We start from the raw sequence: 144,179 nt of genomic DNA, 5'->3' as shown, positions 1-144,179 counted from the left end.
TCCAATAAGCAATCAACTACTGAAAGTAAATCTCACGATAGCTGATCACCTTCAGTGTAAATCCCAATACGCAACGGACTCGACGGAAATAAATGAAAGAATGATATGTGCAGGTTATACTGAAGGTGGAAAAGATTCTTGTTCGGTATAAAATTTCAAAAATATAATTTATACTACCTAAAAATGGTTGTTTTAAGATTGAAGAATTTATTTAAATTTTTAGGGTGATTCGGGTGGACCATTCGTGTGCAATGGTGAATTAGCCGGTATTGTTTCGTTCGGCAAGGAGTGTGCTCTTCCTGATTTTCCTGGAGTATACACTGAAGTGTATCATTTTAAAAAATGGATCGACGAACATGCAGCATAGGATTATTAAAAAAAAATCATAAAATGCTCTTTCAATTCCAATCTGAAGGCATTTTAGTACTCCAAGTTGATATTTCATATCTTTAACAATATATTATATTTACATTTATCTGAACAATCTAACCAACATTTTATTTTATTTATTTATTTAAAATACATTCTTAATTACTTAACTCTAAAATTTTATGTTTGACTTACTATATGTACTGTCCCTCACAGAGGTGTCTCCTCGCACCTTGCAAGAATGCATCCACAGTCTTAGAAGACCTGATGCACTCAGGGAGGGCATTGTACATGAGCACACCCCTGTGGAAAACACCCCCAGCTGTCTTCTTTTTTCTTACTCTACTTACAACTAATTCGTCCTTATTTCTAGTATAAAAACTATGTATATCTCTATTCCTTTTTGTATAATCCTTAAAGTACTTACGTAATAACTTATGACTAACTTATAAACAAAAGACAATGTACTAAGATTTAAACTAGTTCCTATACTCATCCATCCCAATTCATTTAACATACTTCTAATACTTTTTAATCTACCCGCATTCAAAATACCTCTCATAGCTTTATTTTTTAAATTTTGTATCTTTCCTAAATATTGGCCATTAAACAAGTTAAGCACAGTGGCACAATAAACCACATGTGTCAATACAATTGTATTGTAGACTACAATTTTACTTTTTTTACTTAAAATATTAAAGACCTTATAAATAAATTTATTATTTTGACACTTCACAACCTCGACAACTGTTTAAATACATATATAACAAATACCAATTTAAACATTTTTTAATAAACATTCATATTTGTCATTAAAATGTACATGGGTCAAATTCAATATGTTCAAATTTTTATACCAACTGCAAATCAGTCACAAAAACATCAGTCCATGCAAAGTCAATTCTTACTTATTCATCATCACTCATCAGCATATACTTTCTCTTGAAGGTCTTAAATTAGTATCAAGCTAGTTTATACGTCTATTTTTCTAAAAAGTTTCTAATTATTTTCAATATTTAGGAATACTTGTCCAATTTACCGAAGTAGAACCCTTAAAACAATCTAGATTGTGATTTTTAGGAATAACAACTAATGATTCTACATTTGAGCCGTTACAAGGTGCAAATAAACTCATCTACAGATGAATCTTTACCAATTTCTCTGCCAATGGTGCACATAAGAAACGAGCTGCTATATTTGAAAATGGCATAAGTCCAATTTTAAGTTCCAAAAACACTATTTCTATATGACTTAATTCACAAATTGTTATCACCTCTTTTAATTCGATATGTCCAGTATCTCAGAAAATCAAAATAAACAATAGTAAACCTTATTTTATTTGATAAGAGCATCCTGGCCGCCAAAGTCTGCTCATCACATCCTATTATAACGTGGGATCATGAAAGTGGACACCAGAACCTAAATTTCAATTTCATGCGTTGAATTGTCATTATTATTATTGTTGAATTATCTATTGAGTTACCCCGGATAAGGCTAACGGGACTCAGTAAATGCCTGAACATAGCATACGCTGGAGTTCTCACAGACCTGGACAAGTTCGTACGTAAACAATAGATACGCCTGAGTAGAACTTTAAGTGCATAGACAATAGACACACTAACGGATCGTAGAGGCAAATTGTTCTTTATAAGATACACACGGTAACGCAGAGATTCTGGAGTGAGTGGTGGTTCCGTGTGGACCTCTTTAATCGTTGATTAAATGCTGTGAAGAGACTTTGGCTTTCAATTGGATCCTGAACTCACCTCTGGGCAACACTATATTATACTGGTGTTTGAAAAGGCATTGAAGAGATTGGAAAGATTTTTGTAAACTCTGCACCTTCAGAGCAACGCCAGGCATATCTAAGAACTTCTCAGGTTGTATTTCAAAATTATTACTTCGAAGCAAAACTGTAATCAAGTCAAAGAGCGTTCTTATAGATTTTGAAACAAGCAAGCAGAGGAAAATTTAGAAATGGTAATCATGTTGATTTCTCATACATTATATAGTTTGTCAAGATTATGCACATTACCAGAAGCACGTACACAAAGCAGAGATTAAAAATGAACGTCATTTCCGAAGTTCATAAATATATTTTTCGCAGGGTGTAGAAGTTTGGTGCAGAAGCGCAACGGTGAGATATGGCCTTCTGGCGCTGTGCCGAGTAAATAAATTATGAAGGAGCCTTTTTTTGTTTCGCGAAAACGTGAACTATACCCACTTAAGCACATTAAACTTTGGAACTTAATTGTTTTAGCGCCAGCAGACTTAATAAAACTCTTTATATTATGTATCTAACCACTACCGTTACGTTCAAAATTTGATTTATGTGCAGGGGTGAGCTTTGAAAATTACTCGCCTAGGATAGACTCGGTGTTGCTATACACAATGTACACATACTTATTTTAATTAAATTCCACAACTCTCTGTTTTAAGCAGTTCTCATCTATCTGAAGCCTCACTCTTTTCTAATTTCATCCATCCGTCTCCCTTGTGACCTTCCCTACACCCGTTTACATTCTCTTGGGTACCATTCCAGCCTTTCTTTCGTCCTTCTTTTTCGTTATTTTTTCATCTAGCTACGTGACCCACCCATTTCCATTTCAATTTCTCTGATCTCTCCATGATTTCAACATACGTCTCATCCAAGTATTCCGTTTCCAATATCTTCTCGTTTTGCTGAGCATACAGCTTTCCACACTTCTTTGATTGCATTGGAATTTATGCGGAATTCCGTCATTCAATGCCTGTTTCGCAGCTAAACTTCTCATTTTTGCTTCTGGGCATGTAAATGTTTTGGCCTAGATATAAATAATTTCTCATTATTTCTAGTCTTGTTATCTAATGTAATGATATCGGGCATACCGGAATATACAGTCATTTAATCTTATCTAAGCAATTTTTTAGTCTTACTTCCCCTTTCCAAATGTGCTAGTCTGTTAAGTAAAGGTGCAGTCACACAGAGTGGTACGTGGTACGTATTTTTTTAGATAGCTTTGCACATGTAAAAAAACGCTAGCACGCCCTATCACCCTCCGGAGTGTTTTCGGTGATATTTTATCCCTGTATTGACGTTATAACGGTGATATCCCAGTATTTGAAGAAATGTTAAATAAACTAAGGAATAAGATTGTACGAATTTTTTTTTTAGAAAAACTAATGTCACAATGACATAACGGGTTTTTTCAATGCGTCATTGTGGTTAAATACATAAATAATATATATGAAAAGATTTATAAAACTAATAATAATAATAAAAGAAGAAAAAAATATTCATTAGTGATACATAAAGATACGCCCTTCACAGCTGGAAACTACGAACTCGTGTTCTTGCCATTAGTCAACTGTGTTACAAACTATTAAGACAATATCGTCTACGAACCTAAGGTGGTTCAAGAGACGATCATTGATACTTAATCCTACTTTATCCCATTTCAAATACCTGAAAACGTGAAAAAAATTAAATTTACAAATTGTCAATTGTCCTGTTTTCAATTATCCTTGGTAGCAAATTTTATGACTGAGAATCTTCATTGTGAGGATAACTCAATACTTATTCAAATCTTCTGTGTTTAGTTGGATGAAGAGATCTTCTTCTCATTCCTTGCACGTTACCAACCACAAACCGTTCGTTTATTTTGACGATATAGTACGTTTAAAAAAGCCAAGTAAATAGAATTAAAATTAAAAATTAGTTTTTACATTATAAAACATATTATGGGATGCTTTGTACAACATAATTACCGCTAGCATACAAATATAATACATACTTACATTACAGGAGGCGGCTTTAAGGCTTCGCTCCCGTTTTCCTCGAGCATAATAATAGAGAGAGCATCAGAATTCGTTTGCTTTAATTTATGCACAATCATTCGTATCTTCATTGTGAACAGGAAATTATGCAAAGGCGTGTTTACAAGGAATTTAGCGCTCAATATACACTTTGCGAGATAAGGATGTCAACGGATTCGCAATCTTCGATCTCGATCGTCGAAGTCGCTTTGTGTGTGGCAGCCCTGCTTTTGAAGAGTCCGTGCAAAGCTTAGCATAACATTGAATCGCATTATATTCAATGGACGATTTAAAAAAAAAAAGTTTTAATGCTATTTGTGTTTGCTGAATAAATTCTGTTATAAATTCGCATGCTTCGGTAGCTAGAATGTACATATACGAACGCCCAATATAATGTATTAAGTTTAGACAGTAATTATTATGAATGCAAAATTTGGACATCGATTGTCAAAATTCTGCATTAAATCCAATGTATGGAGAGAAAGCGAAAAATACAAGTGAGAATATAACATAGTAGAGCAGTTGAAGAAACTAAAATTACAATGTAGTAAATCCAACGTCCAAGCTACCCGACCAAGCTATTCACACCGTATCAACCCGGTATTAATAACTTCAACAGGAATATTAGATGGCGCTATGGGCAGGGAAAGTGTGTTGACCAGTGCTCCGGCCTATAGAAACACTTCAGTGTTTGGAAGAGGGTCTTTATTATTCAGTGGATACAAGTATTATTATTTGTACGGCGAAAGAGATAGTTGCTCGACTTCGGAGGAGTGGGCAGGCTGAACTCTGAGCATCCGGGGCTGATGTGCTAGTTTATATCCTGGTTGGTTGTGCAATGCGTAGTCTATTGGTTAGATTTCTCGAAGATTCCTACGGGATTGAGGTTGTTTGCTATATGATGAGATCATGCTCTCGAGGGCTCCTCAGGGCTCGAGGTTTTATATGTAGAGCAAGTCGAATTGTGTATTTGCTCTTTGACTTTACATGCTCGTACAAGAAGGCGATTATGCAATTGTGCGACTTGCCTTTTAAGGAAAGATCAATGAGATCATCGACGTTTTTCCAGTAAATGACAATATGTTGTTCCAGTCAGACCAAGTTGGTTGATCAGGAGTTCCACCATCTCCTCATCGTGGTGCTTTTTAAATTCACACTATAAGTGGAGAATGATATCGTGCATTTCGTTTTCAGTCTGCCCGCAAACGACAAGGATTTCATTCAGTCAGATTAGCATCTAACCAAATAAACCGGTGAACTTTTCATACTTTCGGAACAACGACCGGAGGTCCCCAGGGGGCCGTGAGCAGTCGGGGAGAGAGCTTGGGCCCCCTCGGGCCACGCTGATAAGGCGTAAAGTATTGTTTTGAATTATTTGAACTTGGCGAATATTCTAAAGAACACTCCCAGCACTCTGTATTCATTTGTCATGCCACTCCAACTCTACATCTCTCGACTTCACGTCGAAATGTTTTGACGGTACCCAATTGAATCGCCGCTCAAATTGCGACCCAGTCAGACTTGTCGAGGTGGTGATATTTTCAATTTAATTTTTGTTTTTCGAATAAAGAATATAGACAGCATTGGATGGAGCACCCTTTTACCTTAAAAAAAAAAAAAAGCATAGAATGAAGTTTACTTTCACAATTTTTATTCAAACATATGAAAAGAAACATGGCCCTTAGACTCTTCCTAGGACTCAAAATGGGATGCTCCCCAAAAAAATGGTTCGGTGATTACTAGTCAAATGTGAACCGGTCACAGGATAACTGGTCGCTCTAGATCGGTCACAAATGATCACCCGTCACACTAAAACTGGTCACGAGAAAACTGGTTACACCCTAAAATCGGTCAACCAGTTTTCTCGTGACCGATTTTAGGGTGTGACCAGTTTTAGTGTGACGGGTGATCACGTGTGACCGATCTAGAGTGACCGGTTGTCCTGTGACTAGTTCACATATGACTAGTAGTCGCCGGTTACTGTCAACGGTTAGCCTAATCCGGGTTCTCTATTGTTCATCCACGAATCCACTTAGACAGTGGATAATCTCTCTCATGTTACAATACTGTTTTCGGAATATAAAATATTTATAGAAATAAGATAATAAAAAATAATATAATATTTGATGTTTATGCGCCGCAGTCAGATTTATTTAATGAAATGTGTAAAATTAGCAGTTACAATAACTATAAATTTTCTAAAAAAATATTCTCAGTTTCTTAATTGTCTCTTAATTAATTGCAAAAATTATGTGCAACTGAAAATTTTGATTTATTTCATTTTCATTTATTTTTTGTTAAGTAATATAGTTTTTACGTTGTGTATAAGTTATTTTAAAATAGTAATAAAAATGATAAAAAAGTAGCACAAAGCAATTTTTTTCAAAAAAAAATTTCTGTACACCAATGGACTGACAAATCGGGACAAATCAAACAATTTTTCGAAAACGACTGAATGAGCGCAAAGCACGTAATTACTACCGCCATCTATGTATAAAACTAAAGACCACATAGACGACACCCAGATTTCAAATTTGCAAACTTCAAACGCGTCTTAAACGATATTTTATCTCTATCGCAATTGCGGAGGATCCATTTACTTATATTGATGACCAAAATGAGCAATATGACAATGTATGAAAACGATCGGATAAGAGGCAAGTGAAACGTAAAGGTTTGTAAAAAAAAATGGGACTGTCCTGGTCAAAACGGGACGTATGGTCATCCTAGCCTTAGATAAAGATTTGCAGTATTTCGTCGCTAATCCAAATCAAACCATACATACTCAATTTCATTTCCAAAGACTCTATAGGGCATCATTCATTGGTCAAGATAACTTTTTCACTTCAGGTGGCTGGAAAGTTACGCCTTGGATCAAATTTACCATCGCATTTTACCTCAAGAGTCTATGTAAACGAAATATATAAAAAGTTTTGTACAATCTTGCCGGGGAGGTGAAAAAAATTGAACCGTCACTACAGTGATGATGGATGGTTTTGTTTACTCCGGAAGCGATTCAGCAATACATAAAAATACAAAATATCGACCTGCACCAATAATGATGATGAAAACTTGTCATCATTCACACTCACCACTCTTAATACTATTCGTCTTCGTCGCCATTGTTCCAGCCGTCGAGTTCCGTCGGAGTAATTATGCTGTCGAAACAACAAGAATGTTAATGCATCCCGAAGGCGATATAGTTCACTTCCCCCTATTGCTAATTACTCCTCGCGGTGTATTCTAAATTAATCCATACCCAACAGAAACTATAATATATATATATAGATATATATTCCTTACTAATGAACAACACACACCGGAGAAAGACCTGTCTGAATTATCCCGGCGTTGAATGACACCGCCATCGTGCAGCAGACTCCGCAGACGAAGCTCCAAAGGTCGCATACGTAATATAATATGAAGTAGAAATGCAAACGAGTTCGTGAAATTCAGAGATATCGACCCGGTTGTGGTTTTTAAGAAGTCTGATCGGCTGGCAGAACCAATGAGATGGAATTTCCAAGCGATCAAACTATCGATTGTCTGTCGAGTGGTTTTTAAAAACTTGCATTAAAAACGTTCGACGATCGTTTCTCTATCTCTACATCTTCGGTCGTTCGACTGAATCGTCATAGAAGTTCAAAGGATAAATCTATATATCGATTTATATATATATCAATGTGGAAATATAAATGTAAGCAAGTCTTTATTCAAATGTAGAAGATACAATGTTTGATAGCACAACAAACATTATGCATAGCTAAAAGTTCAACCCTTCATCAACAAGGTATTCGGGAAACAAGCTATTTTTAGCACTTTGCAATAGATGCAAAAAATATTGATTTATCTTCACCTTTAGTAATATAATAAAAAATGTAATAAAAAACGATATTTTTAGCACTTTTCGATGGATATTAAAAATATTGATTAATCTTCACCTTTAGTTATAAAAAAATGTCTAAAACGATTTTTATAAAATTTAGAATTGATTCAGAATATTATACGGCTATTTTAAAACCATGGAAATTATTGATTAAAAATATTATTAATTAAAAATTCAGTAATTCAACAAATAAAAAAAAGGCACAAAAGTCTTCGTCGTCGACGGATATTAATCTATATATTGAATTATATACATATTTCAAAGTGGAAATAGAAATGCAAGCAATTATTTATTCAAATGTAAAGGTATAATGTTTGATAGCACAACAAACATTATACATAGTTAAAAGTTCAACCCTTCATCAGCAAGGTATTCCAGAATCAAAGCTATTTTTAGCACTTTGCAATAGATGCTAAAAATACTGATTTATCTTCACCTTTCATAATAATAAAAATCTAAAACAATTTTTATAAAATCTAAAAATGGTTCAAGACGGCTATTTTAAAAACATCAAAATTATTGATTTATTATTAAAAAAAAAATGATTTATTAAAAATTCAGTAATTCAACAAATAAAATAAGGCACAAAAGTCTTCGTCGTTGACGGATATTAATCTATATATTGAATTATATATTTCAAAGTAGAAATAGAAATGCAAGCAATTATTTATTCAAATGTAAAGGTATAATGTTTGATAGCACAACAAACATTATACATAGTTAAAAGTTCAACCCTTCATCAGCAAGGTATTCCAGAATCAAAGCTATTTTTAGCACTTTGCAATAGATGCTAAAAATACTGATTTATCTTCACCTTTAATAATAATAAAAATCTAAAACAATTTTTATAAAATCTAAAAATGGTTCAAGACGGCTATTTTAAAAACATCAAAATTATTGATTTATTATTAAAAAAAAAATGATTTATTAAAAATTCAGTAATTCAACAAATAAAATAAGGCACAAAAGTCTTCGTCGTTGACGGATATTAATCTATATATTGAATTATATATTTCAAAGTAGAAATAGAAATGCAAGAAATTATTTATGCAAATGTAGAAGATACAATGTTTGATAATACAAAACATTATACATAGTTAAAAGAACCATTCATCAGCAAGGTATTCCGGTAACAAGCTATTTTTAGCACTTTGCAATAGATGCTAAAAATACTGATTTATCTTCACCTTTAGTAATAAAAAAATCTAAAATGATTTTTGTAAAATTTAGAAATGGTTTTTATACAGCCATTTTAAAAAAAATCAAAACTATTGATTAAAAAAATGATTTATTAAAAATTCAGTAATCCAACAAATAAAAAAGGCACAAAAGTCTTACATGTAACATTGTATTGAAATTTTTTTTAAATCTAATGCTTGATTGACAACTTTATATACACATACAAATTATGAAATAAAACAAGCCTTAAAAAATTAATACTATTACACACTTGATTAAATTTAAAACTTAGCAAAATAATACACAACATTAAAAGACGGTGACCGGAAAAATGCACTCTCGAGACATCTAAACTTTCAAAGATGCTCAAGGAGAACCAACGCAATAGAATTCCACAAAAAAGCGTCAAGGGGTATTTGAATGATATTTCGACGGTACCACCCTTTTTTTGTTGAATTCTATTACGTAGGTTCTTTCTGAGTGCCTTTGAAAATTAAGACTTCTCGAAACTACGTCACTATTCAGTGCAATTTAGTGCATCTTTCCGGGAACCTTAAAAGACATATTGGTAACTGTAAAAAAAATCAGATTTAATATTCTTGAGACAACACTTTCTGAGTGACGTCTGACTTTTTCGTTTTAACCGGAAGCAGTTCGTGTAAAATGTTCGGCAAAACCCCTCCCTGTGCAATGACCACACCTTCAAAGAGCTTTCTAAGTTCATCGTCGTTTTTGACTGCGAGCAAGACATGTCTCGGAACAATCCTAAAACAAACAATGAAATACACAAATGAAAATATAAACGATAAAAGTAAAACTGCATTCAAATGTCATCATTTCAAACCGGCTCTTCTTATTGTCTCTAGAAGCGTTTCCGGAGAGCTCTAGAATTTCAGCCACGAGGTATTCCAAAATGGCAGCCATGTATATCGAAGCACCGGCTCCGACTCGTTCAGCATAACGTCCTCGACGTAGTAATCGGTGGATACGTCCCACAGGAAATTGTAGTCCAGCTTTGTAACTTTTACTCGTTTTGGTAAATAATTTAGTCTTAGCTTTGCTCAGACCTGTCGATGGTAAAAATCAATTAAAAAAACATAAAAATTTCTTATAAACATTTTGAATACGAAATACTGAAAACATTTTTTAAACACTATATAAATCATAATATAAGAATGAGCATAGCAATATTGAACGTTCACTTACAACAATAATCAACTACAATATACATAAAATTTAATAAAAAAATTTAAATATTATATTAAATTTTCTAATAATATTTGATACATTTCACCACTAAAATGTTATCCTAATGCTAACAAATTGATATCTGACTTTCATAAAGCCTCAAATAAGTACATATGTCGATAAAAACAATGGTTAAAATTTAGCATTTATTTATATTTTTTTGTAAATAATTACGTATTTACCTTCTTCGGGAATCTTCATGTTTGAATTTGTAATAATATGTCAGATTAAACAATAAATTCAAAATCACTCTAAGTGACGTCTCAAGCGTGTGAGAGAACTGTCAAAGTGGACATTTCGCGCCAAAACGCTGTTTCGGTGTGGCCATACTAAAATAATAATTTGTACCAAGGAGATTATTTTTTTAATAAGTTTAAACAATAATAAAATAATATATTGTTGATTTTAATCCAACTTTTATTTTTTTTCCTCTTATTAAAAACAAAAATAATTATTTAAAAAATAATAACAAATTTATAAATAAATAAATATCATCTCTTTTGTTTTTATTTCAACATATTTCTTCTTCAAAAGCTTATATTTTATATTAGTTTTAAAATGTACATATAGAATTTTACATAATGAAATACGCTCTAAATCACATAGATGGCACTTTTACGAATGAAATTTAATTAAATATTTGAATTATTTATGTATTTATTCATAATTTGGTAATAAATCTCCAGGTGTACATATGTATATAATATTGAAATATGATCGATTAAATTATGATGCGTACACACACTAATAAAATAAATTATTGTGAACCTTTAAACATCTTAGCTGATCGTTATATTATTTTACTTTCTACGACCAATAAATCTATTCGCCAAAAACTATTGAAGATATATTCATCGGTCCCAAAGATTTGTATATTTTTGACGGATAGTTTTAAGCTCGTAACTTTCGACATGCTTTCACATGCTTTTTTTTTCAAGTAAATTAGCTTGGGCAAAATCACTTTTTATGCAATTCTCTTACACACACTCTTATATCATTTGGGGGGGGGGGGGGGGTAGGAAGGGCCATCCTCTTTTTTTGGCCAATTCAGGAACATGCATGTCATTTAATGAAACACTTTTAATGACTCATAATTAAATCGATTAATCGTTACTATGTAATATGTAGCTTAGGCCAGCAGAACTAGTTCAGAACAAGTTCAGAATGACGATCAGAAGCTTCGTCCAAAATAAAGGTTTTATAAAAAATATCCACAAATTGGTCAAACTTTTGCCCCCCTCCCCACATAAAAACTGAAATAACGTCATTACTGAAATGTGTCATGTGTCAAAAACGACTGAACTTGCTCGACAAGTTGCATGTTCATTGATAGAGGATAAATTAAATCTCAATTTTCAACTAGGGCTGTAGAGAATTTCAACGATTCTAATTCCGATTTTAAAAATGTAAGATTTATTTGGTGCCACTTTAGTATGCGGTCTACCTTTACATATCTACTTAAGCAGTGCCGGCCTTACACCCGATGGCGCCCTCGGGCAATTTTTTCTATACACCCTTAGAAAGAATTTCGCCTTTGGCGCTCTAATTTAAAATTTTGAATGACTTTTGGCGCTCTAATTTTAAATTTTAAAACGTCTTTGGCGCATCGCTCGGCGCCCTAACTTATTTGGCGCCCTCGGACGCCACCCGACCCAGCCCCCCCCCCCCTAAAACCGTCACTGTACTTTAGTATGCGATCTACCTTCACGTTTTTACTTTAATATCAGGTCTCACTGTCTCAATTCTAGCGGGTGACAGTGAGACTGCATAATACCGACCCTAACAACCTTATCTTAAATTAATAAGGCCAACCCTAACTTAACCTAACCTAACCTGACCCTTAAATAAATAGGTGTTGGCTGCTAGGTCAGGTTAGGTTAGGCTGGTCAGGTTAGGTTAGGTTAAGTTAGGGTTGGACTTATTAATTTAAGATTAGGTTGTTAAGGTCGGTATTTTCTTCGCTGCTGATGATATTTTGATAGAAATACTTCGACACCATTATGGAGCGGCATGAAAAAACAGTTAAAATAAATAGGTCGTTGCTACGATAGAAATAAAAAAAAAATAGTCAACTGCGATTCAAAGGTAGGTTGCATGCTAAGGTAGACCGCTAACTAAAATAGCACCATTTATTTTTCTCAATTTTTCCCATCGAGCTATTTTCAAATATGGAATAGTAATAATATAAATCATTAACTTATAAATAATTTATTTTCTATCAATATTTTGTTTTGGAATAGATCACTGTCAAGCAAGGATAAATACGATTATACATAGGTCGAAAGTGTCGTTTTGAAAGGACGTGTACCATGCATGCGTGCCATGAACGTTACATTTTTTCTATATGTTTAAAACTATCTAAAAAAAAAAAAACACGTGCCACATTCACCGCTGTGTGATTTCGCCCTAGCCCCTACGTGCATACCAACCCGACTATCCTCTACTTGCATACATGTAACTAAACAAGTGGTTCCACTAACCCAACATAACCTGCCCCTCTACTTGCACGTGTGTATCTGCCTCAAATTTCACAATTGGATATTGGCCTAAATGCGATATTGTTCAACCAAACAACTGTCTGAATTCACAACTTTTACATTATATCGATACAAATACATAATAATATGATTGAACCGGGCTGGTACTCTAAAATAATAATAACAAAATTTCCATAACATCTCGGGTCGACCACAGTTGATTGACGAACCGATAACTTTACTGTTTTGCTTATTGTTAGTTAACCGCATTGGTTTACAAGCTCTATTTGTTCGGCGGTGAACAAGACAAAGTAACACAAGCATAAATAGATAAACACCCGGAGCAGTTACAGAAGGAAGTAAGAGCCTATTCATTTTATGGCCGTATAAAATGATCCGTCGAACAAATATCATTATGATGGATGCGATCATTTGCGGTCAACATGTCGTTTTCGTTTGTTTTGCGATTTAATTTTTAAAATGGTATACGTACTTGTATGATGACTGTCGCAAATCACTCCAATCTTGGAAGATTAGGAGTGTCTTGTTTGAGACAGGAAACAATTAATAGTTTCCTATGAGAAGTGGCGGTTAGATGTATACCAAATTTTGCGACCCAGTTTTTTTAAGCAAAATAAGTTATTCAAATCTCACATCTCCTTCCTGAAAGTAAATTGTTGTTATCATTTATTATATTAAACATTCACACATGGTACTATATTAACGACAAGCTTTTTATTAGTTTCACAGTGCTAGCTAGTTTTTTTTTGAGGCTCGAAATTTGTGAGCTGATTTTTTTAAGCACTTCCACTCTTCTGATTGTTTTGACGCATTATCAACATACGAGAGTTAGATATTCATAAATAAGGCAGATATCTCTAACATGACGATAGAGGAAATTAATCATTAATGAAATCATTAAAATTACATCAGAATCGTCTATCAGATCGACATGATGACAGCTGGCTATTCATGCACGCATTTTCGCCACCCCCACACAACATGAAATGTAGTCAGCTAAATAGAAAAAAAATGGATTGCATTTATTCTACACATATACAGTGTTTTTATCTCATAACAGTGTATGTACATATATTGTATCAAATATTTAAAATTTTTATAATCATTAGTCACTATTAGATAGAGATCCGTATTTTTATTACATACCAGCAGCGTGGTCTAGTGGTGAACGTTGAATTATTTCGTACTTGATGTTATGAGTTCGATTCCCCGCTAAGTCTCGCTGTTGGCCAGACCTTGATTTGTCTAGGTCGATCGTTTCTTATCAGAATTTGCCAATTTTTCTGATTTTCATTGAAACGATTCCTGTAAAATTGGCGTTTTCTTTATAATATTTATAATGATTAATGCTTTCCTGCTCCGTCGAAATTTCACCCACCAGAATTGAATAGTTTAAATCTTAAATATGTGCGTAACGTTTGAAAAGCACGCACCGATACAGACCCATAGGAAATATGACCACATTCAGAATGAAATATCACTACGCAATTTCAATATTTCAATATAAAAATAAATATCAGCAGTTTCAATACATTATGTAGATTTATTTCAAATTAAAACACATTCAAAGAAACCTTAATTCTGTTGCGATTTTTGTTTAAAATGAATGATTATTTTATAATCGCTCATCGTTGAGATGTTTTGTGAACATAATACATACATACATACATATATATGTGAACAAAGCTTATAATAATCTTCAACAAGTGGGATTACATAAACGAAATGGGACTACTTAATAAAATATCACAGTATCATATATTTGATTTTTAAATGCGTTTTATTATTATGAATACATCTTATATCTATTTTAATAGCTTCTGATCTACTGATCATTTTCTATTTTACAATTTTAATTTAATTTTGTTAGTAATCATAGTATTATATTAACCAGTATCGTGGTCTAGTGGTGAATGTTGAATTATCTCGTACTTGATGTTACGAGTTCGATTCCCGCTAAGTCTCGCTATTGGCCAGACCTTGATTTGTCAAGGTCGATCGTTTCTTATGAGAATTTGCCAATTTTTCTGATTTTTATTGAAACGATTCCTGTAAAATTGGCGTTTCCTTCCCAATTTTCTGCTGCGAACCTTTAGTTATTGTTATATCTTAGGTTTCGCCATATTGCTCACCATAGATGTCTCTGTGGTTGTTTATCGAATATAAAATTCATATTGTTACATGAAAGTTATTCATCGTTATTTATCGTATTGATACGACGTTTGTAATATATGTATACTGACCATAGATGTCAGATATTATTTAGATTTACATGTATCTATGTAATAATTATGTGGACCAGGAAGGCGCATTTGGGGTTTACCTGTTAAGCCTTCCTGGTATATTTGTAAAATAAAATAAAAATAAAATAAATAAATAAAAATACCTCCTTTGCGTATCAATTACGATTACAATTCAGGAAAAAGTTTGCCTCTTACCCGATCGTTTTCGTACTTTGCCATATTGCTCATTTTGGTCATCAATATAAGTAAATGGATCCTCCGCCATTTACTTAATTAAATTTTCGGACTTGTTTCGCTTCTTAAACGATATTTTATCTCTATCGTAATGGCGAAGGATCCATTTACTTGTATTGATGACCAAAATTAGCAATATGGCAAAGTATGAAAACGATCGGATAAGAGGCAAACTTTTTCCTGAATTGTAATCGTAAGTGAAACGTAAAGGAGGTAAGTAAAAAAAAAAACGCCTTCGTGAGATAAAAACACATCGTTACAAGATTACACAGTTCCGTGGTAGATTGATAAGTCTCATCAATAATCTGAAATAAATGACAGTGAGAATATTATTTTACTTCATACTCACTTTAGCTGTAAATTTAGACGCGTAAATCTGAGGGCAACCAAAGTTCAACCGGTGTCAGTTAAGACAGGTGATACGTCAGTTTGTTTACGAGAATGAAATAATGAAAAAAAAAGAACCAACAAACTCTAATGACCGTTATAAAACACGAAAGTCAAACGGGCAAACGCTCTTTTTCGATTTCATCAAACGATTAATGTCAAGTGTGAAGCGAGCGTAGAAAGAGAAAAGAACCAGAAGGAGGAGAGTACATACATACGTATTATAAACCTTTTTAACGAGAGTACAACCTTCCCCTTGACGAGTCGACATTGGCCAACTTTCGTTCCGAGCATGCGATCTAGAAATTTGAGGTGTCCAATGGACCAATGATATAAAAAAATGATATACTCATACGAGAAACTGCACACTGGATTCGAACGTACATTGGATACAGCCTCAGGCTCCATATATGTATATACGTACAGATCAGTCGTATACGAAATCGGAGAATGAGTGGAATTCAGACCAGTTTCACTGAATACCGACGATGGCTCGATAGTGGATATGATGATGATGATGGCGAGTCTGCGTGTAATTTCGCAACTGAGACAATAACAGTTGAAAAAATGTTTTTAGAGGTTAATTGATTTTTTTTCTCGTTCTTATCCACCGGTCGAATTTGGTACAGAGCTGTAGGCGTTAGAAAGCTATCGATACAAGACTCATCAGGTATATTAAATGCAACCATTATTACTGTGTTTGTTCCTAGGAATTTTTTGCACTGTTCAATTGTTTCTTATTAAATGGGCGTACTTCATTCTAAATCTGTGCGGCTTCTCGTTTCGCTAAAAGTTTCCGTTTGCTTCTTCTTACACTTTAGTGAGAATTATTTAAACCCTAAGCCTCAATCTCTTTATTTTTATTAAGAGTAATCATTTAGATAATTAAAAGAAATGGAAAGTTAGAAAATACATACGCGTAATAAGGTTTCTGACCCGGGTCGACCCAGATCAAATATTCCTAGGAATTCACGGAATTTTTGATGTCCCGTGTCCCGGGAATTCATATATCGAATTCCGGGAATATTATTTCAATTAAAATGTGTTTAAAATTTAATAATGAAAACAATTTTGAGTAATGGAAAAAACTAACAATAGTAATGGAAAAAATTATATTACTATTACTAGAAATATTTATAATAAATCCAAAAAAATAGGCTTTTGGGTTCTCATAATATAATATAAGATGTATTCTTAAGAGGGCTGGACAGCAGCGCCTTGTCCATACAAACGTTCTATACTTCTCACTACCTCAATTATAGCACTAGAGAAATTATTTTTTAATATGCTATGGATATCCACCATTGGGGTGCATCTATCGTTTTATTTTTTTTAATTAATTATTTTTTATAGGATCTAGGAGCCGCCAAACATCTATAAAATCGCCTCTTTTTTACACCCACGAAAAGAGTCTAGCGTGGTTATTTAACGGTCGATTTTTAAAAAAATACGCCAATAGATGCACAGAAAATATCTTTCTTGTACCGATGATGAAATTTTTTTAAAAATTGGTCCAGTTTTGGAGGAGAAAATAGTAGAATACGAACCCTCGATTTTGTCAATTTAAAACACGTTTTATCTGGTCAAAGCGCAACTGTCGCATTCACTCAATATATATATTGATATATATATTTTCCGTGTCATGCGGGGAAGACGTCCTTCTGCGTTCTTCCCGCTATTACTCGCTTAAACCCGGCTATTGCACGAAATTTAATCTAAAAATTTAACCATCTAATCACTTATTTTACTAATTGCATCCTAGTATAATTTAAGTGTAAAAATAAACAGACGATCGGCCGTTAACAGCGTTTTTAATATCAGTGATTGCGAAAAATTTTGTGTTAATTTTGTGTCAGTTACAAAAGCGTATACGAACGAGATACATCTCCCTACCTGAATACAAAAAAAATAAGGGTCGCCAGTCAAAATTCGGTCCCACAGAAGCAATAAATCTTCCACATAATTGCTTTCAGACAAAAATTTTTAACGAACTTTACTTAATAGAATAATAGCAAACAGAAACGGTGTTTCCCAACTGTCTAATAGTTCTTTTTCATATTTAATTTATATTAAAGTAATTCGTGTAATTTTATATTCTTTACTAAATTTATTATTAAAATATTAAATTGCAAACCGCACTCACATATATAAATCCGTTGTCTCCAAAGAGGCGTCTCACGATAAAGATCTGTAAAAAAGTAGTATAACAATTGCTAATCTATTATTATCATAACTAACTACTTTCACTTACAAAGTAACCCTGTTAAATGGCATGTAATAACTCATAAGTGATCCAAGTGATACCTAGGATGACTATCTGTCAAAGCTGACCACAGAGAAGAGTCTATGGCGGTAAGAACTCACTCCTTGAATGGAAATCTCTCTCAAGTACCGCCTTTTTCTCAACACATCTTGGATAAATGCGAGAAAAATAATATCCAAACCTCCAACAAGGTAAGAGTGACGATGGATGATAGCTTAGCTAATAGAAACCTGTATTTAGCCACGTACAATGTAAGAACGTTATCGAGTGAAGGAAGTGTGCTTGCATTAGAGAATGAATTAGAAAATATCAAATGGGATATAATAGGACTTAGTGAAGTAAGACGAAAACAGCAAAACCAAATAATCCTAAAAAGTGGTAACTGTCTCTACTGGAGAGGGCTACCAAATGGTAGAATAGGAGGAGTAGGGTTTCTTATCAATAAGAGAATAGAAAGAAATATTATAGAAATAAGCGACATATCGGAACGTATATGCTATATAGTATTAAGAATCTCGAGCAGGTACACTTGTCAAATCTTCCAAGTGTACGCCCCCACATCTAGCCACCCAGACGAGGAAATAGAAGACTTCTACGAAAAAATACAGGACGCATACGATAATAGCCGTCACCACTTTAAAATAATCATGGGCGACTTTAACGCAAAAATAGGACAAAAGGCAAATACTGAAAGAGCAGTAGGCAATTTTGGTACCGGCCAAAGAAACGACAGAGGCGATCGCCTCATAGAATTCGCAGAACACAACAGGCTCTTTATCACTAATTCATTTTTCAGGAAAAACACCAACAATAAGTGGACTTGGGAGAGTCCTAAAGGAGACAGAAACGAGATCGATTTCATCCTAACAAATGCCCTGCACTCCGTTAAAGACGTTAGTGTTTTAAGTAAAGTAGATATAGGTAGCGATCACAGATTAGTCCGTGCCAAGATGGCCATTAATATAAATTGCGAACGTAGGAAATTAATAAAAGGATGCAGTAACTCTCCAGATTTCGCTCAACTAAGGTCTAGGAAAAAGGAATTCGAACTCGAACTTGGAAATCGATACGGGAAATTAAACCCAGAAGCAGACATCGAGGAATTGAACACTGTAATTAGTTCGGTTCTAACCTCAACAGGTAAGAAATTAGGTGGATTCAGGAAACAGATTAAATTAAGCAAAATTTCAGCGGAAACAAAAAACCTAATTAAGCATAAAAGGAATTTAGATAGGGATAATAATAAGCAAGAATACAATCTAGTAAATAAGGAAATTAAAAAGAGAATAGTCAGGGATGTCAGGGATTTTAACAGCAAGCTAATAGAAAATACCATTAAGAATAACCGTAGCCTGAAAAAGTGCAAACAGGATCTTTTCTTAGGCAAAAACCAAATGATCGCAATCAGATCAGAGAGCGGAGTAATAATTAGGAATAGAGAAGAAATCATAGACAGAGTTTACACGTTCTATGCAAAACTATACGAGAACGACAACGGCCAATTCCCCGCTCTGGAATCGACACACGGCCAAAGGGTTCCTGCAGTATTGCCTAGCGAAGTAGAGGCCGCGCTAAAAACTGCAAAGAACGGTAAATCCCCAGGGGAAGATAATATTCCCATTGACTTACTAAAATGTGGCGGCCCCCCCCTAATTAATATCTTAGCTAGGCTTTTCAGCAAATGCATCCAGAACCAAGTTATACCAGAAGGATGGAATAACGCAACTATCATTTTAATACACAAAAAAGGCGACAAAAGCGATATCAAGAACTACCGACCCATTAGTCTACTTTCAGCGGTCTACAAGCTCTTCACGAAGGTTATTACAGAAAGGCTGAAGAATATCCTCGACGAGAACCAACCTATAGAGCAGGCAGGGTTTAGGGCAAATTTCAGCACAATGGACCACCTCCAAGTAGTTGGCGAACTAATCGAGCGCGCCAACGAATATCAACGGCCATTGTGCCTAGGTTTCGTCGATTATGAGAAAGCCTTCGATACAGTTAGTCATAATGCAGTACTTAACGCTCTAAAAACACAGGGAGTGCCGGAACCCTATGTGGGACTGTTAGCTGCAATATATAAGAATGCCACAGCTTCGGTTAAAATTTTTTCAGGTACAGATAGATTTAGCATAGGAAAAGGAGTAAGACAAGGAGATACAATCTCGCCCAAGTTATTCAATGCGGTGCTTGAGGGAGTTTTCAGGAAATTGGATTGGGATACAGCCGGAGTAAGCATCAATGGTCGCTTTTTGAGTCACCTTCGGTTCGCAGACGATATAGTTTTAGTAGCTCGTGATTCAGCTGACCTACTTATCAGACTAACACAGCTGGACAGGGAAAGTAGAAAAGTAGGATTAAAAATTAACGTAGATAAGACTAAACTAATGTTCAATAGCTATTGCATGCCTGATAGCATCCCCTTAGATGATAAACCAGTAGAAGTAGTAAATAATTATTTATATTTAGGTCAAATAATTGACATGTCTGGTAGTAAAAATGAAGAGATAAAGAGACGTATGAAATTAGGGTGGAGTGCATTTGGACGGATGAATGCTGTTTTTAAATCAAAAATGCCACTCTGCCTGAAGAAAAGGATCTTTGATCAATGCGTTTTGCCAGTGATGACGTATGGATGTGAAACTTGGACACTGAACGCCAAGATGCAAAATAAAATCCAATGCACTCAAAGAAGTATGGAACGCTGTATGCTTGGCATAACGAGGAAAGACAGGAAGCGGAACACGTGGGTGAGAAATATGACAAGGGTAGTGGACATAGTGGATAGAGTGAAGAGATTGAAATGGCAATGGGCGGGTCACGTAGCTAGGAGGATGGACGAAAGGTGGACAAAAGAAGTGCTTGAATGGTACCCGAGAGAAGGCAAAAGAGTAAAAGGAAGACCGCAAGGAAGATGGGTGAACGAAATTAGGAAAATGTGCGGAATGAGATGGATGAGTGTTGCGCAAAACAGAGACGAGTGGAAGCGTGTTGGAGAGGCCTTCATCCAGCAGTGGATGGCGAATGGCTGTAAATGATGATGATATATTTTCGCATTCACTCAATATATACATACACTCAATATATATATCGAAGAAAGGAACGGTAACAAAATTAAGGTTTCGGGTGTACAGCCCTCTTAAGATGCTATTTCAAATAAATCAAAATTTTATTTATTTATTTATAGTAGTTTTGGACCATTGTGGCTTTACAGGAAGAACCTAATGCGCCACAATGGCCTACATTTTAATACTTTACTCCCTAATTTTTTTTTAATATTATATAAATATAAAAATAAATTTTATATTACTAAATAATAAATTGAAATTTTTACATTATTTGTATATACATACATAAATACATATGTATGCTCCGAGACCCCGGGAATCCCAGGAACGATCTCGAACTCCCGAGATAATTGAAAAAGTCTAGCAAATCAGAAACCAAATATACTAAAGGCGAATTTTTTGTCTATCGATAATAGTTTTATAGATCCAAGGCTTCTTTAGACAAAAAAAAATGAAAATTAAGTAAATCTTCGAATCTAAAACTTTCATAAAAATTCGATAAAATACATCTTCTAAAACTATTATATGTTTATAAAGGTTTATTAATTTTTAATTGGTATTTTGAAGGTTGAGATAAAATTTTCAACGTTTTGTTAAAAGTTTCTTGTTGAATCTGACTATTCTTATAGAGAAATAAGGAAATTAGATGAGTGGTTAGCGTATAGTGATAATAATTGAGGGGTCACGGATTCGAGCCCTGATCCAGTGTTGCTGGTTAAACTTGGAAATTTGTGATTCCATGTCGATCGTTTCCTATCAGAGTTTCTCAATTTATCTGATTTCATTGCTGAAACGGTTCCTACCAAATTGGCTACCTACTATCATTTGTCACCATTATTTTAATTTAATTTAAAATTTATAATAATATTATAAGTGTACTATTAAAGTGCAATATACGTACATATATAACACGTGTACAAAGTTGACCATAAGTGTCGCCTGGGGATAGTCCCGTAATGACACTGGTGAAATAAAAATAATAAAAAATAAATAAATTTGAGTAAGAAGTATACACTAAGTAAGTTATTATACCATTACTATCACTTAAATTAATTTTTAGTGGCTTACCAACCTTGAGTGCTTAAAATAATGTAAAATGAAGTCAATTTTTCAATTTCAATAGCAATACAACATTAAAAAAACTTATTAATCAATTGACCACAACACAATTCAAAAAAACAATCCTTCAGTTAATAACATACCTGTATATTGTGGCTATCTGATTACTATGATATATCCACATTCTTCCACGACTGACTAACGTGAGAAGAATTTGCGGTTTTACTCTAATTTGTTTCACATAAAGGTCAAGATGAATTCCAGTAGAAGTTTTGGATCAACTTCATCGCATAGCTAATTAAGAAAGTTAGTGTTTTTATGGTCAATCGTGATTTAGAAGTTGGACACCACTTACTCACTGTGTGAGTGATGCTACGTGTCATCTTCATTAGAAGAGTTGAAACGGATCGAGTCTTCATTTCTACTTAATCTAAATTCATATTAGAACGATCGAGATGACGTTGACAATAATGAGATTTTTTTGAACGCATTGTTATGCAAAAAAAAAAAATATTCCAAACCATCTATGGAAGACTTTGAAGTACTAGAATAATCCAAAATTATGTGTTATTTCGAATTTGGCAGGTGTATAAAAGTCTTCAAACGTCGTGTTACATCTCTAATTGGCCTTATTGCGGTTTCATTTACGGTAACACACCTGAGCTTTATTATGTGTCTGAATAAAATTGGGACATTCCACTTTTCTATTTACGAAATGGACTTCTTTTCGAATGCAAATTCGCTATAGTGTCACAAATTTTTGCGGTCTTCAAAATAAAAGTGATTTATATAAGAAATATGAGAAATTCCATCGGTCGTCGTGTCCGATTAAATTTGTGGCTTAACACTTTTACTTCTGGGTCAAATATTCGTCCAGTTTTGAAACCAGTGTATATATGAAATATATGAGAGTGATGAATAATTTATATTTTATTTCAAAACATTTATTATTTTGTTTCGTAGCATGAGGAATCCCAATTTTAGTACCACTTTCTGTTTGACTCCACCTAAATGCAGGGATAAGAATCTTTAAAGCTGTTTCAAGTATGTGATGCTGATAAGAAGAAGCAGTATTATAACTACTGGTTATTCCATAGAACAAAAGGTAATAGATCTTATTTACATACAATATTCCATTGTAAAAATCTGTCATAAAAGTAATTAAGTTACATCACAGAAGCACTTTCAGGCGTAATTAGAAGAGCACGTGTCACGTTAATTATAAAAATAGTGTGCAAAACAGTAGACCCCATCACCTGGTGAAAAATGGATTTTGCTACGGCATATTGTCCATCCATTATGCTCGTTTTTCACTGGAATAGAATATCGTATAGCATTCGTGAAACTTTCCCTTCATAAATCTCTTCGCGAAACAATCGAGAGCGCGCTCAAACAAACCGCGTCTCGGTCGATTAATCAAAAGCTAGTGGGAACTCAATTAAACAACACATTCAAATTCTTCTTTTACTACTACTTCCTAATGTGGCATAGTTGATTTTGTGTGTTGCCTCTTTAATTTTTGGCGAAAGTTCATCATATCTGCCAATTAACTATATCAATGTATCTAGGACAAAATAGTCTAGATAAAATAGTAATAATACATAAAAATGAAGATAAGGTGAAAAAATCAAATAAAATAATAAATAAAATCCTCAAATCATATTCTTAGTTTCACATTGAATATATGTAAAGTGAGTATAATATTTATTTAAAAATTATATGTTTACCACTAGTACATACATATATGCTGCTACTCATCAGATGGATTGAAGTAAATCTTCAAAACTATCAAATCATTTACAAAAAATGAATTTGAGTTGGAGTCTTCTTTTGAATCTTCGTTAAGAGGGCTGGACACCAGCGCCTTGTCCATACAAATGTATTAGACTTCTCCCTTCCTCAATTATGGCACTAGAGAAATTACTATTTAATATGCTATGGATATCCACCATAGGCATGTTTCAATTTTTTTGGATTATTTATTTTTTATATGAACTAACATGCTAATTTAACGGTTTATTTTTTAAAAAATACGAAAATCGAAACACAGAAAATATCTTTCTCATACTGATGATGAAATTTTTTTTTAAATTGGTCCAGTTTTGGAGGAGAAAACTGGGGAATACGAAACCTCAATTTTGTCGATTTAAAATAGGTATTATCTTGTCGAAGCACAACTGTCGCATTCACTCAATATATGTATATCATTCACTCAATATATATATATATATATATATATATATATATATGTATATATCGAAGAAAGGAACGGCAACAAAATTAAGGTTTCGGGTATCCAGCCCTCTTAATATGATTATTTTTCTGATTTTTATGAATTTTAGTAAACGTAACTATAAAAAGGATTACATGTTTTTCAGTAGCTTTCAAAAAATCCTATTACACCTATACTAAAATAGTTTAATGCACAATCCATTTTTACTTTTTAAGCCAGCTTATTTCATTTGATTGTCTTATTTCTTCTATGCATACATATGTAGGAAGCAACACGAAACCCCTAGATAACTGAAAACCATTGAATCCTTTCCAAAACATTTCATTTATGAAGTTAGTTAAGCTTAAAAGAAAAAAAAAACTAAAATCGAAGAGAATATCCACATATATATCGTACACGTCTTAGTATACATACATAGCAACACCCAGAACCTTCTATAACATTATAGAATCCACTGAAAAATAGTACAATGAACTCACAGCAGACAAACAAGTTCAACGCTACCAAATAACAACCAAAGGGTGGGAGAAACATAAGAAGAGTAGGAGGGGGGGGGGCAAGTTTGGCAAATTTCACCTGATGATGGATGCAGATGTGGTGCAGACTTTTACTGGTGCGAATCTGCGAGAGGTAGCCCCAGGGTATGTGCCACCTACTTGCAGTATACACACACAGAATACAGACGTACAGAATACGGACAGACCAGCTCGGGGGACCACACCGTCGTCACATGTCAAATGCCGACAGTGTGCGATCGCTGATCGATGGCCAGGGGTGACCAACTGGATCGACTTTCGAATTCCGCGCGAAATCGCTCTCTAAGGCCAATCTTGGGTACATACATACATATGGGTACTTGCTTGAAGATGGTTGTATAAAAGTCTTGTATGCCTATGGTGTAAATGCCCGTCAAAAGTAACGGGTGCTGTCTAATTTCTAGAGTGATTTGGTTCGTATTGTGTTTGGTCTGTGTCTTGTATGTACTTCTTCTGTGAGGCTTAGGGCGTAGACAGACAAAATGGTATGCGGCACGTGTTTTTATTACTCTTCTTAGCTCGCTTCGAATTTTTCATTTGACGAAATTTGGGTTCTTATCCATACTCTTCCGATCGTTTTCAAACTTTGCCATTTTGCTCGGTTTGGTCATCAATATATGTATGTGGAAATCAAATCCGCCATTACGATGGTGAAAAATAATCGTAATAGACAGGTTTGAAAATACTCCATTATCATTCTCGGTGATGAAGTAAGTTTCATATTTATCCACACTCTTTCGATCGTTTTTTCACTTTTCGCCACTCTCTCGCTATGTCAGATTTTAATTGTTTAATCCTCCCTCACCGAAGTGGGGTATGCAAGTGCCCCAATTTTTACGTTTTTCGTAATTACTATGTGGTTTTCAAAGCTATACACCCTATATTTCTTGTATTCCTAAAATGAACTACAATAAATGATTTAGAAAAGGGGTACATCGTAAAAAATACATTTATACATTTCTATGTAGCTACGTAGGTAGCGATAAGTCATGTTTTTTACTGTTCGCTTGCATATTCTTGTTGATCGATGAATCAATGCGAGAGAATGAGACAGCTATATTTTTGTAAGCTATTGTTTTCGTCGCTTTTGGCGCGTGGCTATTGAGTCATGCAGTCACCTAATGGCCTCACCTATGTGCGTTTGCAGGTTGATGCCTACAAAAATAGTCAACATGCTATAGGACTAAAACTTTTTATGTTGATGTATATAATGATTAATGAGATATATATTGAACACATTTGTATTGAGAAAAGCTGTATTTTGATTAAAAAATACTGGGGTCTTACTCGACCCCGGTTCGGGACCCGTCAAAGGGTAAACGCTTATAACTTTTTCTTTTTTCACTCTATATTTTATAAAATTTGCATTATAGGCTCTCTTTATCTCTCTTACATATTTTTACTTCACTCGTAGGTTATATAATGATTGTTAAAATTAATGTTAAATAGCGTGGTGTTCCGGCCAAAAGTCGAATGACGTTTTTATCTATCATTTATGTATATCTGCGCGTGCTGACAGATCCTAATCAGGCTACTTCATACGGGTTTATTTTAGATAGTTTTGCATGTAAAAATAAACACTTGTCAGCAGTATGGCTCGGTGGTTGCGTTTATGTTTAGCACTGAGAGGTTCCAGGTTCGATTCCGTGGTAATCTTCAAATACAGTTGGTCAGAATTGGATATTTTTTGACAGCAAAACTGTCGTTTCTTATCGGAGTTTGCCAATTTATCTGATTTTCATTGAAACGGTTCCAACAAATTGGTAAAAACCATTCTACCCACTATGTCACAAATACCTGAATTTGATTTATGTAAAATATGTAAAAATGTATGTACAAGTCAAAATCCATAGATGTCTCAATGGACTAACTCGTTAATTAATAAATTGTTGATTTCGTGTTCTGCAGTTTTCGTGTAATAAAAATGCTCCAATGTTTGTAATTAATTGCCTAGGAAGGCGCGTTGGGGTCTACTGGTCTACTTTCAGGCCTTACTGGTATATATGTATGTATCTATGTAAAAAATAGAAAAAAAATAAACTTGTACGCCTGATCTATGCGAGGCCAAAGCTGACCTCCTGGGGTGTTTTATGTTTTATATTTTTTTTGTATTGATATTGGTTTGATAGTAATCGATAAAGGGATTACCATATTAGGAGAAATGTACTACATTAGACACGCCCACTCACAGCTGGAGTCCACTTAGGCATGCCGTGCCGTGTGGTTTTGTATGCCTGCGCCATTAAATCTAGTTGGATATTTAGCCTAGACTTTAAGTTTAAAAAGTCGTGGGTTCTGAAATTTTTGAGGATTAATTTGAGTTTTGCGTTTCAAATAGTAATAAAAAGACCTGAATCACCTGGTCAAATTTTGCTATGATTTATTTCAGCTTTATAATCAAACATTAAATACTAGGGTTTCGTCCGTTGATATTTCGACGGGTGGAAAAGGAATTGATACATGAAATACACCCGAGGCTATTGCCACTAGTGATTTCAGCATTCATTTCCCCTGCGATCAATTCACATCACTCCCTCACTCCACCCCTGTGCTGCTCCCTCATTCCATCCCCGCACGCTCGTCCGGCCGTCCGCGTGCAAATGAGCCTGTGTGATGTACCTTCATGTATACATGCGTGCTCTCGGCGTGATCTTCTGCGTTCTTATGAACTTCTAATCATTGTTATATTTATTTTTTAAACCGCCATACTTCGTCTGTGTAAAAAAAACATGTACATACCAGTGGCGTGCCGTGACTTAAGCATAGACAATTTTTTTTCAATTATTTTTGAATTTTTGTGCTAACAGAAACATTTTAAGTAGCCAACCTTTCCTAATAACATCTTGTTTGTCTACAAAATTAGCATTCTGGATGGTTTATCGACCAATCGATCGAGGATGCAACAATCCAAGACCTCCTTATTTGTTTCCGCACTGTTTTGTTCCGAGGGAATCGTTTCGCGAGCCCATTCCCTTGCCATATTCGTATTTAAGAAGTTCTGTGTAAATATATGTTGTTTTAACAAAACAATTGCTTAGAATGATGACAAAAATCTGAATATTCTTAGTGAAAAGATATTAGTAAATTGAAAAAAATTGTCTTCACCCTTATACAAAAAAAATCGCATATACAAAAAAAATCGCCAGTACCGTAAAAGGAACAAAATTGAGACGGCGAGTCCGTGCAAGCGAACGACGCGGCGGACCATACCACAACAATCCACTACCACTACCTCAGTTAGCGCCAACTTCAGTTTCTAAACTTCGCTAATCTGAGTGAACAATATCATTACGAACAACGTTTTTGACTTATTGTAATTGAATTGTTGATATTTTTAAAAATTAGGTTAAAGATTTTTGGGGACTAACCTAGTCCTTCTAGTCTAATGACAGCACGCCACTGATACACCCCTTTCGTTGATGAAACGCGACAAATAATCGCATCGTGTTATAAAATTTCGCATAATTAATTAATGTATAAGCTATCTATAACGATTCTTAAAATTTCCTAGTAAGTTATTACACATTAACGCTCGCTCTTTAATTTGTTATTTTTTATTAATGATTTCCGAAACGATTCACCGCCGATAAATAGTTCGAATTATAATTCTGACATATCGTTAAGATTATTTCCGCTCGAAAAAAATAGACCAATAAACTTAACCTAATTAAATAAACCAATCCAATTGAAACCACTTACGCCCAAAATGAGCATTATTACGGAACGGTAAAAAATGCAATGATTAATTATCATTTCGCCAATCATTATTTAATTCATTTTATTTATGATGCACAATTAATTCAAAATAATAATTAATAACTAAATAAGCATTCTAACTGGGACATACATACATACATATACGCACAATAATAAACACATTCACAATCAATTTGGCCAATGATACAGATTGTGCAATTTGACCACACTTTTATTACCGAATTATCTCTTATACTACCGAGATGACCCAGAATTTTCAATCCAGTAATGATCATTATCCAGTTTAATTATTTACTATAGTTATAGCCCAGATCTCACACCCGTAGAAGAAATGTATACGAATTGCCCACGACTTTGTCGTTTGAATGAGTGCTTAACAATGATAACAGGTATGTTTTTTCTCTGTGAAATATCGGTACACACCAGTGGTTCTCAAGATTTCTCATACTTGATGCTGTAATGTGGATATTATAATTGGTGGTGACGAGAATGCTAAACGCTCAAGTGCGGCCGTAAGTTATAATTACGTGTATGTATGTAAATAAACACCTGATGAAAGTTTAAATATGATGTATGTATACAATATTATTCTTAGGTATTGTTGATTATATCTGGTTTGTGTACATTTGTTTATTTTTAATATACTTATTGTTTTTGGTAAAATATTCACCGTTTTGTACTAAACAATGAACAATTTTGTTGTTGTGCTCAGTTTGGTTTACGTATGTTTATAATAAGTAATGGCGCTTTGTTGGCTGACACATTTTGGAATGATTTCTTATATGTACGTATGGTGAGATATACAAAATAAGTTTACTTTTATTCTAAATTATAATATGGTGCTGCCCGGCTTCGCTCGGCAAATGGAAATGAAATGAAAACCAAGAACAAAATCTTCATTTATTTTTTTATTATATTTTTTTTAATCGAAAAAAATTCTAATCTGCTATAGCAGCTTCATCATATTTATCTATAGATTTTCCTCATCCCAATTCAGGGACGTCATTTCAGCTTTTTCTTTGGGGGGGGGGGGGGGGAGGGCAGACAAAAATTGGTGAAATTGAAATTTTGAAAATGAATGTCTGTTTGTCTGCCTGTCTCGTATAGGCTCCTACACCACTCAACCGATTACAATGGAACATTCAGGATTTGTTGTATGCATGTCCGGGAAGCTTACTGTAAAAATCGCCCAAAAACGGGAACGCAAACGGGAAAAATGGGTATGAGTGGCATTGAACGCAATAATTTCAAATGTTTTCGCGTCGCGACCTGCGTTGTTAGGGTAAAATAAACAAACAATTTTATGAGAAAATATAATATAAATATAAATACAAACAATTTTAAGAGAACGGGAACGGATCGCAACGAGAATGGGAACGCAACGGGAATGGAAACGGGAACGGGAATTGCATGTGTTATTGTGGCATTGCAACACATGCCGGGTTCAGCTAATTAAGTAGTTGTTTTACCCGGCTTCGCTCAGTATTTGTAATATAAACAGCTTAAACAAGGCGAATCTAATAGTAAATATTTATTTATTTTTTTATTAAATTTATTTGAATCGAAAAAAATACAATATTCAACCAATTGTATTGTCGTTATAGAAACTTTGTTTTGTTTACGAAGTTCAAAACCAAAGATACTTAAATACATACATATGTATATATGTACATACTTACTAAGTCTCTTTCGAAATTATATATTACCAGTGGTTTTACTCGGCTTCGCTCGCTATTTGAAATATAAACCTCTTAAACATGACTAATCTAATATAGAATTTCGAAAGAGACTTTGTATGTAAGTATGTCTGTTAGTATTTTTGGTTGGGAACATCGAAAACAAGTCAAAGTTTCTACAACGATGATTCGATTGGTTGAATATTATTTTTTTTCGATTCAAATAAATTTAATAAAAATAACAAATGAATATGTACTATTGGATTCCCCATGTTTACGCTGTTTATATTACTAACTAGCTGTAATACCTGGCTTAGCTTGGTATTTATAATATAAACCGCTTAAACATGACTAATCAAATAGTTAAAGTTTTATTAAATGTATTTGAATAGTTTTATTTTATATAAATTTCTTTGAATACTCATTTGTTTTTTTTTATTAAATTGATTGTCACGAATAAACACACATATATACTGTCTCTTTCGAAATTATATGTATACCAGAATCCAGTGCCCCTCCCCCCCCCCAGCACCTTCGCCATCGGTGCCCCCTGGAGCCTTCGCTGCCAGAGCCTTCGCCTCGGCGCTTGCGCCCCCGGAGCCTTCGCCCCCGGCGCCTGCACCCTCGGCGCCTCGCCCCCGGGGACTTCGAATCCTTTGAATCGAAAAAATCGAATCGGCGCCTATGAATCGAAAAAAAAAATCGAATGTGTCGTCTACGAACCAATGAACGAAGGTTACGTATATACAAAGTCTCTTTCGAAATTATATATTAGATAGATGAATAAAATAAGCATATTTTTGAAAAAAAAAATCATAAAATTATTATGTAAAAAGCCAAAAAGGCGCCGTGTTTCGTATAATTTAAGAAATATATTTTTTTCGGTTCTCATTTCTTTCGACCGCCTGTGTGCGTTGCACATATGGCACATATTGTACATGAGTCTACGTGACGAGATAGAATGTGAAATTACAGAAAACGCAAATATCGGAAGGCAAAGATCGAAAATCGAAAGATCTTAAGTCGAAAGATCAAAAAAAAAGGGTGCATGTTAAACGGTACATACTCACTTAATTTGCGCGAGCAGGATACAACAGAAACAAGAGGAACAGGCTTTTCCTCCCGTATTAATCCGAATTAAACCGAAAAGCATGTTCCTCTTGTTCCTGTTGTATCCTGCTCGCGCAAATTAAGTGAGTATGTACCGTTTACCATGCACCATTTTTTTTTGATCTTTCGACTTAAGATCTTTCGATTTTCGATCTTTGCCTTCCGATATTTGCGTTTTCTGTAATTTAACATTCTGTCTCGTCACGGAGACCGATATTGTACATAGGGTAAGCTCGGTCCTGATTATTGATGCGAATTAGCAATTGCGAAACAAAAATATGCGAATGCATGTCGAATTGATTAGAAATAATACTCTCCAATAAAGAACAGTTTGTTGATAATACAGACTAAATTTCCCAGACCTCAAAACGACCATTTCAAAGATAGTACAATCAACACTTGAAACCATAAATAAAAATCCATACTAAACACTTCTACACAGTCTATTTACTTGTTTACCTTAGTAGCTCGCAGTAATAAAGTTATTTGAACATCACCGACGGGCTTTCATCCAAGCTTAACCCCACTTCCGGTGCGAAGATGACACATTGCAGAAAGTGATCGAAGAATGCTGTTGTTGCATTTAACGTTGCATTAGTGTACGTGGAAGTGGAGGGACACCTGTTCGAGAAAACATGCGTAATACTTTTCCGTATATTTGACACACATCTTACTACATATTATTAACATTACATTAAGTATACACGTTGATATCGCACCGGTCGGTGTGAATTCGTGATCGACATCTGACTAGGTGTAATCTACCATGTATGTATGTACATATGTACATATAATAGTTTTTTTTTACAAAATGCAATAATAAAATTTAATACGGCGAAAAAAAATCGATCGGAAAGGTTCGAGCTTTTGGGCGTTCACAAATTGGTGTGTAAAATTTCGTGAATGTCGGGCAGTCACGCAACTTTCACTCGAGACCGAATTCGACAGCTTTTTTCACAACGAAAGCTCCACGTTTCTATCTTAGGAATTTGTCTATTTGGATTGAAAGCTCTCTGTAGTTTCATTTCAGTTTATCTACTGCAATTTTAAGTCTCAACTTTAACGCAATTTGTCTTATCTTGTATCCTTTTTATGCATTTTTAGCAATGCAATTTCTATTCCTAATCTGTCCTGGTATTCTATTGATTTTTTTGCGATTTGGTACAATTAAAAAATATATTAAAATCTTTCTCCATTCATTTATATATTTGACTCCAACTTTAACTTATCTAAAACATCTCATCCGGGTCAGCTTGTATTTTATCGCTCTGTATTATCACTCTATTTAATCTTCAGAACCATTTTATGCATTTTTAGCAATATAATATCTATTCCTAATCTGTCCTGGTTTTTCGCTGATTTTTTTTCGATTTGGTACAATTAAAGAACAACAATGACTTTCTTCATTCATTTACATATTTAGTTCCAACTTTGACTTATCTAAAACATCTCATCTGGGTCAGCTTGTATTTTATCGCTCTGTATTATCACTCTATTTAATCTTCAGATACATTTTATGCATTTTTAGCAATATAATATCTATTCCTAATCTGTCCTGGTATTCCGCTGATTTTTTTGCGATTTGGTACAATTAAAAAACAACAAAGTCTTTCTTCATTCATTTACATATTTAGTTCCAACTTTAACTTATCTAAAACATTTCATTCGGGTGAGCTTGTCTTGTATTGCTTTGTATTATCACTCCATTTGATCTTCAGATCCTTTTTATGCATTTTTAACAACGAAATTTCTATTCTTAATCTGTCCGGGTATTCCGCTGATTTTTTTTCGATTTAGTACAATTAAAAAACAACAAAATCTTCCTTTATTCATTTACATATTTAACTCCAACTTTAACTTATCCAAAACATTTCATTCGGGTGGGCTTGTCTTTTATCACTCTGTATTATCACTCTATTTACTATTCAGACCCTTTTTTATACTTTTTGGCAATGAAATTTCTATTCCTAATCTGTCCTGGTATTCCATTGAGTTTTTTGTGATTTGGTACAATTAAAAAATATATTAAAATCTTTCTCCATTCATTTACATATTTAACTCCAACTTTAACTTATCTAAAATATTTCATTCGGGTGAGCTTGTCTAATATTGCTTTGTATTATCACTACATTTGATCTTTATGTAGATCCATTTTATGCATTTTTAGCAATATAATATCTATTCCTAATCTTTCCTGGTATTTCGCTGATTTTTTTTCGATTTGGTACAATTAAAAAACAACAAAGTCTTTCTTCATTCATTTACATATTTAACTCCAACTTTAACTTATCCAAAACATTTAATCCGGGTCAGCTTATATTTTTTCGCTCTGTATTATCACTCTATTTAATCTTCAGATCCTTTTTATGCATTTTTAGAAATGGAATTTCTATCTTAATTGTGCGTGGGTATTCTACTGATTTTTTGCGATTTGGTACAATTAAAATAAACATCAATATCTGTCTTCATTCAAAACATCTCATTCGGGTGGGCTTGTCTTGTATTGCTTTGTATTATCACTCCATTTCATCTTCAGGTCCTTTTTATGCATTTTTAACAATAGAATTTCTATTCCTAATCTGTCCTGCTATTCCGCTGATATTTTTCGATTTGGTGCAATTTTAAAAAACATAAAAATCTTTCTTCATTCGTTTACATATTGAAACTGTTTGAACTCGAAGTTTAACTTCGAGTGAGCTCGTCTTGTATTGCTTTGGATTATCACTCAATTTGATCTTCAGATCTTATTTATGCATTTTTACCAATGTAATTAAATCTGTCTGGGTATTCCACTGATCTTTTTCGCCTTGATAAAACTAAAAGAAAACATTCATTCATTTATATATACATAATACAGCTCCGGTCTTATATTGGAAAAGGGTAAATGATTTAATACCCAAAGCATTCAAATTAAAATACCACCTACTACTACTACTATTCAAAACCACAAAAAAATAAAATAAATCTTTCCAACCTATCTAAAATACAATCACATTCCTTGCTAAGTTCATAAGTTCAAATCTCAATCGGCTTTTAACGCAGCTCGTTAATTTAGAAATAAGTTTTCTCAATTATGTACATCCAATCGCCAAAATTATACGTTGTAGAAATAATTGGACTTTTTTTTAGCTTACTCACAGCAATTAAAGTCATCGATTGGGTACGTTACTTTCTTGCAAAATATGCAGCTTTTATCATCAATAACGATATCATGTATGGGAATTATGTTTCGTTCAACAAACAAATCACACTTGAATATAAATATCGAACAGTTGTTATGTTTTTACATTTTTAGCACAAAAAACGTAAGCTTTCATATTCTAGGATAAATGAAAGTTAATATAAATTTATGCATGCGAATATTTTTATCGGTGTAATTAAATGAAAATGGCTGTATTTTACCTTCCACTTGCATCGTTAGCATTCGCTATTTTGTGTGGGAAAAATATTTAATAGTGATTGAAAAGGTGTTGTTTCATCCTAATCACTTCATTTTGCCAGGTGTAATATAGTCGGTTTCACGACAAAGCTTGCCCACAAATTTTAATGTAAATTTTATACACACGTACGTCACATTGCAAATCGTCTTGAACTTCAGACATACTTTTCTGTGACTAACTATCGATGTAGTAATTTTCATGTATATATATTACAATATAACATATAATATGTATAATATTAGCTTGTGTCATATATATATATATATTTATTTATTACTCGAATTTGCACTATTAAATTCTCTTAAGTGTGTAACTAGTGGTTTTTCAACTTTATGTATCCTGCTTTAGCTCATTGATAGCCACTCTAATTAGGCTCACACGATTTGGGCTTTATAATTAGTAAATAAAAGTCCAAACTAGAAAATAAAACAAATATATGACAGGAAATGGAAAGGGAAAGGAATTAGAGAGGATGAATACTGCCTGGGTATGACTCATCGTCGAAATTTTATATAAAAATTTATGATGAATATTAAATTGTCTGAATTTCATCGATACAAGCTTTGAAAGTGTTTTCTTCAAACATTTTCATTTGCAATATATTTATATGGCCTACGAATTAGCACTTGCCTTACTGTGATTAGAAAATCCGCTAGCCACTGTGCTGGACTCCAAGCATCTAGCTAAAAGTGTGTGTTTTAAGTTAAAATAATGTAAAATCTGCGGAGTTATTATTTTAATTAGCTATAAAAATCATGTTATCATGTCATGAAATGAAAAAAAAATGAAAATGAAAATCATTGCAAGGCGGATATCATTCTGACACCGACCGTTGAGCGCGGCACGTACTGAATTTCTCCTCTCTCTCACTCTTGCATCTGTGAAGCACGTGTACAAGGGGTTTCCCGCGAAAATAATTATTTCTATGCATATTTATCATTGTTTTTTATTTCCTAATGTCATAATTCGAATCGTAGAGGTTTTTTGGTGAGGATACATAAACTATGAAGATTCTGCATTCAGTGTATTTGAAAAACAAAATAAAATAAATGTTCTGGTCAAACGCTATCCATTACAGTGCGGGAAATTTTAAGTTTATATTTGAAAGTTTGAGCTTAAAGTTTTAAATTATCAATCATAGACCTGTATGTTAGAGATTTTTAGCATATATAATCTAAATAGCCCGGCGTTACTCGAAAAACAAATTAGAAAACCCTCTTCAAATCCCTCCCAAAAACTATCTACTATCTATGTATGTATGTACTTTAAAGTACATATGTTCCATGAAATTTTATACCAAATTTAATCGTTATAAATTGAAAGCTGTTGATCTACATGCACAGAGTGGTCACGGTTCGAATTCCAGCAGTAGCTGTTGGACAGACCTTGGTTTATGACTCCAGGTCGATCGTTTCCTTTTAGAGTTTGCTAATTTTTCTGATTTTCATTGAAACGGTTCCTGTAAATTGGCTTTTCCTTTCCATTCTTTCTCTCTTGCAATTCTCAAGTTATTCAGCGTCTTTAGGTTCGCCAATTTCTATAATAAAATGCTGCAAAAATTTCTCCATATATGTCCCTGTGGTTGTTTGTATAAATTTTCATTGTATAAAAATGCTTGTATTAACTGTATTATTGTATTGCATCTGTATTAAGTACACGATGGAGCGATCTGTAAAGGCGAGTGCACATGTTCGATTGAAATAAAATAGCAATAGACAAATAAGCTATTGTTTTAAAATATTGTAGCATATGCTAAAAGGAGCCGCCGTTATAATTGGTTTTCGAGGATTATCACCAGGCTAAGTGCGAGTAGGCTAAACAATGACCACCGAATTGGCTTAGTAACGGCACCCGGTCCCTTCTCAGAACTGACAGCGGTAGCGTGGGACTGAGTGTCGTGGGAATGCATATCCGGGTACATGCCTAAACAATAGGGAAGTAACCGGACGTCGAAGATGCAGGGAGCGACCTGTCTTTTATAAACGGGTACTTAGGCGATATCAAGGCATTCTGGACGGAGCACTAGCTGTGCGTGTATCTCCTTAAGAGGGCTGGACACCAGCGCCTTGTCCATACAAACGTACTATACTTCTCTCTTCCTCAATTATGGCACCAGAGAAATTATTTTTTAATATGCTATGGATATCCACCATTGGGGTGCATCTATCGTTTTATTTTTTTGATTAATTATTTTTTATAGGAGCTAGGAGCCGCCAAACATATATAAAATCGCCTCTTTTTTACACCCACGAAAAGAGTCCAGCGTGCTTATTTAACGGTCAATTTAAAAAAAAATACGCCGATAGATGCACAGAAAATATCTTTTTCATACCGATGATGAATTTTTTTTTAAAATTGGTCCAGTTTTGGAGGAGAAAATAGGAGAATACGAAACCTCGATTTTGTCGATTTAAAATACGTATTTTCTGGTGGAAGCGCAACTGTCGCATTCACTCAATATATATATATTGATATATATTGTCGCATTCACTCAATATATACATTCATTCAATATATATATATCGAAGAAAGGAACGGCAACAAAATTAAGATTTCAGGTGTACAGCCCTCTTAATCACCAATAAATGCTGTGAAACGACTTTGGCCGTTTACTAAGATCCTCCATCCACCCCTACGCAACAATATCTTGACGAAATATAAATTATACTCAGTTAAGATTTGTCTTCTAAAGAAGAAGAAAGCTAGGAACATAAGGAGGAAGAGCATAAAATGGAGACAACATTGGACAAACTTGAAAATTTCTAACAATAATAATGTTGTAAACCATTCAATCTCCATCACGAGCTTCTAATGCTACAATAAACATGGAAGAACTTTCACAGTGCCACAGGACTCTCACTTCGCGAAACAATCGCTTCACAGTCTAACCGAGTTTATTGAACCTGAAGTTCAATGTCGCATCATCTGCGCACGATGATGCAGCATTGACCTTCCAAAGAAGACGAAGATGATGATGATCAGTCTGCGTGTACTATACCACCTCGCATATAATAATAAAAAAAAAACTACATTGGAAAGCGCACGTTTCCGAAAGCAGCACCTTCCCATTCACAACACCAGAACCTGTCTCGACGGCCTACTGGCACACTTCATGAGCCACTTCTAATCGACCGAGTAAAATTGAACCTTATGACATCGCTATGCTAAGGCTCAAAATCGATCACCACTTTGAGTTTCGTCGATAGCATCTTCCTTTTATGCGCGATCTTCTAGAGACAACTCTTCAAATGAGAGACGAGTCGGTGCTGCTGATGCTGCTTCTTTTTTTCGGTTTTCATTTTATTTTCCCGCAACTTCTTTTTCATATCGATTCGTCGAATTGCTTCATCGATTGTGCTCGCCAGCGCCATATGCCCAAATTGCTAGTTGTGGTTTTTTTTTTTTGGTACTTTTTTTTTTGTTCTAAAAATATACGGCTAATTGACAGATCTTCTTTTTTGCAAAAGAGACGTTAATGAAATCATATATGTACTGTTTGAAACGAGGTTCTTCTTTTTTTCTACATACATAGCTTGGTTTAAGTGCGTAATAGACGGGTTTCAATATTCTTCTTCTACTTTTTTTGTTCTCGCAGTATTAAATTAGACGGATCCCATTACAAAAATTATAATCTGTATATATAAAATATATATAAAATTATATACATAATTATATACATACATAGCCAGCAGTTTGGCTTAGTGATAGCGTATATATTTAGCATCACTGAGGTCATAGGTTCGCGTCCTCGCCACTGCTGGTTAGATTTGGGGGTTTTGTGACTCCAAATCGATCGTTTCTCTATCAGAGTTTGCCAATTTTATCTGATCATTGCTGAAACGGTTCCTGAAAATTGGTATTAAAAAATCTAATCCTGTTGTCACAAAAATCTGCCTGTGTATAATTTGTATTAATTATACACAGTAATCTGAAATCCATAGATGTCACTATGATTATTATTTCTGATTAATTGTTATATTCTATATATTCTGATTGTATATGTATGTATTACTGTATTTCTGATTTCTGATTGTTTATGTATTTCATTAACGTACACCCGTCGCATTGGAGCAAATCTGTAATGGCGAGTGTGTATTGATTTGTGACAATAAAATAAAAAAAATAAAATAAAAAAATATATATTATGCCTTATATATATAAACTGTTTCTTCTTCTTCACATAGTTATCTTTATTAAAATAGACAATATATCGATATCAATATGCTGTATTTAAGAATATTTTTATACAATGTGAAAACAAACTTAAAATTGGGCAATAATAGGGTAAAATATATAATACTAGTTGTTTTACCTGGCTTCGCTCAGTATTTGTAATATAAACAGCTTAAACATGGTGAATCTAATAGTAAATATTAATTTGTATTTTATTAAATTTCATTGAATCGAAAAAGAAATATATCGAATCGTCGTCATAGAAACATTGATTTTTTTCGATGTTATCAACCAACATTACTTACATACTTACAAAGTCTCTTTCGAAATTATATATTATATACATGTAAATGTACATATATGTATATAATTTGGGACTTTATGTCCCTAATCACTATGTGCGTGGTAGACATCATCATTTGCTGGCTGTACCTCCTGCCCGCACAGTACTTTTTCGAATGGCTCCTATTCCAAGAGCTATTCGACTTCTTAATGAAATCGTTGCCGCCGAGACTGAATGTGATATTTTCCACTTTAGTGAGCGTAAATTGTTGGAAATTACTCTAACCCATTTATCTGGTAGTCTGCGCTCATCATTGTTTTCATGATTGATTGTGATTTATGAGTGAAATTTTGATTAACTCTCTTCCATTTGGGCCTTACAGGGATGTTTTGTATTTGTAGTTGTTTCTTACATATTTATTGAAACTGGCTGTCGGTGCAAGGCATTCCTTATGCTATATTTTTTTTATTTGATATTTTTACTTTATCTGTTATTATTAAATGCTATTTTTTATGTTTATGTATGGATATATTTATGTTTATGTTCAAATGTATTTTTTTATGTATAATTGATGAGTATATTATTTTCGTTATGTATTAATTTATGTTTAATTGTTATTTTGTTTTTTTTGTGTTATATTTTTTGACCATTGTGGCGCTTTAGGAATTCCTGTTATGCCACAATGGTCTGTTTAGAATAAAATAAATAAATAAATAATATATATAAAAACGGACGCGTATGTATGTATGTACATGTGTAGGTATGTATGTGGCGAGTGCGTGGACAAGTATGGAGATTCAAATAAAATTTCATCAGACGAAAAAATCGAAAGCGAGCTAAGAAGAGGCTAGTAAAAAATAACAAATTTTGTATAAATATGTTGTATCCCTGTTTCGGTTCCGATTCCCGATCCCTGTTTAAGTTCCGATTACCGACTCCTGTTTCATTTCAGATTCCGATTAATTATTACTATACGTATTGTAACTTTATTTTAAATCATGTATCAATTAGTTTCCAGAACCACCCGTTGAAATTTCAACGGGCACAACATTAGTATTATACATATAATAGTCTAACTTTGCTGAAAATTTTGAATTATTTAAATTTTTCAATACCTACGTCTTTTAAAGAATCATCTTGTTCAAAGAAACTTCAGCATAATTTCATATTTTATCTCATTTTCTTAGTATGGATATATTATATTTACAATACACATTTTTATTTTTCAATAATTACAAGTTTTATTAAAAAAAAAGTATGGAACACTGGAACGCTGTATGTTTGGCATAGCGAACTTTGCACTTAACCCTTTTAAAACCAATTCCCTAAAATATTCCTATCTACAACGTGGTTATCGTATGCTTAACGGGGAGCTGAATGAGGTTGATCTATTCGGTATTTCCTTACATCAATTCAGGACTGCCATCAGGAGAGTCTTGATTGATTGATCCATTTCTATTTCTATTTCTATTATATATTCTTTATCCAATTATATTATATCACTTAAGGTTTAATTATGCATTGTCCTATTTAGTCATATTTTAGTTTCTATTATTTTCTTTTTCATTTGTTTGTCTATATATACTAGATATATTATGTATTTTGTAAACATCTACATATGATTGGACTCACATGTTATTTCGTTATATGTATTTATTCTTTATTTTTATGAATTTCTACATGTGAGGCCTGTTTATTTTTCAATAAATTAGCAAGGACATGAAATACGTGGGTGAGATGTATGACAAGGGTAGTTGATATTTATTTTATTTTATTTTATTTTTTTTTTTTAATTTACACCAAGAAGGCCTAACAGGTAAACCCAATGCACCTTCCTGGCCAAAGACAATTATATAAACATATATGTACACCATCCATATATACACAAATTCTTACACGTATACACAAATACACATACATACATCCATAAATATAAAAATACACATATATACATATACATACATACACACCTACACACATATATATATATATATATATATATATATATATATATATATATATATATATATATATATATATATATATATATATATATATATATATATATATATATATATATATATATATATATATATATATATATTCACATATACATACATACACATATCCATATACATATACACATACACATACATTACATACATCCATAAACATACAAACATTATACATGCATATACACATAAACACATAAATACACATAAATAAAGATAAATTACTCATATATATATAAAAATAAAAAATAGCATACATATATAAATAAAGATAAAACCAACATACATACACATTATGCTAAATAATAAAATTACAAAATGAAAACAACATGTGTAAATATGTATGTAGCTAGAAGTCATTTAAAATATGCTGCCTGACAGAACTGTATGATGAAGTAAAAACATCAAGGCTCCCAGAAAGCAGGTTAAATAGTCGAATGGCTCTTGAAAGGGGTGAGTCATCAAGCACATTAGTTCTGGCCCGAATAGGCAGGAATATAGTTCTGGAGCGAGATTCTCTCAGTTTCTTAGGTACTCTAAGTTTAAGATTACACAGAACTTCAGGAAGATGACATTCACCCCTTAGAATTTTTAGAAAAAGCTTACCAAGATGATTGTTTCTACGTGAATATACAATAGTAGAGATAGTAGAGATATTGAAACGGCATAGAATGGATCACGTGACCAGAATTATGTACGAAGGGTGAACAAAATAAGTGCTAGAATAGTACCCAAGAGAATGTATAAGGGTGAAAGGAAAGCCGCAAGGAATATCGGTGGATGAAATTAGAAAACTGTATGGGGCAAAATAGGTGAGAGTTCAACAGAGAAAATAGACTCAAATTGGACAGGCCTTCATCCAGTTGTGGATGGTGAAAAACCACTCGATATAAGTGTATCAGAATCTTGTTTGTAAACACTGCTGAAAGTCGACACTGTAAACTTTACCCTTTTCACACTAAATCATACACTTCAATGACTTCCACCGGCGGTATAAGCATATGGAAATAGAATGTGAGAGCCGAACAAAAAAACGCGTGAAAAAAAATCATCACTGAAACCATCGATCATTCCTCCACACTCCCATTAACTTTCTTTATTTTCAGAAACGCCGCATCGATTTCTATCTCAATATAATTATATGCGAATACAAATATTCGAATACACGGCATATTATATTATGAAGAGAGAAAAAAAAACAACAACGGGCAGACGTTTTCACTTTTCGAATCGAAACCTGGGTATGATGTAAAAAAGTGGCGTATTGTTCGCCATTTATTATTCGTCGTGCGAAAAGTTTTACGACTATTGTGTTCAAACGCGACACACACCGGTAATAAGTTCACGGTTCTTCGCCACGTGAAAGTGATCTCAGTCGTTAGACAATCGAGATGAGACTTTGCCAGGAACAAGGGATCGAGAACCCAAAACTGCCTGCGAACAAACAGTCTATAATGGATTAATTGAGCGTGTCCTTTACCTACTAACAATTGAACGATAGTCTGAAAGTTTTATTTTTGAAAAGCTTTTTACCGTTCAACCAGCAGCGTGGTCTAGTGGCGAGTGTTGTATTCTTTCGTGCAGGGTGTCACGGGTTCGATTTTGAGTAATCAGAATTTTCCAATATTTTCCACGTATATATTATAAATTATTTTCCACGTATATTTAACAAACGTATCAGAATTTTCCAATATTTACAAACCTCTTCTTACTTCAGTATCGATTCTGTCGTGTGACGAAGTTTGGATTCTTATCCGATCATTTTCAAACTTTTCCATTTTGCTCGGTTTGGTCATCATTACAAACCCCATCTTACTTCAGAATCGATTTTGTCGTGTGAGGAAGTTTGGGTTCTTATCCGATCGTTTTCAAACTTTACCATTTTGCTCGGTTTGGTCAACAATATAAGTAGAAATGACGCCCGCCATTACGATGGTGAAAAATAATCGTAAAAGACACGTTTGAAAATACTCCGTCATATTTTTCTTGACGTCTATCTTCCGAATTGATCGTTCAGATTTTTCGTCCAGATTGTTCGTTTTAGCCTCTTCTTACATTATATCCCTTTTCCCAGTTTCCCGTGAATTGAAAAAAAAATATTTTGAGGATAATCTTTAATTGTGCTGGTCAGACTTGGATATGTGTGACTCCAAGTCTATCATTTCCTATCAAATTTCGCCAATTTTTTCGATTTTCTTTGAAACGGTTCATGTAAATTGGCATCTCCTTTCCAATCTCTCTTGCAAATCTCAAGTTATTCAGCGTCTTGAAGCTCCCTAATTACGATTGACCTGGAGTCACAAACCAAGGTCTGGCCAACAGCCACTAGTAGGAATCGAACCGTGACTACTCTACTCGAAAGCATATTATGCCAACCACTAGTCCACTATATTCGAATTCATATAGCAGTACATTAAAACATAAGTTAAAGAGAATAGCACAAAATGTCTATACCCTTCAGGTATAAACACAGATTACCTAAACACAATCTGCTTTAGGTCATCGACTTTAGAGAGTCTTTAATTAATATTATGTATTAGATGTATTATGAACATTTATAAGGATTGTAAATAGGTTTTTGAGCTCTTTTTCCTATTATGCTTTAGATTAACATTAGAATAATATAATACTGTGATTACTAACCAAACTAAATTAAAATTAAAATTGTAAAATAGAAAATGATCAGTAGATCAGTAGCTATTAAAATAGATATAAGATGTATTGTGAACATAATTTCGTAATAATAAAAAGCATTTAAAAATCAAAAAAAGAGAATAGTAAATTATAGGGCTTAGACCAACACGATTCGCCGTTTCTAAGAACAACGGCATTAGCAACAAATCAACAAACTATTAAGTATTACATAAACCCAACACCACTATTTACGATATTTTTCAATTGATTAAAACTTCATATGGTATGTGCCAAAATTATCATTCATATGTATGTTATATGATCGGATCTATGTACGTACATATATACATCGACTATTAGATCGTAAATCACCGAGCTCGCATCATCATCATTAATGGTAAAAGGGCGTCAAAATTGGTACTTTTTAAATTAATCTCTCATTACGTCGATCTCGGATACAGGTGCGATCTTAATCTGCGACCATTACCACCGGGTGCAGTCGCTAATTTGACCGGCAAATGTCTATAATTTGCGTCGATCTGAGGAAAAGTCGTTAGGTACCTATTTATGGATGTATCGAAGAGTCACTTAGCATAGTACTCTCGGTTAGTAGTCTGAGGTACTACCAGTGTGTCATTAGATGATCACTCTCGCCCCGACACGCACTTATGTAGAACCGTGTGCACACAACTGCACACGTGTGTTCTAAGCCAAATCAGATGTATATGTATATAAGGTACTTGTTTAAAACTTCGATAAGTTGAAAATTTGAATATTTCGCACGATTTCACTGCATGCTCTGTGTGAATTGGCTTTTGGTTCCGGGATTTGGTGCTTATCGTTGTAGGAAGTTTGCTGTATGCTTTTGGTGATGAGTTTTTTTAATTGTTCTATTGAAAGATTATTAGTTAGATATGTATCGTTGGGCTCGTTGAATTGAGGAAGTTATATATATGTATGTGCTATGTACATATGTATATATACATATGTAGGTGCTCAAATAGGATGATGGATGCTTACTTCTGTTTCATCTACATATTTTCATACATCTATCTATCATGTTTCCATCTGACGAACATCTAACATTACTAGAGACACCTATTTTGGGCATCTATTTTTGTCAATTTTAGCATTTTCATTTTGCATTTTAGCGTTTTATGGCATTAAAAATGTTCAATTTAAGCATTTATTTTTATGAAGAGTTAAATTTTAAATAATAAAAGCTTTCGATGAATTTTAATAAATTTTATAAACATATATACAATTTAAAGAGAACACAATAATTAAAAAATAATAGAAAAATGTTTTGGAATTAAAATTTCAATGAAAAAAACATGAATATAAAGAATACAAAGACAAAAAATATGAATATAAAAATATAGTACCAATTAAAATTTATTAAAACTCAACATGGAGTGTATTTCTACAGATTATATTTTTGAGATTTGTGCGACGATCGGTAACAATTATATTGTATTTACTAAAATACCATTCAGCATCCACACTTTTGTCTACTATTTACAGTAGTAGACAAAAGCAGTTGCTTGGTTTCGACAGGAAAAACACCGTCTATAGTAAACTGCAAGCTATGTTTTATCCCCTCAATAATAAATTGGCAAAGGGATAGGAAGACCCTTCTATATTGTCTATTAATTTTATAAATTTTATGCAAATTTCACTTTTGTTTGTTATTTTAGCATCTATTCGCATATTTTACGAATTAAGCATCTATTCCGAATTTTAGCATCAATTAAGCATTAATAGCAAAATGCCCAAAATTCGTGTCTCTAAACATTACTTTGCGATTGCATTCTGATGCTTTCAGAGAAATGTTATAATAATAGAAGTGGCTTTAGGCGTTATATTGGTGTCAAGTGACGATTGTCCACAGACATTACTAAATAATTTTAGCATTAGTCGTATTTGCTGCTTGGTGCTCCAATAAAACTTCTCTGTTTGTTTATATTACTCGCAAGATGGGCAAGTGCGTCGTTAAAAATTGCACAATGCATCAAATAACACACAATTAACAATATGGGATACATTTTTATAAGTAAATTGATCTGATTGTATTCCGTGCGTTGTAGCGTAGTTATAGAGATAAGTTACAATGCCGATACATTACAATGCAGTTATGTTATGAGTTGATACATCAAAACCCCTTTTCAATCCAACTTATTACAATAAATTATTATACAATTCTGAGATATTATAACGTAGATATTAGGTGATTGGTTCTAGTTGACCACTGGTTTACTATCGCTGATCACCTGATCTCGCGTTCGCGCCAAAAATGTTTCGACGTATGAACAAGCTGTAAACAACAGCCAATTAGATCTCGAGACCCATGGACCAATGATCTGTCTGTGCGTAGATTAAGGATGGGTATAAATCTACTTGCACGTGCAGAATGCATATGTTTGGGAAGTCGCACGTGTATGCATATCCATATGCAACCGACAAGTTTCTCCTACATTTCTTCAAATATGTGAATACGTTATCTATTACTGTCACACAAGGATAAATACAGATATAATATCACCGAAAACACCCCAGGAGATGATTTTTATGGGCTAGGGGTGCTGTACTTTTTTTCGCATGTTTAAAAGTATCTAAAAATAAACCGTACCACATCCCACTCAGTGTGCTTTCGCCCTAAGGTGGTTTTTTTTGGTCGCTGCTTAATTTGGAGCTGGTAAGCTGATAAACTACCTCTACATATTTCAATAGAAAATACATATGTAGTATTAACAGTGGGAAAAAATCCCTAGTGAAAATACGTACTTTTGACTTTTGATTTGAACTGGACGACTACTTAGAGAGATTTGAAAGCTGAAAAGTACTTCAAATGAAAGATAAAATACCCGACTATAGATTCCAAAATTCATTTTGAACAGGAAATTGACAGATTTTGAGACAACGACCGAACAACACCAAGATATAGAAAAATCGCGCAATTTAAAAAACACTTATACATATCTCCGAATCTCGAGCCTACCAACATTTTTTACTACCAGATTCGTATTTTATCTATAAGAAAATCTATAATATCTATAAATCTATAATCTATAATATAATATCTAAATATCTATAAGAAAAGTCGTATCTCGTCTCTGAACCGAAAAAAGTCGTCATTTGTCGAACAGTGTTATTATTAAATAGCAAATTGCTAATGAATTATTTCACAATTAACAATTTTAAACTAAAACTAACAACTATAATATAGCTTAGTTAACAAAACTATAAATAGTAACCATAAAATAATATAATATAAATAGAAACATAGCTTTTTATTAAACTTATATATATATATTTTAACTTCAACTTCCACAATGGACCGTTTACCATGCACCATTTTTTTTTGATCTTTCGACATAAGATCTTTTGATTTTCGATCTTTGCCTTCCGATATTTGTGTTTTCTGTAATTTAACATTCTGTCTCGTCACGTAGACCCGTTAGTATATGTATATTTTAGAAATATCCTTGTGATAAGAATTTGAGTCTTGAATTTACAAATTAAAAATAGGCATCAAATCTAAACTCCAAAACACCGAAAGGCTTTTGACACTTTCGACGTTGTTTAAAAAGCTTGTAAAAATAAGAAAGGATCATAAAGATGGAAAGAGACAATTAACCAAACAACCTACCGATCAAATCAATCACTGTCACTTTTAACGATCACTTCCACTAATAGAGAAAGTTAAAATGAATTTTTCACATTATCATACTATTTTATCGAACTTAACACTTGACTGACACTTTTTTCACAACACACGATCCAAAAAAAAACCAACACTTTTACATAACGTGTTAACTTGGAAGTCAACAAACTTATACACATACATACTCATAAACATGTAAAAATTGAATGCAATCGATGCAATTACATCGAGCATTGCCTTCATTACGATCGAGCGTCAAATTACCGAGATTTGGTCCGTTTAACGACAGATCCGATGCGGATTACAGACCGGACAACCGGTTCGACGGTGGATGGAACCGGTTCGAAAGTAAAATTCATCTCGAGCGTTTAAATCTCGCGCGTTTTGTTTATACGTTCGTAATTCGTGCGGATGAAACGGATCGTTAGCCGATTATATTATTTGTATTGGCGGACACACCCGTCAAAAATGACGGGTCCAATTGTAAACAAGATGCTTGCCCGTTCATTCGGATCGTCCTAATGATTTATGATGTCGTTTACATACATATATACACATAATACAACCTTACGATATATTTTTGACTTGATTTTCTCCTATCGTGCAATGAGCTATTTAGCCGCGCAAAACCTTTTTTTTAATATATTATACAAATTCAATGTATATTCAAATTTTATTGTATATTTTTAATTGTAATATATTTTTTTAATCACGCAAAAAAAATCTAAAAAGAAATCATTTTATTTTAATTGTCATTACTTATAGTTGATCGCATTAAATTGAAATCTGAAATTTTGATTTAATTAAAATTTTCATTAAATACATTTTGATCACTTAAAGTGTTGATTGTATTAAAAATTTATACCAAAACCTCCTCAATTTATATAAACATATGTACATATGTGCATCCTCCAACCAAACCAGCAGTGTGGCTCGATGGTTGCGCTGATAGTAAGCACCGAAACGTCACCGGGTTCGATCCCATGAGCTGATCGCGATTGAAAAGAATATATTCTAAGTATAAACGTTAATGCTGCTGGTCAGACTTGGATATTTATGACTCCAAGTCGATCGTTTCCTATCAGAGTTTGCCAATGTATCTGATTTCATTGTTGAAGCGGTTCCTCCATCAAATTGCCAAAAACCACCAATATTTGAATATGATTTCAAAAATTTATTATCTATAACAAAGATTTCACGCTAATTTTCTTATATACATACATATACAGTATTTATATTTTTTTGCTAGTCACATTGCGTTTTTTTTTAATTTTTTGTCTGGTCACAGTGACGCGTTAGCGAATTCTGTGATATCACTGTGGCTAGTATGTAAATAAATAAATTAAATGTACTTTCAGTTTTTCAATTTTGAATTGTGATCATTTTAAAATTTGATTTGAAGTTGATCACAATAATCTTCGAACAATATCAATGCTAATTTTTAGCAGTCTATTCCGGTTTCATTAAGTTATGATTTAATTTTTGATTTTGATAGTTTAATTAACATGCATATGACTGAAATTCGTTCACATTTCATGTAAAATAAATCACATTAAGATCTAATTATAATATAAGTTCAATTAAATTATATTTAAGTTTTTAATATACCTACATATGTATGTAATGCGAGGGTTGAAACAGTTGTAGCTTTTCCTATAGATATATAAAAATCTACTGCATAAAGATAAATGTTATGTAAATCAAAAGTTTTTAATCTAGAATCATTAAATTCGGCAAATCCTATCATACTATTTAAATCGTAGTTTTCAAAACTTTTTGAATAAGTTTCATTTCATACCATTTTCCAACTTTAAAATGGGAAATTATAAAAGAAAATGTCGATATAGATCAAGTCAATCACACTACTCAATTATTTATATGACGATCTGTGCAATTAAATTCCGGCATAATAATAATTCATAGTTAGCTTAGGTAATTGCGCTCATGACTAATGTCTACATCAAATCGTAATCAATGCGGCATTATTTAACTTTCACCCAATTTATCTCTAGCATAAAACGTGTATGTGTGTTTTTTCTATTGCATTATTTTATTCGTCAAATTTTCCTTGCGATAATTGTGATTTTTCCGGAAGAGCGACTGAAACTTGAGTTCGAGCTATCTCACGCTAAATTTCATTATGTCCACACACGCGTGTAAACGGCTCGTTAGAGCGAGACGCGTGTATCCATTTGTAGAGAGTGCGAAAGGGATGGCAGTATATCTCCTCTTGAGGATAGATGCTGCTCGGTATCGTTACGCCTTTTTTATATTCGTAAATAATATTTGGTTTTTTCCAAGTGCAAATTGACGGATGAAATTATTATGTCGTTTTTAAAGCACGATAATTTAAGGATGTCCGACTATTATGTCTACTGATACTTACATACATGAATGAATAATAAGCTTATTGTAAAAAACTAAATGTATGTAAGCTTATTGTAAATCATATTAACAATTAGATACAACATAACTTCTTATTGAATAATTATCTCGCAGATAAAACTCCGTGAAGAGATATACTTTTAGCCGAGAAATGTCAGATCTGACATATTTGGCCCAAAATCAATATTTTATTTTATTTTTACATATATACCAGGAAGGCCTTACAGGTAAATCCCAATGCGCCTTCCTGGCCAATTACAAATACAAATACAGCATTTTTATTATAAGTCGTTGAATTGCGAGACACTGAAAAATCTCGCAAATTAACGAGACATCTATGAATTGTACATACATTTTTATTGTACATCAATCAAATTTTTCAAATAGTGGTGACATAGTAGGTAGGAAGGATTTTTAGCCAATTTTTTTTTCCGGGAACCGTTTCAACAATGAAATCAGAGAAAATTGGCAAACTCTGATAGGAAACGATCAACCTGGAGTCACAAATCCAGGTCTGACCAACAGCATACTCTGAAAAATTCATTTTCATTCAGGGATAGAACCCGGCACCTTCTTGACGGTAAGCAGAAGCTTAACGTCCGAGCTATGCTGCTGGCTATATCGTGTATTACAATACATGAAGCTAGACGCCAAATTTGAAATTTATATATACATATGAGAGTTAAAACTATAAATATTTAAATATTAGAGATAACGAGAACCTATAGAGCAAATTTTATAAAATATAGAGTGAATTATAGGCGTTTAAACAATTAAAATCTGATATGGCCATATCAAGGCGAAAAGGTTGAAGATAGATTATGGTAGCTTGCCGTCACCGTCATAGACGTCACCGTACCCGAGAGTCTGGATATTTGATACGCATTGTATACGATATTTTATCTCCAACGTAATGGCAGACGATACATTTTCGTATATTGATGACCAAAATGAGCAATATGGCAAAGTATGAAAACGATCGGATAAGAGATAAGAGATATAAAAAATGACCACTAACACGAAAACCATGTGAACTGTATGAGAGGTAAGTAAAAAGTTATATTATATACATATGTGATAATATATATAGTACATGGTGTGATATTAAACTTTTAATTTATTTTTACATACATATATAGCCAGAAGTATGGCTTAATGGTAGCGTGTACGTTTAGTACCAAGTGATCAGTGGGTTAGATTTGGGGGTATTTGTGACTCCAAATCGATCGCTTCTTATCAGAGTTTGCCAATTTTATCTGATCATTGTTGAAACGGTTCCTCAAAATTGGTAAAAATCATCATCTTTCCTGTTGTCACAAATCGGCTGCATTTATTGTGTGTATAATTTGTAAAAATTATGTACAAAATTTTAATCCATAGATGTCTCAATGGATTAATTATGTAATTAATTAATTAATTAATTGTTATTTCATGTTCTTCAACTTCTATAATTACAGGGATTTTGTGTTATAATAAAATGCTGCAAGGCGCAATCCTGTCAAGGCTTTCTGGTATATATCTATGTAAAAATAAAATGCAATATACCAGAAAGGCCCAACTAGTAAACCCAATGCCCCTTTCTGGCCAATTACAAACATCGATTTACAATTTTTAGAATAATTTTAACAAAACATCATATAGACATCTATGGATAAATTTTTGATAAACTTACTTTTTACGGGGTATTTTTTTATATAAACCGTCAAATTCCGAGATGCTGAAAGAGCTCGAAATTCGCGAGACATTTATGGACAAATTTGCAGCATTTTTATACCAATCAGTGAAATTCAAGATGCTGAAAACTCGAAAATTGCGATAAATGTAAAAAGTTGCTTATTTGTTGGAACGTTTCAATGAAAATCAGATAAATCACTTATATAAATAAATAAAGATAAATTAATTCGATAGGTCCAGAATCTCGAAAAAGTGGAATAAACGTATTACAGGCCACGAGTATCATATATACATATATATAATATCGCTATTTTGTGTGTCTGTCTGAGATAACGCTCGCCTTACTATAATAGTCGTTTCTATTCGACATTGTACATATGTATGTATGTATGTACATACGTCACAGCTAAGCCACTGTCAAAACGTACATATATACGAATACAATAACAAAAGAAAAATACTTCTATATATGTATGTATACTATTTGCTACCAATATTTTCTCTTGGCAAAGAATTTACCGCCATATTTTGAAAATTTATTTAATTAGTTTTTCTATTGGTGTTATACATATATTGTTTACGTGTAGGTAGTTAGGTAGATTCTCCCTTTTTTTTCATATTGAACAATTAAATTTTTTTTTTTTTTTTTTTGGTGCCATCTTATCGATTCCCGATAAATCATCACCAGCGATATCGTTGCTCTTCAGATCATGTACGGGCACTACGGAATCATCACTCCGTCCCCCAAATTGTGAATTGGGCTTCTGAATCTCTCACATTCAGAACACCAATTCGTGTAAAACAATTAAATATAGATATTAAATTAAATATATTTAAGAGTTATGTGAAAAAAATTGGACCACGTGCGGATTGAACCGGCACATTTATTTTATTTATTTTTTATTTAATCACTTAATATGCCAACGCCTATGCGATGATATGTCGTCGGGTACAACCATAGATCTAGAATAACCTAGATATGGCATTACATACAAATTTCGTTGGAGATCTTGTTGCCACTAACTGAGGGGTGCGGGGGGTTTAACTAGCGGGGGGAAGTTGGGCAAAAAAAGTTTTTTTTCCCTACGACGCAGCGGTCGGCGTTTTATTCACTTCCCCCGCTAGTTAAACCCCCCGCACCCCTCATTTAGTGACGAAAAGATGAAAAGATCTCCGCAATCGACCTTTCCTACTGTGGGATTTTATGTGTGTGAGTGAATTATGTAATGAGTAATGTTGAGGAGTGATGTACAAACAGTGGTACACATGAGTGTACACGGTTTTGGAGTTGGCAGAAGTGTGACGCCAACTGACAGTTAGTAGTCGAGCCGCTGGCCGGACGGCCACCGGTAAGTGCGTACGCGCACGTGTGTATACTTAATGTACAATAAACGTACATTGATGGACCAACATCGTCTTTGATTATCTCTCCCGCAATCCTCCCTATATCTTCGAACTCTACACTACTTAGAAGCTACTAACCTACTGAGAGAAAAGTGTGCATGCGCCATGTATTTTGCATGCGCCAAAAGGGAGACCAGTATAAACCGTGAGGGCGGATCTATGTATTATACATCTATGGGTACAACACTAGTTTTTACATACCTCCTTTACGTTTCACTTACGATTACAATTCAGGAAAAAGTTTGCGTCTTATCTGATCGTTTTCATACTTTTGCCATATAGCTCATTTTGGTCATCAATATAAGTAAATGGAGCCTCCGCCATTACGATAGAGATAAAATATCGTATAAGCATTTCAGGTCCGAAGATTTTTAATCTCGGTGACAGTTGGTAGTCATTAATCATATATATAAAGACGGTAATCTGTGTGGGTGTGTGTGTGTGTGTGTCCTAACTCTCGCCGAACATAATGAACGAATCGATTAATTCATTTTTCGACGAGACGACTTTGTCGCGACTCGAACCGATCACCCCAAATAGCCTGAATATGGGTCTAAGTTGAGCTAATGGTCTCGGACATCACGCCAAATCCAATTTTTCATTTCGCCTTTTTTTTTAAACATTAATTGAAATATTCCTTCTCGCCATATAAAAATACGTAATTTTAATAATTTCATTTAGCGAGGTTTTGAACCATTTTTTTATGTATTTATTTTCAATTTAATTATAATTCTAATTTAAATTATTTATATTTTGACGATATTCGAGAAAAAAATTGATTTCATTCACCGGGGGCGCCGGGAATCGAACCTCGGACCCTCCGATCCAAACGCAATGTCCTCACGAGCTCGCGTCGCACGCCATATCCTCGCCCAGAATACGTGTTGTAAATACACGTCATATGTATATGCACGTAATTTGTTATGTGTAATAATAATATTCAACGTTACGAGGTCAATGACCGTTTGTGTATAATCGGAAAATATTACATTTTGCTAACGTTAACTTTAAGAATTGAAAATTATTACAAATAAAGAATTGAAAACTATCTATGAGAGTCTACGAAAATAACGGTTCCGGTTCCGGATTTTTTTTTTTAGTTTTATACGGGTATATAATAATTTTATACCCATGCGATGATATTTCATCGGGCTATTCACTAGTTTTATACATAGATGGCGGTAGTGTAAAAAAAATATTGGTGTTTTGATTCAAAATAATAATTAAATATTGTTAATCGCAAAACAATATATTTAATGATTTGCGAAATATTTCTCGAAATGAAAAAAATTGAACTTTACCACTTTCAAATATAACGGCTTGTATCTTAATTTTATAATGTGTTTGGATATATACATACATACATACACAGTTAGCCATATGTATTGTCGATTTAGGGTGACCTGTCGTGGTACAATGGAATGTTTTTATTTACGATTCATATTTTCATCTTGAGATTACCTCATATATGGACGCAGTTCAACGTCAATAAAAGCGAATATCTTATTCAATTTAACCACAATGAGCACTTTTCCCACTGTGCCACGGAGCCAGTACCAGTGAGAATCTTCTTCCGTAGACGGAGAAGTAGCCGCCGTCCGGCCGCGTTTCGAACGCCACTGCACACCTTGTCATTATCAATCCAGGTGTTGTGCCAAGTGCACGTCCATCTTACATACATATATACGTCTTATCATCTTGGGATTCGACCCGGCGACTCTTGCCTCCGATATCGGAAGCTTTCAGCCGTGCAGTCGCCGCGTGCGCGATTCATCTCGATGCACTTTTCCGCGCAGCTTTTCATCACCGATACCAAATAGACTGTGAACTATCGATGCACGTGCAGTGTCGTTTATGAATCAGTGACGTGATATATGTATATATGTACATAAGTGATACGATACATTTTCGTTGTGGTGTAATTTTGAAACATTTTCCTGAAAAGCTTTTGGATACTTTTCCGTCGAGTGCTCTTGGATTATTTGACTTGTGTACGTGTGAGTAATTTTTTATTTCGTATATAATGTTTTAAATTAGTTTTTGGAACATTTTCGATATTTTTGTTTGGAAAATGTTTTTATTTAGATTTTTTACATATCAAAAAATCGATTTTTTTATATTTTACACATATCACACACTAAATTGTTGTCTGAGAAAAATTGAATTTTCCTTAATTTACACCAAATTTTTGCAATTATTATTTTTTTTAATATTAAAAGATAATTATATACATCCATTTTCATATTTAGAAATTAAATTTTAAATAAAACTAGCGTTTGAACGTATGTATTTTTTCTCAAAATGATTCACGACTGTTATTCATTCTTCTACACATTTGATTTTTTTAATCATTTTTTAGCCGTTAAAATTAAAAAAAAGTAATTTTAAAATAATAATAAATGTATGTTTTATATTAAAAATCAAACATAATATCGTTTCGACGTGTTCTACATTTTAAAAAATGACGTTAAATTTATTTATTTATATTTATTTATATATATTTTAGCTATCAAGCTAATTTAAAAAAAAATACATCTTAATTATTATACTTAACTCTAAAATTTATAATTAACTTATATGTACTGTCCCTCACAGAGGTGTCTCTTCGCACCTCGCAGGAATGCATCCATGTTTTTAGCAGACCTGACGCACTCAGGGAGGGCATTATACATGAGCACACCCCTGTGAAAAACACCCCCAGCCGTCTTATTCTTTCTTACTCTACTTACAACTAGTTTGTACATTGCAATTTTTTTCTTTAGTCTCATCTCGTCCAAAAGGTTCGTTTTAAGTTGTTTATAAGAATCCTACAAGTCGTTACAATGCAATATTCTAGTGTTTCAACACTGGCGTTAAATTATTATGTGCCAAGGAAATGCAAAACACCATAAAAGACAACATCCGTTCTTATTATGAATATACAAAATAACCATGTGTAGGATGATAGGTATGTATTGTAATTAATTCGCTTGGTTGTATGTATGTATATTAATAATTATATGAATATTTGCGCGCGTAGGAAGCCTCTTATTGTTTATAAATAATAAAGACGAACTTATCATCGAAAATCTTGCAAAACTAATTAATCAATTAAACAGAATTAATTATGTTTATATTATACGAATAAGGCGCGCTATCTCAGCGTACGGGATATATTACGTATATTTATAAGAAAAAAATAATTGCAACATGTAGTCGCTGTTATTGACACTGTTTGAAGCTAAATCGATTTTTTTTTTACATTAAGATCATTATCTATGTTTCGGTGTGTTATTATTTCCCAAAATGCCGTGATTATTTTGGAGGTCTGTGGGCAGTGAAGCGTTCGTCCAAAAATGTCCAATTTTTTCCTCGGTTTTCAACGCGGTCGTCAAGGAGTCACAAAGTCCAGTTATAACGAGGAATTCGTTATAGCGGAGAGAAAGAGAGAGAGGTCCCTGACCAGAGGGCCCAATAAAAATGTTGTTCAACTGGTATGTTCGACACTGACCATCGAATATTCGGTCAAGTCCAGAGACGTCTTTCACAATTGCTTTGAGTTAAGACAGGGGCTACTGAACCTTAGAAAGTCGTCTTTTTATCTGAAAATACACTGATATGTACATAATTGAAATTGATGTTTAATTAAAATTGATATATAATTGAAAATATGAAACCTACTAATTCAATAGAAAGCATAGATATTGATTTGTATGACTTTTGTGATATAAATTCACATTAAAAGTAAAGCTTCAATCGAAACGAAAAAATGCATAAGCAATAAATATTGAATAATAGTTGGTTATAATGAAATGTAATCATAAATTTTCAAAAAAAGAGTTAAAAAATATAAATGAAAATACAAAAAAAAACACGACATGTACATACGTCGTATTTTTGTGTTTTGATTACAATTGGTTGAATATTTGGTATCGTTTTAAAATCTAACTATTATACAACTATTGAAAACATTGACATAATTTATTTAAATTTAGTTTTGACTTTTTTTAAATTATTTCAGATATCGAAAATATCAAATAAATATGGTAAATTTCAATTACATTATGGTTTTCAGTGGAAAATTTTCAAGTTTGTAAAATTTTCACTTCGCATCGATTCTGATTTCATATATCATTTACGCGAATCATATATCAAAGTAAACTCAATAGAATGAAAATTACAGCATAATCATGGTTTGGAAAGTTAATCGGTTTTACTTCGAAATTCGTTCATATTGACTCTTAAGAGAAATTACCTCTAATTCCATATAATAAAATGTACGATGATCGTTATTTTTGCTATTTTATGAATCGACCAATATTTTTTAAAAGATGTATTTTAATTTTAAGCTACTTTGAATTGGTCGATATAATCAAAATACATCCGGAATCGTTGAGCAGCTTTACCGGCTTTTGGCTAATAAAAGTCTAAATTATATGTACTTCAATCGAAATGACGTTTGTAAAACTGTTCATTATCATAATATGGACTATTAAAACTAAGGATTATAGAAATTCCACCGCTTTTTTTTAGCTAGATTTTGTTTTCAAAAATTCAATAACTTTCAACATTTTTCCTTGAACGTTCAATTGGGTATAAATTTTCCAGTCGAAGCCTCAATTTTTCACAGGATATGTATAATATTTCATTAAATTCCAACGTTACTGTAAACATTGATCCGATCGTTGATAGGAAATCTAGTGTGATTTGATATACTGCGCCCTCGAGCTATATGACGTTTTCGGTGAGTGTGCAATTTCGCGAATTAAACACATAACGGCTCTTCTGACGCTATGTATATATGTGTATAATATACGGGTACATACTAAGTTATATATAATACATACATATTATATATTCGCTAGAACGATCGCTAAGGAATTTCCGATCCGGCTACTTCTATATACATATCTGGTCATAAAGTGTGCCAACGCTTTATGTTCGATTCATCCTTGCAAATTACTATTGCCTTTAAGAGCTTTTGCAGTATAGAATTTTAAATTTCCCGGAAGAAAAGCTCTAATTGACCGGACGTTATAAAATTTCGAATCAGTTGCATTTTCGCCTTTTACTGTGTAATTAATATAATTGCAATGTATTTCTGAACGTGCGCATTCGATTTTCCGCAAGCCGTATTATTTTATATTGGAATTCCTCTATGACTTAATTAGAATTATGTAAAGTGCATCTTCATTGCACTGAATTGTAATTAGAGTAATAAACTTTCGTGTTACAGGCATCATTTTGGTATTATTTAATATTTTACACTCTACTTGTTACATTTACATAATATAATTACGGTGTAAAGCGTTTGCGTAATACCTGTGTACATATGTACGAGCACATACGGGATGCAGCAGAGATACGGGCGATTATAAAGTCTTAATAATGTTTTTATTTATATATAATTAACATTTTTTATTAACATTTTTATAAACGCAAAAAACGAATTTTTTATTTTATATCAAAAATAATTCAAATATTATATTTACCAATAAATTACATTTAAGTCTAAATATAATTATTTTCATTGTTATTTTGATTCAAATACAACCGTTAATTAATTGAAATTAAAATCATTTTATTTTATTTTTTTATATATTTTAAATATACTTGCCACATTATAATAATCAATTTTTTTGTTCCAATCGGTGCGTATTATTACGCAAACTATCAAATTTGCATAATACATGGCGCAGCAGATAAACAGGCGATTATAAAATGTAAATATTTTCTTATAATATTACATTATTAAAAATTGTTAACATATTTATCTAGCAATACAAAGCGTAACATTTCATTTTTTACATCTCGATCTTATCACAAATTATCGAGATTATGCTAATTGTCCACATTTTCTCATTTGGCGAGTCAATAATACTACGTTGCATACAAACGTTCACAACACTCGCATAATTTATTCAAGCGGAATAAACTTGACATTGTACAACTTTCATTATGTAATCTTACGAAACGATTATGCCATTTTCTCCAGTCTTTTTGTAGAGGCGACAATTGTCAGACTAATTGCCCATTATGTAATTTCACCACAGTGCAGTTTTCGCATAATCTCTTATGGTAAATGTATGCACATGCATGCATTCTAATGCAAATCTGTGCGTACAATGCATCATATTTTATTCATCTTTTGATTTTTTTCTTTGATTTTCAGAGTACGGCAAACACGTCAGGTGAATATGTGAAGCGTTCTGAATGTGTTCAAGTTGGATATAGAAGTCGAAGGCAATCCAAAGAGTAAATAAATAAAAATGAACGAAAGCAGGGAAAGGATCAGACGAGAGAGGGAACGCGAAAGGAACACTTACACTTCACCACGTTTGGCACTTAGACGAGTGCTCATTTTATCAGAAGGGAGGCAATTCAGAGAGGCAGCAGCTCTGCTTCAAAGACTTGGACCATCTGTGTTACAAGGAGTTGCTTCCGAGCTGCCTATAGATCTGTTGGCAGAATCTCTACCTCATTCTGCTCATCTTCTCGAAACGTTGTTCAACAGGTAAATGTTTCTCCTCATTTTGTTCCAATATGCGTAGGATGTACCCACTACTTAGTTTATTGGTTGAGGCATCTTCGAATCGTGCATAGATACACGTATGTATGTATGTGTACTTACATACTTTCCCGTACTTCTAACTGTATTGAGATCTAATTGTTTAAAGAGAATAATGATTGAGTAACGAGAATCGTGACTTGGATCAATTGTTGTGTACTTTTGTTGAATGAAAACTTGATATAAAATAGTATATCTATGTAGTATATATGCACAATGTATTAAAAAAAACAGCTATTCGTACAGAACATGTTCGGATTCTATGTATTATATACACATTTGTGTTACTGGTAGTATATTGACATTCTATGACATTCCTACGCAATCTATAGAATCGTATGCGTTTATGCATTGTAATTTATAATAAGAAGAAAATTTCAATTGCTTGGGTCAAATTGTTACTATATGAGTCTTTTTAAAACGATGTATAAGTAAAACGTGATCAGTAATCGATTCTGAGTTCGAATCAGTCAAAATCTTGAGTTAGAATTTTCGCATGATTACAAAACTTCATCTATTGTTACTAAGAACATAGATAAAGTAAAAAATAACAGGGAAACTTGCCGATACTGGCAAAGTTTCAGTTTTTTTTTAATACCTTGGCAATAAAAAGAAACATCCCATGCGAGGTTTTTTTAATGTTAAATTATTCCACTTAGATGAGGAGGTGAAGAAGAAAAAATAAGCTAATAAAGCAATGCTTGAATTGAAAAAAAACCTTCGAAAATCGGTAAAATTTACGATTTTTCCGAACCTTAAAAGAACTAACGGTAGTGCAATTTTGTTTTAGAATTTCTATATTTTTTAACAAATTTTTCATGAGCAGAATGTCTTTTTTAATCTACATTAATTCCAAATTCCAAAACTCGATATTCCCTATTAAACATAAATGCATTGTAGGAACATTCATAATTGAATTAGAAAACGGTGAAAAGACAATGCGTTATTACTAAATTATTTTCACCATTAATTGTATTATATACATATTTGGTATTTTTTCATATTTAAATCATCATCTAAATTATACATGCATATTTTTATCATATTGTGCTAATTTTTTACACCGGATATTTTTAATTTGCACACAAAATTCGTTCAACGTCTAATATTTGACTTAACTTTTAAATATTTACAATTTTTTTTCTATATAATACTCATATTATTTCACGGTCTGTTCCTTATGTCAATGTATGTATAATATTTGTAAGAGCTGTATTTTTATTTACATATAAAAACTGTATATATAATCGAAAATAATATTAAAAAGTGCACTTTCATTAAAATATTTTTATATGATCTTTTCTAACATCCAAATCTTTAATCAGGATTTTATCTTTATTGTATTAATTTGTATCATATGTTGAGTTAAATTAAAATTTGTACGTCACAAATTACAATATTTAGTTAAATTTTCTTCTACATATAGATATATTATACCCATGTAAGATTTTATGTAGTCAATTTCTTATATCAATCCCTTTACATATACATATGTATGTACATAAATTTAAAGAACTATTCACATAATATACATATGTTTTATAACGTTGACATTTTTTTTACCAAAAATCACTTGATATTTAAATTAAATGGAACATCGGGATTTCTCACACTCGTTTCTATCGAAAGGATTAACATTGAATATTATAACATTAATATATACGTGTATATAAGAAATAAAATGGCGGATATTATGCGAAGGCCACCGGATCATCCTCGACCTTAATTCGTACATTTCCCCATATTAAATATAATACATACGATGTGCGTATGATTCAGTAAATGGCTCAGTACGTATACCATTGACGTAATTGCAAAATAATTAACGAACCGTTCAAAAAGTGACGTCGGCAGTCCAACCAAAGCAAAAACACACGGTGCGATTAATTGGCATTTTTCACGTGTCAGATTATTTACGCATGTGGGTGTGTGTGTGTGTGTGTTTTTAATTAGTATAGAAATCGAAATTCAAAGATTCCGTTACGTTCGCAAGAGGTGCCTTATTCACAAGTCGCAAACTTGTTTTGGGACCCTGCATCTGGAATTCATGTCACTTGGGTGTTTATTGTGTATGAGCTTGACCTCTGGAATTTCATTAAATTTGTATGAATAAATAGTAGGCGTTTCTCTTTTGACCAAATATTACATCGTTTTTATATTTGGCATAAATCTGAGACTATTTCTCGAATTGTTGTGATATTTATGTCGAATTGAGCAAAGAGTAACGCTTTGTGGAAACAGTCATTTTTTAAAAAATAAATTATTTTTGCTTAAATATAAATATACCAGGAAGGGCTAACAGGTAAGCCCCTTGGCTTCCTGGCCAATTACAAACATCGATTTACATTTTTTAGGATTATTTTAACAAAGCATCATAGAGACATATATCTATATGTATGTATATCGATACATTTTTGATAAACTTATATTTTCGGAGCATTTTTTTTAACCTTCCAGCGGGCGCGCGGAGTTATTTCCTTTGAGCGCGCGCTTGTCGTAAATTTTACGTCATCAAGTTTTCTCCATATAAATGGTGTTTTATTTCTGTAAATGGTGATTTCTTTATGTAAGTGTTAAGGAAATGTTGTAAGTTTATGAAAAATAATAAATGACAATACTTTAAAAAATATATATTTTACTTTCTAAACAAAACACCAAAAAACACTTTGAATATGCTGACATTTCAAAACAAAATATTATATCGACCTATTCGATCATTAGTCAGAATTATTAATCAGAATCAATATTACCTATTAGTCAGAATTAATATTTTCATCCTTACAATTATTACAAACCACCTCAACTGCAGAATGCTTCTTGCATGTAAAGGACTCAACGGAACGCTCAACGGAAATTCCCAAATATCGATGACTAACAGAAACATCTAAGCACAACCGATTCGCCTGCAGTTTCGGGAAACACTGACCTTCGAATAGCTTGAAGCTCGATGCTTATCACTAAGTGGTAAAAGTAGGAGATGCGATAAAGCGCATTTGTCGTAAATTTTACGACAGAGCGCCCGCTAGAAGGTTAAATATAAATCGTTAAATTTCACGATGATAGATGCGAGATATGGTTTGTGAGAAAAGTTTGCCAATGTGTTGAAAATCAGATAAATTGGCAAATTATGATAGGAAATGATCGATCTGGAGTCACAAACCAAGATCTGGCCAGCAGCAACCGGTGGTACTCGATTCTGTGACCACTATGTTTGAAATCATACATATATGCTTACAAGTTTATGAAAACAATTACTTATTTTAAATATCTTTCATATTTTGTATGAATAGTATACGTATACACATATGTATGTATGTGTAGAGGTAAATTCATTCTTTATAAATAGCCGTTCTAGAATAGAGTTCTTTAAACTCCTTTTGCTTCCAATTTTGTCATTTACCAGCAACAGCCAGCAGCAAATGGTTAGTGGTTATCAATGGTGAGTGTATAAGTTTCAATAAAAATCAATTGTGTGGTCACAGTCTCTATCCCTGGCTGTGCTGCTGGCAAAAGGTTACCAATTTGTTGGATAAATTGGCAAACTCTGGTAAGAAATGATCGACCTGGAGTCACAAACCAAGTTCTGACTAACAGCAATCAGTGGGAATCAAGCTCGTGACCACTATGTTCGAAACCATATATGCTAACCACATAAATGTAGCCATAGTGACGACTTCGAGTTGATCTGTAAAGTCACTATGGCAAATTTGTAAATAAATAAATAAATAAAATTAATAAAAAGCATTTTGGAACGAATACACTCAAAAGTGCGGCACAGGACGTGAATATGTGATAGGTGTGTCTTCATGTCGTTGTTAATTCGTACGATATTATTATTTCGATAAGTTTCTCCGACATGTCTTCAAATATTTTATTTTATTCAATCAATCATGGACACTCGTCTAACCTTTTGCTCCAACGCGACAAGTGTACTATACAGATTACTAATTATTAATTCATTTATTCATCTATGAACATTTATGGACCAATTTGAAGCATTTATACAAATTAGCGAAAATCGAGATGCTGAATAACTTGAATTTTTGCGAGAGAGATCAACGTTATAGATCACTGTCAAGCCAACGATAAAATATCACCGAAAATATTCCAGGGGGTGAGTTTTGTTAAGGATCGCGACGGTATAGATTAGGCGTTCTTTTTGCATGTACAAAACTATCGAGAGAAAAAAAGTATCACGTACTTTTATAGTCAACTTCCCGATGTAAGTTTACATGTTTAAAAGTCGGTCAAAATCGTATGGCAAGGAACCGCTCTAAAGTCGATTTATTAAAAGTTCTGTGAAAGCTTTCTGAGAGTGTAAACTCGTTTTATTTTTATTTTTATTTGTCTTCGGTGTTTATTGACGGTCGTTAAACAAACCTTTGTATACGTACGAGTGTGCTAGAATGCTTTCTTTTCCTGTTTCTCACGAGTGCAGGTTGTATATGTTAGTATAAAAACATGTATTTATGTATGTTTCAAATCCGAAACGTTGATCTATAAGGAAATTTTTTCATTAATTTAACAACTGACATTGAAATGAATCCTTCAGCCTGTACAATGATGTGATTAATTAGTGTCTCGTTCAAATTTGGTATACCTACATAGTTCTGCGTAACGTTGAATGGAAGTGCTTATGTCATTCAGAACTACATTTCGTTTGAAAGAATCAAAGAATTTGTATTCATATTGTAATTAGTTGGGATTTAATTAAATGTAATTTCAAGGTAAATGCTTTTATGTCCGATTTAAACATAATTTATTGAAAATTCATCTTGTTATATACATATGTATGTACATTGTTTAAAGCTTCATTTAATCCTTTGTAAATATGTAGGAAATAATCTCTTGCAACCTTTTGGATTAAATAATAAAATATACACGTATTATAATATCATTTGCTAAATACGTACAATTTTAGCTAGAATTCAATACTAGAAGATGAGTATAAATTTAAACAAATTTCACATCAATCAGATATATGATAGATTGGACAAAACCCGACTGTACATTTCAATACCCAAAATAAAGATTGATTCGCCAATTTTTGCTAAAAATCATATTAAATTTAGAATAGAATAAAATATATAAATTCATAGAAATCCTTTCTATATACATGCATACATATATAGTAGATTAAGTTTTAATTTTCAATTAAAATGTTATTTTAAGCAACTTAAATCCTGCAAAGGACATCAATTGAAAGATGAAATATCTATACAAAAAAATCCGATGTTAGCTTTGAAAAAATAATCTCCAGAAGTTGTGTTAACATTTGCTACACTGTGATGGATTGAGAGTGACCAGGATTGATATTTAATTTTATTTCTCCAAATATACTAAATGCCTTCATATTTTATGTATTTCTCATCAAAATCTTTATGATTCCAATTAATTCATTACGAAATAAAAAAAATGATTCAGTACGTGCCGCGCTCAACGGTCAATGTTAGAATGATATGTACATATCTTGGAATGATTTTTTTTTCATTTTTTGTAGTTATTTTTAGATTATTTGACGTTAAATACACGATAAAATGATTTTCGTAGCTAATTACAATAATAACTATTGCAGATTTTCATTATTTTAACTTAAAACACACATTTTTAACTTAACGCTTGGCGTCCTGTGATGGATAGCGATGACCAGGACATTTATTTCTCCATATATATTGAATGCAGAGTCTTGATATTTTATGTATTCCTCATCAAAACCTCTATGATTCCAATGATCTAATCACGGCATAAAAAAATAATCAATATCAACAGAAATAATTATATTCGCGGGAAGCCCCTTCTACGCGCCGCGCTCAAGGGTCATTGTGAGAATGATATCCGCCTTGGAATGATTTTCTTTTATTTGTTTACTCTTATTCTATATTATTTGACGTTTAATACCCGATAAAATGATTTTCGTAGCTAATTACAATATTTAATTTCGCAAATTGTGCATTATTTTTACTTAAAACGTCCAGTTAACACCCATTTTTAAATGGACGCCTGGCGTCCAGTACAGTGACTAGCGTATTTTTTTAGCACAGTAAGGCAAGTGTAAAAAGCAATCAGACTTCAAAAATGGGACAAAATTTTTCTATTAGTATTTTTTGATTTTTAAATGCTTTTTATTGTTACGAAATTATGTTCACAATACATCTTATATCTATTTTAATAGCTACTGATCTACTGATCATTTTCTATTTTACAATTTTAATTTAATTTTGTTAGTAATCTTAGTACTATATTATTCTAATGTTAATGTACGACATAATAGGAAAAAGAGCTCAAAAACCTATTTACAATTTTCTATTAATATACCTATATGTATGTACATATGTATATATGTATGTATTAGATTTAATTTGAATTAAAATATTGAATTCCAATACTATCGTCAAAGATATCTGTAAATGTATACCAAAAGCTACTTGGCGTCTAAATTTAAAAAAAATACACAATTTAAAGCTGTCTGTATTTGAAATCAGCATTTTTTTATTATCGATTTCATATTCAATGGGGAAAAATCACAAATCATCACTAATAATGTATTCCATTATTTCTTCACAGAAACAGAGCAGCATTACTTCACCTATAAACACTTTTAGATGTAATTTATCAAAGTATATAGGCATATTGAAACTCATCACTATCATAAGCCAAACGAAGCATTGCAAGTTGGTTGGTTGTTTTTTAATCAAACAAAATATCCAATCTGCGTAACAAATTAATTAAAATCCAATCAATTGCAGACGTTCTTCATCTCATTGAATATTTGACATACCCACTTGCTTGTCGAAGCAATTTCGCGTATTTCCTCCCACTTTTAAGCGATCTAACTTTATTCCCAATTAAACCATTCTTATCAATGCATCCGCCGAATCATTGTCCGAAATTGAATATTCGAAACTCTTTTGCACGGCCGTTGAATCTAAGCTTAAATACAAGCATACTTGTTTACCTCTTATCGATCTTTGCATGGTGTTTTTTTTTTTTTGTTTGTTTCTCTCTTTTAACGTTTCAGCGTCGGTAAAACATCGACCAATTATGCCACACACGGTAATTATGCACTTTTTGTTTCGCTCGAACCGAGAGAATCAAAACCGGAACCGATAGAAACCGGAGCTCGTTCATTGTGTTCGTTTATCTCCAGCTCTGTATGTGTATATATTTGTAAGACGACAGGATTAATTATCACCTCAGGCTTCAAAACATAAATATAAACATATTTATTTGCAAATACAAGTCGTATGAGTGTTGTCTTATGCCGTTATATTATATTTATGGTAACGGAAAAATGTATAATTTTACCATTTCATAAAATACTACAACAGTTTATATCTGTCCCCCCAGTAAATGATAAAAATAGTATTGAAAAAATAATGTAGCGTGGAAATGTAGAGGGGTTTCCGAGAGTGGGTTGAAAGACGTAGTTGTAGTGGTAGAGGTAGTTTATTGTTCTTGATCCGTCGGCCTTCCATCTCCGAATGACGAATACGGACCAAAATCGCCTGGTATTTATACCCATAGAATACTCTCCACACAGAGAGATCATTGGTCAATGGATCGCGAGACCTTATTGGCTGTTATATGTATGTATTAGGGATCCTAAATCCGAATATTCGAATACTTTTTATACGAACTTATTTTCAATCTACAGCACATTTAGTTATATTTGATGTTCCGGATAGTGATTCTCTTAAAATTTTAATAATATCTTGAATTTCTTAAAACTACAAATAAAGAATTTAAAGCTAGTATTCGATATTCGAATATTTGGAATCCCTACTATGTATTTATGTAGCTTGTATCCCCACTATGTATATAGCACCAATTAGGTACCTAATCTCTATCCTACAATATCATTGTCTGGAATGACCATTGAGATAAAAAAATAATGCAAATTTTATAAGATATAGTGAAAAAATGATGTATATAATCTAGTATGATAGAAGGTTTGTAAAATATCGCAGTTCCAAATAGATGATCTCAGTTCAAAATCAAGCTAGAAAATCGAAATCGTTCAATACAAAGATGTATCAGTCCAAGTAGAGAACTGTCAGAATGAAGCGTGAAACAGCAACGAATATTTAAAGAATATTATCAAATATATCATTGTTTTTACAATTTCAAATGTATATCGCCTTTAAAGGTATCACAAACTTACTTCTATATAAATTTAATATCCATCAACCATATCTATCAAAAGGAAACTTGACTTGAATATCTATAATCGATTTTTTTCCCTTTTATTTTTAATATATGTAAATGAAAAGTGTTACAATTCCAATGAAGAAACCAAAGATAGCCTTCACTGAGAGGATTGGGGAAAAAATCTAATAAGGTTTTTGGTGCTTTTTCTTCAGCTAAAAAACCTTCAAATAGCTTTAGAGTGCGTTCTATTGCAGGTAATAGTGATAGCCACCTAGTTTTTGAATGTCAGAGTAGATTTTTAACTTCAATATTAACAAAATCACAGAAGAAAGAAGAGTGTGAGAAAATTATCGATTCAAGATAAATTGATACACATTTTTTCCCCCTTCTACACATAGTTCTCTAGAAAGTACATATAGGGGTACCGGAAAGAAATCCATTTTTTTTGCAGATCAACTTAAATATTCAGTTTTTCATTTTTTTTTGCACATTTTACTCCAAAATATAATCTCCTCTAATTTTCATGACTCTATACCATCTTTTCGTCGATATTTCAATCCTTTTCTTGAAAAATCTTGCCAGTTTTGAATTAATAATATTGTTAATAGTTGGTTTACCACATCACTCACGCTGTTGAATTTTTTTCTTCTTTATGTGGCCTCCATGGAACTAAATAGGTAATAGTAAGAAGGAGCGAGGTTTGGTTTATAAAAAACTATAAAAAAAACCATATTATGGTTTGAGGTATAAAAAGGATAGCGTTTTTCCCTGAAAAATGAAAAAAAACCACGTTTTCCATCACTCTTCTTTTTCGTGCGTGCAGGACAAAAACCATTGTTTGTTTTTCCGATCCTTTAAAATGTTCCTATATTCTCTGTGATAGTTCTGTGGTAATTTATAAGTTTCTGTGATAGTTCTATAATTCAATAATTTTTTGTGGTTATTAAAAACATAGATACAGTAAAAATGGATTTCTTTCCGGTACCCCTAATATAAGACAGAGACAAATAGTTCATTGTTGAATATTCCTGCAGCGTTTACCAGACTGTCTGGTTCAGACATCGACTTTTTGTTTATAGTTTATGTTAATTCAGAGTTAGAAACTTATGTAGGAATTTAAAGAGTAGTAAACCGGGACATTTAGGCGTCCCGAGAGGTTTCTTCGGGACACCGGGACACGAGACTTAAAACTGGTGACAATCCCGATTAATCGGGACGCCTGACAACACTAATTATGATGTATGACATTAATTCTACTTAAATTCGCATTAAATTTTCTTCGAATCCCGAGCTGCGATATTGATAATAATTTGGTACAAATCAAGCCTCTTTATCATTACCGTTAGCATGTTTATTTTTCGGAATAATAAGTTAATTGCAACCGTGTGACAAATTCCAATGAAACGTTACCCACCGGTCCATCCACCGGTTAGTGTTAAAAGGTTAAACGAAGTACGATCTGTAAAAATATATCATAATAACCGTATCTCATTGTGCCGGTAATGAATGGTGTGATATTAAGCACATGCATACAATCACCTTTAACGTTTGTTGTGCTTTTGATCTCTGGTATAATATAACTTGTACGTATCCCGTAACGGTTAACTTTGACTACGTAATACTCGTGTTTACGCACACTGCCGTTTTGCCGTGTACCGTTTCACGTATGAACGTTTCGGTAAATGTTGGCTGCTGGACATATGTTTGTAATGTTACGAATTTATGTAACACGATCGACTTCCGGTTTAGCATTCCAAAGTTTGGAATTAATCGCCTTGATGTTTAGGTACTGAATGCAGCCGTTATTATTCAAGTGGTGTGTGACAGGGGGTTGATGTTTTCATTTTGCTTTTGTTTTAGGTATTTTTGGAAAAAACTTTGACTTTTTTTATTGAATTTATATACATAGAACTAGCTGAACCCGGCGTGCGTTGCAATTCCACAATAACGCATGCAATTCCCGTTCCAGTTCCCGTTCCCATTCCCATTCCCATTTGTCGGAAAAACGCAGGCAGCGAACACATTTGAAATTATTGCGTTGCATTGACACTCATACACATTTTTATTTTTTTATTTTTTATTTAATTTACACCAAGAAGGTCTAACAGGTAAACCCAATGCGCCTTCCTGGCCAAAGACAATAATATAAACATATATGTACACCATCCATATATACACAAATACTTACACGTATACACAAATACACATACATACATACATCCATAAATATAAAAATACACATATACATATACATACATACACACCTACACACATATATATATATATATATATATATATATATATATATATATATATATATATATATATATATATATATACATACACATACAATACATACAAACATTATACATGCATATATACACATAAACACATAAATAAAGATAAATTACTCATATATATAAAAATAAAAAATAGCATACATATATAAATAAAGATAAAACCAACATACATACACATTATGTTAAATAATAAAATTACAAAATGAAAGCAACATGTGTAAATATGTATGTAGCTAGAAGTCATTTAAAATATGCTGCCTGACGGAACTGTATGATGCAGTAAAAACATCAAGGCCCCCAGAAAGCAGGTTAAATAATCGAATGGCTCTTGAAAGGGGTGAGTCATCAAGCACATTAGTTCTGGCCCGAATAGGCAGGAATAGAGTTCTGGAGCGAGATTCTCTCAGTTTCTCAGGTACCCTAAGTTTAAGATTAGACGGAACTTCAGGAACTCAGAACTCACGCTTTATACTGGTCTCCCTTTTGGCGCATGCAAAATACATGGCGCATGCACAGTTTTTCTCAGTAGGTAGGTAGGTACCGCTGAAAAAAAACCTTTTTTTTTTTCAACTTCCCCGCTAGTTAAACCCCCCCGCCACCTCAGTTAGTGAAGACAAGATCTCCGACCAAAATCACACGTCAGGGCCCATCTAGTGTATTATACATCAATGCACTCATTCCCGTTTTTCTCATTAATCTGTTCCCATTTTCCGCAAAACCGTAGTCTATTTGTCTGATTTTCATTGAAACGGTTCCAAAAAATTGACAACCTAACCCATTTACTCGCAAATCTCTAGTTTTCAGCAATCTAGGATTTCGCTGAATTATATAAAATGCTGCAAATTTACAAATTTAACCATAAATGTCTCTGTGGATGTTAGTTGATATTTAGAAATTTGACCAGCGATGTCTGTATGGATGTTAATTGATATGTATTAACGCTGTATAATATACAAATGTACAATGTTTCTGGCCACGGAGGCGCATTTGGGTTTCATGTTAGGTCCTTCTGGTATAAATCTATACACATACATATATAAAATTGAATGTCTGTTTATTTGTCTGTTTGTCTCGTATAGACTCCTAAACCACTCAACAAATTACTATGGAACTTTCAGGATTTGTTGTATGCATGTCCGGGAAGCTTACTGTGAAAAAAATACTGGAAAAACCTCTTAATAATAATATTCGTAAATTCGATTTTACCGACGCAAAAGTTTGAAGCGCCATTGTGTAGTCAAGGAAATATGTTCGGTGGTAATCATGTTACCAGTTGGTTTATGCCGACACGGCTTTGAAGAGATGTTAGTTCACTTGAACCATCACTTGAAACGGGAACGGGAATTGCATGCCTTATTCTGGCATTGCAACGCATGCTGGATTCAGAAAGTACAGAATAAAATATAAAAAAAGAAAGCAGTAAAGTGAGACAAAAAATATAGTAATACAAATTTAAATATTATATATTGAGCACCACATGGTAATATAAAGCAAACAAAAAAGAAAAATTACAAAAACATATTAAAATTAATAAACAATGAATGATAATTTTATTTTATTTTATTTAAATAGGCACACATACAGAATAAAATATAGAAACAAAGTTGTATAATGAGACAAAAAATAATAATAAACATAAATAAAAATATAATATTCCATTTACAGTGAGCACCACATGATAATGAAGGTGAAGAAGCAAATCAACCACAGATTTGTTTCTTCACCTTAGCCCTAAAAGTACTGAAAGAGTCAGCAAAAGGGTCGGAACAATCATCCATACCATCGTAAAGACGGCATATATGTATGTAAGTGCAATTGTACTATTAAATGAAGTGTTGTTATGACAAATTTGTGTATAGAACAGATTTCTAAATCTGGTGAATTGGCCATTAACGTTAAAATTAATTTCGTTCAAAACAGATGTGTCAGATGTGTTTTAAGCTGAAACTTTTTTTTTTCACTATACCTACTAAGGTATTATATACCAATTTATTAAAATATAAAATAAACAATTAGAGGTCCTAATAAAGACCCTTGCGGCACACCGTATGGAACAACTAAATTTTTTTAAACTATTTCATTCATTTTTACGTTTTGTCTTCTATTATTTAGATAAAACTCAAACCAACTTAATAGTCTATCACCCAATCCTAACTTAAATAATTTCTCTAACAATCTCCCCCTATCTATTGTTTCAAACGCACTTGAAGTCCAAGAATACAGCTGCAAACCACCTTATTAAAATCATCAATCTTTCCAACTAGAAAGGACCAATTGAAAACCCAATTGATCCTCAGTTGAAATATCATTCACTATAATAATTCGCTCAATTCATTTAAAATCGATTTATATAGTCTATTTAGATTTAGATAGTCTCTTTCATTTTTTTTGTGTTTTTCTATAATCTTTAAAATTAAAATTGAATTTCGTATCTATCAGTTTCAGCTGAATATCAAGAACACGGTGAAGAAATTTTAACCGGAAGTGGCAGTTTTCTCTTCTACGATTTTTCTTCCACTATTTTTTTTCGATCCTTTAAATATGTGTGCTCTTCAGTATAATATTGTGTTTTGTCTCTAGCGGTTTTGTCGCCGCGCGCCAATGTCAGGGCGGTTATGTCGGGCCACTTGTGTACTGAACGGTATTGACTGGACACCACGTTTATGTACAAAACACACGTATTATATTTGCAGAACTCATTTGTAAAACACAAAATTTCACTCAAAGAAAAAACACATTAAAAAATATGAAAATCATATTTTTTAATGTGTTATTTATTTCAATTTTAATACTAGTTGTTTTACCCGGCTTCGCTCAGTATTTGTAATGTAAACAGCTTAACCATGGCGAATCTCATTTGAATCGAAAAAAAAAATGTATATGTTCAACCAATCGAATCGGCTTAGAAACTGACTTGTTTTCAATTTCCAACCAACTCTAGTTACAAACTTACAAAGTCTCTTTCGAAATTATATATTAAATGTATTTTATATTATACCAGAATCCGGCGGCTCCCCCGACGCCCACCGGGCCTTCGCCCCCGGCGCCCCCCGTCCCCCATCCCCAAGTCGTCATAGAAATTTTGACTTTTTTACGATGTTCCTAACCATTTTCCAACCAACAATATTTACTTACATACAAAGTCTGTTTCGAAATTACATATGTATATATTAGATAAAAAAAATTTGAGCATAGTGACCTATCGAATGTCATTATGGTTAAATTAGAAAATTATACCATTACGTGTTTGTGTATGCGTGCAGCCTCCCCAGATTATTGATGTATTATACATATTTATATGTAAACATACATTGATTTTGGAATTGATATGTATTTTTAATTCAAATAAAATATTATACTTTTGATTTTTTCGGACATCCCCTCGCTTTACATACATACTGTTGCGTAGGGGTGGGTGGAGGATCCAAGTAAAAGGCCAACAGTCGTTTCACAGCATTTATTGATGATTCAGGAGATACACGCAGTGTCACTGCTAAGTCCAGAATGACCTGATATCGCCTACGTACCGCCTTATAAGGGGTAGATCTCTCAGGACGTCTAATCTGTTTACCTACTGTATAGTCACGTATTCGGATATGTATTCCCACGGTATGAGAAGTGCAATCATTGTTTAGCTTTCATGCACTTAGCTTTTCGCTAATCCCTAAAACCACTTACATCGGTCTCACGGTCTCTCAGGACGTCTAATCTGTTTACCTACTGTATAGTCACGTATTCGGATATGTATTTCCACGGTATGAGAAGTGCAATCATTGTTTCATGCACTTAGCTTGTCGCTAATCCTTAAAACCCACTTATACCAGTCGCACGGTATGCATTTAGTTAATCCGTTAACAGATATCCGTTACAGATAATCTTTGAACGGTCACAGTCTCTGGGATTCTATTCGCTTAATCCGCGGCGTACGTTACAATACTGTTGTGTTTGAAGCAAGTTTGTGCACATTTTTACTACGACAAGTATAATTTTTTTAATGTCACAATTTAAGTATAGGATATATACTATCCGAGTCTGTAGGAAACAGTTTCGTGTTGGTCGCCCAGATTTTTCGATTAATACATGGGAATCGAAACTGAAAACGCGCTCGTTGCAAAATTGAACGCCTCTACGTATGTAATTCAAGGTAGGATAAGATCTCCACGTACGCAAGACAAAACATTTTTTTCCGACAAAAGTTGACTAACCTTTATCCGGCGTGGGAGTGAGTTAATTCCATTGAATCCACTAGTATTTCATTCGGAAGACTACCCGTAACGGTTCACCTGTTCTTGGCCAAATGGAAACTATTCAAAAACTGGTCAAAAGTTTTGTTTTTTCTAACCATTATACAAAACATCGACTGTGAAAGGTGAAGAAATGAGTAGTCAATTCAATTGATGTTGAAATGTTTTCAATTGTGACTTTATTTCTTTTTATTATTACAAGGTTTTTACTAGCTTCGCTTCTCCAATCGGTCTGACAATATTCCTACATTCTTCCAATCACTTTGAAACTTTGCCATTTTGCGAGGTTTGGCCCCTGATAGGGATTTCAATTGCTTCCTCTAATTTGATGGTGAATATATAATCGTAATAAACACGTTTAAGAATGAAAAAGTTTTGGAGACGGTGACAGCTAACCCTTTGCCTGTAGCCTTATATGTTTGACTTTCCGCCCCCCACTCGTTTAGTCAGATTTTAATTGTTTAAACGCCTATAACTTTATCTTTTTCACACTATATCTTATAAAATTTGCATTATAGGCTCTCATTATCTCTCATATACATATTTTTAATTCACTTATAGGTTATATAATGAATGATAAAAATATGTTTTTTATAAAATTGATATGGCCGATGCGTTGTTCGTTCTTTGGCCAAGGTGTTCTTGCCGCTTGTTTGACGTCTCTCTTTTCGATCTTATCTATTATATATGTATCTTTGTTTTCAACTCTCTGATTTAGACTATTTAGATTGATGATTGACTATTTCTCATATATATTTTTACTCCACTTATAAGTTATATTATGAATGTTAATTTTTTTATATTATAATCAATGGCGTAGCTACCGCGTCCGCAGACCCCGCAATGCGGGGGGGCGCCACGAAGCGCGCCTTTTTCACTGATTTTTTAATTTGTTCCGTAATTTTTTTAAAAACAACTCTTATTTTTCAACCTATTTGTACTATATGTGTATGTACTATATGTACATATGTACATACATTATTAAACATATTTTGAATTCATCCTCATTTTGTAATTGATCTATGCCAATAGGGCTAGAAGACTGCCGTCTTTTCCCATCTTTTGAACGTTAGTGCCACTTCAACCTATTTACTGAGAATTCTCTTATTCTTGTATATATTTTTTCAATGTGTAAACAATAAAACAAAATTATATGATTAAAACCAATAAAATTTATAAAATTTTTACTCTTACCATTAACAGGTGGGAAGTTTTTAAGGAAAATCACCATCAGTTACATACTTTAAACAGATTGTGCACTGCTTGTTGGTCGTCCAGATTGAATTATTAATGCACTTCGATATATATGTATGTATGTAGATACATATACCGATACATAAAAAAGGTATAAATTATTAATTTGGAAAGTTATTTTGCTATAAGTAAATAATATAAATATATGGGGGGGGGGGGCGCCTTAAAATATTTTGCAGGGGGGCACCAGGAATTCACGCTACGCCACTGATTATAATGCTAATATATGTACATATGTACGTGTTACGGCCAAATGTCCCAAGCTTCATTCTGACAGTTCTCTGCTTAGACTGGGTTCCCGGAAAGATGCACTAAATTGCACTTAATAGTAGTGCAGTTTAGAGAAGTCATAACTCATAATTTTCAAAGGCGCTCAAAAATAACTTACGCAATAGAATTCCACAAAAAATAGATTAGCACCCTCGGATAGCATCCAAATACCCCTTGACGCTTTTTTGTGGAATTCTATTGCGTTAGTTCTCCTTGAGCATCTTTGAAAGTTTGGATGTCTCGAGAGTGCAACTAGCTAGAGTGCATTTTTCCGGTCACCCTTAGACTATCTTTGTATTGAACGATTTCGATTTTCTGGTTTGATTTTGAACTGAGAGCATCTCTTTGGAACTGCGATATGTTACGAACCTTTTATCATACTAGATTTTATAAGTCATTTTAACATCTTCCTACTTCGTTTTTGTCATCACACATGTCGAAGATTAAAACTGTCAAAACTTCGTTGTTGAAATAGTGAAATAGAAAATAGAAACTACATCCACATATTTTGTAATAAAACTTGCGAGGTATGTTATTTAAAAATAATTGTTGTTCACTACAAGGAAAAGTTTGACTCGATACATTCGAGTATTTTTGTATGGTAGTATTTTTTTTACAATTGAAGGAAATGTGTAATTAAATTATTAATTGATACAATGCAGTATCTTGTATGATTGTAGGCCTATATTATTTAAGTAGTGTTAAATATATATGTAATTAGCATTATAATTGATTGGATCTAGCATTCACAATTAACTCTAATTGTGTGAAATTTACGAGAACACATCAATTGACGACTACTGTGTAGTCAATTTACCGTAAAAGATCAATCTTACAACACGTCAGTTAATCAATCTGTTTATAATGTCGAAAAATAATATAACAATTCTGCTAGAGAGGCGTATGTTACGCCTAAAAAATGCTTATCGTCCAAGAATGAATTGCGCTTTTCATGATCATAATAATTACATACAAGAAGCGTGTTTTTGTTCAAAAAAAAAAAGATCAAAGCAAATCAGAAGTCGAATACCAATTTTAAAGTGGTCGAACTTCGCTAACGTCTACCTCTACATACATGTATTTATATACCTATTATGATTTATTGATATTTTTAACATCTCGATTACAGTACACCTGCTGATTTGAATGTAAATTTATTTTTTTCCTTAAGCCGTACGCCTTTGAACTTTCCGACACGGTGAAAGCTATCTACATATGTAGCCGTCGGCGTAAAAAGTTTATGCACCACTGAAATTGAACTTTTTCTCGGATATATACGTATGTATATATGTATATGTTTAATTACTAGATGACTATTACCGACACGCAAGTTGCTAAATAAATCAATTCTTAAGGTGCCCACTAACGGAGAGATTTTTCGGCGTATATACATATGTATATGTATGTATCTCTAACAGCGACCATTAATTAGGATCATTAAATTGTATTGTGTTGTCAACAAAACCCTTACCCATTGGCTGCAAATTTCTAATGGTGCGTACGCACCAAGCCAACGAACGGCCCACAGGCCAACTTTTAAAACCAGTAGCGTACAAAATATCGAAATAAAAATTAAATTTAAAAATTGAAATTAAATATCAAAATTAAAACTATTATTATTATATTAAAATTAAATTCAAGTATCAAAATAAAATTATAATCATTATATTAAAATTAAAATTAAATATTGAAAGTTAAAACAGAACATGCACAATTTAAATAAATTTTCGAGATTGACCTAAAATTAGATCATCAACAATCACATACAGGTAATCCTCGACTTTTGTTTGTCGAAGATGTTTTGACTTACGAAGATACGCACTAAGATCGAAAAAAAATCAAAGAATTATTATTTTTACTTCCCCGTAATGCGCAGTTACTGAGAATATATCATGTATTAGTATGGGTGATCCAACGATTTTTGCTAACCCGGGGTGTTGTCGGTCACATCAAACGGATTTTTTTATTCTTCAATTGTTTCTCTCGTCGAAATAAATCAAGTAATTAAATCATTTCACAGGTAAAATTTATCGGATAATGTGTGATTATTAATTTTATTTCGACGAAAGAAAAAAAACCCTTTGACAAATCACCGACATCCCACACCGCGTTTTTTATGAATTGTTTTTTTTTATCGATCATCCACGTGGAAATACAGTAACATCTCGTGACGACTTTAACAATTTTTTTTTTCGCTCGTAAGCAGAGAAATTATAATATTTCTCTGGTTTTAAATGCGTATCGTCGTAATTCAAAACATTGTTTTAATTCAAAACATCAACGATGATCTAATTTTAGCTCAATCTCGCTCTTTAGCTTGATTTTGATATTTAATTTCAATTTTAAAATTTAATTTTTATTTCGATATTTTGTACGCTACTGCTGGTTAAAAAGTTGGCCCAAAATCGTCGTTGGTTTAGTCCGTAAGCACCATAAGAGACCCATTAATGATTCACCGTCATCCAATTTGCGTCAGTGTCCATCTTTATCTATTTGCATGTCGTCAATTTCCGATTTATCCATTTCCCGTGAGATAAATCTTTCATAGCGACTCTGATAGCGATCATTATAATTAAAAGCATCTGACAGATTGTAAACAAGACTCTTATCTGTTGGTACACTAGTTTCTTGTTCCTGAAAAACAGCAAAAAAAAAAACAAATCACCAGAGACACATCCGTAGACAAATTTAGCTGTCAGTGTTTGCCTTTAACTATTTGCAAGTCGCAAAATAAATAGTTTCCAAGCACTCATTTTCGAATGGATCATTTGTTAAGATGCTCACTGATCAGGGGATAAATCTGTCTCGGGGTATCCAATAAACCCATTAAAATCAAGATCACATGACAGATTGTAGTCAATAATCTTATCTGTTGGAAAACTAGTTTCTTGTTTCTAAGAAACGGACAAATCTATCTACCAGTGTTCATCTTTACTTATTTTTATTCATTTATTTTTATTTTTACATATATATATACCAGGAAGGCTTGACAGGACGACCCCAATGCGCCTTCATGAACAATTAATTATTAAAATGCTGCATTACAAACAATGCAGCATTTTATTATTACATAAATCACTGTATTTACAGAAGTTGAAGAACACGAAATAACAATTAATTAATTCACTAATTACAGAATTAATCCATTGAGACATCTGTAGATTTAGATTTTGTACATAATTCTTACAAATTATACACACAATAAATACAGAGGATTTGTGACAGCAGGAAAGATGATTTTTTGCCAATTTTGAGGAACCGTTTCAACAATGATGAGATAAAATTGGCAAACTCTGCTAAGAAACGATCGATTTGGAGTCATAAATACCCCCAAATCTAACTAGCAGTATGGCGGATCGAACCCACTGATTACTTGCTGCTGATCGATTAATGCTGGCTAAAATATTCGCAAGTCGCCAAAATAAATAGTTTCAATAAAATGGATCAATTCTTAAGATGCCTATTGACAATGATAGGTATCAGGAGATAAATCTCTCGTAGGGTCTCTTATACCGCCCATTACAATTAAGATCAACTGAAAGATTGTAAACAGGACATATTCCCTGAGATACAGCTACGACAGACAAATCACCAGTCACTTCCGAATACAAATCACTTGTCCACCTTTACTTATTCGCAAGTCGCCAAATGAATCATTTATATTTACCCAAATTCAAATAGATCAATTATTAAGACGCCCACTGACATATTTATTTATTAATTTAGTTTATTATTTTAAAACAATAATAACAATAAAATGACCAATGTAACCTGACAGGTTGCCCCAAAGCGTCTATTTATCATGAGATAAATCTCTCTTAGAGTCCTTATAGTAACCATATATAATGACCATATATAGAGTCTCTTATAGTCTCTTATAGTGACCATATAATGACCATAATGTATAAACATTATAGTACATATCACTTGACAGATTTTAGGTATACAAGATTCTCATCTGTTGGCAAACAAGTTTCTTGTTCCTAAGAAACAACTACAATGAATAAATCGCCCGAGAAACATACACACATAAAACTTTCTGTCAGTGTCACCGAAATAAATAATTTCCAGTTACTCATTTTCGAATGGATTAATTATTAAAACGATAATTGATAGATATATTTATCAGGCTATAAATCTCTCGTAGGGTCTCTGATAGCGACCATTACAATTATTAGGATCACCTGACAGATTGTACATAAATAGTGTCCACCTTAACTATTTGCAAGTAGCCAAATAAATCATTTCCGGCCACTCAATTTCGATCGGATCGATTCTTAAGCTCGTCTCGTTTAGACCATTGAATATATTTATCGGGTAAGAAGTGCTAAAAATAACAATGGCGAGGCGTTAACAGTTAGTACCGAGAGGTTAACGGCTTTGCGGTTCGTCGACTTTTCAACTTTGGGTGTTTAAAATTCGATGAAATTCCAAGGCGTCTCTAATTGGATTTGGTTCACTGTTTCGCAGACATGATTCCGCGAAATCATTTGCTAAACGACCGCAGTTTACCTATGTAAAATGTAAAAACAAACTGTCATCGGTCGTGATTTTGAATTACGTCTTCTGTCGTCTTCGTGAAAGTAAATTCTAATTTGATATTATTACATACTGTGTTATATTTCGCACTTGTTCGTAATGGGTTATTTAAAACTTTCATTTATAATATATTATTGCATTATATCTTATGTGACACATCAAATTGAGAGAAATTTATTTTCATATTAAGTAATACGTAATGATGTTTTTAGGATATTAGAAAATAATTAATATAACATACTTAAGTTTTACTTTCTTTTTAAAATTAATGCAAAATAAGTAGAACTGCAATATTTCGCCTTTTAATGAACCTGTTTCACTTTTGTATTCGATAAAAATATTTTAATGGTTATTAAAGCTTTTCAACATACATACATACATAATATAATTCATACATCCTTTTCACAAATAAATCAATATAAATTTAAAATGAACGTTTTGCGTCACATTTTTCATATATATGTAAATATGCAAAAATAATCAGTACCTATTTATAAAAATATATTTAAATCTTCACATAAATCAAATTGCCTTTATAATTATACCTATTATAAGTCGAAATAATAGAGTTTTTAATTTAAGAAATCCACAACTGAAATATACATACATATGTATAAAATATTAAAAATGTAAAAAGTGAAAAAACTGATTCATATGTAGTTTTAAAATAAAAGTAATTTTGTTAATTATTAATATAAGATTAACACTACTATGCATATGTATGTATATTTAAATACATTTTTTTTATATTACAAAGATATGTAAATCACGCCCAATTATTCTATACAAATAATCTATTTACATTATGTAACATTTTTTAATGAAATTCGTGTGCTGTTTATTGTTCATTTCAAATCAGTAACAATTAGCTTATTTAATATTTATCAGCCTTCCAACTCTGGCAAGAATATAACGGTATAGTTCTAAAATATTTTATTCACAACCGTATCTAGTATATGAATATGCATACGTTCTTAAGTAGGTACTTAATGATTATGCTGATTGTAAGCACCAATCGGTGTATCGTCATTAAACTGAATACAATACAATTTTTTTTTTTCAATACACTTTCCTAAAACAAAATTTCTCTAATCCCGTTCATAATTTGAAATTATCGACTGGTAAAAGTTTAGAAAGTTTCGTCAATATGACGATAAAAGTCCATGTGGACATAAGACATGTACGAATTTGCACAGTACCGTGTCTAAAATCCAACTTGCCCGAATCTCTTCTACAAACCATTTCACTTTCTTGTACAGCCAAAGAACTTTCTTCGATTGCATCTTATTACACATTATCTACAATGCAAATACCCAATCACTTTGGCAAATTTGTCCCAATATGCTTATCAGCTTTCCCGTCAATCTGTGAAGGAAGAAAATTTCGTGATTTACGATTGTGACGAACTTCACGAACGAGCTTTTACTTTCCGATCTAAAATTCATACCCGTATATGTACATCTATCTTTGATGATCAAAATGATGATGATTTAGTATAGGAGAGTGTCAATTTGCATCACGAAGTTTCTTTTATGAAGACATCATTGAATGCTTTTAAGATTGACCTACTATGTAAAAACTCTAATAGTAGCTTTGAACTTTCCGTCGGTATCGCTTTAATCAAATAATATCATATTTTAATTAAAATGAAATTTATTCACATACAAATGTAAACATACATACATACATATATCTACAAAAGTTTTCCCGTACAATTTTCTTATAACGTGGTTTATAATGTATGATCAATAATAAAAACTAGATCATAAAAACGTGATCAGTAATCGATTCTGAGTTCGAATCAGCCAAAATCTCGAGTTCGAATTTTCGCATGATCACAAAACTTCATCTATTGTTACTACGTACATAGATAAAGTAATAATTGATCAGTAAATGATCAATACATTCGGATCTATAGACAAACGGTCAGTATTTATAATGAATGATTTGTTATACATATATTGATTGGTCACTATTATAAATTAAATGGTCAGTTTATTTTGACGGTTGGTTCATAATTTGACACGTGATGTTTTATTGTGTTACATTTTACGCATTTCGAACTGATTTTTTGCAGTCGATAGCACGTGAATGATTTTCTAATGTAATGGAATGACCATTTTGGTGATGCCAATAATAGTATTTAATAACCAAACTGAAACATTAACTGATTAGGTTCATGTACTTATTTGTATGTATTATATTTATAAAGTTTAGTTACATTTATAAGTGGACGAGTTTCTTTATATAATAAAATCATGTAATAGTAAGAGTAGGATGAGCTGAGTGATAATTTATAAAAATTACGAATCACTATTAATAAAATGATGAATTTATATTAATAAAAAATTAGAAAAAAAATACATCTAATCCAGTAATTGCAGTGGCAATTAATCTAACGCGCCTCATTAAAATTGAATTACTATTAGTACCAAATTTAAAAATGATTCAATATTATCTTATTTTAATATAAGGTAGTATTTTCAATTTAAAAAATATTAATTAAATTTTTTTCACCTGTCAGATTTATGAAAATCGAACGGCAAATAAGTAGCTCACTACCACCCACCTTCACCTGTAATAAATTCAAATTTCTACTTTCTTAACTTCTCAATATTAATTTATAAACAAAAAACGGCCTTTTTTATATGAAACATAAATTTTTCAACTCAATTATGATCATATTTCATTTTACAATAATCTTAAGACCGTAACTTAAATACTTCAAAGCTCTTTTTGTACAGAGAGTTTACTTCAACACTTGACTAATTTCTCCATGCCATATATAATACATACATACATATATGGCACTTTACAATGCACAAGCATGACATTTTCGTCATCTATCATCAACAACAATCATCTTAAACGACACCTATAATTTTCATACCTGAAATTCGAACGCCAATCACTACCCACGTATTATACATATGTATCTCTACCGTACTCAATTACTACATATATGAAGTTTGCAAGTGTTGTACAAATTGCAGTATCGCGTGCAAGCCTTTAATTTATTACGATTTTTTTATTTATTTTTCAGTCGCCCAAGTTTAAGGTCACCAATGAGGAAGTTGAGGTCGTATCAAAAAAATAAAATAAAAATCGAAATCAATTCCACTAGAAAACTTCGCCTTGCACGCACACCAAATTGCCACTTGGAATTCAACAGTAATTCAAGTACCGATATAAGCCGAATGAAGAAATTGATTTTATTTGGTTGCAATCCCACTGTTTCGGTGTGCATATAATTATTATCGAATAACCTTTGATACTATGCAGACGTGGAAATTCAAATTACGTATCCAATGGTCCGAAATTGTATATCATGGCAATTTCTTTTTGTGTGTAATGATATAGACCCACTTCTCCATAGACAAACAACCGTATAAAATTCTGGAATTTCTCGCCGAATCAATTGACTAATTAAACCGTTATTCTTGACAATTTTTGGGACGAAAAGCCAAAGTTGAAACCTGTTATAACGGCTCGTTAAAATTTTTGCTGAGTTGTGTAAATTTTTACACAATACGTAGATCTGACGGCTCTCGAGCCTCATTCGAATCATTATTGATCATAATTGTATTATACTATTGTCTTAAAGTAATTTTTTTAATTGTTGCTCTAATTCAAAAGTGCCGTTAAATGCGTTTTAAGTAATTATCCATGTAACTATTCCCATCTAATTTATATTATTGTATGAACTTAAAAGTAATTATATTAATTGGATCTATTTAAAAACCTTTCAATGTCGACTGAAAAAAGTTTTCTATTCATAAAATGTTGCTTTTTATAAATTTAATACCGGAAGTTTATTCTAGAATGCTTATTTTTTTAATATAATAAACTATCCAGCTTGTTTTTCGATAGTTTTTTTTAGATAAAACTTCTGTATAAAAATTCTAACTCAGCTAAGCATGAAAATCGCATCGAGCAATCGTGGAATTTATATAATTCACGAATGATTTTATAAATAAATTAACTATTTTTAAACAGTAATAAATTTTCATATTCTTGATCAAATATTGAAAGGAAAAAAATTTCAAAATTATGTATAATAAAAAATATATTACCAATTAAAGTATGGTGAATGATTTTGGCCCACTGAGGTCGACAATATTATATGTATTTTAAATAAATTGTGTTTTTTTTTTTGTCAACAGGCTATCGAATGTAGAAGTAGTTCCTCGTCCTGACGTACAACCTGAACTAGTAGCATGGAGATTAGTGAGACTTTTCAGCAGACAACAAGACCCAGGATTGAGACAAAGATGTGGTGGATTAGCTCACTCTTTATCCCACTGGCATCCTCCACTTCGAGACCTTCTAATGGCCCGAAGAAGAGAGCTCGACAAAGCTGTACAAGGTGAAAAAAACAAATAGAACAATCCTCAAGAATAGATTTAATTCTATTTCAAATTAGTAGCATAACTATAATATTCATTTTATAGGCTTAGGCACACATGGACTAACCGCTGATAGTACAGGCGAGTTGATATCATTACACGTTGCACTCAAAAACGAACTGCAACGACACATAGATGCATACAAAACTGCAGTGCATAAATTAGACGAACTGGTAAGTAACTCTATCTTACGATATTAACAGTATAGAATCTTATTTGACTGTTGGATTTTTTTAAACTTTTTTAGTCTAACGTGACCCTAAATCAAGACCCAGCCTCTTCGTCACATCAGAGGCTGTTGGCAACTACCCGTGGCGATATTCAAAAGCGTTTGATAGACAATAAAACTCTCTTGACTTTGATCGACAAGCCTGCATTGACCCAACTGCAACCACTCATTGCACAACTGGCAAATCGAGTGCAACACGATAAAGAAGTGCTGCTGCAAGTCGGACAGATCAAACGATTGGACCCCACTGTTGAAAACGTCGACGAAAGGTCAGTGAGGGTTAAATTGGATTAAGATGTTGTAACAAGTTGAAAATGCTTATTTCTGATTCATTTTTCTTGTTAACTTTTTAAGCTGAGCATTCAAACTAAGATTCATCTGCCGATGAGTTAAGAAAATTGTCTCTCGTTGTTATTTCTTACCGACTAATGACTTGTCTGCCTGCAGATAAGGCTTTTTTAACCAAAATAAAATACATTATATTGGATGATCCTATTTGTAATGGAATAAACACCTTACAAGAGATTTATCTGTCTATAAATCTCTCCGTAAATGACAACCTTAAGTCGAAGCTTTATTGACAATCAAATAGAGATGATGCTCACAGTTAGTGGCGCTAAATTTTACTTCGTCTAGATTTTATCTCATTCTATAAGTAGTAGAATTTTTCTCACGTACATATGTTATGTAAAACATGTAACATAAAAATAGCGTAACGAAAACGATTCAAGCATTAATAGTCGGGTACTATCGTGTGTTGTTCATCTTGTATTTACAATTTAATTATTATATAAATATTATTTTCATATATTATGTGAGAACCGATTCAAGATAAGCCACATATTATAAGATTTAATCTTTGAAGTTCTTCTCTATAATAATAACAATGAAAATCAATGTATGCATATGAAAAGGAAGAGGGTTTTCTGTGAATTTTTCAATCTTTATAATTGATTCAATGTATTGTATTTAAATCGTGAGCGATTTTAATCAAATTTAACTGAATTATATACGAAAATATGTGCTTGAAATCTGTATTATTATTTTTTTTTTAAATGGAAGGAAATTAAAAAGATTATAATTTGAATAGTTCACAGTAAGATTTTGTGGAGATTTTTTCATTTGAATTCATTGTCGGTTTTTCAATATTTCTTCTACCAAATTGACTCAGTTTTTGTTCGTTATAACATTGCAAAACATTCCTTAGTGCCATTTGATAATTATATTTGAAATATTTCACAGTTATGCGTATTTAAATTGTTCAGAAATCAAGCCGTGAAAATGTAATTACTGCGACGACACTTGATCGAGCGTAAAACGAGCAAACACAATAGGTTGAGCAATTCTTTTTTTTTAATATTTAAGCCAAACAATTATGACAGATTTAAATATAATAACGATAAAAACGGTTACATTCGTTTCAACACGTCGATATAACAAAGATCGTTTACGACATGAAAATTTCAAAGGTACCCTAGAAAAATGTGGGAACGCGACGAGCTTTTTGTCGAATTAGCACTGAAAAAACCAAAAAAATCGCACTTGATAGTGGCATGAGAAAATCGTGCGTGATATTATTATTATTATGAAGGTTTTTTACGTACATTTTCATTGTCATTTGGTCGATTTTTTTGTATCAACCTTAGTAGTTATAGTTCGTGTGAAAAAATCCTATTGTGCTACGACAGAGGTGGATGACACGATTCCGTTGCACATTCATCTGTTTTGTGTTGTCGAAAATTTAATAGTCTTTTGCATGAAACTGGCCCAGAATAAGTGTATGGTGTTTTGCAATGATGAATCGTTTAAATTTTTGCACTCTTTTGTATTTCTCCTTTTAATATGAGAGAACGAATACGCGTATGTGCAATGCAACTATTTGTATGTGTCAGTCTATTGTTGAGAACACGGTTTCCTGCGGATTCACAGCACGAATTAATCGTTTCGCGAATGAGTGAATTAAACCAGTGTTTTTTTATGGTTGCTATAAATTTTTGGATGTTTAATTAATATGGTGAAATTATTTCAGAATTTTCCCAAGGGTTTTTATGACTCTAATAATAGATTGAATTCGGCAATTATTATATTACACTTCACTTGTGCATAATCTCCATTTTTCATTTAACAGATTGTATTTAAGTCCTTAATGAAAGTATATTATATAAAATCACCAGTTCTTAAACAGTAGTTCAGGGGCTATTTAATGATCAAGGAAACTATTTTTTTTATATATAAAATCAGCTATGTATTTACATATGCATATTACTTTTGAGAAGTTAAACTGATTATATTAAGTATCCACATATAGCGTTAATTTTAATACATTTTACGTTAAAGATTGTAAATAATAATTTAGTATAATAAAATCGACTTTAATGAAATAAGTATGAAAAGTGAAAAAATATATATTTTTGACATTGAAAAATTATAATTCCCTTTCGGAAAGTTAATCGTTTTATATTATTATAAAGATTATAGCTGAGTCCGATGTTTTTTTTTTTTTGTTTAAACGAATTTAAATATATAAAAAATATATTTAAATTCGATATATTGGAATTAAAATGTATGTCTGTAAGCCTTTGGCGCATGCATTTATGGTCTGTATTTGCGTCTTATTATTATTTTATACCATTTTTTCTCTATTTATGATGCTACTTTTCTGTTATGTGCATTGTTCAGTTCGTTTTCCTTTGAAGCCAAAATCTTTCTATGCTTCTTAAGAAGACTGATGATTGAAAAAACAATTTTGACAAATTTATCAGTTGCTTTCTAAAACAGATTGAATAGATCATCAGATCAATTTCAAAAATTCAATCCCGAAACTGAACACACTCTCAAATTACCCCACCATTTTTCTTTCACCCATCAGGTGAACGTGCTTTCTGATACCGAACCATTTGAGAGCTACCGATTAAAATCGAATACCACAGGAGAACATCAGTCAAGAGTGACGTTTCATACTCCATTGTTAAACCTAGACTAAACAATGGGGGTATAATTTACCGTTGCTTCTTCTTCATCGACTGATGACCCATCTGATGGTCCGAAACTGAAACGATCATAAAAAACCGGCACTGAAACGATTCATCGATAACACTCGAATTTGGATACGATTTTGCGGCTAACCGAGCAGCAAAAATTCGCAAATTGAGCAACTTGAGGTTAATTGAACGCGACGAATCGCCAGATTTGATCTTTTGATGGAAGTGTCGCAAGAAACCATTCGTCAATCGCATCTTGAGATAATGTGCTCTTTATCTGCGTTCCGTTGGATGTTCATCTCTGTGCGTTTTCCGAATTTTCACTTTTTTTTTATTATGTCTGCGTAATAAAAAAAAATATATAATCAACGATAGAAACGACCGCGCACCATTATGCGAAGGTCTTTTAAGCCAGAAACACTTTCACAATAAAAGCAGTTTGCAGTTTCCGCAGCTAGGTGATTATGTGATAGATTGCCTGAATCTTCCGCCGGTTTCTAATCGAATGTGTGCTATTTTTAAAAGTTGTACATACATAATAATGACTTCACGGTTGAGATTTTACTGCATATTTTGACCCATGTCATGTTTTATATCAAATTAGGTCAACTTGGCTTGCTTATCTAATATAGAATTTCGAAAGAGACTTTGTATGTAAGTATGTTTGTTGGTATTTTTGGTTGGGAACATCGAAAACGAGTCAAAGTTTCTATAACCACGATTCGATTGGTTGAATATTTTTTTTTTTATTCAAATAAATTTAATAAAAAAAAACAAATGAATATGTATTATTGGATTCCCCATGTTTACGCTGTTTATATTACTAACTAGCTGTAATACCCGGCTTCGCTCGGTATTGGTAATAAAACCGCTTAAACATGACTAATATAATAGTAAATATTTTATTAAATTTATTTGAATAGTTTTATTTTATATAAATTTATTTGAATACTCATATGTTTTTTTTATTAAATTGACTGTCACTAACAAACAAACATATGTACATATGTATATAGTAAGTCTCTTATAAAAAATTATATGTATACGAAATTATATGTATACCAGAATCCGGCGCTTGCGGCCCCTAGAGGGCGGAGCCCTAGGGCGGAGCCCCCGGCGCGAAAGCGGCTTCGCTCTCGATGCCTTTACCCCCGGGGTCTTGAAATCCTTTGAATCGAAAAAAATCGAATTATTTATTCGATGACGTCACGGATTTACGACCCAACGAACGAAGGTTACATACATACATATATACAAAGTCTCTTTCCAAATTATATATTAGATACTGAGCGGAGCTGAGTAAAACAACTAGTATCTATTTCATAAAATTCAATTTTTTTTTGGATTTTTGTGTTTAAAATAAAGATAGATACCCAAAAAAGATCTCAACAATTTTTATTTTCAAAATAATGAGGGAAACGTGAAAAAATGTAATTTTCTGAAAAGATCACTTCCGCCATACAAAAAAAAACCAGTGGCATGGAGTGGAGTGGAGTGGTCACGGGTTCAAATCCCACTAGAGTACCGCTGCTGGCCAGATCTTGGTTTGTGCCATCAGGTCGATTGTTTCTTATCAGAGTTTGCCAATTTTTCTGATTTTCATTGAAAACGGTTCTTGTAAACATTGGCTTCTCCTTCTGGCTGCATCGTGGGAAATCCAAAGTTTGCACTTTTCACCCTGGTCTAATGTATTCAATTCGTGAAGTTGCCCATTTTTTGGAAATGTCAAAAAATGAGCTCAGTTCATGAACTGTGCAATTCCGTTGTTTTTTGAACTGTGCAATTCCGTTGTATTATTATTATATAAAAAAATATATTTTAACATTAGATCGTCTCATTTGCTTGCACTCAATTATTCCATTTCCAAATGTGGAATCATTTCAAAAGCAATTGCTTATTTTGTTCGAGTCATTCTCCACGCCAGAGTTGAATGACATAACAGCTGCATCAAAAGTACACTTCACATTGACTTTGACTTTTTGCTCGTACATTTTTCCAAGCACAATATTCAACACGCTAGGCTTCTTTTTTTTATTTTCGAAACGCTTCATCAAAAAAGAAGTAATATTTCTCATGCGGCGAGCGCATCTTCTTCTCAACTCGCACTTTCTTGAGATTCTTCTTTATTGTTGTTCTTCTTCAAAACCTTCTTTTTTCGATACACATACATAATAAATTGCAATTTCTGCGTAGCAGATCGCACGCTACAACACTTTCGCGTTGTAATTAATTGAAATGTGAATTTTCACTTATGAAACAATTAACGTCTCACCTATATTGTTCGCAGAACTTCTACTTCTATTTTTTTTTTCATCGAATTGATATTTTTATATGAACGCTTGTAGAACAAAAGAACATACACTTTACACAAAATACATCTATATCAGATTTTACGCTGCCTTTGTTTTGTTTTTGTGCGAAAGTGAAAATATATGAGAAAAATACTACATACTACTGCTACTGCTGGAAAAGATCAAAATCTTCACACACTATCTCGCATAATTTGACGACTTCTAATGTTTGTTTAGAGCTGCTGCTGGACTGTTGATGAGTTTCTCAAGAGGATGTGGAGCTGTTTTAGCTCTACTGCCACCCACAGCAGCTCCTCCAGCCTCTCCCCCAGCATTATCTTGCTGCAGTGATGGATACCACTCAGATCCAGACGCATCATCAGGCAACGAAAACGATAGCACAAGGTAAAAATCCCAAATAAACACAAATTCCAAATCATTAAAAGTAGGCAATTATAAATATGACTCCTGATTTTGAAGATCTGAGCTCGTAACGAGGTACGGACAACTCTTCAACAAATCAAGAGTGGATACGTTAGACGCCTTAGACGCTCTGCCGCCTCTTCAACACGCACACCATCTCAAAGGAAAAATACTATTCTCCGTTATAGTTGTAAGTTTTAATTACTTACTTAATAAGTAAAAGGATTTTTACAGTTGATAGAAATGCATTGTTAATTTCAGCTGGCGTTTAGAGCCTGTCAGAATTTGAGGGACCGGAAAACAATGGAAACTCGAAAGAATCTGGGTCTGCCTGATAATTTCAAATCTCCAACGCTGATCCAACTTGAAGCAGCGGTCAGAAGTGCTCTATCAGAGTCTGTAGAAACGTTTCCACTGGGCGAAGCAGAGAGACAGGTGGCTAATCAGGTATGTAATAAATCGTATTGGCATTGGTCTCGCATGATCCAGATACGAAATTGTAATGTACATTATGCTCGTTTCTCGAACTGCCTATGCCAAAAGCCCACTGATGTTTTGGCGGCGCTGGCTTTGGTCTTGGAGAAATGCTGTTCTTCTGGGTATTTAGTCACGTTTTTATTGAAAACTAATGGCGGAACACCGTTACTACCTTTTAAATTCGACGTCATTAAGTGTCGTTATTGCGCGTAACACTTGAGTGAAAAATTCGAAAAAACAGGCGTTTCAGGGGTCAAAAGGTACCCAGCGTACACTTAATGGGTATATGCGCGCATTCTTGCACTCCACTTGTGGCCATTTCGTGACCTTGCTGTGTATACGTATGTATAGGTATATATTATGGTAATTTGTTTTAGACGTATATGATGGACATTGGTTTTTACAACACGTGTATATTAATATCCGATTTGTACTTATTTCTTTGGTCATAATAAATCGTGCTTATAGCATTTGATTTGTATATATGTCACTAATTACACTGGGTATATATAGTTCAGTGAATAATCATAATCACATACATTTTGACTGGCCCCAATTAGTGAAATTATAATTTTTGACAGTTGGATGATAGTGCGTCACCGACACGAATCGCGCCACCCCATGTCACAACTCTGCTCCTCTCCGTTCCCACAACGATGCTGAACCCCACCTCCCCACAACCCCACTCCTGTACATTTCCACTCTCCTCATGGTCCACGGTCTGTTTCAATTTGGCTTTTTTTGCCGCATGTGTCGGACTGGATGTGGAAGCAAACACATCATTATATCCAGAGAAATGTTATATTAATAGAAGTGGCTTTAGGCGTCATATTGTTGTCAAGTGATGAGTGTCCACAGACAATCCTAAATAGTTTTAGCATCAGTCGTATTTGATGCTTGGTGCTCGACGTACAAATGTCCAATAAAAACTTATCCCTTTGTTTATATTACTCACAAGAAGGACAAACATCGGTAAAAATTGCACAATGCATTCAAAAACACACAATAAACAACATGGGATACATTTTTATAAGTAAATTGATCCGATTGTATTCCGTGCATGGTAGCGTATTTATAGAGACGTACCGCGTAATATTGACAACAATTATTTATTCGTAAGGGCTCTTCTATTATTATTACATTTATCTGATAATATCCTAGCAGCCAACACTTATTTAAGGCTAGGTTAGGTTAGGTTAAGTTAGGGCTGGTTTTATTCAATTGGTTGGTCACGAAATCCCAACGGTTTTTTCTGGCCAGACCTTGAATTTGTGACTCCAGGTCGAACGTTTCGTATCAGAGTTTGCCAATTTATCTGATTTTCATTGAAACTATTCCATCAAATTAGCAACCTTACCCATTTTTTCGCAAATCTCGAGTTTTCAGTAATCTCGGATTTCGCTGAATTGTAGGAAATGCTGCAAATTTATACATTTGACCATAGATGTCTGTATGGATGTTAATTGATGTGAATTTACTTTGAATAATATTATCTACAATGTATCAAATGTAAAATGTTTCTGGCCAGGAAGGCGCATTGGGGCTACCTGTTAGGCCTTCCTAACAATAATAATAAGGTTAGGTTAGGTTTATTTATATTATTATTATTTATTTAAGACTGGTGGTTTTACCCGGCTTCGCTCTGTATTTGTAATATAAACCGCTTAAACATGACTAATCTAATAGTAAACATTTTATTGAATTTCTTTGAATAGTTTTAATTTATTTGAATACGCATTTGTTTTTTTTATTATAAAATTGACTGTCAAACATATATACTGTCTCTTTCGAAATAATATTTACACCAGAATCCGACGCCTGCGCCCCCGGAGGCTTCGCTCTCTAGGAAATTGGCCCCGGCGCCTGCGCCCTCGGCACCTTCGCCCCTGGGGACTTCGAATCCTTTGAATCGAAAAAAATCGAATCCGTGCCTATGAATCGAAAAAAAATAAATTGAACGTGTCGTCTACGAACCAACGAATGAAGGTTACATACATATATGTGCAATGTCTCTTTTGAAATTATATATTAGATAAGGTTGTTAGGGTCCACCCTCGGGCAATTTTTTCTTAACACCCTTAGAAAAAAATTTCGCCTTTAGTACTCTAATCCAAAATTTTGTATGGCTTTTGGCGCTCTAATTTTAAAATTTGGAGTGCCTTTGGCGCATCGTGTGACGCCCTAACTTATTTGGCGCCCTCGGGCACCGCCCGACCCAGCCTCCCCCTAAAACCGGCACTGGTTGGTAGTACGTTTTAATTCGAATTACAAATTCACTGACACTGAGAAGTCAGTGAAATTATAAGCTCACTAGTGAAATCAAAATTTCACAGACAATAACAGTTTCACTGTAACATATACACAATCACTAATGCCTCATAAAAATTTCAGGTTTTATCCACTCTCCATGAATACCCCTGCCTGGAAAGATGCGGTGGACTGTTGCAGTACGTTTCAGACTGTTGCAGATTGGCCTGGATTCTATGCAATCAAATACCACCTCTGACCATCGACACGGACTTTACGCCAGGTGTGTATTCAATTTTACATTTGCATATCAATTGGCATAAAAATGTTTTTTTTTTTAATTGGGCAAAATTTTCAGTTCTGATGAGAGCGGATAAACACGTCCGTTTCCATTCGTCAGACCAGCGTTCAGATCTTATCAAGTCATTCGTCTGGCCTGCGCTGATGGATGAAGAAAATTGCGTTTTCAAGGCCGTCGTTATGACATAAAGACATATTATTATGTCTGTGTGAATATTTTATATGTACATATATACCCTTAGCAGTATAAGCTTGTTTGAGGATTAATAAATTAAACAAAAGTGTCTCATTTTCGATGCAATATTATGATTATGCCATGTAATGTATTTAATATGTAAGCTTTAAAATCATTTAATATATCTATTTATTTAATTTGAATTAATTGTGTGTAAAAATTTAATTGAATTGTGTGTGTGTGTATATTTTTCGACTTTCAAATTTTTATCTATTTTAATGTAAATAAATTATTTATACGCAAATTTGCATTTTTAAAAATATATCAAATTATCACTAGCTATTAATCAAAATATGTATTTACATATTAATTAAATTACATCCCAATGCTTTATATTGCTTTTAGTACAAAATAAATAGAGAAAAAGTATCATTTTGATACAAAAATGAACGTTTTTGTATATGTTTTAATATATTATAATTTTTTTTTGCATAAATAAATCGCATTATAATTATTTAACCTTGAACAATCTATTCAAAACTAATTTAAAGTAACAATAATTATTGATACTTTTATTTTATAATTTATTTCTAGCACAAATGTACATTGGAGTGGTCTTCTATTTTGTTAAATAAAATTTGGTTTTGTGAAACGTACAAAATTTAGTGAAATTTCCAGTCTAATATTTTTCTTTTTGTAATATAAAGAATAAAAATAATAATTTTAAAAATATTTTCCAACTACAAATAAATGGGCTCAATTCTTTATTTTCGCTAAAGAATGAGAGTGACTTATGTTCAAATTTGTACATGCGGGTTGCGAAGTGACGGTAGAAAGCCATGTTTAGATAGCTAGCTGTCATTGCAGCGATCTGGCATAAGATTCTGATGTAATTTTTAATGAGTTCGTTTATGAAAAAACTCCTCTAGCTTCATGTCAGAGATATTAACTGACTTCAATGATAGCTAGCCTCTGTATGTTGGTTAAATATCAAAACGATCTAAAGAGTATAAATGGTTCAAAATCAGATCACAAATTTTACAAGCTGGAATTTTATAGAACTAGCCGGTTGAAGATTATAAAAAGCTTGTAAAAAATATAACACTTTTTAGGGTTGAGACATTTTTTATAATAATTTGTAAGTGAATTAAAAATGTATATGAGAAAGTGTAAAAGCGTGTTATAATATGTAATGTTTATATGGAATAGTGTGAAAAATATAACTGTTATAACTGTTTAACTATATATGTATGTATGTAACCTGTGAAGTTACATAAGTAGGGGCGGCGAGCAGGCGATTTTGATAGCCGGCTGTCAACGCGTCGATCTGACAGTCAATTTGATGATTTCTTTAATGATTAAACTCCTCAAGCGGATTATATGAAACCGATGGGAAGAATGGAACTGGTTCACACAGTCAATGAAACTAATAAAAGCTTGTAAAAATCCATTCTACATTTCTTTACGAAAAATATAAGATTATGAAATTTCGGCAAAATGGGGACCTCTCCAAAGTACATGTGAAATGTTCATACATTTGTAATTACATAGACATTATTGATTTTGTTTGTTATTTTTTACGTATTATTATTATAAATTGTGAGAATGTTATGTATATATTATTATTTTAATATGTATCATTTTATCATTTGAAAATAAAAATATTTGTATTAAATTTTCTGTTTTTTCATTTGTCAAACTATAAATAAACACGTTTACACTACAGATAAAATTAATCAATACACTTGACAATATTGACCTCTGCTTTAATAATAACAAAATATGAGTCAATAAAAAAAATCAACTTTATTATACAATTGCATCTGAATTAATTCACTGTAAATTAACCGAATTCATGGAACTCCTACACTTCGTGTGAATTAATAAATTCACTGCAAACTTAGCACGGTTCAAGTACAGGGCCACTACTAAAATATTCGTTTAAAATAATTAAAAAATGCATCGAAAATATTAAATCAATTTTTTTACCATGAATGAGTCACACATTTGAATCTACGAAGAATTTATAGTAAAAATATCACATGTCTATTAGAAATAATAATATTTTTGTGAAAGTTTAATTAAAAATATACTACTTTATAAGTAATATACTGCAGTTTTAATTTGAAAAAATTTAATAAGCTTCACGTTCATATGATATTGATGTCGTCACTCCCCTTAATTGATGGAGCGTATCGTTATAATACTTGCTTACCTCTTTATAACAGGCAAAGTATTCATTGTGTATAGTCCCTTTAAAAAAAGTTAAAAAATATTGAAGAACAGTATATTTTGAAGCAGTTTTAAAAATGGTTACCTGATAATAAGCCAGTAATGAATTTTACTATCCAGTTATTGGTAGAAGTGTTTAATGTAGTGTACTTATGTAGGTATCTTCACAGTTGGAATAAAATCTCATTCACAACAATGACAATTGCGAAGGATAAATTTAAAACGTAGTAAACGACATCTGTGACGGCTCTAAACTAAATTTAAATTGACTTAATTCTTTTTTTTAGTCAGACAGAGCATCATCTGTAAACAAGCGAGTACTACACATTCACGAGCAGGCCAAAATAATTGCATCAATTCAGTAGACCTTCAAAACTGGACAGTTTAACATTGATACGCATATTTCCATAAAAAGTTTATTGTGCCTCTTGATTTAATAATATAATTAATTAAAAAAAAAACTGCTTAATTAAAACATTAACAGTACTACGTTCACATCAAAAACAATGATGAGATTTGTGATATTTGTGTGCAGTGTATAAAAATGAATTTAAACAAGAAGCAATTGTCTTTTTTGAACGTGGTGCGAGGATGGTCTGAAGATGATGTTATTAATTACTTGAAAAATAATAATTTAGAAGAATATTTGTACTTTGCTAGAGAAAAGTCTTTAAATGGATCCAAACTATTGGTCAGTATTTGAACGTTTCAAGCTAGGAGTGTTTTAATAGTTTTTATATCGTTTTGTTGTTTTCAGTCTTTGTCTGATGGAATTATAGCAATGTGGAGGCCGAAAATTGATCATAAAAAGATCATGAATGCAATAGAAGATCTAATAAAAAATCCACATAAGTATTTAGAGAACAAACAATCCAATGAAGACACTTCAATCGTAAATACAAAACCAACTGTACCTGAGCGTCCCAATTTGTCGATAGATAAGTCAAAATCTTCACCGGAAAAGTCAATAGAAATTTCTAGCAACCAATTAAAATCAATTATGAAGAATATGGCCCCACCTAAAAGTTTTTTATATGGTGGAAAAGTCAAATTAAACTTGATCCAATGCAGTCCTTATGTACGTATGAATGGTAATGCAAATATAGAGCTTCCACTAGTACCAAATTTGGATGTAAAGAAATCTCAAGACAGAGGCTATTACGAAATGACGAATCGAGTTGAAAAATCACAATCAGAAGACAACCCTTATGAAGAATTGAACTTTTCTCAAATAGAATGTGATAAAAAGAAGATAGGGATATTGAGGCGTATTCTGAGACAACCTACCGTCAAAAAGTGCAATCCAAGTTCAGAAGAGGTGAAGCAAGGACGCAAATCTAAATTGGCGAAAGTCCAAAGTTCATCAATAAGCAATTACAATATAAACAGGATAGATTTAGAAGACGACTTCAGCAAGGCGTCTTCGGAATTGAAGAGTTACAGAAAAATATCAGATTGTTCCGAAGACGTGGCACATTCAAAACCTTCTTCTTCTAGCGATAGGATCTTCACGTATCCTGAATATTCAGAAATAAACGAAACTGATACGTTTGAAGAAGTCGTCGAAAGTTTAAACTATACCGAAATGAACGTTGCCGAAATTGTGATGAGGAAAAAAACGGATGCAAATGACGGGAAACGCTCCAGACAAACGTCCGATTACGCAGACACGGACGTGTTGGAAGATGAAGAAACTTCCAAAAATGGAAGTAATCTGTCAGATATGGCTTCTGAATCTATCGTGAATGACTGCACAGACAATTCCGTTCAATCTAATTTGATGCAATTAGAAGACGAGGCGACGAATGAGGCGCCAGCAGGGGTTGTCGAGGCGATTAAAGAAGAAGAAGCTGTAATTGATGTGGATTTTAAGAAGTACGGAATGTTTTCAGACGAGCACTTCTACGAAACGCCTGAAATGAGAGAGGATTTGTTGGAATTTTTCTACTCGCCGGACGGATATCTTGCAAGTGAGTTTTAACACACTTCTAACTATAGTTTGTTTACTTCGCAGTAATATGTAATGTTTTTATAGCAGTGGCTATATTAATGGAGCATTAGATTCGGGACGGGAAGTTTGTGGTTCGATTCCTGGTGTGGTCCCAAAGTTTATTATTATTTTTATTGTATCGAACGATGGCTAAATCTATTGGTGAAATCGGCATTAAGAGGGCTGTACACCAGCGCCTTGTTCATACAAACGTATTACACTTCTCTCTTCCTCAATAATGGCACTAGAGAAATTATTTTTTAATAAGCTATGGATATCTACTATTGACATGTTTCTATGGTTTTATTTTATTGATTAGTTATTTTTTATAGGAGTTAGAAGCCGCCAAACATCTATAAAATCGCCTCTTTTTTACACCCACGAAAAGAGTCCAGCGTGTTTATTTGACGGATGATTTTTAAAAAAATACGACGACACAAACATAGAAAATATCTTTCTCATACCGATTATGAAATTTTTTTTAAAATTGGTCCAGTTTCTGAGGAGAAAGCTGGAGAATACGAAACCTCAATTTTGTCGATTTTAAATAGATATTATCTGGTCGAGGCGCAACTGTCGCATTCACTCAATATATATATATCGAAGAAAGGAACGGCAACAAAATTAAAGTTTCGGGTATCCAGCCCTCTTAAGTTTACAAATCTTACATATGTATAAATATATGATTTTTTCTATTATGTATATCTACATATGTAGTTAGTTTGTATAGTTCTTTCAATTCGTTGATTCATTGATATGTCTATGTTTTGTTTTTATCAAGAAACTTTGAAACTTGGTTTATTACAAATGATTCTTTTCTAAAAAGTATTCATAGTTCTTCACCATATACGACTATGAATGCAAATACGTTATACTTTAAATGTCTCCAATCCATCATCACCTTGTCTTCTAATTTTACTATTTATCATTATAAAAGGCAATGAGAATCATTTGCCAGCAGCATAGCTCAATAGTTAGCGTATAATGCTAGCGATTTAGAGGTCCTGAGTTCGAGCCCTGGTTTGACCTCGATTTAAAAACATTATACGCTGTATGATTCGAAGTATTTTTGAATATTTGGGACTCCAAGTCAATCGTTTTCTATCAGTGTTTGTCAATTTATCTGATTTCATTGTTGAAACGGCTCCTCACCAAATTGACAACCAACCTACCTACTATTTGTCACCACTATTTGAATATGATTTCCATTTTTCATTTTATTACAGTTAAATTTTATTACTATTTACCACTGAACCGATTACGATGGAACTTTCAGGATTTGTTGTATGCATGTCCGGGAAGATAACTATGAAAAAAAAACGGGATAAGACCTCTTCATAATAATATTCGTAATTACGATTTTATCGACGCGAAAGTATGAAGCGCCAGTGCGTAGTTAAGGAAATGTGTACGTCGGTAACCAACTTGCGCGCACGCATGCCAACGTACAAATACATTACGTACCACTCATACCAACCTGACACTACTTACCACTCATAACAATCCTACATATGTATATAAATCAATGTTTGTCTGTCTGTCACGTATGCGTTCTTATACTTTACTATAATTTGAATGTGATGAATGAGTGGAATCTTAATCTACTCTCTTCCATTTGGGCCTCGCTGTGATTTTATTTTTTATTCATATTTTGTTTTATTTTATTTTACTTTTTCTTTCTCCTTTGTACATTTTTATATACTATTTTAATTTTGTTCAGTGTAAACAAAGAATGGGATTTATGGATTTTATTTTTAATTTTTACACTTTTGTTATTTTTTTTCTCTCTGAATGATGTATTATTTTCCTTTTGTTACTTTTTTTTTATTATTTTACCATGTTTTCTGCTTTTGCTTTTTTCCTTTATTTACAGTTTACTTGTTTTTATATATTTTTCAAATGTAGGCCATTGTGGCGCATTAGGTTCTTCCTGTAATGCCACAATGGTCCAAAACTATTAAATAAATAAATAAATAAATAATTTGATTTGATTATTAAGTATTAATTTGAAACTGAAAAATTCGGTTATCGAAACGCATCGAGAAACGGGAACGGGAACGGAAAGTGCAAGCGTTATTGTACGATGGAACGATGGAACTTTCTGGATTTATTATATGCATGTCCGGGAAGCTTACTGTGGAAAAAAATCGGCCAAAAACTGAAACGGAAACGGGAAAAACAGGAATGAGTGGCATTGCAACGCAATAATTTCAAATCTTTTCGCGTCGCGACATGCGTTGTTAGGGTAAAATAAACAAATAATTGAATAATTTCAAATGTGTCTGCGTTTTTCCGACAAATGGGAATGGGAACGGGAACGATAACGGGAACAGGAACGGGAACGGGAATTGCATGCGTTATTGTGGCATTGCAACGCATGCCGGGTTCAGCTAGTATATGTATATATATATATATATATATATATATATATATATATATATATATATATATATATATATATATATATATATATATATATATATAAATATATATAAATATATATATATTTGAAGTAACGTTTATATTACACTAGATTCGTGAAATTGCTTATTATGTGAAATCAGCAAAAAATACATTACAAGGCTGTTGCTTTTTGCATGAAACTGGCAAATTACCTGTCGGTTATATTAAATGGAGATGAATTTAGCAAAGTAATCTAATAAATAATCTAGTAATTTACAAAATATCATGGAGAAAGTCTAGTGTTGTTCGCCAATATCTTTTCCATGGAAATTGAGTCGTCAAAAATACTAATATGTACACTCACCGTGCAGATGTTTGGCATGAATACACAATACGGCACTCTCCACCCATAAATCTTTATTGTTATTGCTGAAACCTTTCATCGTGGCAATTATTGGCAATTAATTAGCGCTACTCTCTGTTTCAGATAACCTTTCAGCAACGGGCATAATCGTAGAAGATTATTTAGAGCCGAGAGAATGCTTTCACGATTCCGGAGAAGCGGCCATGGACTCCTTGGCCGAGGAGATGATGAGATTGTTCGATAGAAATATGATGGCTAGACAAAGTAATTTCAATAGACTAGTACATAGAAACTTGTTCGCTGATTGATTGCATTGTGAAATTTGCCTGTTCTTAGACTTGGTGTTAAAAGACAAAACAAATATTTAACCATGTGTTGGCACTCGGGAACATTTTATTCGCTTTTCACACACATGGTAGAAGTACACAGAAGGGAAGTTTTCTATTTTGTTTCCTTTCGTATACATTTGTTTTATTAGTGTTTTTTTTCCCACTGAGGTTACAAACTCGATACTGCGAACTCAATATTTATTTAGTAAATTAATTTAATCCTCTTTTCTATACTCTTTTCTAGGTGTTTGTATTTTTATTTTATTTTGTAAAACGTTGATACATTCCAGCTTTTCAGTTGAAGATCAACACTTTTACGATTCCATTAAATTATAATAAACAAAAATAATGAGCAGTCTAATGTATCACATTAAACTGCTCATTATTTTATTACTATCCACATATCTACGTAATCAATAGGAAAGTAATTTCATCTCAAGAATGACCTTGAAGCTACTAAAATCTTGGGTTAATCCGATATAAAATAATCATATACATATATAATGTCGATATTATGTGTGTCTGTCTGTCTGTGTATCTGAGATAACGCTTGCCGTCTTATAATAGTGATTACATACATACGTGTGTCGTATTAAAAATATAAGCAATAATATCATACAAAACATTTTATTCAATATTACAAATTAATTTGTACACTTTCTATAAATACAGCAATATTTAAGATTATTCAAATATTATATTTTCAGTCATGAATTTTGATTTTTAAATGCTTTTTATTATTACGAAATTCTGTTCACAATACATCTTATATCTATTTTAATAGCAATAGATCTACTGATAATTTTCTATTTTACAATTTTAATTTAATTTTGTTAGTAATCATAGTATTATATTATTCTAATGTTAATGTACAGCATAATGTTCAGTCATGAATTAATTTTATAGGATATTCACAAATAAAAATTACATTATCTTATAAAAAAATACATCAAAACGTTGTTCCAGTGCAAATGCCACTTTATTTTAAATCATTTTTGAGGTCAAATGTACATATGACTTGAAATCATTCACACAAGAAATTAAATTGACAAAAATAATGCAAACATCATATATATAATATCGCTATTCTGTGTCTGTGTGTCTGTGTAAGATAACGCTCGCCATACTATAATAGTCGTTTCGATTCGACATACATATATGTATATGTCGAATCGAAACACATTACAGCTAATACATTGCCAACAAAACGTACGAATATAATAACAAAAAAAAAATCTATGTATACATATGTATATATATACATATATTTCCTCTAGGCAAATGGACGGCGCTAAGTCTCTGAGTATTTAGCGCTATATATTGAATATTTATTTAATTAATTTTTCTATTGGTGTTTTTATATTGTTTACATGTAGGTATATAGGTAGTTTTTACCATTTTTTTCATATTTAATAATTAAATATAAATATTAAATTAAATATATTTAAAAGATATTTGAAAAAAATTTGACTGCGTGCGGATCGAACACAGGTCCGACACATTGCTTTTAATTTAATTTTATTTAATAACTTAATATGCCATAGCCCATACGATGATATTTCAACGGGCACAACACTAGTACATATATATATATATATATATATATATATATATATATATATATATATATATATATATATATATATATATATATATATATATATATATATATATATATATATATATATATATATATATATATATATATATATATATATATATATATATATATATATATATATTTATGCAGTTACTTTTAGAAAGAAATAAATTGTTTGACTTGTAATTTAGGTTGAATAAACACATTGGCTTCTGTTTATTAGAAAAATAATAAACGTCAATTAGAATTAAGATTGAACAGTCCTGTCGTGAGCTTTTTCTCAGAACATTCAGCCTCTTCCTTAAATGTGGTTTCGTTTATTACGTCTATCACAGTCACTTCGGATACTCGACAGAACGTAAACACATCTATTGTACTATTACAATAAAAAAAATTAAAAAAAAAACAGTGAACTAGCCCTAATCAAACCCGACCGAATACCATTAAAGTTTCAAAACGGAAACGACAAACAAATACTTACGATAATAATAAAAAGTAACAAAAGCGCTTTGCTATAAATTTAGGTATATTGGAATGCCAAATAAAAATCACATCAAACGGTGCAAGTATATATACTGCACATAATTATTGGCATGTCGGTTGATTCCTGGGTATTTGTTCGATTTAATGGTATTATTTCGCGTTTCTTGGAAATATTTTTGTCCATTGCCAAAAGTTTTGTTTACTTTGCCAAAACGTTTTTCATTAGTTGGTAGACGGGCGCGCATTAAGCCGGTTTGTTTCCTCGTTGGGCTTGCGATGCTTAAATAGTTTGGTATTTGGCTTTGTAATTATTCTGGAAATATGTGCTGGTGTGTGAAGTTGACTTGTCCTATTCTTTTGAACCTCGGTGCCAGAGTTTACTCGGAAGTTGCAGATCTATTTTACAGAGCTATGGTGGGTCATAGAGTTAGTACTAGGAGTCAAGAGCAGTTGAACAAAATTGAAAAAGGTTTTCTAGTGTTTAATTTATTTCGATACAAAATATTAAATAGAAATCCACATATGTTTTCTCAACTCATGATCTTATATAAACAATGCAAAACACTTGCTTTTTTATAATAAACCTAACCTATTATATGTTGTAATGAGAATGTGTTACAATCAATTTGTAAATTTTGATACAAAAACTGACTTTATGCATCTAGTATTTTCTAAATCACATCAGAGCGCTTATTTATAATGTTCTTATATAGATTTTTCATTTCAAATTTACACTTTTTCATTTCAAATTAAAGCTTTTTAATTTTTTTAAATTGACCCTTTTTCGTTACAAATTGGCATTTAAAAGGGGTAAATTTGATATGAAAAAAAAGAGTCAATTTAAAATGAAAATGGGTCAATTTGGAATGAATAACCTGAATAAAGAGCTACTAAAACAAATTAAAAACTAATGTATAAAGTACTTCCAAAATTACTCAAAATGTGTATTTTGATTTTTAAATGCTTTTTATTATTACGAAATTACGTTCACAATACATCTTATATTTATTTTAATAGCTACTGATCTACTGATCATTTTCTATTTTACAATTTAATTTAATTTGGTTAGTAATCATAGTATTATATTATTCTAATGTTAATACAGTACAGCATAATAGGAAAAATAGCTCAAAAACCTATTTACAATCCTTATAAATGCTCATAATACATCTAATACATAATATTAATTAAAGACTCTCTAAAGTCGATGACCTAAAGCAGATTGTGTTTAGGTAATCTGTGTGTTTATACCTGAAGGGTATAGACATTGTGTTGTAATCACCGAGACTCTTCACAAGTGTGTTTGTATGGTTATTAGTGATTCTGTCATAGAATCTACTGGTTAGTTTGTCAAAATGTGTATGTATTTTGTATATATGACTTTTTCTAAATCCCCAACTATCTTTTTTTATTATTTATTGTATATTTTATTAGTATTTATCTATAATTTAATCGTTAGACGAAGAATGGACTGTTAAAATTGAATGAACATAGAAATTGACTGAAATTTTGTGACATAATACTACTTCCTACACTTATATAGTAGTAAATATCAATACTACTAGCCAGCTGAAAATTCCTGGCTTCCTGATGGCCCAGTCAGTCTTTGACAGTCATTATTAATCATAATATTAATTAAAAAATAGTTGTTTTTGCATTGTTTACTGACTTTCTTAGTTTTTGATTTGAATGCAAATATTATGTAATTTATTTTCAATCAATTGAGCATTTGTTTTAATAATATACATATTATTTATATGAAATCAAATAAATAAATGTAAAAAACATGCATCTAAAATCAATTTTCAGAATAGAATGAGTTGTTCAATACTGAATCGTACATTTTGAAATTTGTTGCTTTGAGGAACCGTCTAATAGTTTTTCATTTGATTTGTTTTATTTTACAGATGTACCGGCAAACAAATCCGAAATAGAACGTAAGCAATCTTTAGAAGGCAACTCCTCAAACGATGATCAAACTGATGTGACGACGTCTATCTTCAAAGATAAACCTCCAACGCCAACGAAGCCAAGCATGCCACTTTGCACCCAACCACAACCGAGATCCAGGGACAAAGCACATGTGAAAATTCCACCGATGGACAACCACAGACCCTTCGACACACTCCAAAAATGGAACGAATCCTTGAGAAACAGCGTGAGACGAAATAAAAAGGAACCGGTCAAGATGAACATGGCAGAGAGGCCGCTGCCTGTACCAGTTGAAAATGAATTTTACTACATGGAAGTCGGAAGGACAGAAGCTGAGAGTCTTTTGGAAGGGCAGCCAGATGGTACTTTCATATTGAGACCTTCCAGTCAAGTAATGCGACTTACTATTAAAACTTATACATATAAATTTGTAGGATTGTGTTGATTAAATAAGATTTTTTCTTTATTTTTAGAGTTCTCATGCTTATACAGTAACGTTAATGTACCAAGGAAGAATCTACAATATTGGGTGTAGAAAGAGACAAGATGGACGACTCGCTCTTGGCTTCACCAAAACTGCAGAACCAAACTTTTTGACCATTCATGAGCTGATTGAATATTACTATTCTGAAAAATTAATACTTTTGGTCGATGGAAAGAAAGTTGGTAGTACAGTTTTGAAGCGTTTACATCCATAGATTTAATTGATATTTTGGGTTTTGACTGCTTCTGTAAATATATGGCATTAATCCAGATCCAATTCTACTTTTTTTTACATTTATATACTACATGAAATATCATGAAACGACTATTATAGTACGGCGAGCGTTATCTTACACAGACACACAGAATAGTGATATTATATGTATGATGTTTGCATTATTTTTGTCAATTTAATTTCTTGTATATGTACATTTGATCTCAAAAATTATTTCAAGTTAAGTGGCATTTGCACTGGATCAATGTTTTGATGTATTTTTTTAGGTTGTGGCTATTTGCAGGTACTATATCTGAGAATTATTGGCTATTTGCAGGTACTATATCTGCGACAGGCGCAAAGCTTTCTGCGCATGCGCGTGAACTAATAATCCGACTATAATTTCTTACATTTAATGTATGCTAGACTTGTTTAATCAATCGTTCATTATACATGAGGCAAATAAATTTCGCACGTTATTATAATAGATTTATATAATTTAGCTAGTTCGCGGCTTGTACTTGTATGTAGGTATTATACGTTGTATATGATCATAATTTTCTAACAATTAATAATATTAACTAATTTGGATTATATTTTTTACTCTACGTCACTTTACGAGTTCGAACTAAATTTTAAGAGGTTTAAAACAAAATTTTAACAGTAAACACGCTGACAGTGACAGTTCACGTGCATGCGCAGAAGGCTTTGCGCCTGTCGCAGATATAGTACCTGCAAATAGCCAATAATTCACAGATATAGTACCTGCAGATAGCCAATAATTTGCAGATTTAGTACCTGCAAATAGCCACAACCATTTTTTTATAAGGGAATGTAATTTTTATTTGCGAATGTCTTATAAATTTCATTCATGACTGAAAATATAATATTTGAATTATCTTAAATATTGCTGTATTTATAGAAAGTGTACAAATTTAATTTATAATATTGAATAAAATGTTTTGTATGATATTTTTGCTTATATTTTTATTACGACACGTATATGTAATCATCACATAATACGTATGTGTTTTTTTTAAATAGCATGTGTGAGATTTCTAAATAGGATTCGCGCGTCTTTGCTAATTTATTTTCTTACGCCAATTCGATTACGTATGAGATAACTTTTAGCGCAACCCACATGTTCGCACAAATTACTTGTATAAATAGAATTAATGCATTTGCTGAGAAAGTTTACTGGACGCGTCAATCATTTGTTGTCAAAACGTTATAACTGGCAGATCCTTTTGCAAAAAATCGCCCGATGTTCAAAAGTTCTACTCGTAAAACAGTATAAAATTAATTTTAAAATGGTGCTAGTGCTAAATATAAAAGTAAATTTGTGCAAATCTAAATGTTGACAATAACCATATTAAATAGTGTAATAGGAAATTGAATAATTTTCAGTAAAATAGTTTATAAAACACTTCAAAACAATGAATCTATCAATATATATATACAAAAGAGTATTCATAATTGCATTGGTGGTAGTAATTATGTTTATTATGGCTGCAAACAAATCCGAACGACATAAAAGATACCTGTTGAATTTAGAACTACGTCAAGCATTAGAAATATTTACACTTCCGAAGAGATTTTCAGGTGAGTGCAATTTAAAACTATATATTGATGTAACAATAAATGATCATTTGTAAATAGTATTGATATCGCCATGTTTTATATGAGGTTTTCAACTTTCTACAGTACATATGTTATAATATATACTTTTTAGACGTGTCTCAGTTGACTTCTTCTTCCGTCAAACCGCTGCAAAAAACAGTCGATGTGGAAAAACAAGTATCTAGACATAAATGGACTCCGTCATCCAAACGATATCAGTCTTGGAATGTGAAAAATGTGTCGAAAATACCGACGCAAATTGAATCTGATGTCACGAGAAAGAAAAATCGTAATATAGCTCTGTATAGTAGTCATTTATCACCACAGAAAAAAGATGAGATAAGGAGATTTAGAGAATATGATGCAACCAAGAGAAAAGATATGTTGAAGTCAAAAATATCAAAAATGCAAGACAAATGGGCCAGAAAACATTTTGAATTGATAACGGATCCCGTATACACATTTTAAACTGACTAATTTTTGTTACAAAATGTATACAGTACAAATTAATATAACTTTTATTTAAGAATTTATTTATTTCAGAAGTAAATACTACATTATATATTGTGACTAACTAATAAACTGACTTATACTATTATGTGATTTTTAATATCAATTTGATCATCTGATTTTTTTTGTATTTGTATTACACATACACATTCTAGTATTTATTTTATTTTTATTTTTACATAGATATAACAGAAAGGCCTAACAGGTAGACCCCAATGCATCTTTCTTGACAGTTAATTACTAGTTTTAGCGTGTGACCAATTTTCTCATGACCAGTTTTAGCGTGTGACCAGTTTTCTCGTGACCAGTTTAAGCGTGACGGATGATCACGAGTGACCGATCTAGAGCTACCAGTTGTCCTGTGACAGGTTCACATTTGACTAGTAATCACCGAACCTTACAAACATTGCAGCATTTTTATAACATAAATCGTTGTATTTCGAGAGGCTGAAGAAAACGAAATAAGTAATTAATTAATCCAAAGAGACATCTTGGATTCAGACTTCTACATAAATGTTTACATATTGTACATAAATCAAAATCAGATATTTGTGACATAGCGGGTAAGATGATTTTTGCCAATTTGATAGAGGAACCGTTTCAACAATGAAATCAGATAAATTGACAAACTCTAATAAGAAGCGATCGACTTGGAGTCACAAATATCCAAGTCTGATCAACAGTATTAAAGATTAGCAGGGGATCGAACCCGGTAACCTCTCGGTGGTATTTATAAACGCAAATACCGAGCCATATTGTTGACTAAAGCAATTGAGTAAATCAAAATACCAAATGAGCGCATCACATTAAATTTTCCAACACTCTATATTTGACTATTAAAATGTTTAGCAGTATCTCAAATGATTTTTCACATGATTTTGGAAAGAGAAAAATAATTTAAAACACACTGTAAAATATATTTTATTTATTTTTTTACACTGGCAACTCCAACTGTCAAGGTGACGTATCTTAAGCATAACCTAAAACTTGTTTATGTAAGTCAAGTGAAAACTTTTAATACTTATTGAATTCAATTGTTATGTCGTTAAAAAAGTGCTTAATTAGATTTCTAAATAAAGATTGTTGATGTAAATTGAAAATTGTTACAGTAAACTTTTAATAACAATGTAAATATTTTATAACCCGTCAAAACAATCACTTGCACAAAATGTCATCTTTGAAATCAATCCGTCGAACGAACAGAGGCATAAAAATATGTCCAAATTGCAAATTTCCCAACGCCAACAGATTTCGCTTCTGCAAAAATATAAATTGCGGCGAAATTCTACCAAAAGGCCATTGCGTCCTTCAAAAAAGATCCAGCTCCAACAATCTGATAGATTCTTCCAAGCTGGTGACGGACAATACGACAGCCATATTCTCAGTCAAGATTAGAAAATGCGGGCCCGACTATCGAGGCTTCGTCGTGTTTAAAAACTTAGAAGACGATCTGATACTACCCGACTCCGTGACCTATTCCTCGTCCGGCCTGTGCTATGTCAAGAATTGCAAGATTAAAAACTACGATAGTGCCGTCGAGACGGGTAACGAAGTAGCCGCTAATTGCCAACACATCGAAGCTTCGGTCAATTGTGAAAATATAGCCAGTAAGTACTTGCAATAATAATACATATGATTTCTACCCCTACTGTCTATTATATACTTTTAATTTGTTTGTAGACCCGTTGTATTTAGACCACTCCATCGTTCAAAAGCTAAAAGTGAAGAATACAATGAAGCAAGAGATTCTGAAGCTATCAAATTCAATGTGTCCTCTGGTTCAAAGGATTTCAAAACACGTTATGGTTGTGAAGACAAAGAAGACTAAAAAACATCCTTTAGGCTATTTGCATGTGCTATTCCAAACTGATAAAAATAGGTATTTATACATAAATGTATATTGTATATGCCTATTAAACATAACTACATATAATTCGAAATTAATTTTAATTTCAGATATAATTGTAATTGTGATATATCCAGACCTGAAATGTTAGAAATTAATGAAGAGGAGAACGATCTTACTTTTACTAATAAAATGCACAACGGAAGAAGAGAATGCATTCACTTCTATTCTTGCGCGTGTGCTTTTGCGTCAAATTCCGAACTCAAAGTAGAGTTCCAATGCTTCGTAGATTCAATTTTTCCCAGTAATAATAATACAAAAATATTTGAAACTGGTAAATATTATATACGTTACGGTCCAAGTGTACATTTCGTACGTTCATGAACGTACTAGCTTGTTCATATACGAACCAATCTGCCCATATATGTACCGGGAAGGCCTAACAGGTCAATTATAAACAATCTATAGAGACATCTATGGAAAATTTGACAAAAATTTAGCAGCATTTTATAAATCAGCAAATTTGAGTTGCTGAAAAATCAAATTTTAAGAAAAATAGGACAAGGTTGCCGATTTGTTGGAACCGTTACAATGTAATCAGATAAATTGGCAAACTCTGATAAGAAACAATGGACCTGGTGTCACATATCCGAGGTCTGGCCAGCAGCACCGGGTTAGGGATTGAATCCGTGACCACTCGGTTGAAAGCATTACACGCCAATAGTGTACACAACATAATAAATTCACAAACTAACTAGTTTTTTCATGCGCAAGCTATTAGGCATAAGTTTTAGTATTTTCAATCGTTTGCCCATCCTCTATGTATTTATGTACATATGTATTAGGGATTGTTTTACCGGTAAATCTCTAGAATTTTGCCATAGGTCATTACCGGAAGCTATTTTATCGCGAATTAAGTATATATGCATATGTACAGGCATATTAACACATTAAAAATCAATGCAAATGGCGTATTGTGAAATAGATAGTCTGGAAGTTATTTATTTTCAGTATGAAATGTCCAAAATGATAAAAAATTTTGAGCCGGATGAATAAGAGGTATGAAAAGCAGGCAAACTTATGTTTCTTTTTTTATATGTAGTAAATAGTAGTAAATTTTTTACAGTGGTAATATAATTGTTGCAAGTAGCGAGCATTATCACCTAAGATTTATTTTTAATTGTTTACGGTTCAATCTATGATGAAGTTCTTAGGAAAAGTGAACACATACAGTTATCTAATCCACGTACCTTTTTTTCATTTGCCAGTAAAAACCGGTTAACCGGCAATGGGAGAAACTAGTTTTCGTTTACCGGTAAATTAAATTTGACGGTAAATTGCAATCCCTAGTATGCATGCCAAACGTGGGTTACAAAATTTAAATAAATAGCGTAAATGCGAATTATAGCAACGTTGTAATGAAGGTTTCCATAGGATCTCCCTTTTAAATACTTTATATCTCAACGGTTATCTAATCCACGTAATTTTTTTTCATTTACCATTAACCAGTAAACCGGCAATGGGATAAATTATTTATCATTTACCGGTGAATTAAGTTTGACGGTTAATTGCAATTCCTAGCATGTATGACAAACCTGAGTTGCAAAATTTAACCACTTCATCGCCATAAGCGCACCGGTGCGCGCTCCTTCGCATTTAAGGCTATCATTCGAAATTAATTTTGATTTCTTCACAGTGACATCTAAAAATATCCTGTGATGCTAATGAAATTGAAAAAAGTAAATATTTTTAGTTAGATTATGATATACATATTCAAAAGGTAGTGTTAAGGGTTGGAACTTAACACATACATATAATAAAATAATCGAATCGGCTTCTACAAACGCGTGGAAATCAAGTGGTTAAAAAATTTACGTAAATGTGAATTATAGCAACGTTGTAATGAAGGTTTCCATAGAATTTCCCTTTTAAATACTTTATATCACAACGGCTTTGACGGCTCAAAAATTTTATGTGACACTGGGAAGATAGATAAGACTATCTTACAAGTATCGTATATAAATTTTCAGCTGTCAAAACCGTTGGGATATTTATTTATTTATATATATTTTAGCTATAAAGCTAATTTAAAAATACATCTTAATTATTATACTTAACTCTAAAATTTATAATTTACTTATATGTACTGTCCCTCACAGAGGTGTCTCTTCGCACCTCGCAGGAATGCATCCATGTTTTTAGCAGACCTGATGCACTCAGGGAGGGCATTATACATGAGCACACCCCTGTGAAAAACACCCCCAGCCGTCTTATTCTTTATATAAATATAAAGTATTTAAAAGGGAAATCCTATGGAAACCTTCATTATAACGTTGCTATAATTCGCATTTACGTTAAATTTATGTATGAACAAATGAAAACCAATAGTTCATGAATGAGCCAGAGTGAATACTTGGACTGTAATTTATGCATATATATATATATATATATATATATATATATATATATATATATATATATATATATATATATATATATATATATATATATATATATATATATATATATATATATATATATAATATATATATATATATATATATATATATATATATATATATATATATATATATATATATATATATATATATATATATATATATATATATATATATATTGCATACATTTATTAAAAAATATTTAAAAACCTTCATTTAATTCAACACAGATAGTAATAATTGCGTCGAAAGCAACTACATATCTTCAATAATCGAAAGCGACGATAATATAATCCATCTCACCGACGACATACCCGTCTACATGGAACTGGACGACAGCTCGACTTATTTATCCAAGACTGTCAAACTAGAAGACGGCAACACTCTGATGATGGAAGTGCACGATGATTCCTCGGATTGCAAGTCGACCGCAGACAAAAGCTCCACGTTTCAATTGAACGACGTCATATTCCTCGAAGCCGACAAAGACAACCAAATCTCAGACGTATTCCTAACGGACAATAGCGACCCTCTGAACGACATTAAGAGCGAGAAAAAACCGCTAGATATACAAATAATGCTCGCCGACTCTTCAGACGTGATGAAGTTCCCGAACTTGATCCTGCAAGAGATACCAATATCCGTCGACTCTTCGGTACTCATAAAAAAGTACAACGACGTGAAGCTATCGGACGATTTCAACACGATCGATGGCGTGCCGTTCAAACACGGCACTTACTACATCGATAAAGATAAAGACGACGACTGTAACAGAAGTATCGTACAGAATCTATACACCTTGCCTAATCTAGACGATGAATTGCTATTTTTAAATCTAACCGATGATAATAAATTAATAAAATCGAAAGATTGCATCATAACGTCGATTTCAAACGATGATGACGGACTCTTACATGAAAACCCCGATAAGTCCATATTGAAAAAATGCAACAGCATCAAAAACGCCAAGAAATTAAAGAGCATACTTAAAATTCACAACGAGAAGCCCAATGATGAGCCTGCACTGTTTTTGAACAACAACGTTTCAAACATCATCACAATAGACGCAACAATACCCAACTCGAGCGAGTCGAACAGAGCGGCCATTTTAAACAACATCATAGACTCAAATAAAATGCTGTTCGGACACAAAGACACCGAATACACACTGCCGAGTGTCATTTGCAACACCCGAGAGAATCAAACGAACCTTCCGTTCCTGCAGTGGCTCACCGGAGTCACCGAGCAGTTGAATCAGACGATGCATTTCCAATTCAACGGAAAACCGAAACCTCTCACATACCAAATACCACTAGTATGAATATTTTACATGTAATACAATCGATTAATCAATGAAAATTTACCCACTGAATTATACAACGGTTTGATTTTCAGTCGTTCTTCGAATGCTTGCGGGATAGGATGTGTCCCGATATTAGAAAGAAGAGGCTGCCGAATCTCATATCTGAATTTCATAGAACTAACTCTCTACCTTTAGGCAAATTTACCAAGTATTCTTGGAACATATTGAAGATAAATCAAGTCAAACGAATATTTGATACGCCCGATGTACGTGTTATATTTTATTTTATCGTTCTGATGATATTATCATCATCATCTACAGCCGCTCACCTTCCGCTGCTGGATGAGGACCTCTCCAACACGCTTCCACTAGTCTCTGTTTTGCGCAACTCTCATCCATCTCATACCACACATTTTCCTAATTTCATCTACCCATCTTCCCTGCGGTCTTCCTTTTACCATTTTGCATTCTCTCGGGTACCATTCTAGTACTTATTTTATCCACCTTTCGTCCATTCTTCTAGTCACGTGACCCGCCCATTGCCATTCCAATCTCTTCACTCTATCCACTATATCCACTACTCTTGTCAATCTTCCCTGCGGTCTTCCTTTTAACATTTTGCATTCTCTCGGGTACCATTCTAGTACTTCTTTTATCCACCTTTCGTCCATTCTTCTAGCCACGTGACCCGCCCATTGCCATTCCAATCTCTTCACTCTATCCGCTATATCCACTACTCTTGTCAATCTTCCCTGCGGTCTTCCTTTTACCATTTTGCATTCTCTCGGGTACCATTCTAGTACTTATTTTATCCACCTTTCGTCCATTCTTCTAGCCACGTGACCCGCCCATTGCCATTCCAATCTCTTCACTCTATCCACTATATCCACTACTCTTGTCAATCTTCCCTGCGCTCTTCCTTTTACCATTTTGGATTCTCTCAGGTACCATTCTAGTACTTCTTTTATCTACATTTCGTCCATTCTTCTAGCCACGTGACCTGCCCATTGCCATTTCAATCTCTTCATTCTATCCACTACTCTTGTCGTACTTCTCACTCACGTATTCTATTTCCTGTCTTTCCTCGTAATGCCAAGCATACAGCGTTCCATATTTCTTTGAGTGCATTGGATTTTATATAGCATCTTGGCTTTCAATGTCCAAGTGTCGCATACATACGTCATCACTGGCAAAACATAATGATCGAAGATCTTTTTCTTCAGGCAGAGTGGCATTTTTGATTTAAAAACAACATTCATTCGTCCAAATGCACTTCATCCTAATTATTTCTTCTTCTTTACTACCAGACATGTCTATTATTTGACCTAAATATAAATAATTATTTACTACTTCTACTATTTTATTATCTAATGAAATGCTATCAGGCATGCAATAACTATTGAACATTAGTTTAGTCTTATCTACGTTAATTTTTAATCTTACTTTCCCTGTCCAGCTGTGTTAGTCTGTTAACCCTTTGAATGCTGACCAACGCTGATTGACGTTTTACCAACAAGTCTATGGGCCTGAAAAACGTCGATAGGCATTGTATTTTGAGCATGTACAAAGTAAACAAGAATACTACCCGCTAAGCCTTTCCAGGTAGCAATGAAAAAAATGCATTGTACATGTGTCGTATAATCCGTTTGTCAACGTTTATAAAGATTCGTTTACACCAGAGTTTCTGAATTTATAAACATATCAAAATTACCCGATGGAAATCCCTAACTGTTGGGTATTTTAGATTGTGGCTTGGCATTTAGATTGTGAGCATTAAATTTTAACAACAATGAAGAAGATGGAACTAGTTTTGGAAAAATACATTAATTAATAGACTTCTTTTGTTTATTTTATATTGTTGCAAGATATATTAGAGAGTCTAAACACACCTTTACAAAACTCAAAATCCTCGGAGGTAGTTATCTAGAGTTTGTTTGGATTAGCTACAATTTTTATACCTGCTTTCTATTGAATTTTAAACAATTCTAGTTGGAAATTTTGGCGAAATTTTCAGACGTAAGCACTCGAAGGGTTAATTAGGTCAACTGGATTGTGAGCTATTAAAACTACGTCGTCTGCGAACCGAAGATGAATCAAGAAGCGACCGTTGATGCTTACTCCTGTTGTGTCCTATTCCATAGTTTAGGAGAGATGGTGTCTCCTTGGCTTACTCCTTTTCCTTTGCTAAATCTGTATCTGTATCTGAAAAAAGTTTAACCGTAGCTGCGGCGTTTTTATATATTGGTGAGCTATCAAAAGTTGCATTGTGTTTTAGATGCCGTTGGAAGTCATCAGATTTTTCTGCCAAAATCCAGACGGAACGTACGATCACATAGAAAATCCCAGAGTTAATAAGGCGAAACTGACCGCTGAAGTTAAATCTGACAAAAAGCATGTAAACATTCAACCCGGAGTGCTGGTAACTTATTTGAAAGTAGGAAAAACGTCGACGGATGATAAAATAGCCATGCCGTTTTGTATAGAGTGGATTCCGAACATTTTGCCAAAGTCGAAAGTCGGCGAATTGACTTTGAAGTTCGAATACGGACACAAAAGCAACTATCACATTTGATCGACTGCATATAATATTGATATTTAAAATGTTATGTAGGTATAAGGAAGATTAAAATATTTTTGATGTTATGATATATTTAATGTTTATTAATATTAAAGTCTACTAATTGTAAGAATAAATATTTTAGTCAAAATCTCAAGCACCAATATCAACAGTACACGAATCAGATTACAAATTCATTGTGTTTCTAATCTACGATGTTGAAATTCAATATACATACATTCATTATTAACATCGGAAGACGTTATATAAGTTGATGTAAAAAAATATATAAATCAATTTGTGGCCGTTTAATCGGTTTTATAAATAAAAATCAAACACGCCACAAACTAAGTACAATTTTTGACTCACATAAATAACATTTAACGTAAAATCATTTTTATAAAATGAAATCATTACCAATATATTACTATCATTGTGTGGAACTAAACACGACTATTCATACGGTGATCAACAATTATATTTAAATACAAACTAAAATACATAATACTACACGGTATTCAAATTTATTAAGTATACGTGGCTTTTTATTATTTTTTCTATATAAAACGAGTGTATCTAAATATATTCATTTCAAATTATGCATCATTGTGATTACTATAAATATACAATATGACCCTGGTCAAAGTTAAATACACATAAGTACACGCAGTATAAAAATTTGCCTCTCTTTTTGTCTTCAGTGTTGAATTTGTGACTTTAAAAATCAACAACACTTCAGAATTTAAAAAATCCAACTCGAAAACTGTTTTTTTTTTTTTTACAAAATATTTGTTCACACGTTTCAACAGCCTAAATGGGAATGAATTTGATTAAGAGTCTATCGGCTATAACTTTTTCGAAGATTGATCCAATTCTAGCTGCAAATCGTGTATGGACTCTTTCTTGATCAAAGCCTTCTTCTCCGGATCCTTCGATTTCTTCGGAGTCTTCTTTTTTTGATGCCTGAAATATTACGAAAAGATTACAACAATATAAGAACAATATAATAAAGCCATACTTCAATATTAAAAAAAATATATTATACCTATTAATTACACCATTATCTTCATCCATCATCCTCAATATTGTATTTTGATCTGAAGAATCCAAAGGTGCTACCGATATATCTCTCACAGCTCTGAACTGACCACAATTGTTCAAATGCTCGTTCTCCAATCGGAAGAAATTCCAAATAAAACGCCTTAAAAAGCAAATACAAACATTAAAATATTGATATAATCAACAAAAGTACATATATATTAATAAAAAAATTAGGAAGTGACCAACCCATGACTTTATCTATGTATTTGAGGAATATAAAAAGGTCACGAAACAAAATTCGATAATTAAACATACATACACGTTCACACATACCGGTTATGAGAGCGTTTTCGATGCAAATTGTACGCAAATGCTGGGAAACTTACACAAGACAAAAGTTCTACTTCCGGTTTTCGGATTTTGTTCGAAATTTTTTTATTACTTAAAATCACTAATAATTTTACACATTAAATATCAAGAAAATAAAAATAATTTAAAAGGTCAAAATAAAATAATGAAACAGTTTTAAAAAAAAATACTACTTCCGGTTTACAAGTTTTGACTGAAACCTTATCAGCTCTAAGTTAGTACATAAAGAATACAAATATAAATTTTCAGCTTTCAGCTCATACGTTCAGCTCATACGTTCAGGGGTGTGGAAAGAATTGTGGTCACAACATTTTTGGCTTTTCTAAGAGGAAAAAATCCCACTTGGTTTATTAAATTCAGTGATTTCTTTTTTATTTTCATCACATTGATAAAGAATTATACTTGATTTTTTTCGTGAAGAGCACACACGTTTAAGGGGTCGAAAAAAATAGTGGAAGAAAAATCGAACAAGAGTAAACTGCCACTTCCGGTTGACGGATGCTTACCAAATTTTATACATAACTTGGTATTACGCTTAAACTTCTAGATATGAAATTTCAGCTCAACAAACCAAAAGGTTTCTGAGAAAAACATAAAAAACCTCGATTCTCTAGAGTAAAAGTACTACTTCCGGTTCAGGTAAAAATATTAGGTTATATAATTTATAATTTATATTACATGTAAAAATTTTTTATTTCGATTCAGTAAGCGGTTTGAGAGACAATTGAATTCAAAAACTTAAAAAAAGAGGACACCTATAAGGAGAGGTACCATTTTCGGTCAACTTAAAAATTTGAAAAAAATTTTCGTTGTATCGATAAGAATTTCAGTAACCGATACTAAGTTTCAGTTCGATAGGACTAACGGTGTTCAAAAAATCCCCAAAATACACAGACACACATTTTTTCTAGATCATGAAAACGGTGTCGCGACAAATCACTCACGGACCTTACACTCAAAGACGTTACGCGCACGAAAGTTCACTCACGTGACAACTGGCTCACGGCCATTACACTCACAGATAAATTACTCACGGACATTACAATCACAGATAAATCACTCACGGGGAAAATTACTCACGTGACATTACGCTCACGGAATTATTAAAATAGCGTAAAAAAACATTATTTTTTACACAATAATTATTCCAAAACTCAATTAAACGTATCATGACTGATATAATGACTATCCTATCACAGGTAAATAAATAAAATATATACACAGTTTAATCTCAATTTATTCAGATTATGAGTATTTTTTAATTCTTCATATTAATAAGAATTTTTGTTCGATTACAATTATTTTTTTAATTGGTGTTAATTTTAAATTCTTTTATGTGTAAAATAACACTGGGACTATATGTATATTATAATATTATTATCTTTTTGTAGTTAATATACAGATGTTCAATTCACTATCCAAGACTTCGTTTTATTTTTAATTATTATATCAATAGTCCCATTATTAAACGATTGTAAGGTTTTTGAAATATGTAAATAGAATACAATGTTTGGAAAGTTTTCCTTATATATATAATTAATAATGGTTAATTAGGTATTACGCACTCAAATCCGATATCGAGGCAGGTGTTTGAGTGTAATAGCCGTGAGCCAGCTGTCGCGTGAGTGATACGTCGTTGAGTGCGCGAAACGTCGTTGAGTGTAAATTCCGTGAGTGATTTGTCGCGGAACCCATGAAAACATGATCAGTGATCGATTCCGAGTTCAAATCAGTCAAAATCTCGAGTTCGAATTTTCGCACAATCACAAAACTACATCTATTGTTACTACGTATAAAGATAAAGTAAAAACCAACCTGCAAACTTCCATCAAAGCCAAAATGGTAGTCATAACATCTCCGCTGACCCACTTATTCTGTATCACTACGAAAGACACAGACCAAAAGAATCTGAGCACGAAATCTTCAATAATGGCGAAGTAATAATAGGACTGCAAATTTCATATGAAATCAATAGAAATATAGTTTCATATCTGAATACGAGTCGATTTATACTTACTCCAGAACTGTAGACGATTTCCTCTCTCAAATATCTGTTTTCGGATGGTGCATTCCGATCTAGCAATCCCCAATCCATCTTCACATCCCAAGTATAAGCATAGCATGAAGAGATCAACTGAGACATGAGCCACAAGTATAAGAAAGGATTGTCGTACGGATCGGAATACGAACCTGAAATTTCAAAAACAGAAGGTTAATCAATAAGCTTCGACTTAAGAATAGATCAATCACAAAAGACACTAACTATCATAGAAGCTTTTGAGCGTGGAGAATATGACTACGATGAACGTAGTCGAATATTTCCCGGCGTTGACGAGATGAGGAAAGGCATCTTTGGAGTCGCTGTATCTCCGAACGCACTGGGCGAATCTAAACCAAGCCGGTAGACAATTCACAATCGGACGAATGATGTACGACTGCTCCATACACTGTTGACTGTCTGAAAATAAAAATACCAACTGTACCGAGTGTGATAGATCTATTTAATATGTATGTGCTAGTTGAAATCTGAGTGTGTACCTCCAGCTTCTAGCCAATTGCCATTGGTAATGTAAAAACAGACCAGGAAATTAAAATCAAGTAGGGAAGTAACGAGCGAGTTCAGCTGATCGGCCATCCAAAAGTCGGCGAACGTGACTTGGAAGAAAGGCGCTGCTATCATACGACCCTATGTATGTAGAAGTAACAGGAAACATTAATTTAAAAGCCAACACCTTAGCATAAAGCAGAATTGATTAGTTGGCCCAAAAAGGTATGATAGAGATCAAAGGGGTTTGGTGCAAACGATCGACAAGCGCCAGACAGACTGAACCACAGATTAACTGGATGGCTGCTTTAAACGCAATTCTCGACTTCACGAATGATAGATTGCACATCAGATGACGAGTAACCTTTCGATGTGCACAGATGCAATTATTAAAATTGAGTTGGATCTTTCTGGCGAATTTAATAGGGCAAAATTCGGAACTAAAGTATCAGAAGCACAGAACGTATACAGGGTAGGTATGTCGGGACTTCGGGTAGATTTCGCTTGGTGTAAGTGCGAGCAGTGCGCACGCATAAGGCACACGTGTCGTTAATCTGTGGTTCAGTCTGTCTGGCGCTTGTCGATCGTTTGCACCGCATCGAGATCAAAGACAATAGCAAAGAGCCAATGAATATATACTAAAAGGTGCCACTTTAGTATGCGGTCTACCTGCACATATCTACTTTAGTGTGCGATCTACCTTCACGTTTTTACTTTAATATGCGGTCTCACTGTCTCAGTTCTCGCGTGTGACAGTGAGACTGAATAATACCGACCCTAACAACCTAATCTGAAACGAATAGGGCCAACCTTAGCTTAACCTAACCTAATCTGACCCTCAAAAAAATAGGTGTTGGCTGCTAAGATATTTATTTATTTATTTATTTACATATATACCAGGAAGGCCTTACAGGTAAATCCCAATGCGCCTTCCTGGCCAATTACAAATTACAAATACAAATACAAATGCAGCATTTCTATTACAAGTCGTTGAATTGCGAGACACTGAAAAACTCGCAAATTAACGAGACATCTATGAATTGTACATAAATTTTATTGTACATCAATCACACTTCAAATAGTGGTGACATAGTAGGTAGGAAGGATTTTTAGCCAATATTTTTTCCCGGGAACCGTTTCAACAATGAAATCAGAGAAAATTGGCAAACTCTGATAGGAAACGATCAACCTGGAGTCACAAATCCAGGTCTGACCAACAGCATACTCTGAAAAATTCATTTTTCATTCAGGGATTGAACCCGGCACCTTCTTGACGCTAAGCAGAAGCTTAACGACCGAGCTATGCTGCTGGCTATATGTTTTTTTTGCGACAATATTGATGAAATAAAACTTTAAAAAAATATATCTTAGCAGCCAGCACCTATTTATTTAAGGGTCAGGTTAGGTTAAGTTAGAATTGGTCCTATTCATTTAAGATTGGGTTGTTAGGGTCGGTATTTTCTTCGCCGCTGACGATATTTTGATAGAAATGCTTCGACAACATTATGGGGGCGGCAGGAAAAAACAAAAATTATAATAAAAAGGTCGCTGCTACGATACAAATAAAAAAAAATAGTCGACTGCGATTCAAAGGTACATAGATCGCATGTTAAGGTAGACCGCATACTAAAGTAGCACCGACTAAAAGACCTTTCTGATGGAAAATGAGACGGAAAGGTCTAATTGTATAATATTGTTGCGTAGGGGTGGGTGGAGGATACAAATGCAAAGCCAAAGTCGCTTCACAGCATTTATTGAATGATTATGGAGGTCCACGCGCAGCTAGCGCTCGTTCCAGAATAATCCCCTGTACCAAAAGTACGTCGTTTTAAAGGACAGGTTCCTCACCACAGCTTCCTCGATCCGTTTATTTATCCGTTGTTTAGGCACGCACAGTCTCACGCTTTCGCGCTCTCAGTTCTGAGAATTCTACCCGCCACTTAGTGCGCCCCGTTAAGCCAATTCGGGGGTCTCCATTGTCCACTTCCGACTGCACTTTAGGCGGCGGATAATCCCTAATGCACTTAACCAGCGGCTCCTCTTTCCTACGTTACATTATATATCCAGCAGCGTGGACTAATGGTTAGCTTATTATGCTTTCGAGCAGAGTGGTCAAGGCTCGATTCGCACTAGTAGCTGTTGGCCAGACCTTGGTTTCTGACTCCAGGTCAATCGTTTCCTATCAGGCTTTGCCAGTTTATCTGATGTTCAATGAAAAGGTTCCTGTAAATTGGCATCTGTTTTCCAATCTCTATTGCAAATCTCAAGTTATTCAGCGTCTTGGGGTTCACTAATTTGTATAATAACATGCTGCGAAAATTTCTCCATAGATGTCACTGTGCATGATGGTTGTATGAATTCACATTGTATGTATAATGCTTGTATTGATCTATTGTATTTGTATTAGTACACTCTTTGCTTTGGAGCCATATGTAAGAGCCGGGCCGCACCGTGCGACTTGCGAGCGACTTGGTTGAGGGCGACCAGACCAATGCATGCAGGTAGATGGGACATGCCACACCCGTCAACTTGTTTGTCGCACACATTTCCATAAATTTTTTCGTGTCGCGTAATTAGTCGGCCGACAAAGTTGCACGGTGCGGCCCGGCCTTAAAGACATATTCGATTGAAATAAAAATAAAACATCATCATGATTTACAGCCATTCACCATCCACTGCTGGATATACCATTTACCGGTAAATGCAATTTGACGGTAAATCACAATCTCTATCCCTTACACATACAAAGCCACACACTTCTTATTCAAAATAGCCGTTGTTTTTCTTTTTTGACTAATTTATTTATATATATGTACAAATCTACACGCATTTCCATGCGTACGAAACGAATTGAAATTCAACCTCATAAAACAATAAGAAAATTTGCATTAGAATCGCAAAAGTAAACGTGGCAATACAACATAATATACTTTCAAACATCAAAGCAGCTTATTATACCTATTACAACGGCAGCAAATATGTACTCGGCAACCGGAGAAAACCTCAATGTTTATTCCGAACCAACGTATCGCACCTTGAGCGCAATAAAAGCGAATAAACAACACTTTTAAATTGGCCAGAACGATAAACCGAGATCAAAGTGGACGTAGCCACTTATAAAATCCCATAGATAAGCTAAACAAGCCGTGCACTGCAAATTTCATAAAACCAAACATGCAATGCGAGACACATAAACCGAATGAGCGCAATGTAAACATTTATACAATCAGACTTACGAATATTCTCAGAAACCAAAACCTGGCTTCGTGTTGTAAAATCCGGAAAGGATTCAACACAAACAGCCACATGATTATCGTCAAGAATAGCGGGTTGACAAACGGCGGAATGCTCAAAGTGGCGCTGTACAAGAAGCTCAATATGCTCAAAGCCCACACGACTCCGAATATAGCGGCCATCTCCATCAGATGCTGCTCGGAGAGATGATTCCTCGGATCCAGCTCGAATATCAAAACGTGATTGACTCCGGAAGAGCGCCAACCGTATACATTGATTCCGATCAAAAACAGAAACATGACTATGAGCATAGGACCTCTGTATAGTCTCAGAGCGATCTTGAGATTTTGAGTAGATCCGTCGTGGAACAGTGCTGAAAGAGTACGAATCGTTAAATCATGGAAATGTTTAATACAAAATGAGATGAAATTAACCAGCGGACCTGATAATATGACGGCAATGAATAAGACAATGAACGATCCTGAAAATAGGCCAACTTTAAACGTAGTCCAAGGACTCTGCTGTTCACCGAGAGGTGGTACTCTTAATCGTTTCATCGCTCGTTGTCTGTCTCCGCCTTCTAAGTCGTTCGTTACTGCAGTTTCCGTATCGTTGATGAGTTTGTCGATGTCTTTGTTTAGATAAAAATGGGATTGTTCTACATGTTCGGTTCTCCACTTGGCACCAACGTCCACGGATAAGAGCTAAAATTTAAAATCAGATATAAATAACATGTTTTAAGCCGACGATACCTTGAAAAAAAAATCGTAATTTACTTTGTCATGCTTTTTTAAGATCTTTCTGAAGCCAGTGTGGTTTAAATTTTGATAATTCTGCAGTAGTATAAGGCTCAAGTAGAATTCACTGAAGGCTAATTTCAATTCTTGCACTTTCCGGTGAGGTATCGCACTGCGTTTTGTCTCCGAAGACTTCTGTTTGACGCCCTCGTACGAAGATTTCATTTCGCTCAAAAGTGTGGCGTATTTTCTAGTCGCTTCTGCTAACTTTTCTGCAAAATAGAATGCGCTAAAATTAACAAAGGATGTTTTGAATGCATCAACTGTGCCGTACGTTTAACGCACCCGAGTAAAATGTGTTGATCTTTTTAAGCTCTTGATCGCAGTAGTGAAAAAAAGTCTCATCGAAGTTCGCAAAATGTCTCGTGACTATTTCTTGCTCTACGCTTTCAGCCGATGGAGCCTCTTCGACTGCCGTGTAAAGCATAGCTTTCATTTCCTGAAAATTGAATAGCAATATTCAAACAATAGTTTTAAAATAAAATGAACAGCATACTATTTTTTGAAAAAAAGTCATACTAAAAAAAATTCCGCGAAAATTTTATAGCACAAAATTCTTCGAAAAATTATTTCAAATCACAAAGACTAGTCATATACGGATAATAAATATCGTGCAATTTGAAACGTGTAATGAAAATAAATGCGAAGAGATAATTGTGAATGTGACATTGTCGAATTCGTAGCATTGATATATAGCGCTTTGTGTCAATCGGGTCAATTTGCTCGGCGATTCGGCAAGGAAAAGGTTATGAGGAATAGAAGTGAAGTGAGTGACCTCGTAGTTGATGTATTGCTTGCGCCATTCTGGGGTGATGTGAGCCGTCAGATGTTCGGCGAACTTCATCTTGGCTCAGCTCGATCAGGAGAGCTTCAAGGCCGGGGACGAAGAACAAAACACAACCGCACCCACGCACGGCCACACCGCAACTGTCATCTGTCAACTCTCGATTCTACAATAACACACCAGTGCTGCCAGCTTAACACCAAATCGATGCTATTTACAGCCATTGCGCAAAACTTATTCATCGATTCTACTTTATTCATTTTAACGTTGATAACGTATCGAAATGGTGTTAAATAAATTTAAATCAGCTTGGATTCAAATGTTACAGTTGAATTGAAGAGTTGGGGAGTAATAGGCTTTTATTCGGAATTGTACTAAATTACCTTCAGTACTCATTTTTTTTAGGATTAAGGTCTGTTCATACCTGTTCAGCACGACCCGTATCCTGCAGGTGTCATGCAAGTGCAGATCGTATTCTTTGGTACATTCTATATGGACGCGCACGGTCTCCGTGACGAGACAAAATGTTAAATTACAGAAAACGCAAATATCGGAAGGCAAAGATCGAATATCGAAAGATCTTAAGTCGAAAGATCAACAAAAAAAAAATGGTGCATGGTAAACGGTACATACTCACTTAATTTGCGCGAGCAGGATACAACAGGAACAAGAGGAACAGGCTTTTCCTCCCGTATTAATGTGCGCGCACAGAGTATGTACCGTTTACCATGCACCATTTTTTTTTTTGATCTTTCGATTTTCGATTTTTGCCTTCCGATATTTGTGTTTTCTGTAATTTAACATTCTGTCTCGTCACGTAGACCCGGACGCGTATGAATGCGTAAATGCGCATGCGCGAATGGAGTATGAATACCTCCATATAATGTACCAAAGAATACTATCCGCACTTGCATGACACCTGCAGGATACGGGTCGTGCTGGATAGTTATGAACAGACCTTTATTCTTGTTGTCGTTTGTTACTAGGATTGAAAAAATTCATTAACGTTAACAATTTAATATTTATTAATTATTAATAAATTAATATGAATAAACGAGTAACAGGAACCGAATTTAAAGTTGTTAAGAGGGCTGTACACCCGAAACCTTAATTTTGTTACCGTTCCTTTCTTCGATATATATATTGAGTGAATGCGACAATATATATATATTGCGTGAATGCGACAGTTGCGCTTCGACCAGATAAAGTGTTTTAAATTGACAAAATCGAGGTTTCGTATTCTACTATTTTCTCCTCCCAAACTGGACCAATTTTAAAAAAAAATCATCATCGGTATGAGAAAGATATTTTCTCTGCATCAATCGGCGTATTTTTTTTTAAATCGACCGTTAAATAACCACGCTAGACTTTTTCGTGGGTGTAAAAAAGAGGCGATTTTATAGATGTTTGGCGGCTCCTAGCTCCTATAAAAAATAATTAATCAAAAAAATAAAACGATAGATGCAACCCAATGGTGGATATCCATAGCATATTAAAAAATAATTTCTCTAGTGCCATAATTGAGGTAGGGAGAAGTATAGTACGTTTGTATGGACAAGGCGCTACTGTTCAGCCCTCTTAAGGTATTAAGCCCAACAGATATTAAATAATGCAACGGGAGTCTTATTTTTTCAATTTAAAATACGTGTACTTAGCTTATTTAAAAACTGCAATGCATTTATTTATGTATGAAAATTTTCTAATTAAATTGAATTGAATCTTATTAGACTCCAATAAGAGCTTATGCATGCATTTTTATTGGTAATTGGATTATTAGTCAAATCACGATCGCCAAGAGACAATTTTTGCTATAAAAATCGCAAATACGGAATATTTGACACTCACGTTCTCATTAGTATGATGGACTTTTTGGCTACCAGAAGTTCCGTTATAACGATTTTAGTGACTTTTGGGGGACCGCTTTTTGATCAATAATCACCAAACCATGTTTATTACCTGATTCAATTTTTTTCTAACAAAATTATTAGTTTACTGAAAGTGATTTTTAGCATTTATGTGACTCTTTCAAATAACTTAGAAAAGAGATAACAATAAAAGGAAATATTGTAATCACTGGGGCACAAGTTTCTAAATTTTAATTTTAAAATCCAAGTCATTGATTCGATGAAATTTTACATTTCATATATTTATATTATACTAAGCAATATCATTTATTTTAAAATTATTGCGTTTAGAACTACAAAATAGTTCGGGGAACATTTATTTAAAAATAATTTGACTTCTCTAAATATTGTTTCAGATTGTGTGAATTATTTTAAAAACTAAAAGAGTTTCACAGTAGAAAAATTAACAATATTTGAACCAAATATATATCATAAATGCCTTAATTTAATTAATACAGTTTTTTAATCAAGATTTAACGCCACAAAACAGTTTAAATATTCTTGAAAAAGTGAAGTATTTGGCTCTAAGCAGCGCATTGACCAGCATGCGTCTGATTTGACAGCCGGCGTATTTACCACGGCTCGTGGCTTCGTAGTTTAGGGCCACGTGTACTTTAGCCAGTGTTAATTGAAACCTGAAGAGATGAGGCCGCCCTGGTGCTGGTGCTGGTGCCTGTTGCTTGCTGCTTTGTGCCACTGCACCACCGACGACAACCAAACAGAACCTTTCGTACCCACAAATCAATGGCAGGTCGTGAAAAAAGGTCTGTAATATTTATATTCCATCATTTTGCACAAATGTAATATTTCTATAATAAATCATGACTATTTTTAAAATAAATTTCTCGATTATAGTATATTTATTTTCCTGAAAATCTGTTCAATTTTCAGCTTCTAGAAATTTCTAATTCAATATGGAAAATTCGAATGGCAATGAAAGACGCTTTGTTTGCACAATTGTTTTTTTATATGAAAATTTTATTTTCATCATTTATTTTATACTAACTATAGTCTTTTTGCATTGTTTAAGAACCTTTAAAGATTTTTTCGTATTTTAATTACTTTTTAATAAAATTGATATATTAAAAAATAATAAAATGGCTCGAAGATATTTTAATCTAATTTTGGCTTTTTTTTTTATTTATTGTTACAAAATTTCGACTTGCTAATCTTGTAACGAGTCTATTAGATTATTTCTTAATTTTTATTTATTAAATTGAAATTATATGATTGTATATATCATATTCACTTCATCGTTTCAGGTCAGGCTGTTCCGGACGGGCTTCATATCAGTATGAACCTAGAAACCAGGATCATCAAAGCAAAACTAATGGACTCGGATGAGAAGAGTGAAAAATCACTTACAGTAATAAACACCGACGAGCAAACGAACGAATCAAATCCGAACAAAAGTCCAAACTTGCTATCGTCAGCTCCGGAAGAGGCCTTGAAGAACTTAGCGAGTAGCAAATCGAAACCGGCCAGAGCCAAAAGGTTCAAAACGCTCGCTGAACTGAAATCCGAATTCTCAGAGTTGAGAATGGAAGCGAAATCCGACATGGAAATAATGCACGAACTTCTCCGAAGATACGAGAACTTGATCAAAGAGCATCCACTGTCTTTGCACAGGGAAAAACTCAGCGACGAGATAATAGACACCCCCTCGTCCTTGGAAATGCTCGCGATCCTAACCGACATTGAATACTTGGTGCATCAATTCGACAACGCCGCAGAATTCATACGCTTGAACGGCTTGGAGAACATCATATACCCTCATTTGAACGCATCGGATAACACGTTGAAAGCGGAAGCACTCAAACTGCTCGGCTCGTGTCTTCAGAACCACATCAAAGTCCAGATACACGCTCTGGACACGAACGCCGGCGAGAAGCTTCTGAAGATACTGTCGCTGGACAATAACGAATACGTCAAAGCTAGAGCTATACACGCTCTGAGTTGCCTCGTACGAGGCTTCCCCTTAGCTCAGAAGCAGATCATAACCAAACACGGCATGGACGTGTTCCATAAGATACTACTTTCGAACAATCCTAGCTATTTCAAGCTGAAGATACCCATAATAGTCCTGCTCGATGATTTGGTTCTGGAACATAAGTTGATTTTGGAGTTTCACGTTCACGGCAAGACCGAAGATGAAGACAAGCTGAGGCAGTACTACGAAGTGGACCTGATGAGTAAACTGTCTAATCCCATATTCTGCGATATTCTCACCAAGCTGCTCGAAGAGTATTTCGAATACGACAACACCGATATCGATTCGTTGGATAAAATCACGTCGGCCATCAAAACCTTCGGACACATCTGTAAGCATCATCACTATAAAGATAAACGGATGCTGATGACGTTGCACAAGATTCAAAGTGTGTACGGTAAGCTATTGAAGTCGGCCAAGAAGAGTGACGAAGTCGAAGGCTCGGGCGAAGACATGGAGTATTTTAGTAACATTTTAGATTTCGTCGATAATTATTTGAGTGTATTGAACGATGCTAAATTGAGAGACGAGCTGTAATAATTGACGAATTTTATTTTGAGACATCAGATCCATCCATGAGAGCGAATGCCGACGACTTTTGAGATGCAAATATAATATGTTGCTTTTGTCCGAATACTCGTAGACTAATTAGAGTCTAAAATTTACCCTAACTGCAACTGCTGTGTCGTATTTATTAAAGAAACTTATTATAAATTAGTTTTCTAATAGTTTTTAAAACATTTTGACCTTATGAAAGCCCGTCAAAATGTGTGTAAGAGGCCAAAAGAGAGGTTTAAGTTTTGTATTTTGTATGTAAACATTGCACTTTATTTATGTGTATGAATGATATTTATTGATGTTTGAATTGACTTGTGCATTTAAAATTTTATTCTGAGCATGTTTCATCTCAATTTGATAGGCTCTGTATTATTAAATATGTATTGGGTGTTGCCATATTTATTACGACTTAATTTTTCATAAAATGACTATTAATTTTAAATGTTAGATTTAATGTTCCAATGTGTGTATTTAAAGTTCTTTTTAATCTAATTTAATGATATTGTAGAAACACTGTCCAAAATTATGTAACATGTGGAAAAATTTGATAAAATTGATATTGACGATTTATAATTATCGTTGTGATTACCTAAGTACATATATGTGTATTAAAAAACTGCTAAAAGTCGATTGTTTTTTTTTTAATATAAAAATATTTCAACTTATGCCGTATTTGATAAATTTCGTTTGCAAAAATAAATCTCTATAAAATGAAAATATATACACTTGCAAGGATAAATTGGGACAAGAATTAAGGCGAAGACACCTGTGATGCCTGGCACGTTTTTTTTTTTTGACAACAAACAATCATAATCTAACATGCAATTTCGAAAGAGACTTTGTATATATGTATGTAAGTATCTTTAGTTGGGAACTTCGTAAACAATACAAAGTTTCTATGACGACAATTCAATTGGTTGAATATTAATTTTTTTTCGATTCAAATAAATTTGATAAAAAACAAATGAATATTTACTATTAGATTCGCCATGTTTACGCTGTTTATATTACAAATACTGAGCGAAGCCGGGTAAAACAACTACTAATAAATAATAATCAAAATAATAACTTTTATTCCAGATCATATGGAGAATAGTGCAATCCCAGTCGTCTATATAAAAAATATATAAATAATTTAGGTTCAAATGATAAAATAAAATAAATATAATAATAAATAATTAATCAATATACAACAATTTATGATGGTCGGTGCAGCAGTTCCATCCATAGAACATATATCCATTGATGAAAGGAAATGAGTAGTCGCGGTGGTAAGAATATGGTTTGACGATAACGTAGAGAGGCCACTCTCATCCTGAGAATGGCCTCAAAGTGAGGTACATGCCCTTCCAAAGATCTGCGACGCGTTGTAACCTCTAGATAGCCCGAAAAAAGCATGGTAATAGTTGTTGTACTGTAATTTTATCATTTCATTGTCTTCTGTTTGTACTTTGTCCATAGTTCTCTAGTATAGAGTAGTAAAAAAAAGACAAGTAATTGTCTCTTCACTTCTATAATGGAGTGGGACAACTAGTGTGGCGGCTCGCTATATGACATGGTCGAGTTCGGTCACCTTCCTGCGAGTTGGGACCAACTCGGCCGTGTTCAGAGTTGCTACCTCACTCCGTCTTCGGCTGCCCTAATAAGAACACGTGCATCAACATGCCAGTCGTCTCAATCGTTCCTATCTCCATACTAGCATATTTACTAGCAACTTACACGGAATGCGATGACACGGAGTATGCTGGTACGCCAAGTTTATAACGTGGCGTCCCTTCGCAAACCTCACTCCCTACCGAGTTTTCGGTGATTTTATTCTTATATTGTCAGGCCTGATATGGATCGATAGTGGAGATTCCCATATTTGAAGAGATATAGGAGAAACTTGTCGATATAATAAGACTGAAAGGACTTTGCACGTGCATTCGAAATGCACGTGCAAAGTCAGTTGCGTATACACCCGAATGGGGAACCCCTGCTGTGTGAAGATACGCCTTTCACCGCTGGAGTCCCGTGCCGCACTTTGACTGTGTTCTTATCATCATAGGTATTTCAGCACATTTTTCAATTATGATGAATGTTCCTGTTTGGTCGGCAGTCTAAAAAAAATTGATTTTGAAGAATTGTTCTTCAGATCAGAATTTTTTATAATTAAACTGGTGGTGCTACCCGGCTTCACTCGGCAAATGGAAATTAAATTTGGAAATTAAACATTTGTTTTTTATTAAATTTATTCGAATCGAAAAAAAAATATATTATTTAAGGACCGACCAATCACAAACGTCTTTGACCAATCCAGCCAATCAGAAACGACTTTGACGACAGTCAATCAGAAACGAATTACAGGCGCCGTTTCGGTTTTATAAATAAGATGAAGTGTGTTTACATTTTAAATATAAATTATTTGGTTTTGCAATTGACTGATAAAATGAAAACTTCATCATATTTAAATACGAAAGCGTTTGATTTTATAATCGATTCAATTGTTATGAATCATTTTTATAATAAAAAATCAATTTTTTTTTCTGTTTGTATTTCAGAACGATAGCATTTATATGTACATATGTAATTCCAGAGATACAATTTTTTTTAACTTTTGTGGAAAAAGGTTACGAAGATGTTTTTCAATATATGTACATATGTATATCATTTTGAATTGTTTTAATAATATCGATTATTTTTACCAGTCGATAAAATTTACATACATATGCCAAATAATGCTTATAATGTATATATGTACATATGTATGTGATTTATATTCATATTACGTTTATTATATACTAGTTGTTTTACCCGGCTTCGCTTAGTATTTGTAATATAAACAGCATAAACATGACGAATCTAATAGTAAATATTCATTTGTTTTTTTATTCAATTTATTTGAATCGAAAAAAAAAATAACCAATCGAATCGTCGTCATAGAAACTTTGACTTGTTTTCGATGCTCCCAACCAAAAATACTTAAATACATAAAAAGTCTCTTTCGAAATTATATATTAGATCAGTTCTCAGCTCGCCCATATTCTACCCCAACCCTCCCACTAGCAAACCCTTCCCTGGTCACCGATGCCCGTTACTACCCTGTAAATCACAATCCCCCTTCTTGTACCCACTATCTATCCGTAACCCCCCCCCCCCACCACTCAGTACCTCGATATCTTCCAGCACTCCTGGTGTACCCCGCGCCTCTTTACCCCTTGTGCCGAAGGGATATATGCAGTTGAAAGGGGCGTATGTCTATTCGGGCGCGTGGAATTACTATGAATAATAATATTTTGTATATAAAAACGGACACGATGTATGTATGTGGCGGCGTGTAGACAAGTATGGGGATTTAAAAAAAAACAAATTTTAGAATACCAAGAGTTTTTGTTGTGCCTAGAGATATTTAATAAAACAAATACACGCGAACAAGGCGCACAGCCAATCAGAGTGAATTGGTCCACGTGGACTAAAACCTTTGACCAATTAAAGGAACGTATCGTCATTCTGACCAATGGCTGCATTTTAAGCATCCGCTATAGGGATGTGGCATGCGATCGTGTCGAGGAGACGCGGGTAAGCGGGGTAGGTAGAAAATGGGGGGGGGGGGGGGCTGTGGATCGTTTGCAATGTGCTCCTGATATTGGGCGATGGGTGACGTCAGCGTCAGATGAAAATACACACGTTCATTCATCATTTCGAACGGGTTGGATGGACGAGCGTGTAATGCCCGCACTCAACAGTGCCTATAAATGACCTTATATTATATTGTTGCGTAGGGGTGGGTGGAGGATCCAACTAAAAGGCCAACAGTCGTTTCACAGCATTTATTGATGATTCAGGAGATACACGCACTGTCACTGCTCCGTCCAGAATGACATGATATCGCCTACGTACCGCCTTATAAAGGGTAGATCTCTCAGGGCGCCTAATCTGTTTACCTGTTGTATAGTCACGTATTCGGATATGTATTTCCACGACATTGGGTCTTCCCGTACCAATTCTGAGAAATAACTAATAACGGTCATTGTTTAGCTTAGAGTCCAGATATAATCCTGGAAGTAAGTGCAAGCACTTACATAGTTAATCCGATTGAACGGTTACATAGTCTCTGGGATTCTATTCGCTTAATCCGCGGCGTACGTAACAATATTTATATATAACATACAACTTTATTTTAATTCGTGTATGAATTCCTTTCCGAAACCACCCGTTGAAATCAACGGGCACAACACAACAGTTATCTATATTTTTATATTTGAAAATTTTGTTGAATGAGGTTTTTCTGAATGATGAATGTTGGTTCAGCATGTTAAAAATTGTGCAAACATAACACAGGGTAAAAAACAGCCATAAAAAATGCCAACCACGCACAATCTAAGTGAAACCTCTGAGTTGCCAAGCGTTTATTCCAAAAAACCGTTTTTCATTCGAATTCACAATTTATAACGGTAATTAAATATCATCAACGACTAGACACATTAGACGTGAACGAGCGTATAATTAATTGAATCGCGCGGGTAAGGAGAGACGCCGCTGCCATCGGGGACGAGGAGTTGCACACGATTTGGCCGTAGATCGTCGCGCAGCCGCCCATGTCCCCGTTATATACACACACGCACAACAGGTGTCGACTGTCTGAGAGACAAAACAGAACCGTGACGGAGACAAATTACGTTTCCCCACCACACGACCCCACAGCCGTCATCAAACTTTCACGAACGCAATTTAACTTGAACCGAATCTCTCGCTTTTGTTCCAGGGCTGCCAACCACCTCTTTTGCATCGGCTTCGGTATTATACCGAAAAGGGGAGGGGAACCCGAGGCGATTTTTAATTCATTGCATGAATACCTAATGGGATTAAATGTACCCAGAGCCCGTCTGTGTAGACGAAAATCATACAACATATACTTACCGTACAATACACACTTTGATGTCTAGCTTTTGAAATAAGTTTAACTAAACGTCAAAAATATAAACACTTATTAGATATAGGATATTAAAAAAAAAAAAAACATATAAACTCTAAACCTGACTAAAATTTCAAGTTTAAGTCTAAGTAGCGCAAGAATTAATTCTACAGTATATAATTAAGTCAGAGGTGCCAAAATCAAGACCCGCGAACTGAAATTCGGCCCGCAGGCTCTTTTTGTATAGCTCACAAGCAAATCTTCACAAAAACAATAATTGCAAGACATGAACTTGTATAAATGCCGAGACTGAATGTGATATTTTCCACCTTAGTGAGCGTAAACTGTCGGAAATTACTCTAACCAATTTATCTGGTAGTCTGCGCTCATCATTGTTTTCATGATTGATGGTGATTTATGAGTGAAATTTTGATTAACTCTCTTCCATTTGGGCCTTACAGGGATGTTTTGTATTTGTAGTTGTTTCTTACATATTTATTGAAACTGGCTGTAGGTGCAAGACATTCCTTATGCTATATTTTATTTGATATTTTTACTTTATCTGTTATTATTAAATGCTATTTTTTATGTTTATGTATGGATGTATTTATGTTTATGTTTAATTGTTATTTTGTTTTTTTTTGTGTTATATTTTTTGACCATTGTGGCGCTTTAGGAATTCCTGTTATGCCACAATGGTCTGTTTAGAATAAATAAATAAAATAAAATAAATAAATTTCTGATCCACCTCGGTCTTCTCAGAGCTTGTAATATTCCTATGTGGCTCTTGCTTTAAAATATTTTGAGACCTTTAACCTATGTAAGTAAAGTCAGGTTTCTTTTTATGCGGATCTTTTTTATGCGACTTATATTTAATGTAAATTCTAAAAAAAATCGGACGTTATTTATTACTAGTCTTCGGCGTTGATTGGGTGCTCGTCAAATAATAATAGACTGCTCAAAGCATATATAAAGCAAGGGAGCAAAGAAGTATGGTTGATGATGGCAATTGACAATAGTAAACCATTTATTTGTGCCAAAAGTATCATCTCAACGTCGGTCTCTGGTTATTACCAAAATTTTTACCGTTGTTTTATTTTTAAACATACATATTTCCAATTAGGGCTAAAACAAACGTGCTCATGAACTCTCTCTCGAGAGAGCTGTTCGACTCCTTAACTTACTGGCACATTTCTTGGATCTCTTCAATGCCAGTTGAGTTGGTCGAGCACATTCTAAATAGCACATTATTATCATTATTTTTTTTTTTTACTATACATACATATTTCTTACTTCCTTTTTGTTTTTTTACTATTTTCGCTATTCTTGTTTAGTGTATACTTATACCACAGTGACGCTTTGGGAATTTATTTATTTACATACATATTTTTTTAACATACAAATATACCAGGAAGGCTTAACAGGTAAACCCCAAATGCGCCTTCCTAGTCCACATAATTATTACATAGATACATGTAAATCTAAACAATATCTGACATCTATCGTCAGATATTACAAATATCGTATTAATACGATAATTAACTTTCATGTAACAATACGAATTTTATATTCGATAAACAACCACAGAGACATCTATGGTGAGCAATATGGCGAAACCTAAGATATAACAATAAGTTAAGGTTCGCAACAAAAAATTGGGAAGGAAACGCCAATTTTACAGGAATCGTTTCAATGAAAATCAGAAAAATTGGCAAATTCTGATAAGAAACGATCGACCTTGACAAATCAAGGTCTGGCCAATAGCGAGACTTAGTGGGGAATCGAACTCGTAACATCAAGTACGAAATAATTCAACATTCACCACTAGACCACGCTGCTGGTTATTTAATTTAATTTCAATTTTTTTTTGTTAATTACACTGAGCAACAAAAACTACGTTATTTACATACGCAGCTGATATTAATCAATCTCTATTAAATTTAACACACTTAATTTGAATATGACAATGATATTTGTTGGTTTCTTTTTGTTCATGAGATATGAGCGTTTAAAAATATGCGCAATTTTAACATGAAATCTGCTGTTTCCCGCGTTTTGTCGCAAGGCGATGTTATCACGTGTCCATGTTGGTGCTGGAAGGTAAGCCCAACCGGCCTTGTTTAATGCAAACTTGGGCCGTGGCCAGTACTATGCGATGCAAATTGAGCGTATTTTTCTGGATACTACCTGAAAACGCTTAATGAATTGTTGTTCATCTCAAGTCACGATCATTTTTCGATTTACACCTGAAAACGAACTTTTTAACATAAACGCCCACGCGTGTAGGACCCACCATTGGGCGAGAAGCACAACCTATTGACGTTTTTGCTTATCTTTACATGATATTCAAAGCTACGACAGGGGTGCGACAGTGATTAATTTATACCACACAAAGAAATATATGCCGACGAATCCCAGCAGGTGTCCTCGACGCGTGGACTTTAGTTTGTTTCTCGTTTTGGACTTTTCAAAACGCATCCTTTAGTAAGGTATAGTTATATATACGATCGCTATCGAATCGTGTAAATGGCCACACAGATGACTCTCAACATCACCGCAGTGTAATTAATCACCCACGTCAGGGACAGGTCGGAGTTCGTTTACTCGTGACGTAATAATAAGACCCTAATATAATATTATATATAGTGATAATAACGATGATGAGGAGACGAGTCAGAAAATCCGTGTCGAGATAACGCTCATTTCTGAAACGGTGGCTTGCTGATTTGTTATTGCGAAATCTATAGGTTGAGAAGCTGCTTTGGCACTTTGTTCTCGAAGCATTTCGAATCTCATGTTTGATTGCGGCGATTAACCCCTTTCGGACCACTTGTGTGTGATCGAGCCAAGTGCATCGCATAAAATTGTATCGCATTATAAAAAGACGGATGTGTTCGTTTTGACAACTTATCCCAGAGGGAGGGTTGCTGAAATAAAAACTAAATTTTTAAGGTCCATTTCAATGGTTCAAAAAAAGCGATCTTGCGCAAGTCACTAAAATCTTGATCACAGAACATCTGGCACCCAAAAACTCCATCAATCGAAAGCTAAACACGCGAAATTTTGTACTAACGAGAATTCGAGTGGCAGATATTCTGTGATCGAGATTTTAGTAGCTTGCGCTATTATGTCTATGTGTCTGTGTAAAATAACGCTCGCTGTAGTATTAATAGTCGTTTTGATTCGTAATACATATGTTCGTCACAGCTAAAACAATGCCAAAATGTACGAATATAATAACAAAATAAAAAACCGCCATCTATTGAAAATTTATTTAATAAATTAATTTTTCTATTGGTGTTTTATATTGTTTATATGTAGGTAGGTATGTAGTTTTTACATTTTTTTCGTATTAAGTTAAATATATTTAAAAGGTATTTGAAAAAAAAATTCGACCACGTGCGGATAGAACACAGCACCGACAAATTTCTTTTAATTTTTTTTTATTTGATAACTTAATATACCAAAACCCATGCGATGACATTTCATCACATGTGTATATATATGTAGGGTTTAATTTTAAAACCCAGAACAGTGCGTGTGTAATGATTGAGTTGGCATGCTTGGGTCTAGTGTACGTTTAGGTTGGTATGCTGCTTAACATCGAGAAATATAGTTTAAAGCTCTAAATAAGTCTCATTACCTACCTTCCTCGTGTCCCTTCACGAATTGAATTCTATAATACAAATATGTATGTATGTATCAACTTATATATGTATGTATTATAAACATGCTTGAAGATTTTATGATGAAATTATTTGGCAATGCATCATCACGAGAGACTTCAATGAGAGGTGTGAAGTTTGCGAATTGACTGCGAAATTCTAAACTAGCAAGTTTAGTATGCATATGAGTGTCTCTCATTGAATTTTGCTTTAGATTTAGAACGTTAATCAACACTTTGTCTAGAAGCTTTTATCTTATTCAAGCGACGCATTTAATTTCGTCTCTTCACTTTTAGGCACTGTGCATTGTTTGTGGACGAATATTTTGGATTGATTTTATTTTAATATACATATATACTACATGAGTTCGGTCTTTCGTGTCATGCGGGGAAGACGTGCTTCTGCGTTCTTCCCGCTATTACTCGCTTAAACCCGGCTATTGCACGAAATTTAATCTAAAAATTTAACCATCTAATCACTTATTTTACTAATTGCATCCTAGTATAATTTAAGTGTAAAAATAAACAGACGATCAGCCGTTAACAGCGTTTTTAATATCAGTGATTGCGAAAAATTTTGTGTTAATTTTGTGTCAGTTACAAAAGCGTATACGAACGAGATACATCTCCCTACCTGAATACAAAAAAAAATAAGGGTCCCTGCTCGCCAGTCAAAATTCGGTCCCACAGAAGCAATAAATCTTCCACATAATTGCTTTCAGACAAAAATTTTTAACGAACTTTACTTAATAGAATAATAGCAAACAGAAACGGTGTTTCCCAACTGTCTAATAGTTCTTTTTCATATTTAATTTATATTAAAGTAATTCGTGTAATTTTATATTCTTTACTAAATTTATTATTAAAATATTAAATTGCAAACCGCACTCACATATATAAATCCGTTGTCTCCAAAGAGGCGTCTCACGATAAAGATCTGTAAAAAAGTAGTATAACAATTGCTAATCTATTATTATCATAACTAACTACTTTCACTTACAAAGTAACCCTGTTAAATGGCATGTAATAACTCATAAGTGATCCAAGTGATACCTAGGATGACTATCTGTCAAAGCTGACCACAGAGAAGAGTCTATGGCGGTAAGAACTCACTCCTTGAATGGAAATCTCTCTCAAGTACCGCCTTTTTCTCAACACATCTTGGATAAATGCGAGAAAAATAATATCCAAACCTCCAACAAGGTAAGAGTGACGATGGATGATAGCTTAGCTAATAGAAACCTGTATTTAGCCACGTACAATGTAAGAACGTTATCGAGTGAAGGAAGTGTGCTTGCATTAGAGAATGAATTAGAAAATATCAAATGGGATATAATAGGACTTAGTGAAGTAAGACGAAAACAGCAAAACCAAATAATCCTAAAAAGTGGTAACTGTCTCTACTGGAGAGGGCTACCAAATGGTAGAATAGGAGGAGTAGGGTTTCTTATCAATAAGAGAATAGAAAGAAATATTATAGAAATAAGCGACATATCGGAACGTATATGCTATATAGTATTAAGAATCTCGAGCAGGTACACTTGTCAAATCTTCCAAGTGTACGCCCCCACATCTAGCCACCCAGACGAGGAAATAGAAGACTTCTACGAAAAAATACAGGACGCATACGATAATAGCCGTCACCACTTTAAAATAATCATGGGCGACTTTAACGCAAAAATAGGACAAAAGGCAAATACTGAAAGAGCAGTAGGCAATTTTGGTACCGGCCAAAGAAACGACAGAGGCGATCGCCTCATAGAATTCGCAGAACACAACAGGCTCTTTATCACTAATTCATTTTTCAGGAAAAACACCAACAATAAGTGGACTTGGGAGAGTCCTAAAGGAGACAGAAACGAGATCGATTTCATCCTAACAAATGCCCTGCACTCCGTTAAAGACGTTAGTGTTTTAAGTAAAGTAGATATAGGTAGCGATCACAGATTAGTCCGTGCCAAGATGGCCATTAATATAAATTGCGAACGTAGGAAATTAATAAAAGGATGCAGTAACTCTCCAGATTTCGCTCAACTAAGGTCTAGGAAAAAGGAATTCGAACTCGAACTTGGAAATCGATACGGGAAATTAAACCCAGAAGCAGACATCGAGGAATTGAACACTGTAATTAGTTCGGTTCTAACCTCAACAGGTAAGAAATTAGGTGGATTCAGGAAACAGATTAAATTAAGCAAAATTTCAGCGGAAACAAAAAACCTAATTAAGCATAAAAGGAATTTAGATAGGGATAATAATAAGCAAGAATACAATCTAGTAAATAAGGAAATTAAAAAGAGAATAGTCAGGGATGTCAGGGATTTTAACAGCAAGCTAATAGAAAATACCATTAAGAATAACCGTAGCCTGAAAAAGTGCAAACAGGATCTTTTCTTAGGCAAAAACCAAATGATCGCAATCAGATCAGAGAGCGGAGTAATAATTAGGAATAGAGAAGAAATCATAGACAGAGTTTACACGTTCTATGCAAAACTATACGAGAACGACAACGGCCAATTCCCCGCTCTGGAATCGACACACGGCCAAAGGGTTCCTGCAGTATTGCCTAGCGAAGTAGAGGCCGCGCTAAAAACTGCAAAGAACGGTAAAACCCCAGGGGAAGATAATATTCCCATTGACTTACTAAAATGTGGCGGCCCCCCCCTAATTAATATCTTAGCTAGGCTTTTCAGCAAATGCATCCAGAACCAAGTTATACCAGAAGGATGGAATAACGCAACTATCATTTTAATACACAAAAAAGGCGACAAAAGCGATATCAAGAACTACCGACCCATTAGTCTACTTTCAGCGGTCTACAAGCTCTTCACGAAGGTTATTACAGAAAGGCTGAAGAATATCCTCGACGAGAACCAACCTATAGAGCAGGCAGGGTTTAGGGCAAATTTCAGCACAATGGACCACCTCCAAGTAGTTGGCGAACTAATCGAGCGCGCCAACGAATATCAACGGCCATTGTGCCTAGGTTTCGTCGATTATGAGAAAGCCTTCGATACAGTTAGTCATAATGCAGTACTTAACGCTCTAAAAACACAGGGAGTACCGGAACCCTATGTGGGACTGTTAGCTGCAATATATAAGAATGCCACAGCTTCGGTTAAAATTTTTTCAGGTACAGATAGATTTAGCATAGGAAAAGGAGTAAGACAAGGAGATACAATCTCGCCCAAGTTATTCAATGCGGTGCTTGAGGGAGTTTTCAGGAAATTGGATTGGGATACAGCCGGAGTAAGCATCAATGGTCGCTTTTTGAGTCACCTTCGGTTCGCAGACGATATAGTTTTAGTAGCTCGTGATTCATCTGACCTACTTATCAGACTAACACAGCTGGACAGGGAAAGTAGAAAAGTAGGATTAAAAATTAACGTAGATAAGACTAAACTAATGAGACAACTATGGAAAAATTCGACAATAATAATATTTCGAGAAAAACATGCACTCTATAGAGTGTAAATTTGATATGAACGAATTTTGCAAGAGAGAGGAGAAAAGTTGCAAATTTGGTGGATCCGTTTCAATGAAATCAGATAAATTGGCAGCCTATAACGAAGAAACGATCGACCTGGAGTCACATATCCAAGGTATGGCCAGCAACACTGGGCCAGAGATGAACCCATGATCACTCAGTTGAAAGCATTAAATGCTAGCGTGCATAATTAATGATATGGCACTCAGGCCTAAAATCCTTGTACTGAGAGTGCTCGTATTGATCGATAGTAGTGATTCCCATATTTGAATAAATGTGGCAGAAACTTGTCAAAAGTTGTCAAAAAAAAAAGCCTGCGGATTTTTCAGCATATGAGGCCAAGAATGTACCCGTGCCGTTTTATTCGGCTTGTTTTCACTTTTAGTCTTTAAAAAAGTTTCTCCACTTTATGTATAATCTTCTTTTATATTGTAAACTAGCTGAACCCGGCATGCGTTGCAATGCCACAATAACGCATGCAATTCCCGTTCCCGTTACCGTTCCCGTTCCCGTTTCTATTTATCGTAAAAACGCAGGCAGCGAACACATTTGAAATTATTCAATTATTTGTTTTTTTTTACCCTAACAACGCATGTTGCAACGCGAAAACATTTGAAATTATTGTGTTGCAATGCCACTCATTCCCGTTTTTGGCCGATTTTTTTCACAGTAAGCTTCCATGACATGCATACAATAAATCCTGAAAGTTCCATCGTTCCATCGTACAATAACGCATGCAATTCCCGTTCCCGATTCCGTTTCTCAATGCGTTTCGATAAGTGAATGTTTCAGTTTCAAATTAATATTTAATAATCTAATTAAATTATAGTAATGTATAAGAACGCATACGTGACAGACAGACACACATTGATTTTTATATATATGTATGTAGGATTGTTATGAGTGGTACGTAATGTCAGGTCGGTATGAGCGGTACGTAATGTATTTGTACGTTGGCATGCGTGCGCGCAAGTTGGTTGCCAACGTACACATTTTCTTAACTACGCACTGGCGCTTCAAACTTTCGCGTTGATAAAATCGTAATTACGAATATTATTATTAAGAGGTTTTATCCCGTTTGTTTTCACAGTAATCTTCCCGGACATGCATACAACAAATCCTGAAAGTTCTATCGTAATCGGTTCAGTCGTTTAGGAGCATATTCGAGACAGACAGACAGACAGACAAACATTGATTTTTATATATATATGGATCATTCATTTTCTTGTTTACGTATAGATAAATGTTAATTGGAATATTTACAACATTACATTCGTATGTCAGGATTTACAAAGTAAACAAATTCACTAAAATTACATGACAAAACTTTCAACCAAAATTACAAACAAATCCGGAAGCATCATGAAAGACACCTGAAAACACCAGTTACATAAAACACGCCAATCTTTCACCAGTCCCAATATGACAAACGCAAACTTATTACCCCAGCCAAACTTATTATATAAGCCAAGCGTAACTTACGCTTAGTAGTATTGCTTAATTTGAACTCACAGCGTTTCCGCATCACGTCCTGCGAGCTCCGAATTAAACCCATTAGCGTCGCACGTATCAAATTATAATTCTCAATTAGGAAAAGTTTGCGAACCGCTGATTCGGCGAAATCTCAAAGACGATACGTACATATGTGCGTTCGTCTTTTCACACTAGTCATAATTTTCCCTTGTCATAATTTGTGATGAGATTCTCAGTCGGCACTTTAATCTCTCGCTGCTCGCATTATGTTTTCTTTAACAAATGGCTTATGAAATTTTTTTCAAATATAGTATTTGGTACAAATCCAACTTCCGGTACGTATTAGCGCTCGCACGCTCCGCGAAACTCAATTTTCCAACGGTCGGAAAATGCGGAAAACTTGCGTCAAACGACTCACCGCACTGACAAAAAAAATACACACACACACACACGTTTCTTTGGCTTTGATTCAACACAATTTTCGATCCGACTGACGGATCGCGTAAAAATTAGTCTCGAATGAAAACTAGACACTTGTGTGTGGATTTGGCTCACTTTAATATTTGTTCATCGATGGGAAATCTGCAATTTAGGTCTCGCGAATACAATGTTCATTGTTCGGTTGCGTGGCTCGTATCTCTTCGATCGACGCTGTGTGGGTTTCGTTTAATTGCGTTCAATTTATAACAATTTTAAAGTTATCCACCCGTCGATAATGATCGCTATTGTGCATGTTTACATTGTCTTTGTAGTGGTTTTAGTTATACATTTTGCAATGTGCAAACATTCGCTACATAAAATGAATATAAAACCTAATAAAAGTTCATACTATGTAGTACTGAACAATGCATGAAATCAGACACATATATTTGTATGGAAATATCTCACACAAATATACCTAATATATTTGATCAAAATTTGACTATTCCTGAATTTTTTAAATTTGAAATATATACATATATATGTAAATGTGAAAGAATACAAACCACAATATGATTATTTATTCAATATGTTCTTCATACATATGTATGTGTATAAGTTTATCTGACGTCTCTATTCGTAGATCTTTTGACAGTAGATATATACAGTTCAATTTGTAGATTCTTTACATAT

The 144,179-nt window shown here is 33.4% G+C and overlaps 7 protein-coding genes across 8 annotated transcripts; 5 read left to right on the top strand and 2 right to left on the bottom strand.

The window, feature by feature from the left end:
- Positions 1 to 8,700: 8,700 nt before the first annotated feature.
- LOC143915339 (histone H2A-like) lies at positions 8,701 to 10,799 on the bottom strand. The gene is made up of 4 exons (XM_077435948.1): positions 10,660 to 10,799; positions 10,074 to 10,296; positions 9,238 to 9,994; positions 8,701 to 8,864 (listed from the first exon to the last, which is right to left on the bottom strand). The coding sequence occupies exons 1-3, from the start codon at positions 10,676 to 10,678 to the stop codon at positions 9,820 to 9,822; spliced, it is 417 nt and encodes a 138-aa protein (XP_077292074.1). The 5' UTR covers positions 10,679 to 10,799; the 3' UTR covers positions 8,701 to 8,864; positions 9,238 to 9,819.
- A 44,170-nt stretch (positions 10,800 to 54,969) lies between these two features.
- Positions 54,970 to 94,305, top strand: LOC143915593 (uncharacterized). Its single transcript, XM_077436301.1, has 10 exons — positions 54,970 to 55,170; positions 59,325 to 59,666; positions 84,639 to 84,841; positions 84,927 to 85,054; positions 85,129 to 85,379; positions 90,620 to 90,787; positions 90,863 to 90,995; positions 91,067 to 91,252; positions 93,674 to 93,812; positions 93,888 to 94,305. The coding sequence occupies exons 2-10, from the start codon at positions 59,422 to 59,424 to the stop codon at positions 94,016 to 94,018; spliced, it is 1,584 nt and encodes a 527-aa protein (XP_077292427.1). The 5' UTR covers positions 54,970 to 55,170; positions 59,325 to 59,421; the 3' UTR covers positions 94,019 to 94,305.
- A 2,406-nt stretch (positions 94,306 to 96,711) lies between these two features.
- On the top strand, positions 96,712 to 106,048 carry LOC143915797 (uncharacterized). The gene is made up of 6 exons (XM_077436613.1): positions 96,712 to 96,927; positions 96,994 to 98,206; positions 101,117 to 101,274; positions 103,745 to 103,874; positions 105,313 to 105,728; positions 105,811 to 106,048. The coding sequence occupies exons 1-6, from the start codon at positions 96,781 to 96,783 to the stop codon at positions 106,033 to 106,035; spliced, it is 2,289 nt and encodes a 762-aa protein (XP_077292739.1). The 5' UTR covers positions 96,712 to 96,780; the 3' UTR covers positions 106,036 to 106,048.
- Positions 106,049 to 107,222: 1,174 nt separating this feature from the next.
- On the top strand, positions 107,223 to 108,244 carry LOC143915594 (uncharacterized). Its single transcript, XM_077436302.1, has 2 exons — positions 107,223 to 107,636; positions 107,767 to 108,244. The coding sequence occupies exons 1-2, from the start codon at positions 107,471 to 107,473 to the stop codon at positions 108,120 to 108,122; spliced, it is 522 nt and encodes a 173-aa protein (XP_077292428.1). The 5' UTR covers positions 107,223 to 107,470; the 3' UTR covers positions 108,123 to 108,244.
- Positions 108,245 to 109,099: 855 nt separating this feature from the next.
- LOC143915405 (uncharacterized protein C2orf42 homolog) lies at positions 109,100 to 117,357 on the top strand. Of its 2 annotated transcripts, XM_077436042.1 has the most exons (7): positions 109,100 to 109,771; positions 109,845 to 110,043; positions 110,121 to 110,344; positions 112,700 to 113,784; positions 113,865 to 114,038; positions 116,048 to 116,379; positions 117,031 to 117,357. In XM_077436042.1, the coding sequence occupies exons 1-6, from the start codon at positions 109,333 to 109,335 to the stop codon at positions 116,342 to 116,344; spliced, it is 2,418 nt and encodes an 805-aa protein (XP_077292168.1). In that variant the 5' UTR covers positions 109,100 to 109,332; the 3' UTR covers positions 116,345 to 116,379; positions 117,031 to 117,357. The 2 variants fall into 2 exon arrangements, with proteins under 2 accessions (XP_077292168.1, XP_077292167.1); XM_077436041.1 differs by lacking the exon at positions 117,031 to 117,357 and having other exon boundaries at positions 116,048 to 116,927.
- On the bottom strand, positions 116,409 to 125,272 carry LOC143915406 (solute carrier family 53 member 1). Its single transcript, XM_077436043.1, has 11 exons — positions 125,091 to 125,272; positions 124,601 to 124,754; positions 124,295 to 124,527; positions 123,961 to 124,222; positions 123,521 to 123,891; positions 120,278 to 120,425; positions 120,003 to 120,197; positions 119,757 to 119,929; positions 119,555 to 119,688; positions 117,375 to 117,530; positions 116,409 to 117,292 (listed from the first exon to the last, which is right to left on the bottom strand). Exons 1-11 carry the CDS (start codon positions 125,157 to 125,159, stop codon positions 117,175 to 117,177), a joined length of 2,013 nt encoding a protein of 670 aa, XP_077292169.1. The 5' UTR covers positions 125,160 to 125,272; the 3' UTR covers positions 116,409 to 117,174.
- Positions 125,273 to 127,523: 2,251 nt separating this feature from the next.
- Sil1 (Sil1 nucleotide exchange factor) lies at positions 127,524 to 130,181 on the top strand. The gene is made up of 2 exons (XM_077435982.1): positions 127,524 to 127,767; positions 128,266 to 130,181. The coding sequence occupies exons 1-2, from the start codon at positions 127,647 to 127,649 to the stop codon at positions 129,528 to 129,530; spliced, it is 1,386 nt and encodes a 461-aa protein (XP_077292108.1). The 5' UTR covers positions 127,524 to 127,646; the 3' UTR covers positions 129,531 to 130,181.
- Positions 130,182 to 144,179: the final 13,998 nt, after the last annotated feature.

This window comes from Arctopsyche grandis, chromosome 8, assembly GCF_051622035.1.
Source record: "Arctopsyche grandis isolate Sample6627 chromosome 8, ASM5162203v2, whole genome shotgun sequence".
In the NCBI taxonomy this organism is placed as follows: Eukaryota; Metazoa; Arthropoda; class Insecta; order Trichoptera; family Hydropsychidae; genus Arctopsyche; species Arctopsyche grandis.
Note: the sequence above shows the minus strand (reverse complement) of the source record. Positions and strands in the feature narration are given on the sequence as shown.

Coding starts and splice junctions, on each gene's coding strand:
- LOC143915594 (XM_077436302.1), top strand. CDS start 107,471: ATGAATCTATCAATATATATATACAAAAGAGTATTCATAATTGCATTG. Junction 107,637..107,766: donor ACTTCCGAAGAGATTTTCAG/GTGAGTGCAATT, acceptor TATACTTTTTAG/ACGTGTCTCAGTTGACTTCT.
- LOC143915339 (XM_077435948.1), bottom strand. Junction 9,995..10,073: donor AGAGACAATAAGAAGAGCCG/GTTTGAAATGAT, acceptor TGTTTGTTTTAG/GATTGTTCCGAGACATGTCT.
- LOC143915593 (XM_077436301.1), top strand. CDS start 59,422: ATGAACGAAAGCAGGGAAAGGATCAGACGAGAGAGGGAACGCGAAAGG. Junction 90,996..91,066: donor TACTATTCTCCGTTATAGTT/GTAAGTTTTAAT, acceptor TGTTAATTTCAG/CTGGCGTTTAGAGCCTGTCA. Junction 91,253..93,673: donor AGAGACAGGTGGCTAATCAG/GTATGTAATAAA, acceptor TAAAAATTTCAG/GTTTTATCCACTCTCCATGA.
- LOC143915406 (XM_077436043.1), bottom strand. CDS start 125,159: ATGAAGTTCGCCGAACATCTGACGGCTCACATCACCCCAGAATGGCGC. Junction 123,892..123,960: donor CATTGCCGTCATATTATCAG/GTCCGCTGGTTA, acceptor GTACTCTTTCAG/CACTGTTCCACGACGGATCT. Junction 119,930..120,002: donor GCTCAAAAGCTTCTATGATA/GTTAGTGTCTTT, acceptor TTGAAATTTCAG/GTTCGTATTCCGATCCGTAC.
- LOC143915797 (XM_077436613.1), top strand. CDS start 96,781: ATGAATTTAAACAAGAAGCAATTGTCTTTTTTGAACGTGGTGCGAGGA. Junction 98,207..101,116: donor GCCGGACGGATATCTTGCAA/GTGAGTTTTAAC, acceptor TCTCTGTTTCAG/ATAACCTTTCAGCAACGGGC. Junction 103,875..105,312: donor GTTGAACAAAATTGAAAAAG/GTTTTCTAGTGT, acceptor TTTATTTTACAG/ATGTACCGGCAAACAAATCC.
- Sil1 (XM_077435982.1), top strand. CDS start 127,647: ATGAGGCCGCCCTGGTGCTGGTGCTGGTGCCTGTTGCTTGCTGCTTTG. Junction 127,768..128,265: donor ATGGCAGGTCGTGAAAAAAG/GTCTGTAATATT, acceptor TCATCGTTTCAG/GTCAGGCTGTTCCGGACGGG.
- LOC143915405 (XM_077436042.1), top strand. CDS start 109,333: ATGTCATCTTTGAAATCAATCCGTCGAACGAACAGAGGCATAAAAATA. Junction 110,044..110,120: donor TTCCAAACTGATAAAAATAG/GTATTTATACAT, acceptor TTTTAATTTCAG/ATATAATTGTAATTGTGATA. Junction 110,345..112,699: donor TACAAAAATATTTGAAACTG/GTAAATATTATA, acceptor AATTCAACACAG/ATAGTAATAATTGCGTCGAA.